This window comes from Rhinolophus hipposideros, assembly GCF_964194185.1.
Source record: "Rhinolophus hipposideros genome assembly, chromosome: 8".
NCBI classification, from domain to species: Eukaryota; Metazoa; Chordata; class Mammalia; order Chiroptera; family Rhinolophidae; genus Rhinolophus; species Rhinolophus hipposideros.
In genome coordinates, this window is record NC_138054.1 from 25,488,328 (window position 1) to 25,610,016 (window position 121,689).

The following is a 121,689-nucleotide window of genomic DNA, read 5'->3' on the forward strand; positions in this document are numbered from 1 at the left end:
TCTTTGAAGAGAGAAGAGTCTAGAATGATTCCTTACCCTTAATGCAAGATACCCTTCCAAAATCCCTGCCCACCTGTTTCTATCAGCCAGCCACTTGAAGTCTCATCTCACAGAGAACAGAGGGTTTTCCTTCCTCTCCTCAACCTACTTGCAGAATAAAGAAATAGCCCATTTAAACAAACATTTATTGTGCATCTATTTTGTGGCCTACAAAATAGTTCTAACTGGAAAATCAGCTGTGAATAAGACAGTATAGTGCTCCCAAAGAGTTTATGCTCTAGTGAAGGAGGACAGGCAATAAACATAAAAAAGAAATGACAATGGAATATTACGCAGCCATAAAGAAGAAAGAAATCTTACCATTTGCAACATGGATGGACCTAGAAAACATTATGTTGAGTGAAATAAGTCAGACAGAGAAAGACAAATACCATATGATCTCACTTATATGCGGAATCTAAAGAAAAGAATAAGTGAATGAACTAATCAGAAACAGTTTTGGAGACATAGAGGAAAAACTGAGGGTTGCTAGATGGGAGGGGAGATGGGGATAAGGGGGAAGGTGAGGGGATTAGAAAACAGTCGGTAACCACAAGATGGCCACAGGGTTTTGAAAATTAATTTGGGGAATGTAATCAATAATGTTGTAAAGATTTTGTAGGGTATCCGATGGACACTTGTCTCATTAGGGAGACCACCTCAGGGAAGATGTAGATGCCTGATCACTGCACTGTTCATCTGAAGCTGAAGCTGAACAATAATAAATGTCAACTACAAGTTTATATATACATATACATATATATATATATGTTATATACATATATATATATATATATATATGTATATGTATATATACTTACAAGAAGTGGAGTACAGCATTAGGAGTAGAGACAGTGGAAATGTAATAGCTCTGCGATGTCAGAGGGATAGTGGATGGGGGAGGGGGTTCACACAGTGTGAGGCATATAACTGATAAATGTCTAAGAATTACTTTGTCTTGTGCACCTGAAACTAATTAAAAAAAAATGAGTAAGAATTTCAGGTACCGATAAATATTATGAAGAAGCTATAATAGGATACTGAGATGAAGGTGACTGGGGGAGATGTGGTATTACTTTAGCTGCAGTGGTCAGGGAAGGATTCTCTGTGACAGTGACATTTGAGTCATTTTTTTTACCACCTAAATGATAACGAGGAACCACTGAAGATCCAGAGGCGCTCTCTAAGCAGAATGAGCAATAGGTGGGATGGCCTGAGACACGAACAAGCTTAGTGTGTTCATGGGACTGAAAGAAGATCCTAGTTGGAGCTCAGTGAACAGGGGAAGAAGAGTGGAGGGAGATGAGAGCAGAAAAGCAGATGGAGCAAGATTTGGCAGGTTTCATAGACCTGACAAGAAGTTTGTAGGTTTTTCTGATAGCATTGGGAAGTCTTTAGATGGTTTTCAGCAGGATATTTATATTATTTGATTTATCATTTATAGCGATTACTCTGGGTGCTATGTGGATGGAGGAAGGGCAACGAGGGGTCAGGAGTGCAGCAGGGAGACCAGTGAGAGGTGAGGGGTGATGGCATTGGCTTAGATGAGAGAAAAGGAGAGATGAAGAGAAGGTGTTGTGTTTCGGATGTATGTTAGAAGTTGGAACAAGTATAAATTTGAATTTGTAATAGACATTCACGGATGGACTAAATATGCTGTGTGAGAAAAACAGAAGAGCCCAGTAGGGCTCCTAAGTATGCATCCTGAGCAACTTAGTGTATGTTTGTATTATTTACTAGAATCAGGAAGGCTGGGGAAAGCAGACTTAGGTAGGAGAGAAATCGATAGCTTTGTTTTGGCCATGTTAAATTTGAGATGCTTACTAGATATCCAAGTCTGCAGCTCAAGTGCGAGTTTTGGGTCTGGAGATATAAACTTGAAAGTCATCAGTATCTGAAGGTCTTCGAAGCAACAGGACTAAATGAGCTTATTTAGGGAGACAGGAGAGAGAGCACTGAGGAGTTCTGGATACTCTAACATTTAGAAGTTCAGTGGTGTCTCTTCATATCCAAGGCAAGTCATTTTTATGTTCTCTGATTTTATCCACCCCTTTTGCAGTAGATTAAAAAATGTCTGTAAATTCTTTGACTCTCCTCTCACTGAGAGGTGGAGCCCTTATCCTTTTCCCTTCTATCTGGGCTGAGTCACTTAGGCCAGTGACTCGTTGAACCAACAGAATTCATCTGAAGTGACATTCCGGGACCTAAGAGACTAGGTCATAAGAAGTTTTGCAGCTTCTGTCCAAAACATTTGAAACTTTCTCTTTGGAAGCCTGAGCCATTATGCAAGAAGGCCAGTTACCCTGAGACTTCCCTACAGGTGCCCTGGCTGACATTCTCAGCTGAGCTCTTCCTTCAAGTCACTCCCTCCAAGGTATCAGACATACGAGTGAAGCAATCTTGGACCTTTCAGACTAACCCGTCCGTTGGCAGGTCTGGCAAGTAACCTCATATGACATCACGTGGGAGAGAATTGCTCAGCTGAGCCCTGCCTGAATCCCTTACCCCAAAATCATGAGCTATAATAATTGTGAAGTTTGAGATCATTTATTATGCAGCAATAGAAAACTGTTAACACCTTCCCTCTTTCTCTGGGACCTTATTTTATAACCTATTTCCATCCATCTGGATCATCCTACCTTCTCCATACACATTATTTTCTTAACTTTTCCTTCCTTACTGGTTCCTTCTTCTCCACCTGTGAGTATGCTCAGTGGTGGAGCATACCATCTTGATAAAAACCTTCAGTTCCCATTCATTCTTCAACCTTCTGCAACATTTGCCTTTTGCCTTTACCACACCCCTGAAATTGATCTCACTGAGTTCACTAATGTCAACTCCTAATTGACAAAGCCATCATATGTTTTTCTGTCCTTAAACAACATCCAGTTTTAAAAACTCTCATCATGATTTCTTTTAAGGATCAGGAGAGCTGATGTGGCTAGCCTGCGAAATAAGGTGGGAATCAGAACTAGTCTACACAGCCAGGGACTTCAGATCTTCAAAGGCTTGAGTTTCTTCAGCTGGAATATGAGAAGCGCCTCAAAACCAGGAGAAATCCTGAAGATAAGGTGGGTCCAGAGTGAATGAAGCAGGTACAACAGAGTTGGGTAGGTGAGAAAAAAATACCAACCAAGAGAAATTATTTGATTTAGAATTCTGATCCAGCATTTGAGCAACCAGCAGGATCAAACTCCTAAGAGTAAAGCAGTATATTGTTAAAAAAAATAATAAATAAATAAAAAGGAAAATTCACTTAGAACAGTGTGGAAAACAGATAGGAGAGAGCCCTTAAGCAGATTTTTAAACTTTTTTGTGTGTCTGTGAATCAACTAGGGAAGTCTCATTAAAGATCTTGATTCCCCAGCCTTGCTCAAGAGATGCTGGGGTTGGATCAAGCCCCAATCACTCACGCTCTTGCTAGATGGTTGAATCATGATTCCTTTTAGCCTAAGAAGTTTCTTTATTGGAATGGTCCTAATAACTGGACCAATGAACAAATTTTGACACATCAGGGTATTCCCAGCAAACACTGAAAGGCAGATTTTTAAACACCCACTCTACCCATAGCTCCTGCTTACTACACAGATTGTGTAGTTATCTAGATCATGTGACCCCTTCACTCTCTCCTCACCTCTGCCATTTCTGATTGGACCCAGCTGCTTTGAACAGCTGCTGGAAGCTGGGCCCATCAGATTCTCTCTGCCAGGAATATGGAATTGGTGGTGGGGAAACCTCTGAGGACAGGGCACAAATTGAATGCACTATCTTTTGGGATAAGAAATATTCTAAGTGCTTTATAATTTTCTATCTGAGGTGAAATTCTTTTTAATATCATAAATTGAAGTAAGTGTAGGATACTTATAAGCTATTCTTCAATGCTTTAGATAATTGGCTCAACTGTAAAATCTAGTAAATACCATTATTTGTGGTTTAGTTGAGCTACAGAAGGAAAATGAAAAAAACGACCTTCCATTTGAATAAAATTGAGTATATTCCAAAGAAGAGGATCCTTTAGGATAGCCATTCTCAAACTTTTTGACCATCACTCATAGTAAGAAATACATTTTCCATTGCAACACACACAAATTAAAACAAAAGTTTCACAAAACTATGTTAATCCTTTTTGTTTTAGAAGATTTTTATGAGTTTATTTGATCCAAAACTGACAATCGCTGGGAAGCAAGATCTCAGATATTCCCTATATTAATCCTTAATATGTATGTCACACCCTGATATTTTCTATACTATTTTCTGTTTTTAAAATGCTGGTCACAACACATCAAATTGGTTTCACAACTCACTAATGAGTTGTGTCCTCTATTTTGAATAACACTGCTCCAGGTATATGTCTTAGTCTGTTTGGGCCGCTATAACAAAATACCATAAACTGGACAGCTTATAAACAATATAAATTTATTTCTCACAGTTCTGGTGGCTGGGAAGCCCAAGATCAAGGCACTGGAAGATTCGGTGTCTGGTGAGAGCCTGCTTTCTACAGACAGTGGTCTTTTCAAAAATAGTGGAAATGGGCAAGGGGTGTTTCTTATAAAAGCACTAATCCCATTCACAAAGGCTCTGCCCTTAGGACCTAATCACCTCCCAATGCCCCACTGCCTAATACCATCACTTTTGGGTTTAGGATTTCAACATATGAATTTGTGGGGACATAAACATTTAGTCCATTGCAGTGTCATCGGCAGGATAATAGTTCAGCAGACCTGTCCCCAACAAACATCAACTACAAAAAGAGAAGGAGCCAACCAGTGGGCTCTCAATCACAAGGTTGCCAGTTCGATTCCTTGAGTCCCGCAAGGGATGGTGGGCAGCGGCCCCTGCAACTAAGATTGAACACGGCACCATGAGCTGAGCTGCCGCTGAGCTCCCGGATGGCTCAGTTGGTTGGAGCGCATCCTCTCAACCACAAGGTTGCCGGTTCGACTCCCACAAGGGATGGTGGGCTGTGCCCCCTGCAACTAGCAACGGCAACTGGAGCTGGAGCTGAGCTGGGCCCTCCACAACTAAGACTGAAAGGACAACAACTTGAAGCTGAACGCACCCTGCACAACTAATTTGAATAAAGGGATCAAAGAGGCAAGGAGAAACATGAAAAAAAAAAAAAGAGAGAAGGAGCCAAAAGATTAAACAAAATGGAAGGAATTAACTCTGTTTCACTGACAAAATGTTGCAACTCCAAAAAGGAGTAACAAAGCAATAGGAGCCTGGAGAAAACATCTACAACACAGGGGAATCTAAGAAACCCCCAAACCACAGACAGCGAAGATTAGATGCATCATGTCTAGTTTGAAAGAGATAAATGTTATACTGAAGGCTCTCAAAGGCTATAACAGGCTAGGCACTCTGGTAAATGCTGAATGAACTAAAAATAGTAGTGAAAACTACCTAACATTTAACAAGACTCACAGAATCCTCGATGCCAGCAAAACCAAAGCATAGTGGAGGAAAAACAAGACATTGAATACCCTCACCCCACCCATGGAGCAGGAGACCAGAGGCCCTACTGGAGGAGCCCTGAGTCAGGAATGGGGTTTTGGCTGCTGAGAGCCACGGTCCTGGGGCTACAAGCAGGGGCTTGGAAGGGAGTGGGCCCCACCACACACTAGCCATGTGAATTTCAAACATCTCCAAACATCTGTTTCCCCACATAAACAGAGTCACTGTGTTGTGATTACATGGTGGTTCTCACAGTTAAATGAGATAATGTGTTTAAAAGTTTGGCAAAGTTCCTGACACATAGTAAACATTCAAAAAACTAGCTCTATGATTTCTGAATCAGTCACAAAATAGACAGTGAGGTCTGGTGCTCAAGTACAAATGGGGTGGGAAGCAAAGGAGGAGCTAAGATAGGAAAACAAGAGGGTCCAGGATTCAAAATGTCAGTGACTCAGGGATGGCAGCTATCATGAGAATCAAAGGTTTAGGGAGCATTTCCCAGAAGAATAGAGAGGGGTTTCTGTTCTAGAAAGACAAAAGAAGCCTTGCAGGACATTTGGTCCTGTCTAAAATATCCACGGAGACATTTGGCCCACACTAAAAGGTCCTTGAAATTTGGTCCTGTCCTAAACATTCATGGAGACAGTTGGTGCACACCAAATGGTCCTTGATGTTTGGTCCTGTCCAAAATGTTCATGCTTAAGAAAACGTCCCTGGGTTCAAAGAACCCATAATGTTTACTTCTACTTTGGGTTCATAGGATGAATACAGAAAAAATACTATCATGTTTCCTTGGTCCAATAATTGTATTGTGGCTGTACTGCCAACAATAACTCTTCTTACCCTGGTAACCTAGCTGGTAATGGCACATGGTGTTAGGTAGGTGGGTCACAGTACAATTCTTACAGGAGAGCGGGATTTGTATTAACTATGGACAAAATGTTGCCATGGATGTTTTAGATAGGAACAAATGTCTGCTAATCCCAAACAAATGTCCACAATAATTAATTACCGTATTATCCCATCTTAAGATTTCACTTGGGACATTACAATCAATAAAGTTGAACACACACAATATGTGTGAAGAGAACTGAAAAATAGATTTGTGAAATAGTTCCACAATTAAATACTATATGTGCTTATGTTTCAAAAAATTTTCACAGTCTAACAAAACTTGCCCTCTACTAGGGGTTTTCTAAAAACAATAACAAAAGCTCACACCCTGTTCTTTCACCGGCTCTGTTATTTCTCCTTCAGAAGAAAACTGCATCTTATTCACCTTAGAACTCAAAGGCACATAGTAGAAGCTCTACTAAATAAATGTTTATTTAATAAACCCAAAATGTGTTCCAGAAAATCTTATTTCTGACTATAATACATACCTCAAAATGCAGTTAGCACAGAAAGATATAAAGGGATAAATTATAGTCATACAATGGAATACTACTTAGCAATAAAAAAGGAGCTACTGATGCATGTAACAACATGAATGAATCTCAAAAGCATTATTAAAAAATCAAAAGGACATATACTATTCGTATATGATTTCATTCTGGAAAAGACAAAACTATAAGGACAGAAAACAAATCAGTGGTAGACAGGATGGGGGAAGAAGACTGATTACAAAGAGGCAGATGAAAACTTTGGGCTGATGGAAATGTCCCATATCTTCATTGTGGTGCTGATTACACGACCATATACTTTTGTAAGCATTCATAGAATTGCAAATGTAAAGGAGTGAATTTTACTATATATAAATTATGTCTCAATAAGCCTGAATAAAAAATAAAGGAAGACCTAAAGATCATGATATACGCGTATGACACTCTTTGGTAATTTACTTAAAATATACCTATTAATTTCGAGATGACTATCAGAGTATTTCACAGAAGTCATGAAAGCAAGTTTCCTGCTATTAACAAAGTCCAAAACATCATTTAACTATAGCATCTCAATGATACAGATAAACCTAATTATTCACTTGCTATTCTGTGAGTAACATATTGTATAAGCCTGAAAAGGAGGTGAGACATGAGGTACAGGCCTTAATGTGGAAGAATCACATGGAGCTGAAAAGTAGAAAGGGGTGAAATGCGAGATTTTTTGTATGAAAGGTACTTAGTTTAATTATCTTTAGCTGTACCAGATCTGAATGATAAAAATATAATCTTACTTTCTCAAGGTATATAAAAAGTATCCAGCAATTAGATAGCTGCTTATCTTCATGGACCACTTCCTTACTTGCTTATCTCTGTCACGGTTCATATCCCTGAGGGTTGTTATATGCTGGCTTTCATATCTTCACATTCATTCATTCATTCAGTTTTTCATTCATTTAATAATTGTTTAACAGACACCTATATATGCCAGACACTGGAAATGCAGCGGTGAGTAAAACACATGAGCGCCCCACCCTTTGCCTTATAGTCTAGTGATGAGAGAGACTAAAAATAAGTCTTAGGGAAAAATAGAACAGGGTAATAGGGTGTAGAATGACTTTAGAGGTGGGCAGTGGGTGGGCAGAATACTTTGGATAGAGTGGTGAGGGGATCTGAGGAGACAACATTTGCACCGACAACTCTGGAAAGTGAATGATGAATGACAAGGAGTCAGCTACAAGAAGAGATCTGTGGAAAGAGTATTCCAGGTGGGCATAGGGAACAAAAAGAGCAAAGGCCTGAGATAGAAATGCATTTGGCATCAAATGTGACCAGAAAGCAGTGAACAAGCTAAGAGTGTTAGCAGATGAGTCCACAAAGCTGGCCTTGCAAAGGAGTTTCAGTTTTATTCTAATGGCAATGGGAAATTATCAGAGGGTTTTAAGTAGGGCAGTGATGTGATTTTCTTTGAAAAAGTCTCTTTGGCTTCTCGAGTGGCAAGAAGATAAACTTGGAGAACAGTCAGATGGCCATTGCAGTCATCTGGCAAGAGATGAGCGTGGCTTGGATCAAGGTGGTAGCAGTCATGGTGAGAAGAGGTTTGATTCAGGTACCACTTTGCAGATAGGGCTAACAAGATTTGTTGATGGATTGGACAGGGTGATGAGAGAAAGCACTGGGTGCTTGGGGATGCTTTACTCAAGATCGAGAAGACGGGTAGGAAAAAATTCTGGAGGGGGACCAATAATTCTGTTTTGGTCTTGTTATTTTTGAAATGCACTAAGAGATAGAAGTGGAGACATAAGAAGGCAGTTAAATATTCAAGCATGGAGATCTGGGGAGAGATCAGAGTTGAACACATCATTTTGTAATTCATTAGCATGTAGACTGTATTTACAGCAATGAGACTGAATACAATTACCTATGGGGTGAGTTCAAGTGCAAAAGAAAAGATGTCCTAGATACAGATCTGGGGCACTTTAATATTTAGAGGTGGAGTAAAGGAAGAAGTGACGCAGAAGAAACTCCAGTAGTACAGAAGGAAAATCAAGAGCATGCGGTAATGGAAGCCAAAAACAGAGTGTGCTTTAAAGAGGAGGAAATGGTCACCTCTGCCAAATCCTATAGAGAGGTCAAACTAGAGAGGACTGAGAACTGCCATTGTATTTGGCAAGCTGAAGTCATTGTGACAGATCTGATGAAAGTCATTTCAGCAAATGTGATGAACACGATTGGAGTGAGCTGAACAGAGAAAGAGAAGTGAGAAGGTGGAGAGAGCAAGTATAGGCAATGTTAAGTCTCACCTTGAAAGGATGCTGAGACACCAGGCAGAAGCTGGAATACTAAGGTATGACGCAGATAATGGAAAGAGTAAAATCCTCAACTAGGTGGGCTTGAGATACAGAGCCCTAGAGAGAAGAGGGTATAATTCTTCATCATAAAAAGAGAGAGTACATGTATTCAGTTAGGTAGGTTAGTAGATTTGATGGCGAGAAAATGAGGTAATTATTGCCTGTGGCTTCTTTTCCTTCAGTGAAGCGTGAAGTGAGATCACCAGTTGAAAGTGAGGGAAGATGAAATGTTGGTGCTTTAAGGAGAGAGGAGATGTACAGTAACCTATAGAGAGTCAGAGGCAACGTCATATTCATATCTGTTTCCTAGCATAGAGTCTGGCACATCATAGGCACTGAAAACATGTTTGAAGAGTGACTGAAAGTAAAAATCAGACAAGGAAGAACGGTGATACGCATTAACAATTTACATCATAACAACAAGAGTGATATATTTGTAGAGTACTTTACTCTTTACAAGGCCACCTTTCCTACTATGCTAACCTTAAGGGTGAGGGGATTCTGTGTTTTCATTTTTATAGTCTCAGGATGTACATAAAACAGTGCCTGGTACAAAGTAAGTGCACAATACTTTTCAAAAAATAAATGACTATAAACACAAGGAGCTTCTAATCCCAGGAGGATTTAAATACTTCAAGTGATGAAAAACTATAGTGGATTATAAAGATAAATGGATGCTTCAGGGACATTTTGAGGGAATCACAAAACTTTCTTTGTAACATTATTTCAAGAATGAAAAATGATTTTTTAAACATTTTTTTATTAGTTTCAGGTGCACAAAACAATGTAATAGTTAGACATTTATCATTTATATCCCTCACACAGTGACAACCCCCCGCCCCCCACCTACTACCCCTCTGACATTGCACAGAACAATTACATTTCCACTTTCTCTATTCCTAATGCTGTACTCCGCTTCTTGTGTGTGTGTGTGTGTGTGTGTGTGTATATATATATATAATATATGTATATTATATATATATATATAATTGTAGTTGACTTTCATTATTGTTCAGCTTCAGCTTCAGGTGTACAGTGCAGTGATCAGGCATCTACATCCCTGAGGTAGTCTCCCTAATGAGACAGGTGTCCATCGGATACCCTATAAAATCTTTACATTATTGATTACATTCCCCAAATTGACTTTCGTATCCCCATGGCAATCTTGTGGTTACCGATTGTGCTTTCTAATCCCCTCACCTTCCCCCTTATCCCCACCCCCCCTCCCATCTAGCAACTCTCAGTTTTTCCTCTATGTCTCTAGAGACTGTTTATAATTAGTTCATTCATTTATTCTTTTCTTTAGATTCCACATACAAGTGAGATCATATGGTATGTCTTTCTCTGTCTGACTTATTTCACTTAACATAATGTTCTCTAGGTCCATCCACGTTGTTGCAAATGGTAAGATTTCTTTCTTCTTTACGGCTGTGTAATACTCCATTGTATAAATGTACCACAGTTTCTTAATCCAGTCATCTACTGATGGGCATTTCGGTTGTTTCCATGTCTTGGCTATTGTGTATAGTGCTGCAATAAACATAGGAGTGCATACAGATTTTTGAATTAGAGTTTTGGATTTCTCCGAATAGATACCTAGGAGTGGAATTGCTGGGTCATAAGGTAGTTCCATTTTCAGATTTTTGAGGAACCTCCATACTGTTTTCCATAGTGGCTGCACCAATCTGCAATCACACCAACAGTGCACAAGAGTTCCTTTTTCTCCACATCCTCACCAGCACTTGTTGTTGATTTATTGATGATGATAGCCATTTTCACTGGGGTGAGGTGGTATCTCATTGTGGCTTTTATTTGCATTTGTCCAATGATTAGTGAGGTTGAGCAGTTTTTCATGTCTGTTTGCCATCTGTATGTCCTTTTTAGAAAAATGTCTCTTCATGTCCTCTGCCCATTTTTTAATTGGGTTGTGTTTTTGGAGTTGAGTTGAGTAAGTTTTTAAATAAATTTTGGATATTAACCCCTTATCGGATATATGTGTGTGTGTGTGTGTATATATATATGTATATATATACACATACATATATATACACATACATATATATATTTATTTATTTATTTTATTTTATTAGTTTCAGGTGCACAAGACAAAGTAATACTTAGACATTTATCATTTATGTCATTTATTAATATATTTATATCATAATATATGATATATTTATATCCTTTATTAACCCCTTATCGGATATATTATTGGCAAATATCTTCTTCCATTCAGTAGGATCCCTTTTTGTTTCATTGATGGTTTCCTTTGCTGTAAAAAAAACTTTTTAGTTTGATGTAATCCCACGTGTTTATTTTTTCTCTTACTTCCCTTGCCCAAGGGGATGTATCAGTAAAAATCTTACTCCGGGTAATGTCTGTAAACTTTCTTCCTATATTTTCTCCCAGGAGTTTTATGATTTCAGATCTTAAAGTCTTTAATCCATTTTGAATTTATTGTTGTATATGGTGTAAGGAGGAGGTCCAGCTTTGTTTTTTTGCATGTGTCTGTCCAGGTTTCCCAGCACCATTTATTGAATAGACTGTTTTACCCCATCATACATTCTTGCTTCCATTGTCACAGATTAAATGACCATATAGGCATGGATTTATTTCTAGGCTCTCTATTCTGTTCCATTGATCTATGTATCTGTTTTTATGTCAGTACCATGCTGTTTTGATTATTGTAGCTGAAAAATGATTTAAATGGATATTTGGTGACACCAATGTGGCAACTCTTCTATTTGCTTGAGTTTACAGACTCTTTGATTTTCTATAAGTAATAAATTTTGTTTTGTTTAGCTAACACAGTGCACTGTGAACTACATTCCCAAATGCTTCAGAACCACTCATCTTGCTTACTCTCCTCTTCTAGGAAGACTTGGGGAGATTTCTTCTCTGTCCGGTTGATGAAGTACCACATTCCCCAGTGTCTGCTGTGGAAGACCAGCCCCAAGGAGGGTTATGCGAAACTGGCAGATTCTCTTGACTCCTATGTTAGGCTTTTCTTATTCCTAGAGTTTTGTATAGCATGGCCTCCCCATTTCTTGTAACACTGCTTTCAGGAGTAAAACATTGAAAAAAGTACTATAAAGATGAAAAGTATGCTTGGAAATATATGAGGGAAGGACAGGGAGGGAAAGCAGAAAAACGAAAACAGAGAAAGGGAGGCAAAAGAGAAATCTGACCACTTTAAAGTCAGTTAATATAATCATAGTCATTCAGTTGAGCAATGAAAGAATATGACAACTTCACAGGTGCGAAAACAAAAACCAAAACCATGGCAATGGGGAAGGCAAAAAAAAGATGAGAAAGACTGTAACTCTGAACTGGTCATCTTGACCTGGAATGATCCTACAAGCTATTTTTACGCTGTGGAGAAATGTGAGCGTGGCCATAGCTATCTCTGGTTTCATGTTTATGTATCACTGCAAATCACAAAGGAGAGCGAATATAAACATATTTTACTAAGTAAGGCCACTGGCTTTTCTGATCAGAAATATTTCAGAAGGGAGAAGGCAGGGACCACTACTCGGTCGTTGTGTAACTGGTGCCCTCTAGTGGCTATTTAGATTCCCTGTATGTGGATCCTAAAATGCACTTCTGAGGAGGAAAAGAACTTTAGGAAAAAAAGAACTAAACCTTTTAGAAAACCAACACCACCAACAATAAAAAACTCACCTCGTTTTAATATCCTAACACAGAGGGTTTTTTTTTTCAGTGTGCTCTGGTGGCAATGCTAAATTTTTTAATTGGGGAAAATAAAGTATTTGCCTGTAATATAATTATTAAAAATAAGCTGTCTTTGACAAAATAAAATGGCAGTGTCTAAGACAATAGCAGTTAGTTCTTTGGGGCAGGTTTCTCCTGTCCGTTTGTCAATATCTTCATCCAATTCTACCTAGAGAATTTGCACAGGGGAATTGAACCCTTCCAATAGGTTAATACAATGCTAAATAATTGCTATTTACATATTGATGAATGTACTTGGAAAAACATTATTCTATTAAAAATCCTTTCCTCATCGTTTATGTGTAAAGACTATCGTTTTATTTATGCTTAGGTAGCTCTGCAGAGCTTGACACTATTTTTTGTGAATTTGCTGTTTAATCCAGTGTTAAGCATGATTGAAAAAAATCTTCACTTTGATTCTTCACTAAGTTATTAGTAATGTTTGATACAGCTATAACAATCCAAACAGATCCCAAGGTAACCACATCATAAATTGTTTGATAGCCTAAGACTTTGGGCATTATTTGATAGGCAAAAGCAAGCTGTGATATTGACAGCATTCTTTCAAAGATAGATTACACTATTGGTACTGCAAAGGACAAACTAGATTAGGAAATGAAAGACCAGTTCGGAGGCTAGTTTGGAAAGTCCAAGTGAAAGATGATGCAAGCCTAAACTAATAAGGCAGAGAGGATGGAAAAGATGGGCCAGGTTGAAGATTTATCTGAAAAAGAATATTCACCACTACTGACTGAATATGAGAAGGGTGAGAGGAAGGAATTGAGAATAACTGAGATTTCCAGCTTGGGAAAAGGGAGGGATGGTGACACCATTAACTAAAAGCAGGAATCTAGAGGACCAGAGTGTTTTGTTTATCCAGGTAGGTAATAAATGAAATGTGAACAAAACAGGGGCCACACACTAAACCTGACAAGCTCAGGGAGGCCCGCATGGCGGGCCTTACAAACCCAGAGACCAAAGTAACCACACAGGGTGGTCTGCACGTAAAAATTCCTAACTAAAAGCGGGTCATGGTGGGTAGTCACACCCTGGGCCTGTAGCTTCCTCGACAAGGTCCGTCATTACCTTTGAAATTGTCTATTTTCTTGGTGCATCTAAGATAACATACCTTTGAAATGTCAGAGTTAATTTTCTTTTCCAGACCCCTCAAAGGCACAACCGCCGGCACCAGAGCACGAGACCACGTTGTTGTCTTGTTGCCCACGTACCCTTTCTACGTGCTGTAAAGGTTAACTGTCCTGTACCCACCAATGTATGAGAAGTGTCTCCCCGTTTTACTTTTTTATCCAATCTCAGAAATTTTGCCGCTTTGCTTTCTCCCATCTCTTATCTACCACCAATGAATTTCATGTGACCTCCCTTACGTCTCTTCCTTTTATTCTAATGTATAAAATAAGCTGCAAAACTGCCATTCTCCAGAGCATTTGCTCAGCCATTGAGATTGTGCTTATTGGCAACTGTTGCCAGTTTGGCTCAAATAAACTCTTATAAGACTTTCTTAGGCTGGATGTTCTCTCGTCGACAATGTGTTTTGTATATCTGGGTAGAGGTGTCCAGAATACAGTTAAAAATACGAGTCTGGAATTCAATGTTGAGGTTGGCATTTAAGAAACAGATTTGGAAGTCAATGTTTATAAATGAAGCCATGAGAATAGATAAGGCCATCAGATAAGCACACCAGAGAAAGAAAAGAGGCCCAAGAAAATCATGTGGGACCCACTGCATTAGATGTGTTAGGGACCCTAAGATACGAATTATCAGAATTACAAAAAAAGAAAATAACAAAACAAACAAAGAAAAAGAATGATCAGAGTTAGAAGGACCTTAGACAACAGTATTTGAGAAGATCAGAGAGGACAGACCATCAAACCATGGTAGTGGACAGTGTCAAATTGAGCAGAGAAGTCAAGTAGACTATGCATTAAAAACCAGCCATTTGCAATGAATTCACAGGCTAAAATAACTACCATTCAAAACCAGGCAAACAAATAAGCATACTAATCAGGGTAATACAAAACAGCCAACAATTTCTAAAAGCTTGTCAAAATTCTTTTGCTGCACTAGAATTTAGATATATCAAATACTGTTTGCATGGGCTCAGTGTACACACACAAACACACACACACACACAGATTTTTCTAGTAACAGAATTGGATTAGTATTCTCATTAAACAGCTTTAATTTCAACATGAGGAAATGAAAATCTTAAGGAGTCATAAGTTTCCCTCTAATTACCACTGTAGTTGTATCTCACCAATTTTAACTTTTGTCTTTATTACCAAAGACAATACCGACATTTCCTACTTATACATTCTTTGACCCAAGGTTGTATAATTTCCACATATTTTTCTGGATTTTCTAGATATGTAGTTACTGATATTTACGTTAATTACATTGTAGTAAGAGAACACACTCTATATCAGTCTTTTGAAATTTATTGAGACCTAAATTGTGGCCCAGCATATGATCTCTCAATATTTCCTGTACAATTGAAAGCAATGTATGTTTTGCAGTTGTTTGGAATGGTATTCTTTAACTGTCAGTTAAATCAGTTGATGGTGGTGTTCATATCTTCTATACCCCTACTGAGTTTCCGGTCTCTTATTTTTTAAATTACTGAGGGCTAACCTTGAATGTTTCCCTTTATTTAAGGATTACAACCTTGTGCTGCCTGTAGTTCAATACCTAAAGAACTGCCTTCCATATTTTGTCCAGTTTTATAATTGTATAGGAATCGAGGGTAAAACCAATACCAAGTATCCCATCATGGCTGGAAGTACGAGGTTGTATACTCAAAGTCCAATTTCTTAACCACTTTTGTAAATTACCTCTTTAATGGGATTCTATATATAGGAAAATGGTAAATGGAAATAAGTTCTTAATAATGTGGAAAAACATCAACAGAATTGGAGAATGAGAGAGCTAAAAGAATAAGAAATTATTGTCATAGAATGTGGATGTTGGAATATAAGAGTTCATAGAATGAACACAGGATAATCAGATCCTGATATGGCCACAGGTATGGATGGCTAAAACATAATAATCTAATCTGTTTTGCAGAAAGAGGAAATAGTGATCTGATAGCCACCAGATTATGATCTTTGATGGCAAGAACTGGGTGAATAATGATGGTAAATAAGCAAACCATCTAAACAAAAATGGAAATAGAAAAGCAGGAAAAGTTTTGAGGAAAGATAATGAGCTAAGTTTTCGATAAACTTAAATTTTTCTTAAAAACAATCTACAGGATATCCAGGGAATTTTCTGAGTAGGCAACTGATTATATAGGTCTGTTGCAAGGAAAAGATAGAGATAGATCTGGAGGTTATTACCATAAAGATTCTTATTGAAGCAATAGGACTGGATAAGATTAACTAAGAAGAACATATATCTTTAGAATAAGAAAGGTCCAACGTAGAAACCCAGGAAATCCCAAAATTTTAGAGACAAGTAGACTAAGAATGGATGTTCAGAGAAGTAAAAGGCAATATAAAGAGGAAATTTGGTATACCAGTTAAGAGCATGGACTCTGGAATCAAATACTTGATTCAAATCCTAGATGTTATACTTGTAAAGAAAGCTACATGACCATGAGAAAAATTACTTAACGCTTCTGTCTGTGCCTGTTTTCTGTAAAAATATAGCGATAAATAATAGTATATACCCGATGAGAGACAAATCATGATGGCTCTGAAGCTCATCTGCCCTCAGCCCCCTGCCCTCTCACACTCTTACTAGCAAAGATCAACGAGTTTGAATGAACTCAACAGAGGAACAAAAAGTTTCCCCATTTCTAACAAGGCAGTTTCCATTGATGCATAGCTGCACAGATATTCTCTGCCCACCCCAACCTAATAAGTGTGTAGAATATTATGAAGACAGGGTTCCTCTCGGCTGCAACTTTGATCATGGTGCATGCAGACTAGGATGGATTTAAGCTGTAGGATAAGAGTTTGGGGGATTATGTGTACTCTACTACTACCCTCCTCATTAAGATTTCTTCAAACTATTTTATGTCTACATCATGTGGCACTATAGTGCTGTGTTGTATGACCTTCTTGCAAAATATTTCCTCAGAGGGTTGTTGTGAAGATTAAATAAATTAATATTTGTAAAATGTTCATAACACTGCCTAGAATGTAGTAAACATTATGTAAAAGTTAGCTCTGTTTTTAAAAGGAGAATCAGGGAAGACGTGCGGTGTTCTAGAGTCAAAGGGATATTAAATGAGAGCTGGTAAACAAGGTCAAATGCTACAAAAAATTAAAGTATGACAACAGGACACTGGGTGTGGCAACAGAGTAGTAGGAGTGAAAGATTGTATTAACAGAGAGTAAAACAGGTAGTAGAGACGCGTTTTCCTAAGAAATTTTCTGACAAAAGGAAAGGCAAAGTACACCGGTTAGGGCTTTTTTGCTTCCGAGTGACAGAAATCTAATTTGAATGAGCTTGTGACAAGAGCTTACTGTAAGAATATTGTGGTGTTTAAGGTCCATAATGTGGCTGGGTCTCACAAACATGTGGAACCACGGATCACCAGTATTCTTCTTGTTTCTCTCTGTAGGTCTGCTTCATTTTCTCTCCTCCTTTATCCAGACTAGTTGCATTACTTCTTTGGCCCACATGGGAGGAAATATGGCCATCAAGAGCTCTGGAGTCTTGCATTTCACAGTCCAGGCACAAGAGATAGTAGAGTGTGATTTTCCTTTTTCAGTTCCAGTTTCAAAATTCTTAAAAAAGGACTCTGGCCCTATTTAAATTAAGTGTCTAATCCTGGGTGAATCAACTATACCAGGGATCACAGAGGTTAATGGATTAGAACATAACATGGCTATTTCTATTGCAACTATATGAATCCAGTGGGATGTGTAAAAGATCAAACAAAATAATAAGCACGCACTATAAGGAGACATTTTCTGAGGGGTAAGTAGTATAAAGGTGGGGGTTTTGATGGTGGTATTTTTAGGCTAGAGAAGGGATTTAAACATGTTTATATGAATGGAGGCAAAGGAAAATAATGGAATTTTGTGCCCAAGTAAAAGGATTAGCCTTGAAGAGAAATAAGCCTTTCTGAGATAGGAGGAAAGAAAATATGAATGTACATTGGCATACGAAGGTCTAGAAAGATGAAGGAAATTGAGGGAGATTGGACCTGAAGACCTCCTACGAAATACATCACTAAGCTATCTCAAGAGTGTGGGAGACGCAGTAAAAGAGATGCTTGAAAAGAATATGAGTAATACTCATTAATATGAGTATTAATATACTTGTAATAAAGAAGAGAAAGGAAGTGAAAAGGAAGAGGTTAAAGTTTGTTAAAAATTGTTCATAGTCCAACTCAGATTGAAACCTACAAATTTATTAAGGTGCCAGAGGTACACTGTGACTCTACTCAGTAATGCTCACTCATCTTATGAACAAGAACTCACAAGGCACATGCCAGAAAGACAGGGGAAAGGGAAATAAGGGTGCTGGCTAAGGAGACAACTCTTAGGAGCAAGTTGTTAGTAAGTAGCAGTAAAAAGATAAACTTTATTCTACCCCTGACAAGTAATTCCAAAGTCTGCATTAGCATTGCTCGAATGGTACTGTCAATATATTAATGGCTTTAATGATTAACTATTAGAAGATTAACTCCATATTATTGTCTAAGGATCATTTATATTCACTTACTGATGGTCTAAAGACATCAAATCTGAACTCTTGAGAGATTTATAAATTCAAATGTTTAAATATGTCACCTTTATTTTCCTGCATAATTCTTATTCTACCATAAATCTAACCATGTTTAAATGGAGTCACTAACCTAAAGTCCATCTCTTGATGCTTATAACAAATCAATTTCTTTGGAACACATACTTGTGTCTTTGTTAAATAATTCTACCTGCAAAACAGGAATAATAATAGTATCTACTTTACAAGACTGCTATGTGGATTAAATGAGTTATCAAATACAAAGTGCCTAAATAGTGCCTGATAAATACTCAACAAATTATGAAACTGTACCATTATGAACCTGTAGAACGACTTCTAAATTCATATTACTTATTTAAAAAATAAAGTATTACTAGAAAAATAAGCAATAGTATGGTAGTTTGATTGAAAATATAAATTACTCAATGTACATATGCATTTTAACAATAATTTTTATATAAAAAAACAAAGACAAGGAAAGCAGCAAGTTTAAACCAAAAATAATGAGTAAAAGGAATTAATTTTCACAAAAACATAAGTAAATTTTAAAAGAAAGAACTTTCTTTAAGAATATTAAAATATAATATTTATTCAAAAGCAATAAAATAACAGCTTCTATGAAGTATGAGCTACATATAAGAAAACACAGCACAGTACCAAAAATCCCGTTTTCCATCACAGCAACATCTTCTTTTAGTTATAAATTTTCTCCCTGGAATAGTGCAAAATAATAGCTTAGTACTGAAGTATTCTTATATTGATTTAGCATTAAATGCCCACTATAACAATCAGAAGCATGATTTAAAGCAAGAGTGAAGATTACTTTTTTTTATGTAAAAAAAGTCAATAATAGAACACATGAATGTAAAAAGCAAATAATTCTGGTGGGAGGGGTGGGATGGGAGTGCAAGGTTTAAAAAAAAATGGGACAGAATAAAAATCAGATATTTAGACACTAGTGTCACATAGTTCGAATGAGGGCAGAATAAGGAAGATAGATGGAGGGTGACATGAAAAAAGTCAATGGAAAAGAAAGAAGGAAAAAAATAGAGCAGAAAAGGAAAAAGAGGGGAGAAAAAGTTTACACAAAGAAGTAGCACAACATAAAGAAGTAGAAAATAGAGGAGAAGGCCCAGGCGAGTCTAAAACTGCAGGTCAGTCTTGTCATACCTTGGTCTTTACTTGGGCCAGGAATCTGAAAATGTTATCATGTCGCTAGGTATTATTACCTGCATTCCCACTTCATCTTGTTTTTTCCATCTTTGTTTTTCCTACAGCTTATTTTCTCAATTTTTATTTTTCATGCATATATATGCATGGTAAATAGATCATATTCTGTAAACTACTTTTTCTTTTTGGAAATAAGATGGATATAAACAATACTTCTTATAACTTCCTAATAAACTGTGAATTGGCTAATTTATTGGTATTTACAACACTTCCACTGCTCTAATCTAAAACAAAAGTTCTTTATTTGAAGCCTGTGAACTCTTTGAAACTGTGTTCAAAATTGTGTGTATGTGTAATTTTTTGTGAGTTCCGAAGTTTTTGTCAGAGTCTGAAAGCAGAATACTGTTGTGTCACAGGCTTTATTGTGAACAGAACTGCCAACATAGTTAACCATTAGGAAAATTAGTGTTTGGGCTGCAACACAAGAAAGAGAATTAGCACTTATGAAGCACTTCTCACAAAACCATTTCTATGTTCTGCTGTTCAGGGAATTTTAAGACTGTACTCTCTGGGGCAGGGCTCGATTAAGGCCAATTGATACCCTAAGTGTTGAGAATGGTTCAGTTTCTAGATACATTTGAAGGTATCAAAGAGCCAACAGGATTTGATGTAGGTTTTGCGTGGAATAGAAGTCAAGGAAGACTCCAAAGATTTTTGCCCGAGTAACTGAGCATTTACTGAGATGGGGAATACTAGATGAGCAGATGTGGAGGCATAGAGAAAACAGTTGGATTTTAAATATATTAAAATTGAGATTTCTATTAGATGTCCAAGTGGAGATGACAAATGAGTGATTAGGTTTATGCGACTGAAGTTATAAATTTAGATATCATCAGCATAATAGAGGGTAGTTAAAGCCATAATGCTGGATTAAAAGCTACTTCTCAAAGCTAAATTTTCATCTACTTGTCTAGGGTAAACACATTCCAAACTCACAATGAATTTTTCTGTACTTGTTTCAATTTGTGTACATCATCTACTGGCATGCTTTAATTAAATATATGGATTTTTCTACCAGTAACAAAGTGACATTCAATGGAGACAGATTATTATAACTTCTAATTTATGAAATACATACCTGAGTTAGACCAGCACCTGTTTGCACAGAAGACTTTTTTAATAGTCTCACTTCTCTGTTTATGTATCTTAGCATTCCACTAAGAGTACTGAAGTCATTGTTTTCAGAACTGTCATCTTCTAGGTCATATGTGAGAGGTTTAAACGAGCCTGACGGGGTATAAGTGAGATCCTTCTGGCTTTCTTTCAATGGTGAAGGTTGTTCTAATCGCATTTTTTTAAAGTCCTTTAGTAAGTCTTCAGAAAGATCTTCATCGCTGTGAGTTTTGAAACTAAGGTCACTGGCACTAATAGAGCGACGCAGTTTTCCACACTTGAAAAAAGCTGTGTGAGAATGTTTAGCAAATTTTGCATCTTGAATGTCAGGCATAATTTCTGTTGAAGATGTAAACGGGGCTGGTAGAAACTTGATGTCTTCTGCCCTTTCATGTCCAGAAATTTTGGCTTGTAATCTTGTTAATTCTGATTCCTATAGACAAATTAGTACACAGTAGGTGCTCAATATACTTCTGTTAAATTACTTAGAAAATCAGACTCTTAGAAGTCATCTACATCAACCTGCATCTCAGTACAGAAATTCCTTTTATAACAACTCATCAGAAATTTTCAAGCTCTGTTGAAACCCTTCATTTTGGACAATTACATATTTCACTTGAAATATATTTAAACTACACTAAGGAATTCCATGAAAACTAGATTTTCCTTATAGAATTTTTTTCTTTTTAGTGTTAATGATAATAGGAATTTCTAGTCAAGACGGAAATCTTGTATCTAAAAATTTCTCTGCAAAAGTGTAGAGATACACTATCTTTTGTTCATCTAACATATATACACACACAAAAAACTCCCTTCAGAATTTCTAATAGGAATAAATAAATGTGTATTAGCGATTCTGCTTTGTATGTCCTCATTACAAGAAAACTTTATTATGCTAAAAAATTTTCAAAGAAAGACATTTAAGAAAGTGATTAATAATACTTAATAAATCTATCCTTATTAAGTAAACTTTTCATTTCTATGATTTTTCCATGTCCTTCCTTTGGGACTCCGACCCTATTCTGGGATCCTAAGAATGAGACCACATATACTGGAAAGCCAGAAAGCCTAAAAAAGTGAAGACATTTTATTTATTTTATTTTTATTTTTTTATTGGGGAATATTGGGGAACAGTGTGTTTTTCCAGGACCCATCAGCTGCAAGTCAAGCCATTGTTTCTCAGTCTAGTTGTGGAGGGCGCAGCTCACTGGCCAATGTGGGAATTGAACCGGCAACCTTGGTGTTATGAGCACTGCACTCTAACTAACTGAGCCAACCGGCCGCCCCAAGACATTTTATTTAAAAAAATTAAATAATATGTGTACTAGTCTCCTGTTCAAATATATTCTCTTTTTCTAATGGGTGTCCATGAAATATAAATTTCTAAATCATCCACTTAAAATCTGATAGTTTCTATTTTTTCCAAATACTGTGCTTATAACTATCATAACCACAGTGTACATTACAAAACCAAAGTTTAACATATATATTTCAGTTATTTGATGTCATTATACTACCTTATCTAGATAAACTTTGGAAGTGGCTGAAGTGCCAATTTTTTGTAGTGAATATTGTACTCACATTCTTATAATTAATAAAGTAGCTATAGAATTGATACATATACAGTTGTATGGGGAGCTTTTTTTTTTTTTTAAACTTTTGTATGTCATCTAGCCATAATAGAGAAATGTAGTATCTCAGATAAGTAGGATTCCATTTAACACTAACTTTTACAATAAAATGTAGTATACTGAATACAATAAATATAATTCAACTTCCTCTTAAGGTCACTGTTGTAATTATTATTGTAGTGTGGGGTATTGTAGTGTAGTGGTGTTGTAGTATAGTGTAGTGTGGACTCTCCGAAAGTGGCCTTAGCTTTGCCTTGGCTCCAGCTGCCCTCAAATACGAGGCACTAGTTAGGGTACTAAAAGAAATGAGCTGGAAAGATAAATTGCCTCAAAGACTAGACCGTTCTCCCTCACTTCTGTTTCTGTTCTCTGTCATTTAATGCTGCTGTTAATGGAATTGCTTTCCATTATTTATAGCTACTTCTAATTGTTACAGTTATGCCAGCTTCTGCTCTATTAGTTTTTCTTACTTCTTTCTCTCTTATCCTCTTAAACTCCTCTTCAGTCTAGACTTTAGAGCCAGTTGACATTGATTTTGAGAGCTAATGTCAGAAAACAAATTCTGTTTTCTGACTGGTATATTGGCTAATCATGGTACATGTTCTAATATCTCTATTTGTACATTTCATTTTAGAATTGCTGCTATTTACCCAATATCTTGGTAATTTCCAAAGCAGATGAAGTTTACAACTTCTGAATAATAGATAAGTGCAATCCACTTGTATTTATCTCATTGGTAATATCTAACAAGCGAGCAGAGATAAACACTTGTGACAAGGGATATACAAAGTAGAACCTTTTAAATTTTTAGAGTTAATTTTTCACAATGAAGTTTTATAATTTTGTATAAATGTTGTAAATCCCCAGAACATTAGGTATATTAATGTTTCAATAAAAGCAGAAATAGTGTTCAACTAAAACATAATTTTAGATTGTCTATTCAGCTTTCCTCTAGTACTGTGAATATCAAGTATATTATATAAGAAATTTAAGTGCTCAGCTTAGTAAGTAGAAATATTTCTAAGGTATTATTTTAGAGTTTTTGGCTTTTCAATAATTTCCATTTTGCTACAAAATAATTAATTGCTTTACAACTATCAGTGAGATTGTTCTTTTTTTAAGGTCTTGGCTAACAATGGTTAATCATACATATTGGCAGTTTTGAAGTAATATTAAAATTTTTATCTCTATGCTTCAATATTGATATTAATTCCAAATTCCAGAGTAAACTGCCATGATCAGTAGGGGTGAATAAGTGGTAATGAGCTATTTGAAAAATGACATAAATATTCAAACCCAGTAAAAAATAAAAGAATAAAAAACAATCTTGCATTTTCTAATTTATGATTTTTAAAGGAATTTTACTGATTTTGAAAAATGCTACTTTTTAAATACACCAAGTATAAAATCCTCTAAAGTAAACATTATGAGTAAGTTTGTATTTGTGTAAGTTCAGGTCCAAGATGACAACATAGGATGCTCTTCCCACGACACACCAAATCTATATAGCTAGCTACACAATGAGCTATAAATCCCGGCGCAGCACAAAGCCATACAATGGGAGGGAACACCTGACTCTCAACTTCTCCCTGAGGAGTAAAGGGTTTGGTTTGGATCCCACATCTACTGCTCCAGTTTTTAAGATTCTCACCTGAGGGATGGGTCCCCCAAACAGTTAGCTCTGAAAGCCAACAGTTAGCTCTGAAAGCCAACAGAGACCCATAAGACTACAGCAAACAAAGGAACAGTTCTTAACAGGTTTGTGAGGACACACCACAGCTATACCCATAAGACTCAGCAGGTAAAAAAAAGACCATGAACCAGTCATTCCCTGAAAGGGTCTATTATCATACTTTAAAAGCTGTTGCCTGAGGTTCAGGCTTCAAATACAGCATGTAACTATATAAATTACCTGGAAACACTAACTTATTCAAATCTAGTAAGTTAGACAGGTATTCTAAGCATAATATACGACTGTGAGCAACTAGTATGTTGCTATTTCACTATACTTATGGCCCATTTTCCCCCTGGAAGAGCCTTAACTACATACTTTCCCAGCTGTTGCATGAGAGTTCAGTTTTCAACCAGCCTGCATCTAGGTGCTGACCGAGCTCTTCCTCTTTGGGATATTGACAGGTCTTGGCACCCCCTCAACCAGTAGGAGCCACGAACAACAAGAAGGCTCTATGGATGATCACAAAGGTTTGAAAGACAACAAGGAGCTCAGGTCGGGCTGACAGATAAGGCACATCTCCTACATAAGACCCCTCCATCAAAACTGGGAAAGGTAGTTGTTTTATCTAATGCACAGAAACCAACAAAGAGAGTCAATAAAAAAGAAGAAACAGAGAAATGTGTTCCAAACAAAAGAACAAGATAAATTTCCAGAAACAGACCCTAATGAAATACTTAAAAGAGAAATACCTAAACAGAGGTGATTTGCTTGACATAGATGCCAATAACCATCATAAAAATGCGACCAAGGTCAGGAGAATAATGCATGAACACAGTGCTAGTTTCAACAAAGAGAAAGAAAATTTAAGAAAATACCAAACAGAAATCACAGCATAAAGAATACAATAACTGCACTGAAAACTTCAAAAGAGGAGCTCTACAGCACACTAAATCAAGTGGAAGAAAAGATCAGTGAACTTGAAGAGAAGGCAGTGGAATTCATCCAAACAGAGTAGCAAAAATAAAAGAATAAAAGAGTGAAGATAACTTAAGGGACTAATGGGACACCATCAAGGAAACAGACACATGCATTATAGGGGTCCTAGAAGGAGAAGAGAGAGAAAGAGAAGCACAAAGCTTATTCACAGACTAAATGGCTGAACACCTCCCTAATTTGAGGAAAGAAACAGACATCCAGATCCAGGAAGCGCAGAAAGTTCCAAATATGATAAATCCAAAAAGACCTGCACTAAGACACATAATTATCAAAAGTTAATTATGGAGAGAATCTAAAAGCAGCAAGAGAAAAACAACTTGTTCCATATAAGAGAACCCCGCCCCCCTTAGATAACCAGAGAAACATTACAGGCCAGAAAAGAATGACATATATATTCAAAGTACAGAAAGAAAACAACTACCAAGCAAGAACACTCTTCCCTACAAAGTTGCCCATAAGCAGTGAAGGAGAGATAGTTTTCCAGACAAGCAAAAACTGAAGGACTTCATCTCCACTAGACTGGACTTACAAGAAATGTTAAAGGGAATTCTTCAAGCTGAAATGAAAGGACACTAACTGGTAACAAGAAAACATGAAAGTTTAAATCTCACTGGTAAAGTTAAATATATAGTTATATTTAGAATACTCTAATGCTGTAATTGTAGTGGGTAAATCACTTGTAATTCTAGAATGAAGGTTAAAAAGTATTAAAAATAACAGCAATTATAATAATTTGTTAATGGATACAAAGACAGAATTGTGACATCAAAAATGTAAAATTGAAGAGAGTAAAAATGTAAAGCCTTAGTATGCATTCAAAATTAAGTTCTTGTCAACTTAAAATAGACTGTTATAAATGTAAGATGGTAACGTAAGCTTCATAGTAACCACAAAGCAAAAAATCTATAGTAAATACAAAAAAGATAAAGACAAGTAAGCACACTACTACAGAAAATCATCAAATTCACACACAAAGAGAGAGCAAGAGAAGAAAGGAACAAAGGAATTAAAAACAGCTATAAAACAATTAACAAAATATAAATAGTAGGTCCATATCCACCCATTAATTACTTTAAATATGGATGGACTAAATTTTCCAATCAAATGGGAGAAGGAGAATGGATTTAAAAAAAGAAGATCCAATTATATACTGACTTCAATCTTAAGGACACACAATGACTGGAAGTGAAAAGTTATAAAAATATATTTAATGTAAATGGAAACCAAAAGAAACTGGAGTAGCTATACTTATATGAGAAAAAACAAGAGACAAATAAGGTCATTATATAATGATCAAGTGGTCAATTCAACAAGAGGATAAAGCATTTGTAAATATTTATGTACCTGAAAAACATAGAAGCAACTAAATATATGAAGCAAATATTAACAAACCTGAAGAGAGAAATAGACAGCAGAATAATAACGGCAGGGGACTTCAATACCCCACTTTAATTGATGGACAGATCATGCAGACAGAAAATCAATAAGGAGGCATTGGACTTCAACTACATATTAGCACAAATGTACTTAACAGACATTTACAGACCATTCCACCCAACACAGGAGTATACTCATTTTTCTCAAGTGCACATGGAATATTCTCCAGGACAGATCATATGTTAAGTCACAAAAAAGTCTTAATATACTTAAGAAGACTAAAATCATATCAACCATCTTCCAACCACAATGGTATAAAATTAGAAATCCATTTCCAGAAGAAAACTAGAAAATTACAATTTTGTGAAGATTAAACAACATGCTACAGAACAACCAATGGGTCAAAGAAGAATTTGAAAGAAAATAAAAAATTATCTTGAGACAAATGAACGGGATGTAGAAAAAGCAGAGCTGAAAGTTTATAATGATAAATGCCTACATTAAAAAACAAATATCTCAAATGAACACTCTAACTTTACACTTTAAGGAACTAAAAAAGAAGAACGAATTCAGCCCCAAGTTAGTAGAAGGAAGGAAATAACAAAGATCAGAGTGGAAATAAATTAAATAAAGACTCAAAAGACAACAGAACAGATCAATAAAGACCTGGGTTTTTAAAAAAATAAAATAAACAAACCTTTAGTTAGACTTACCAAGAAAAAAAGGGAGGACTCAAGTAAAATCAGAGACAATTTCAAAGACCAGATGGTTTTTCTGGTGAATTCTACCAAATATTTTAGAAAGAATTAATACCAATCCTTCTCATATTCTTCCAAAAAGCAGAAGAGGAGGGAACATTTTCAAACTTCTTTTACAAGGCCAGCATTACACTGACACCAAAGCAGACAAGGACACTGAATTCATTTATTAGTTCTAACAGTTTTTTCGTAGATTCTTTACGGTTGAGACAAGAAAATTACAGGTCAATATCCCTGATGAACACAGAAGTAAAAATCTTAAAAAATTATTAGCAATCCACTTTCAACAATACATTAAGAGAACCATACACCATGATCAAATGGGATTAATTGCAGGGATGGAAGGGTGGTCCAACATTTGCAAAACAATCAGTGATATACCACATTAGCAAAGTGAAGCATAAAAATCATATGATTATTTCAATAGATGCAGAAAAAGCATTTGACAAAATTTAATATCCACTAATGATAAAAACTCTCAACAAGTGGTTATAGAGGGAATGTACCTCAACATAATAAAAGTCATGCATGCTAAGCTGACATTTAACATCACACTCAACAGTGAAAAGCTAAAAGCTTTTCCTTTAAGATTAGGAACAAGACAAACGTCCATTCTCACCACTGTTATTCAACACAGTACTAGAAGTCCTAGAAAGAACAACTGGTCAAGAAAAAGAAATAAAAGTAGCGAAATTGGAAAGGAAGAAGTAGAACTGTCTCTATTTGCAGATGACAGGATAGTCTATATAGAAAACTCTAAAGAATCCACCCAAAAACTGTTAGAACTAATAAATGAATTCAGGAATTCTTTGTTGCAAGAATACAAAATCAATATATAAAAGGCAGTTGCAGTTCTACATATTAATAATGAACTATAAGAAAGAGAAATTAAAAAACAACCCATTTATAATTACTTCAAAAAGAATATCTAGGAATAAATTAAACCAAGGAGGTGAAAGAACTGTACACTGAAAAGTGTAAGGCACTGACGACAGAAAATTGAAGAAGACACAAATAAACGGAAAGTATTCCGTGCTCATGAATAAGAAGAATTAACACTGTGAAAATGTTCATACTACCCACAGCAATCTACAGATTCAATGATATCTTCCACAAAAATATAATAAACAATCCTCAAATTTGTATGGAACCACAAAGACCCCCAAAAGTGAAAGCAATCTTGAGGAAGAAGAAAACTGGAGGCATCACACTTCCTGATTTCAAACTATATTGCAAAGCTATAGTAATCAAAACAGTACAGCATTGGCATAGAAATAAACTCATAGATCAATGGAACAGAGTAGTAGTTAGCCCAGGAATAAACCCATGCATATATGGCCAATTAATTTTATAACAAAGGAGCCAAAATATACAATGGGGAAAGGATAGTCTCTTTAATATATGGTCTTGGGAAAACTGGACAGCCATATGCAAAATAATGAAACTTGAGCACTATCTTACACCACATACAAAAATCAACTCAAAAAGACTTAAATATGGGACCCGACACCATAAAACTCTTAGAAGAAAACATAGTGGGTAAGCTACTTGACACTGGGCTTGGCAATGATTTTTTGAATTTGACACCAAAAGCAAAGGCAACAAAAGCAAAAATAAACAAGCAGGACTACATCAAACTAGAAAGCTTCTGCACAGCAATGAAAACCATCAATAAAATTAAAAGACAAACTATGGGATGGGAGAAAATATTTGTAAATCATGTTTCTGATAAGGGTTTAATAACCAAAATATATAAAGAACTTATACAAATCAATAGCAAAAAAACAATGTAACTTAAAATGGGCAGAGGAACAGAGTAGACATTTTCCCAAAGACATACAAATGGCCAACAAGTACATGAAAAGGTGCTCAGTATCACTAATCATCAGGGAAATGAAAGTCAAAACCACACCTGTTAGAATGGCTATCATTAAAAAGAAAAGAGATGGGCCGCCCGGTGGCTCAGGCAGTTAGAGCTCCATGCTCCTAACTCCGAAGGCTGCCGGTTCGATTCCCACATGGGCCAGTGGGCTCTCAACCACAAGGTTGCCAGTTCAATTCCTCGAGTCCCGCAAGGGATGGTGGGCTCCGCCCCCTGCAACTAAGATTGAACACTGCACCTTGAGCTGAGCTGCCGCTGAGCTTCCAGATGGTTCAGTTGGTTGGAGCGCATCCTCTCAACCACAAGGTTGCCGGTTCGACTCCCGCAAGGGATGGTGGGCTGCGCCACCTGCAACTAGCAACAGCAACTGGATCTGGAGCTGAGCTGCGCCCTCCACAACTAAGACTGAAAGGAAAACAACTTGAAGCTGAACGGCACCCTCCACAACGAAGATTGAAAGGACAACAACTTGACTTGGAAAAAAAAAAGTCATGGAAGTACACACTGTTCCCCAATAAAAAAAAAAAAAAGAAAAGAGGTAAGTGTTGGAAGGGTGTGGTGAAAAGAGAACCCTTGTGCACTGCTGATAGGAATGTAAATTGGTGCTGCCACTAGGGAACACGTGGGGGTTTCTCAAAAAATTTAAAATAGAACTACCATATATATGATCCAGCAACACCACCTCTAGGTATATATTGAAAAGGAATGAAAACAGGATATCAAAGAAATATCTGCACTCCCATGTTCCTTTCAGCATTATTCACCATAGCCAAGATAAGGAAACAACTAGATGAGGGTACTGCATGGTATCACTTCCATGTGAAACCTTAAAAATAAATAAATAAATAAAAAATCAAATTCATATAAACTGTGAACAGAAAAGTGGTTGCCATAGGTCAATAGGGAGAAGTTGGTAAAAGGGTACAATCCTTCAGCTATATGAGCATCTAATGTATAACTCCATGGTAGTTATAGTTGGTAACATTGTATTGTGTAATTGAAATTTGCTGAGAGTAAAATGTCACCAAAAAAAATTTTTTTAATTAAAAAAAAACTTTGTGTTCAAACATTTATAAATTATTTCTCCTGTGGTAATATGATAAACATCATATTAATAATTCCCAAATTTAATGTCTTCTAAATAAAATGCTTTTCAAATAGGTCAATATTTGGTCATATAATCCTCTACAAACTATAAGAATGAAAAAATAAATCATAAATATACTTTTTCATAGATATGAATGGATGAAAAAGGAGCTCTGTAGTAAATCTAATGGAAAGTAAACTCAGGATGATCTGATCATAAATTCCTACCTGGGCAGGTCATAGTGACAGTCAGGCCTCAGGACTGTAACTTCCCAAGTAAAAGGTTATCTTCGCCCTAAGCAAGCCCTAGCCATTGTTCTGGAACACCTAGATTAACACACCTTTGAAATGCCAGAGTAATCCTCTTTTGCAGATCCCCTCTTTTTCAGAGGCATAACCACCCTCAAGAGCACATAATTCTGTTAACTATCCTGTAATCCAATCATAGAGATTTCTCTGCCTTGCTTCCTCCACATTTCATGTAACCTTCCGTACAATCCCTCCTTAAATCCAAATGTATAAAAGAAACTGCAACTGTCATTCTGGAAAACATTTTCCTCATTCTGTTGAGATTTTGCTTCCAGGCGTGTCCTCTGTTTGGCTCAAAGAAACTCATAAATTTTTTTTTTTTTACAGGTTTGGACAGTCTGATGTCAACATATGCTATACATACCTATATATGTTTACTTACTTTAATAAGTAATGCTTCATTTGTAGCTTCAATTACTTCATTTCTGTCTTGGACTTGTTGGTGCAAACTGCTTACAGTGTCCTGAGCTTCTTCTAATTCTAGTTTTGCCTTCTCCAACTGTTCATTTAGTTGCTGAACAGAAGTCTTTTGAGAGTCGGCAGAAATATTCCACTTTTCATGGTTCTCTTGATGTGAAATCATCTATATAGTCCCAAATTGAAAAGGAAAAGAAGAAAATAGTGTGGAGTTGGTTTCAACAACATTCTAATACTTTCCACTTCCACTTAAATGACAGTGAATTGTTTTTAGTCACAAACATTCTGGTTTCTCAACAAATAACATGCTACAGGAGAAAGGGGGAGGAGTAATGTACAGTCTGAAATTTACTTAAGACTGAAAAAAAAATGGACTGTTTTTGGATCCTTATTTGAACAAATCAACTAAAAAGACATTTTTGTGACAATTAGGGAAATTTGAACAATGACTGGATAGTTGATGATAGTAAGGAATTACTGTCAATTTTTAGGTGTGATTTTATTTTTAAAAATAGCCTTTATTTTTTAGAGATAGTTATTGAAATTTTTACTGATGAAACAATGATGTCTGGGATTTGCTTCAAAATAATATGAGATATATGGAGGCGGGGTGGGGAAGGGAAGTGAGTGAGGTTAAAGATATAGTGAGCACACTTCCCAGTTTGCATACAACTAACTGTCCGGGTTTTATGCCTTGGGGTCCTGGTTAGTTAGTAACAACCTCCCTTTTCATTCTCAGAGTATTCCTTAAAATAAAAGAAATGGTCAAATACTTAAAGATGAAATCAAATTGGCCAAGCGTTGTTAATAATAAATATGGGAGGATTTATACTCTATACTTTTTAAAAAATTTATTCTCTCTACTTTTGAATATGTTTAAAATTTTCCACAATAAAAAACTTTTTAAAATATCGTTTTCATTAAAAAACATATTGCAATTATTAAGTGACTTTTCTAACAATTTTGAAACCTGTATTTTAATAAATACTTTTAAAAATCATTGATCCCTTTTCTAATTCTGTATTAATGACATATTGTCTCATTTTTATATTCAACCAATATACACTTTTAAAAATAAATCTTTGTCAATTACCAAAAAGAGAAAAACATTACTTCTTTTTTCTCTTAGCATGTAAGCATTTATTTTAATTACTCCTGTTTGGAAGTCCTTATTTTTGGAGAATAGCAATGGCATTTTATTATCCACTCTTTCCATTGCTTAAAGGCTTCCTTAAAGGTTTTGGCAAGATCACTTATCCTCATGACTATGTTTCGGAGTGACTCCAGAGGTGTCAGAAGATTCATCATCAATCCACCTCACCAGCACTTTGTATCTTTCTATTATGTTGAAGCCAACAGTACACTGCAACTTGGGTCACCAGGTAGGGCAAAGGTTTCCGGGGCATTGGTCAGCTTTTCCCAAGTGGATGGAGCCTTACATCAAGCATGCAAGCCACTGACAGTGTCGAAGTTCAAATATTTGTCCAATCTCATGGGTTATAGACTTATAGGATCAAAGCAGCAACACGCAAGTCACTTCAGGAATGTAATAGTTATCAAAAATGGAACAGTCACTTGAAGATATTTTCTGCAGTTTTTTCACTTTGCTTTCATAGCATAAGCTATAAAAAAACTGCCATACCTGGCAAAACTGAATATTCTGTACCATCTGACAAAGAGGCCTATCCAAAGACAAAATTCCAGGAATCTCTTGGTTACAGATCAATCATTGTTATTCCGTATCACAGAAGGCATCTTTAGAATTCTGCTTTTGTAAGAACTTCAGGATATGCCCTGCATGAATTTGTAGGGTCTGTGAGATATCATCGACTTTAAAGGAACACCTCATTGCAGAGACAGAAACTGGTTCCAAGAGTTCTACTGTCAAGCCATAGAAAAATGCTGCACAGTAGCCCTTGAACCATTTAATATATTCTTTACTGATAATTCTGGTCTTTTTTCTAAGAGATTTAATGCATTGTATATAAAAACTGTGTTTCTCTAGAGAGGGTATGTTTCTTTAAGGATCACTGAAAAACTGTTCCAAGTCTTGGGGAGCCTCTGGATGGAAGGTGATCCATTCGATCACAGATGCAAGGAAATGGGCCCAAAGAGATCACCGTGTGACTGGAAGACTTTGTTCATCAAACACTGCTCCCCAGCATCTCATGTCTCATACTGTGATACAAGTGCTGGGTTCTTTGAAATGAGAGCTGTTTTTAGTGTCTGTTCAGAGAGCTGTACTGTTTGTAAAATGAGACGTCTCTTCCACTCACATTGTGTTCCGATTTACTGCTTTCATTCTTCTGTTGAATTGGTCCAACAGCTATTCCACCATGAGGCTTACAAGGACATGCATGTCTAAGCCTGGCCAGAAAAGTGTTGTACCAGGTACTTTCACCCTTAACAGGCCTTGACACCACCTATAGGGAACCCTGCACATGTGCCCATATTACATGTTTTTATATCATACATATAGAAAATTAGTACGAAATATTACACGATACCAGAACCAATTTTTACAATTCACTTTATGTACTATCTGCTTATAAATAATTTTAGGTTGCTTACAAAACTAAAGGGAAAAAAATGGATAATTAAAACTAAACGTAGAATAGAGATCATATAATAAAAGTGTATGCGTAGTTGCTAGCAAACACTTGAGATGAACTAATTATTATTGATGGTCACTAAGTTGAGCAGCTAGTATCAATTAAATAATTGTGCTGAATCCAACAGCATTCACATTTGTCTCTAAAGATCAAAGGTTGTAAATTCTTGGCCCGAGATTGGCTTTAGCTTGCAAGTGTGTTTTGTTTCACAGACACGTTTTCAAAGAGATCTGAATCTAAATGCATTTAAGTAAGACATAGTGACCACAAGCCTGATCAATCCTTCACAAAGATGTTATCAAATTTCCTGAAAGGTGTTTAATATAAATGTATTTGCAAGCCTTGCCAAAGAGAAAAATGTTTTATTAGAACTTCCTAAGTAATTTATTTAGGTCTTATAAATAAATTTTGGATATCTTCAGATGTAATTTTTAAGAAGACAAGAAATTCTATTCTAATTGATAACAATGCCCATTTCTATAAAGGCTCAGATATACTCATAAATAAAAAGCAAAGTATCAGGTTCTGGTGTTGCTGCTCTATCTAAATATCAGAACAAATCTTGGAAATTATAAAGAATTGCATATTCACATCACATGAAACTACTTATGTTAGTTTTTAAATCCCTTGAGTTAGTTTTGGCAAGTGCTATTTTATAACTGATGATATTCACATCATATGAAACTACTTATGTTAGTTCTTAAATCCCTTGAGTTAGTTTTGGCAAGTGCTATTTTATAACTGATGATGACGACGATGATCCATGCTCTGGTGTAAGAACTTTAATTATATTAGTTCATTTAATCCTTAACACAGTTCTACGAAATAGACACATTTATTATATCCATTTACAGAGAGATGTTAAGTTAATTGCCCAATGTCACTTAAGTGCTAAGTGATGAGCTGAGATTCATAACCAGGCTACCTGGCTCAAGATTCAAACTCCTAATCACAGCATATTAGTTCACTGGATATGAAGTAAAAGTGGTACATTTAGACCACCAGAAATAAAAACTACAATGTGTTATTCTATACTGAGAACATTTAAGAGCTAGACTTATACTTTTGTCCATATAGGTCCCCACTTTAGCAGGGAGTAATGATGCAAATTAAAATTGTCTTTACCTCCAGATGATAAGCTTCTTTGAGAGATTCCACTTCTGCTGACAGTTTCTTGATTTCTGCTTGCATTCTTGCTTCTAAATGAGCTTCACGTACTTTAGAAGCCCCCAATTCTTCAGCTAAATGGTTTCCATGAGCATCCTTAAAAATGACAAATTAAGTAAAGGCTATATAATTTGTTTATTTGTTAACTATAGCTTGGCTAATCCAGTGCATTTACGGGAAGTACTTTAATCTTTTATAATATTATAAACACTCATATACAAAATTAACTTATTACATGGTACACTTTAAAATCTAGACATTTAAAAGACTAGTACTAATGGAAGAGTATTGATATGTTGTTTGTTATCATAGGTTCACTACCTATGTGAAACTAATAACCACAGCATGCTGCACTTTGGCAGACAGGTAATAGTCTAATCTTAGGCATGCCCATGCAATTTTGTTTACCAGATGTGCTGTTTATCAAGTCAGTTGTGTATTTATCAAAACCTATTTATGTTAGCTGTGCTTGTTACTGTAATTACATAATTTTATTAAACATTATGAACACTGATGAAGAATGAATGCAACAGTTTTTATATGAAAACTAAGTTACATGCTTTGAAACCACTCAATGAGTGAATCACAAACATTTGTTCCCCAAGTAGAAGCAGTCAAAATAGTTGTAAAACATTGTGGGAAGCCCCAGAAAAAAATATAACAGATGCTATACTCTGATTTACAAATGTCTTTTAATTCTTCTTTCACTTTAAAGAAACCAATATTGGAATTATAGATGATTGAATAAGAGTATGTATGGTTTATGCAAGAAAGACTAGGTGGAATTCTAATCAAATGACCCTACCCATACACAAAGAACCAAGACTTGGTCCCACATTGAAAGATTAACATATGAATGTGTATATAGAGTTTTGGGCTGACATAGAATATTTTTAATGTCATTTTAAATAAATCCCATATTCACTCACTTTTTTGATTGAGCTTATCCTATGAAATCAATCACACTGTACTTAGACACCACTGATAAGGACAAAAGTAGATAGCTTCCCTTCTGGTAAACTCCCAAATGCCTGACATATTTTAATAAAAATGTTCTTTATTGATCTAACCATCCAGAAATGTGAACAAAAACATTGTCAGGTTAACTAAAATTAAGCATAAAAATATTTAACTTAATTCCTATTCTGAATTAATAACCATAATAGAAAGCAAAAATTCATAAGAACTTTCTAGAACACCGATAAATATACTTTTTTCAAAGTCTAAGCAATTAACCCACGTATACCATCTAAATATGTTTAAGCCTTCTACCAATTACTGGGGAAATCAAATTTATGAGTGCTCTTGCTTCTTAAAAGCACCATCCATCCCCAAGTGTTCTGGACTACAGGTTTCATAGTAGTTATACATTGAAATAATCAGTTTTCACTTATAAGAGTGGCTACAAATATAAAAACTTTTACTCAAAAAACATTTATTAGCTTTATTTTTTCTTCAAGTGATAACTTAAACTCACTTGAAAGTTTAAAAGTGCTTTATAACTCAATTAACTGACAACTAATTAGGTTGGCCAAAACTCAGTTCTGAGGAACTTCCTAGTTACATTAGAAAGCTATGCTAAATATAACACATTTTTTTTCTTTTTAAATAACATAACACAAAATTTACCACTTTGACCAATTTTAAGTGTACACTTTGGTGGCATTAAGTACATTCACATTGTTGTGCAACGCTAACTTCAGTAAGAACTGTATTCAACAGTTCAAAAAAGTGAACAGTAAAATTAAGATTTTTCAATTAGGTAAATTTATTTAAAATACAAATTACCTTCTCTTTAGAGAGCTGCTTTATTTCCTCCAGTTCACTTGAGAGCCTTTCTATTTCTCTCTGTGCTTGGACTTGTTGACGATGAGCCTCCAGCAGTTCTGCGTGACAGCTCTGCATCTGCTCTCGGGTTAGCCTCAATTCTTGCTCCAAATCTATGGCCTCTTTATACTGAGTTGCAATATACTGTTCCTGCTCTTTCATAACCTGAAATACACAAGATACTTGCTGGCTTCAAAGTGAAATGATACAGATAACCTATTTCTTATTTTGATTTCTCTTTTAATAAGTGACTTTCCCCTTCTCAACTAAATCTCTGTAAAATTTAACATAACAATGAATCTCACCCACAGTAAAACTGATATTCAGAAAGTTTGTTTCTTTTTCAATGACAAGAAAACGACAAAAGTACTATAATAAATCTGCAACTCACTGGTATATTTTGCATGCCTTTAATATGCAAACTGTATAATCCTTTACCACGAAAGTAACAAGACAAAATATAGTATAAAGAGAAAAAACAACTTAATATTTGATTATCCATATATAAAAGATGGAGAATATACTGGCATGAACAATCAAAATCCAACATTAATCCACACAGCTGGATTAAGCTCATGACCTTATTATTCTCTGTGAAAGTAAAATCTGTCACTGGGATTGCTAGTCTCTCTGAAATACTTTGACAATACTCAGTTAAATCCCTCGTAAAGTACTGTTTCTTAGAGGAAAAAAAATCAGTGAAAAGTAAGTTAGTTCTAAATTAGCTTGGTTAGTTAAATTAGGTGGTAGGTAACGACACTTGATTTTAGGATTAATAAGAAGAAACCAGTACAAATTACTAGGACCCTGATTTCTGGAATGGGAGCCCAGGGTTCAACTCTGTTTTATCATAATATAAACCTCATGTAAATATTTTTACCCATCCTTGGTAGTTAACATAAAGTGATAGGGCCAGTAATCATTTTTACCCCCACTAGGGCCCAAACTTATTCTCAGAGACCCTGTTTGATTTATGTACAGAATAATTAAACTAATATTTATGCTTACTATGTGGTATGTTCTATTCTAGGTGTTGACACAAGAGTGAACAAAGGAGATAAAATGGCCACCTTTATGGGGTTTATATTCTACTGGAGGAGACGGATAATCAAATGGTTAGTCAAATACAATAAAGAGTGATATACAAAGTTTTAAAGTTCAGTACAGTATTTAAAAATAAGAGAAAGTGACCTCTACAAAAGCTCTTACTAGAAACAGTATCAGTTTTTAAAAAGGCAAGTGGGTGGAATTGGTTCACTACTCAACACATATGCAAACTGATGACACGAAGTCATCAAACATCACCTGGCAACTCATTAGAACATCAGAATAAAATACTTAATCAGATCAAAGAAACTGATAGGTATCTGGCTCAAACAATTACCTTCAAAATACTTACTGTACAGTTTCTGTATATTAAAAATAAACCAGTTTAAAACATAAAGATTGATGTCACTCTTCAGATAATACTACTTGTTCCTTAGGAGGAAAATAATTTGCTTACACTTTCCATTTCTTTCATCTTTTGTTGTGTTCTTTCAGTTTCTTTTTTCAGTTGACTAATCTCCTGTTCATTTTGTAGTGTTAAAAACTCTTTTTCTCGAAGCTGTTCTTTGGCATTTTGCAATTTTTCATTCAAATTTTCTATCTGAATTTTAAACAGAATATTAATATAACTAAGGAAAAATAATTCTTTAATCATAACTGCAATCCAAGTAAGTCAAGCTTTAAACATGTATATCTAAAAATAGCAAAATACAAAAATGTGTTTTTAAGACAACCATAACTTAGGCATAAACATCAGAATTCTTGCACTTAATAAGATGCTTATATGTATACCTAAAATATGCTAAGAGATGAAAGCCTCAATTATATTTGTATAAGAAAGGAAAATTAGGTTACAATAAAACAACAAATGTTACATGGCCTTACAAATAATTTTATAGGTAATATGTGCATGAGATAAAACGCATACTGAAAAAGTCCTCATCCCATTGTGTTCCTTCCTTAGAAGCAACCACAGTTAACAGAATTACTTGCAAATCCTTCCAGAGATATTTCAGACATGCATACGTTATAAGTATGTGGACACATTGATATAAGAAAAACTATATTCAAAATACCATTAAGACGGTAGTCACCAGGTTCTAGGAAGTGGGGGAAATGGTGAAATGCTGGTAAAAGTGTACAAAGTTTCAGTTTTGCAGGATGAATAAGTTCTGGAGAGCTAATGTATAGCTCTGTAACTACAGTTAGTAATACTGCATTGTATACTTAAAATTTGGTAAGAGAATAGTCTTTAGTGTTCTCACCAAAACCAAAACAAACAAACAAAAAAACCTAAGGGAGGTGAAGATATGTTAATTAGCTTGATTGTGGTAATTATTTCACAATGTGTATATATATCAAAACATCACATTGTACACTTTAAATATATGTAATTTTTATTTGTCAATTATGCCTCAATAAAGCTGAGGGAAAATACTGAGAGAAGAAAAAAAAATATAAAGTAGCATGTACAAGATGATTAAAATTATGTAGTATTTTTATTGTATGCATTCTATGAAAAAGCTATGTTACATGAACAATGGATGCTTACAGCTTAGTAATTTTTTAAAAACAATTTAAAATATACCATTTTTCATGATTTACCTGTTTGTTGCATTCTTTAAGTTCTAATTCTGATTTCTCCAGAGTACCCTCTAATTTAATTATTTTTTGTTCCATTTCTCCCCTGTGCTCACGAATAGTCATATCCAAATGTGTAACCTAAATGCAAAAGTAACATTAAACGGCTGTTCAATTTTATTTTAATGTGGAAAATCGTGTGCTTGGAATGTGTTTTAGAATGATTTACTGTGGGTATAACTGAAACAAACTCATCTCAAATAAATTATTACAAAGAATGAGAAAAATAATCATTGCTTACTAATTTTGGATCCTGAGTCCTATACCACTGGTGCCCAAAAAATGTATATGCATGACTTGTATTCATCTTTTGTTATCGGTATATAGAGTGTTACAATTTTAATAGGTTTTTTTCTTTCTTAAAATGTGTATACATTTTTTTGGCACCCTCTATATACATTATAGAAACTTAAAAAATATGATTATGTTCATGAATGAGAAATAAAATGATTCAGACTTCACTTCATTTTATGATAGATAAAAGCTGCTAAATACAATACAACATAAGAAAAATTGTGAAATGAAGCAAAAGCAGTACTTGGAGGAAAATTTATAGCACTGAACACAAACATTAAAAAAAGAAGAAATAAAGAGAAAAGAAGAAGAAATATCTAAAATCAATCATCTAAACTACCTTAGGAAACTAGAAAAAGGGGAACAAATTAAATTCAAAGTAAGCATAAGGAAAGAAATAATAATTATGGTACAAATCAATGAAATTAAAATTAGGAAATCAATAGAGAAAATCAATAAAATCAAACGGTGTTTCTTTGAAAAGATCAATAAAATCAATAAGTCTCTATTCAAGCTAACTAAAAAAAAAGAGGACACAAATTGCTAAGAGCAGAAATGAAAAAGGAGACATTACTACAAATCTCATGGACATTAAAAGAATAATATAGGAATATTATGAAAAACTCTCTGCCCATGAATTTAATAAAACTACATGAAGTGGACCAATTACTTGAAAGACACAATCTGCCAAAACTCAGAAGAAAGAAACAATCTGAATAAGCCTATATCTACTAAAGGTATTGAATCATCAATTAATAACTTTCCAAAACAGAAAGCACCCAGATGGGTTCATTGGTGAATTCTAGCAAATAGTTAAGGAAGAAATTATACCAATTTTCTACAATCTCATTCATAAGGTAGAAGCAGAGGAAATACTTCCTAACCCATTCTGTGAGGCCACAATTACTGTAATGCCAAAACAAGACAAAGACATACCTAAGCAAACATGCTTAGGTATAAATCTAAAAAAATACATACAAAATCTATATAAGGAAAACTCCAAAACTCCAATGAAAGAAATCAAAGAATTAAGTAAATGGAGAAAGAGTCAATGTTCATGGACATTCCAATCAAAATCCTAGCAAGTTATTTTATGGATATCGACAAATTGATTCTAAAGTTTATATGGAGAGGCAAAAGACCAAGAATAGCCCAGACAGTATTGAAAGAGAAGAACAAAGTTGGAGAAGTGACATTATCCAACTTCAACACTAACTACTATAAAGTTACACTAATCAAGACAGTGTGGTCCTGGTGAAAGAAAAGGTGAATAGATCAATAGAACAGAACAGAGAGCCCAGAAACAAACCTACATAAATATAGTCAACTGATCTTTGACAAAAGAGCAAAGGCAATACAATGAAGAAAAGATAGTCTTTTCAAGAAGTGGTGCTGGAATAAGTGGACATTCACAGAAAGAAAAAAAGAATCTAGACATAAACATTACACCCTTCATAAAAATCAACACAAAATGGATCACAGGCCTAAATGTATAACACAAAACTATAAAACTCCTAAAAGATAACATAAAAGAAAACCTAGATGACCTTGGGTGTGGCAATGACTTTTTAGCTTTAACACCAAAGACACAATCCATGAAAGAAATAACTGATGAGCTGGGCTTGATTAAAATTAAAAACTTTTACTCTGTGAAAACTAATGTCAAAAGAATGAGAAGAAAAGCCACACAATGGGAAAAAATATTTGCAAAAACCAAATCTGATAAAGGACTGGTATCCAAAATATACAAAGAACTCTTAAAACTCAATAATAAAATTATTAACAACCCAATTAAAATATTGGCCAAAGATCTTAACAGACACCTTACCAAAGAAGGTAAACAGGTGGCAAATAGGCATAGGAAATGATGCTCCACATCATATATCCTCAGGGAAATACAAATTAAAACAACAAGGAGATGATACTACACACCTATTAGAATGGCCAAAATCCAAAACACTGATAACAGTGAATGCTAGCCAGGATGTTCTGCAACAGGAACTCTCATTTGTTGCTGGTGGGAATGCAAAACGATACAGCCACTTTGGAAGAAACTTTGGGAGTGTCTTATAAAATTAAACATACTCTTACCATATGATCCAGCAATCACACTCCTTGGCATTAACCCAAAGGAATTGAAAACATATGTCTACACAAAAAGCTGCACATGAATGTTTATAGCAACTTTATGCATAATAGTCAAAACTTGGAAGTAACCAAAATGTCCTTCAATGGGTGAACAAATAAGCTGTAGTACATCCGGACAATGGAATATTATTCAGTGCTAGAAGGAAATGAGCCATCAAGGTATGAAAAGACATGAGGGAACCTTAAAAGCATGTTACTAAATGAAGAAAACCAATCTGAAAAGGCTACATACTATATGATTCAAACTATGTATATGATATTCTGGAAAAGGCAAAATTATGAAGATAATAAAAAGATCAGTAGTTACCAGGGTTGCAGGAAGAGAGAGAGTGATGAATAGGTGAAACACACAGGATTTTCAGTGCCATGAAAATACTGAATGAAAAGGTAGATACAAGTCATCACACATTTGTCCAAACACACAGAATGTAGAACACCAAGAGTAAACCATAATGTAAACTCTGGACTTTGGGTGATTCTCATCTATCAAAGTAGGTTCACAATAATATCAAATGTACCACCTCTGGTGGGAAATGTTGATAAAGGGGGAGGCTACTCATTTGTGGGGGCAAGGGTATATAGGGAATCTCTGGACCTTCTGCTCAATCTTGCTGTGAACCTAAAACTGGTCTGAAAAATAAAGTCTTCAAAAAAGATGCTGGTAAATGATACCTTCTGAATATTTTGGCTCCTTCAACAAACACTAGCTGAGCAAGTAACTCCTTTAATCCCATTTTCTTCTGATACACAGTAATATTAGAGAGCAAAAGGTTCAGATACTAAATTAACCTCCATTCTCAAAAATCCACTTGCTATAAAAATAGCAAGATAAAGAAAAACGATCTATTCCTAATTCTTAAAATATTTATGTGCACAAAAACCAAATATGCTATAAAAAATGTCCATTTTACCCAAAAGTGGAGACCTCTGAAACACTGTGTGATTGTATTTTAACAGAAAATTTCATTAAAATATAACTAAGGAAACCAACTTGAGCTGCTCTTTGCTTTAGCTCCCAATTTCTCTCCTTAAGTGCCTGATCCATTTCAAGAAGTTCTTGCTTTTTGTCTTCAATCTCCATCTTGCATTCTCTGAAATTTATCAAAGGAAAAAGATCAAAGCAAGTATTAAGAATATTGTAATTTAAAAAAATTAAGTCAACCAGGTTACCTTTTCTTTAAGTTAATAGTTATAGGATACATAAAATTATTTCAGATTGAAAGGGCTCATGTTCAAGTAATAGTGTGCAAGAAAAATGATTGATATTAATACAATTACTTTAATAGAGTATTCTAAAAAAGCAAAAGTTAACTCAAACTCTAGTACTGTACACAAATTAAGCTAAACGTTAAAGCACTCCCAGGGAGTAAAACTGAACCAGAGTAAGAATTTTAAAAAAATATATCCATGGGGTGGCCAGTAAGCTCAGCTGGTTAGAGTGTGGTGCCGGTTCCATCCCCGCATGGGCCACTCCTTAAAAAGAGTGAGCTGTGCCCTCCTTAAAAAAAAAAAAAAAAAAAATGTATATATAGATAGATAGATAGATAGATAGATATATCCTATATAAATACACATATAGGATATATATATGTCATATATATAGGATATATACACATATTATATATGCCTCCATATTTTTTCATCTATAGATCAAGGGAGCATTTGAAAGTCTTTTCTGTATAACAGCTGTGAGTTTATTACAACTGAATGAGGCATTTATCTCATGGTTGATATCCCTGACGTCCACAGCTCAGTAAACGACCACTGTATTTCTCATGGGAATTTTATTCAAAATGATGTCATACATACAGTGAAGTAATGAAGTATACTATAGAAATACTTTTATAAATGTATTTTATACATATATTTCATAAACATATTTTCTTATATATTCTCATCTTCCAAAACACTTAACTTATGTATAATTTTACATTATAAAAATGCTTAGTACTAACACAATTTTAAGACTTTTACCACACTGAGGGCTGTGATCAGAGAATTTTAATTTGGAACTCTACGTTCTAACATGACAAAGTCTGAAAATGTTGATCTTGAAAATCTTCATATGATGTTTCCAGTCTTAAATATGAAACAATATTGAATAAAGGTACCGATTTTAGAAAGCAGATTCTGAATTTGTTTATGATCTCCTAAAAGTCAAGACTTATAAAATATAAGGCTAAACTAATATTCTAAAAGTAATGTGAAATGAATTCTAAAGAAAACTCTAACTGCTATCTATGCAAACAACTGAGCTTCCGAAATTGAGCTATTAGCTAGAATTTAAGATTTCATTTTTACTTCTTTCATCTATTCATCCACAACCATTTAGCAAATATTTATTGGATGCTTCCTATATGTCAGAGTTCTAGGTACTGTGGATTTAATAGTCAACAAGACAGATGTTCTTCATCGCACGTGGAGCTTACATTTTTGGGTCCAGAGGAGAAGATGGACTATAAATAATAAACAACTCAACAAGAAAAATCTGAAAATATAAAGTACTATGTTAGGGCATTACATAGTAATGAAATAGTGACTGGGTGGCTGCTTTAGAATAGGCGGTCCGGGAAGGGCCCTCTGAGGTAATGTGAAGGGCAAGAAGCTGGCCATACAACCATTATTTCGGGCCAAAGAAAGAGCTATAGCAAAGATCAAAGATGGGGAAAAAACTTGATAATTTTTGAGGACAACACAAAGGCCAGAGCAAGGAGGACAATATGAAACGATGCTAGAGAATTAGGCAGGAACCTTGCCATGTAGGGCTTTATATTCCAGGATAAGGAGCTTAGATTTTTTAAAAATAGTGGTAAAATACATATAACATAAGATTTACCATCTTAACCACTTTAAAGTATACAATCAGTGGCATTAAGTACATCTACAACATTGTGTTATCATCGTCACTATTTCCAATACTTTTTCATCACTTCAAAAGAAAACCCCATCCCATTTTCTATTCTCCCTCACCCTAGTTCCTGGAAATCACTAATCTGCCTTCTATCTCTATGGATTTGTTAATTCTGGATAGTTCATATAAATGGAATTATGCAACATGTCTCTGGTTTCTTTCATTCAGCATAATGTTTTCAAGGTTTATCCATGTTGTAGCGTGTATCAGTACTTTCTTTTCATGGCTGTATAACATTCCTTGTATGGATACACTATATTGTGTTTATCCATTTAACTACTGATGGACATTTCGCTTGTTTAGCTTAGTGGCTATTGTGAATACAGCGTCTATGAAAATATGTGCACGATTTTTGTTTGAAAATCTATTTTCAATTATTTTAGGTACATACGTAGGAGTGGAATTCCTGAATTTTATGGTAATTCTATGTTTAACCTGTTGTGGTTAAAGTTTTCTGCACAGCAGCTATACCATTTTAGTTTTCTATCTGCAATGTATGAGGGTTCCAGTTCCCCCATGCACTTGCTAATAGTTATTATTTTCTGGGGGTGAGGGGGGTGGGTGGGCGGCAATGGTTGTTTGTTTCTTTTAATTATGACCATTCTAGTGGATGTGAAGTGTATTTCATTGTGGTTTTGATCTACATTTCCCAAGGAGCTTGGGTTTTATTCTGAATCTTTTGGGAAGCCATTAGAATGTTTAAGTAGCGGAGCAATATGACCTGATTGATGTTTTAAATCATAAACTTAAATCCATTCTGGATTGTGGGGAGGGTCAATACTTCAAGCTGGGAGACCAGTTGAAAAGTCACAGCAATTGACCAGGTGAGAGATGATGATGGTGGTAATAGAAAAGAGGCCAAGAAATCAATGGATTTCAGAATATGTTTTGGAAATAAAGTTGACATGACTTGCTAACAGACTGAATGCAAAAGGGAGGACAAGAGATAAAATAATCACAGCTAATAAACAGATTTCTGGTTTGAGCTATTGTATGATAATGAGAAGGGAGAGCAGGAAAAAGAATGAGTTCTGTTTTGGCTAAGCTGAAGAAGCCGCTTAAAAATATCTGAGTGGAGATAACAAGTATATCTGAGCCTGGAGTTTGGGGAACAGATCATTACTGCAGATATGGGTTTGAAAGTCAAAGATACAGTATTTAAAGCTACATGAAATTTACTAAATGAGTTTGTGGGTAGAAAAAAGAAGAAAGCCCCACACTGAATCATGAGGTACATCAGGGTCATCTTGCTGCTCTCCATTCAGTTCTTTCATTCCACATTTCACACCCTGGTTTGTAATTCTGTTTTCCTTTTTGGAATCTATTTCTTACACTTTGGCTCGGGTCTGGCTCTCCACTCCCACTTACCGTAATGTGTGCCAGAACAGCTTTTTATGCTATAGCTGCTAATCTAAGAACCAGGATTTTAGCGCTGAACATACTTGTGTTTAATTCCCTTCTCTAGACCCCATATCTGACTTTGGCCATTTTACTTCACTTTCCCAATCCTCAGTTTTCTCAGTATAAAAAGATGAAAATATGTATCTGATAGGTTTGTTGTAAAGAACTAAGATCATATATGAAGTCCCTGGCGTAATCCTGGCACAAAATAAGGACAATACAAAGAACAATATAGTAATTATTAATATTATTTTGCTATTAACCACTGCTGTAGGCTGATCCAATCATTTTTTCCCCACTACAGAATACAGGAGTGGGCCAGTGTAAAATGGTCCAAAGACCAAGGATAAAATCTTAGCCAATAGCAACTGCTGAATTAGTTAAGATGGAGCTAGGGACAGGTTGACCAGGAAGAGCCTCAGTGAGAAGTTTGGACATCTAGAATTCAACAACAAACTTTACTGTATGACCCAAGGATTCCGAATAATAAAAGTGAATCACCTGAATTGTGAAAGCATTTCTTAGTATTTAACTCACCTAAGTTCAGCTGTGAGATCTTTTATAGTACTATATTTTTCCTCTAATGATAATTGAGCCTTCTGCAGCACATCTCTCAATTCTTGGAGTTGTCTTAATGTACTTTTTAATTCTCCATGAGCATTCTGTAGTTCAGTGTCAAGTACTTCCTGTTTCTGCAAGGCTTCTGTTAGTTCAGTTTCAGTGTGGTGCTGTAATTTTTCTAACTCCTTCGCTGTTAAGAGAAGAGAATTATTTTAAAAGTATATATAAACCATTTATTATTAAGAACTTTGTAAATAATTATAATTAAGAACATTCAATTTTATTCATCTACCAGAGGCAAAATAGTGACACTCATTGTCCCTTCCAACCCCACCATCCCAAATTCTTACTTTAGTCCACTTCCTTAAATATAAACAAGTAGGCAGCTAAGCTTAGCTAACCTCCTGCTTACCAGCATTTGTTTTCTTATCTAGTTCTGTCCTTGTCTGTTCTAAGATCATGTCTAACTGAGAGAGATGAATTGCTTTATTTTCTCCATCTCGTTTTAGATGCATTATTTCTTTTTCCATTTTAGATAGCTCTTCTTTGTATTGATCCATCTCAAGTTTTACTTGCCTAAATAAAAACAAAAAATAAAATAAAATGATAATCTGGAAACTTAAAAACCAACTTTTATCTCTGACCAAACAAAGACTTCAAGTTATATGAGGACAAATATCAGCAAAATGTCTAGTCAGAATCTTAGGTCACCTTTTATATTGTTAAAAATGCTCCAACCAAAAGACTGTAACTCTGCACCAATTACAGACCACTAAATACAACTGTACTACCCAGTAATATTTAGCAGTGCTAGCATTCTTTTCAATCTAACTACAGTTAACTTTTAGAAAGCTTTATATGGAGAGAGAACATCCCCAGACAGGTACCTCATTCTTATTAATTTCTATTATCTGCAACACGGAAAATAAATCAGCCAGGCAATCAAAATATTCATCATAAAGACCATACAAGTACTACTTATAGGAGAGCCAAGTCAGTCATTTTTACTCAGGCATTTGTTATTAATGTTACCTTTTTAGCTTTAAAAGGGACTAGAGATGCTTAGACTAGTGCTTGCTTTACAGATGAGGAAACTGGAAGGTTAAGTGGATTGTCTAGGATAATATAAAGTTATTAACAGTGAGGGGGCTTATTCCAATAAGGAAGCTTCACTACCTAAAGGCTAATCAACACAGTGAAAGGAAGTTTTAAGTCCATTTGCTGGTAATTCCAAAGTGATATTCACTAATTACACAATTGCTAATGTCATCCACAACCGTGGGCAGAGCTACTATTCTTTTACATCACCAATTTTTTTGTTGTTGCTCTTTTGGTCTTTGACATTTCATAAACTGAGTTTGCAAGTAGAAGCATTTCTTTGCTAAAGGCAACTTAAGACAAATTTACATTTGTTCACGAGGTTTTTTCAATGTCCATGAGTGAAACTCAGGAAAACTTTAAAACTCCTGAGATAACATGCAAAATTATGTATGTATATGTACGTCTATGTATGAAAATGATCCATACTTGATCGTATACTCAATATGTTCATGGTCCAACAAAGTTAAGACCTATTGGATTAGACAAGTGCTAATGACCCTTTGACATGTTTAAAATCCTAGGGAAATGATTTTCAGTTTGACTAATTCTTTTCTTATGTTAGGGTAGATATAAAACATAATAAAAAAAGAATAACCAAAAGAGGCTGGCATATAGTACCAAGAGGTGACAGCTTGTCAGTAAAGGAGTTGGGGAAATTTTTTTTTAAAGAATAAAAGAACTCAAAAAGCACAGCTGTCTAAAGATATTTAGTATAAAAAACAGAGCTCTATACTCAAGGTTTCATATCTAGCACAGTATAATAACTGATGTATGTAATGATAACCTCAAGACACCAGAGAAAGTAAAACTGACAAGAAAATATGTATTTTGGACAATTTCTATTAAAAAATTTTGTTTTGTTTTAAAATTTCAGTACTTGGTAAAGATAAAGTCTATTCTTATTTATTTATGAGCAACTAGGCATTATATCCCGATGCTACGTAAATGAGGCATTACTATAATACAATAAATATTTACGGGTTTAAAATTTTTAACTATTATATAAATAACCCAATACTAAAAATTTTCCCATAAATTCCAAAATTTTACAACGGGGCTTAAACCCACCAGTTTTTCCAGAATACTTCACCTTACTGTCACCGAGTTATTGTGGGGAATAACTGTGAGGCTCAGAACAGGGCCAAAGGAAGGATTATGCAAAAGTAATACTAAACTTTTAGAACTAAAGCTGAGACTCTGTGGCTTCTTCAAATGTAAAAAAGATTTTCAAATGGCTATGGAGGCAGTCTGAGAAATGTAACAAGTGTTATATGAGCCTCAGCATTGAGAAACCAGGGTTAGGATTATTACATTTATACATGTAATACCAGAAGAAACTTTTAGTAGTGGTGTTAACAGAAAAAACTTGGTTTTAGAGCACATCTAAATTGTGCATCTCATAACCCTAACTTCTTTGAGTTTCAGCTCCCTTATTTTTAAAACTGGGATAATAAAACTCGATGTGGCTGTTTTGAAGATTGAGTTAATGTGTTTACCTAGCATACTGCCTGGCATACAGGGTGCTCAATACATTTAGTTTCCTTTCTTTCTATCTGAAGATATTTTAATGTTAAAACAGATCCTAGGAGATATATAACAGATATATTATATATCAGATATATATGTAACATATATTTTAACTCTAATACTTTTGAGGAAAGAAAAAGTTTTATATATTGTAATTCCAGAACTGAAAGAAGCAATAGTGAAACAAAGAAACAGAAAACCTTGCTTCATGAAGAGATTCCTTGGAACTAGGGTGCATCTTTCTTGTGAAATTTAATTATCTAGTTTATAAGATTCCTATTGGTATTTGGGACTTACTTTTCCTACTGAATGTGGCTACTTGCCATAATCATGAAGAGTTTTTGTCTATTAGTCAAATTGTAGGGGTGAGAAAAGGAAGAAACAACTGCTTCAATTTTCTCAGTGCTACAAAAAGCAAGATTGGCGATGGGGTGTTGGAGTTTTGAAAGAAAAGGCAAAGGTGTAGAAGAGTATTCTACAAGAGTGAGTGATATTGTGATTGTCAGACAGCATTAAGGGAACACTTAAAGTATGAAATTATGAATTTAAAGCAAGATTGGTCAGTGTGGTTCTATTTTTCTCCAGCCACTATAAAGATGGAGTAGTCTGAGTTGGAACTGTAGGCTGAGTATCACAAAGAGAGAGGTGTGGGAGTTATGGGTATATGCAAATCAATGATTTTAATAACTAATAAGAATTTAAGCTGGGTAAAGAGAGGCATCAGGGATTGATACAGATGTGGAACTGATGGATTAGAGGTCTGGAGACCACAGATTGTTGAATTTGAGGCATTAAAAGGGAATGAGATGATAACATAGGGGTAGATGCATTAATATTCAGATTATGATGAAATATTGGAGACATTATAAATGACAAGATCTAGAGTAAATCATGTGAGTGAGTGGCTGAGGTATCATCACTAACATCACTAGGTATCATCTATCATCATTAGGTATGATAGAAATCATGATCATTAGAGAAGAATTTAAAAAAATGAGAGGCTAAGATGTCAGAAAGATCAGCTAGATAGATAGATATTGAAATCCCCCCAAATAATAACAGAAGTGGTGTTAGAGAGCAACAGTAAGCCAGGTGGCCCGTAGGAGTCAGCAACAGTGAGGGGTGGTATCATCCGACGACGTGAGGTTCATGGAGTACATGACTAGTATACTACTCTACATCTTGACCCTGTGGCATAAGAACTGTGGGGAAAAGTTTTTATTTTAGGAGGCTGCAGGGAAAGACACAATGTCCTCAGGGCAGAGTCAGATTTCTATTTTTACACCAGGAAAAAGAAGTGGAGAATATAGGGTATGTCTTTCAGGATGGATTGTGAATATCAGAGGACACAGTGGAAGTCTTTCAGAAGGTGGAATGGAACGGGAGAATGGAAGAGAATACATGGAGAGGTTAGTATGAGAGTTGACGGTTGACCTGGAAATCTTAGCTTCTTGTGGTGTTTCGCATAAGCAAGGATAAAGTTATACTGTGATTAATCTTTGAGGAATTAAGGTATACACTGGTGTTGAGGCTGAGTTGTGGGTAGACACCTGTCAATGGAAGAAAGAAGTTCTGAAGAATCCGAAGAACTGTGATCTTAATCTTACACAGGACACCTTCTTGACCCTGTTGAGAAAGTTGAGGACATCTGGGGAAACAGGTTGCTACTCAAAGCAAAAGGCTCTATCTTTACTTAGGTCAGCGGGGGAAAGGGAGCCTAGGGACATGTGGTTTTAGTTCAAGTGCATAAATTAACTCCTAACTCCTATTGGTAGAATGGTAGGCTAATTATGAGTATATTATTAATTAAGTCAATTCTTGTTGACAAAGTAGAAGAGGTCCGGGGAAGCTGTGTATAGCTTTCAGCTCATGTGTCCCTTTCTTAATTAATTAGAAAGGGACACATGAGCTGAAAACTACAAATCAGAATCTTTAGAGGTGGGACCCAGGCATCAGTACTTTTTAAAGTCCCCTGGGTGATTTTAATGTTCAGTCAAGGTTTAGTCAAGGTTGAGAACCACTGCTTTATTCTGTTAAGTTATTCCTTCTCATAAATAATTAGGCCCAATTCCTATATATGAGTACATCTTTGTCTGAAACTTTTAATGTTATTCACAATTTAATTTACTATAACAGTTGCTGAGTGCCTATGAGGTATTATGCTAATTGTTGTGAGAGAACCCTTAAAATAAACCAGATATTATCTTGGCCTTAAGGAACTTATATAATAGTAGGAAGGTTAAGAGGGAGGTATAAACAAAACACTATAGGAACACAGACTGTAGAGAAATTAATTCCTTAAGCAAAAGCTTCAATAAACATTATCTGATATTGAAACTCAGGTACTACTAATGTTTAAACAGAAATATAATAAACACTAACATATTCATTTTACCTGGCAGTGCCAGTAAGCTCAATAACTTTCTGCCTTTTCAAATCTGCTTCATGTGCGGCTGCTTCACATTTCTCCTCCATTTTTCTCAATTTTTCAGCTGAATTTTCCCTTTGTTTTTGAAGCTCTTGTTCCAGTTTTGATACCTTGTAAAGTTTTCAGTAAGTATTTTAAATTCAGTCACAGCTCAATATTCTTCAGAAAAAAAAATTTATGTAAGTTTGTAGCCTAGCCTATCATTCAGTTTCAAGATGTATGACAAAAATCAGTGTACAGACCAGGAAGTACAGCAAGTCCTCGAAAAACATCATTTTATTCAATGCTGTTTCTAGGGTTTCCGGGAGGGAATTCCCGCCTGTTCTCAGGATTCTTTTTCCCTTTCCTGTTCCCAAATCCCAAGATATAAACTGTTTTCTGTTCTCCACGATGAATCGTTTCCACAAAGTGATGGCGTATACTACCAGCCACCTGGGTTCAAGGAGTCGATTTTCCCAATTTCCCGACCAATTTTTCTCGGGATTCGGGAACAGGAAAGTGAAAAAAATCCTGAGAACGGGTGGGAATTCCCGCCTGGAAACCCTAGCTGTTTATTGTAATATCGATGAGGTACATAGGAACCTAACTTTTGATTACATCGATTATCAGCCTGTGGTAAAATTGATTTCATTATACATCATTTCACTTTAGTGTCACAGAACTTATTGAAGACGTTAAGTGAGGACTTACTGTAATGTTTTGAAATATAAAAACAAAACAATTTTTAATAATAAAGACATTTCATTCATATACATATTTATAGATGTGGCCACATCATAACACTAATTTAGCATTTATAAGAATTGAACAGTTAGCTCAGTTGGTTAGAGCGTGGTACTAATAACACCAAGGTTGCCAGTTCGATACCGCATGGACCACTGTGAGCTGCGCTCTCCTTAAAAAAAAAAAAGAATTGAATAAAATAATGGTAAATGTTCTCCTGTTCATTATTTCCATTTGAAATGTTCTTTCTTCTCTTGTCAAACTATGTTCCTTTCCTTCTTCACAAATTGCTCATTCAGTGAAGGATTTCTAGATTCATCTGCCCTCAAACCTTACAACCTTGCATTTGCTACAACCTAACCTGCATTTTCTCCTATTTATTCTTCCTTCTGTTTTATTACCGTGAAGTAAGTATTCTTCCTCCTCTACAAGTCAAATTGCTTCATAGGTGTTCTGGATTCAATTCCTATCCACTTTCTCAGGAACCTCATACAATTGACTACTCTCTGCTGTATCTTCAATCTCTCTTCTGGTTTCTTTATATTAGCATTTAAGCACATTCAAGATATTCCCATCGTAAAAAAATTTTCCTTTATATTCTACCTTCCTCCAAATACCACCTTTTCTTCCCTCCCCTTCATAGCCCAACTTCTGAGAGTTTCTATGCTTGTATCATTTTCTCACTTCTCATTCATTCCTCAACCCGAAGCAATCTGGTCATTCAACAGAAACTGCTCTATGTCATCAATGATCTCCATGTTGCCAATTCCAATGGATACTTCTCAACCCTCAATTTATTTCACATTGATTGCAGGAGCCAATGACACCAACTATCATTCCTTATGTCATGAAATACCATATACCACATCCCTCAGAGATCTGTCCAAGTCAATCTTCTCATCCCTCATTCTATACTCTCCCTAGTTAATCTCAGCCATTCTGTTTTCAAAGAACATTTACATGACTGAGTTCTCAAAGTTAACCTCTGGATAATAACTTTAATATCCTTTTTGCACTTCTAAAACCTCTCCTTGAAGAACTAAATACAGATTATAAATCATTAATATCCACACCCCCAACTCAAGTTCCAAGAATAAAATTAAAATAGTACTCGGGAAGGGAGGATTTGACACCTTGCTTCCTGGCATATGTCGTTATTTGGCTCAAACTCTTATGAAAATTCAAAATAAAAAATAGTACCCAGGTATGAAGGAAGGGAACCATAAAAAATCTACCCACTCTGTGCTTAATTAAAGTGCACCCTCATAAGCAGAAAGAAAATCTAAAAATAAATAATAATCGAAAAGAATCCAGGACAAAATCTATACATAGTGGAACAGGAATGAAAGCTAGAAAAATACCTGCTAAAAAATTTACTCCAAATACTGAAGAAATTTTTAGATATAAACTCCTTAGACCCTCAAAGAAGTTAAAGATAGAACACAAAACTTAAATATCGTGAAGAAATACAATCATCAAATGAAAAATACAAATGAACTGGTAGATTTAGGGGGGGAAAAACCAGAAGAAAACTGTAACAGCATTATAGAAATGAAAACAACTCCAGAAGGAACAAGAATTATAATCATTCTTGCAAAACCCAGAGTCAGTGACAAGAGATTTAGGAAGTGAGACTCTAACACAGATGAGATGAAGAAATGCTACAAAGGATAAAGCTGTACAGCAGGCATATCAAGCAATAGGTTTAGACTTTAACGAAAGGGATGGGGAGTGATGTCTCTAAAACAGAAAATACATAATACCTGCCTGATATGTTTGAATGTGCTGAGAGGAGATTCTTTAGTTCCATTGGAGAAGCTCAGGATGAATTCAGAATATATAGATTAAAAAGTCATATAAATGACATAAAGGTGAGGTGTTGTGACATTACAGGGAACCATCATTTCCTGATGTGTATGTTTCTATAAAGTTTGAAAAGAGAAATACAACAAAATATGTGAAATATTTGTCTGAAGAATTCAGATGAATTTGGTAATGAATGAGAGAGAAAAGATAAGATTCTAGAATAAATTTTCCTAGGACTTTTTCTTTGGAAGAGTAACTTATTTTTAGAAATAAATAGTACCCTTTGGGATTTTTCTTTTAGTGCATTGCTTTGGCATTTCTTTAAGGATTATCACACATGTCCAGATCCAAAAAGAAGAGATTAGAAAGTATAATGATTTAGATAGGAATTACATTCAAATACAAGAAGAAAGGAGAGATGGAATAAAGAAGTCTAAATTATAACTAAGTTGTATGGAATGACAAAAATGTGCCCATGGTATTAGATGGTCACATTACATAGGAATAGAATTTTACAATGTCAATATAGAATATTTCTTATAATATGAAATCTTTGGTGTTAAACAGCAATTTTATATCTAAAAATGTATTATCAATTGTAAAAATTTCTATTTCAGGGGTGGCCGGTTAGCTCAGTTGGTTAGAGCACAGTGCTCATAACACCAACGTCACCGGTTCCATTCCTACATGGGCCAGTGAGCTGCACCCTCCACAACTAAATTGAAAACAATGACTTGACTTGGAGCTGATGGGTCTTGGAAAAACACACTGTTCCCAATAAAAATTTTTTTTTTTAAATTATATTTTTTACAAATAAAATAATTTTGACCAATAACATGTACCTGTTTTTCAAGTTTAGTTTGAGTATCTTCTAGCTCTCCATTTCTAATTGTCTCTTGTTGTAACATTTGCTGCTGTTGCTGAAGAGTATGCTGTAGAATAACGTTTTGCTCAGTGGTCTCTTGCAGACTGTGACTTTTTATTTTTAGCTCTTTCTGTAAACAATATACCTAACAAATATATACATTTCTCATTACAATGATATGTTTCAAATAAAAAGCAACAAAATGTCAAAGCTGTTCCTCTATCCCTAAGGTTAGCAATGGGTCCCTGCTTATGATAATATCTGAGTCACCTTAGCATGCTTTGTTTGGCTTTTCCACTCTTCCATCACCTGTGTATTTAATTCCGTGTAAAAAATTCCCTCCATTTTAAAGATATAAAAGGGTTTCTGTTTTTCTGGTTGGACATTTCTGATACATTCAAGTCACCTTGACAAAGATTTGCTGGGAACTATTTCTAAACATGAATTTAAGGTTTAAATATTACATTATAAATTCTAGCAAATAAATAAAGGAATTCTCCATTAAGATTATTCCTTTGAGAAAACATTTAATGAGCACCTATTATGTTGAAAGCAAAGCGATAAACAGTGAGAAAACAGAATAAAATAACTCAAAAAAGTCTTCTAACTAGCATCTGAGAAACTTGTCTCAATAAAGAAAGTTGAACTTCTAGTTCTCAATCTTCGGATAATTAGAAAGAACAAAATCAAAATGGAAAAAATTTGAAGAATTTTATACCTCTAAATCTAAAACAGTGTTCTAAGTATTAATCATCTATATTAGAATTACTGTCATATTAATAATTAAATTTTCTGATTCCCCTAAATATATAAAAGAATCAGAATTTTAAGGTGTCATATTTTGTGATGTACTGAAATAGTGTTTATTTTTAAAAGGATATAGAATTGGAATGTACATTTTATTGGAATTTTTTTTATATCAGCCACATAAAGATGGACTTTTTATTTTATTTATTTATTTATTTATTTTTTTTTTAATTTTTTTTATTTATTAGTTTCAGGTGTACAAGACAAGGTAATACTTAGACGTTCATCATTTATATCCCTCACACTGTGAACCCCCCTCCCCCCATCCACTATCCCTCCGACCTCACACTGAACCATCACATTATATATATAAAATTATAGTTGGCATTCATTAATGTTTAGCTTCTGATGTACAATGCCATGATCAGGTATCCACAGTATCCCTGAGGTGGTCTCCCAAATAGGACGCATGTCCATCGGATACCCAACAAAATCTTTACAACATTATTGAATACCTTCCCTAAATTAATTTTCAAAAAAACCCTGAGGCCATCTTGTGGTTACCAGCTGCTTCCAAATCCCTTCACCTTTCCCCTTATCCCCACCCCCCCCACACACACCCATCTAACAACTCTCGGTTTTTTCTTTGAGTCCCCAAAACTGTTTCTGATTAGTTCATTCACATAGTCTTTTCTTTAGATTCCATATATAAGTGAGATCATATGGTACTTGTCTTTCTCTTTCTGACTTATTTCACTTAACATAATGTTCTCTAGATCCATCCATGTTGCTGCAAATGATAAGATTTCTTTCCTCTTTATGGCTGCGTAATACTCCATTGTATAAATGTACCACAGCTTCTTAATCCAGTCAAGATGGACTTTTTAAAGTATCTTGAAAATAAACAATATCTCAAAAAGAAATCACTTGAAAAATATGCTATATATATAAAGGAAATGTTAATTTACCTCTTCAGATTTCTTCTTTAGCTGTTTTTCAAACTTTTCTTTATTTCCTTCCAATTGATTCAAATGCAAGGCAAGTTCTTCCTTACAAATTTCCAATGCTGAATCCAACTGTCTGACCTAAGCAAGAAAAAAAGGAAAATTAACTATTATTAACGAGTGCACATTATAAGCTCAATATTTTACAGATTTATGTCCTAATATTACCTTACTGCTGCATATCAAACAGTGCATATACAGTCCAACTTAGGATGTAAAATGCTATTGCAGAAAAGATTTATTCAGAAAACTAATTTTTCATTGCAAACTAGGAAACCTGAGACTGGAGTCCTACAGAATAAACAGGACATGAACAAGTGAAGATAGACACTGAAGGGAGAGGGAGTAAGTTCAGAGTCAGGGCACTGCAAAAGGAAATGGTGAGCAACTGGCAGTGACTTAGAGTATGAAGAGTATGAATTTGTAAGAAATGAACATTTGGGAGATAAGACTGGCAAGACAGTCAGGCCAACTGTCCTTAATAAGGTTGTCAAGATTGGCAATGCCAATAATGGGGTGATCTGACATTATATGCCTCCTGATGTGAAGCAGTAAGAGGAGTGCAGTATAACCTATGTGGTGTTCTAGTAGACTTAGACTTTTCAATGTCATGAGGAATAGGAGACAGTGAGTTTAGGGGAATCTGAAGAACCAAACTCAACATGCAAATTATAATTGAATCCTAGACCAGGAAAAGAAAGGGAACAAGATAAAGCAGTGTTTCTCAAGGTTTTAATGGGCACACAAATCACCTGGACATCCCACCAAAATGAAGATTCTGATTCAGTAACAAGGCTAGGACTAGAGTACACAAGGAAGGTGCCTAGGGCTAGCTCCGAATTTAAGGAGGCAGTCACTCTCAGGATCATGCAAGTTCTGACCCTTTACTTGTACAACCGTGAGAGTAACCATCTTAAATTTTGCCTCGCTTACTTCACCTTAGTCCCACCTTTGTTCAATAGATTTGGGAACAGCAGATACTCTGCAAGAAATGAAAGATGATCTTTTAAGTAAGTAAGCCAATGCATGAGCTAATAATTCAGCAGAAATAAAAGGGCTTCCAAATCTTTCTAACTTACTTACTTAAATGATATATCTTTAAAGTAATCCTTATAACTCACATGCAGATGGAAAATTCATAATATATTTTTATGCATAGAACACACTGAAGCATGCAGAGCAACATGGCCTAAAGTCAGGAAAGAAAGGTGGTATAACATGATCAAGAAGAGAAAACTAGGTTTCAAACTTCTATTTTGTTGCTACAAATATCCTATATGCTAAGAATCATTTAGTATAGCTTGAGTCATAGAAACTTTGTTTCTACGTTTCCTCCTCATTTTGATTTCCCCCCCAATAACAGCAAGCCCATTAAAGGTACCAAGGGAATAAAATCCAAAATCATAATTCATTCTTTTGCTGATTTCCTTCCTGTCTCATACCTGGTTACTAACATATGGAAATAATTTACCAGGAGACAGGTTAGATATGTTAGGTAGTTTATGGAAAAATATAAGTGGAAATGTAAATTTTACTTAATAAAATTATCTCATGCCTACAACCTTTGTATAGCAATGAGTTTTTTAATATTGATGATCTTAGAGGTTATTTTTACATATTATTTATGTAATATTTCATGCCATGTCAATTTATGAAAAAATAAATTGACATGGCATGAAATATTAAAAGTTTTGGAGGATACTATAGGAAAGTTATGGATAAAACATATCATTGTATTTACATGGTTATGCAAGCTCACAAAATGGAATAAAAACAAAGTGCTAGGCAAAAAGTACTAAATATCAATTTTTTAATCCTTTATATTCAATCCATATATGATAGAATAAAGGTAGCAGTTCACACAGTGTGAGGGATATAAATGATAAACGTCTAAGTATTACTTTGCCTTGTGCAACTGAACTAATAAAAAAAAAGGTAGCAGTATATTTGGACCTATTTTTAACACTAAAAAATACAAAGGAGAAAATACTTCCAGTAAATGAACTTAAATATGTGACTTAAATGACAGCATTCAAGATTGCAGTTCTTAAAAAAACACAATGAAATGCAAGAAAACAAAGCAGTTCAATTAACTCAGAAACACAAAGAACAAAATGAACATTTTACCAAAGAGATTGAAATTTTAAGAAAGAACCAAATAGAATTTCTGGAGATTAAGAATTCAATAGACGAAATGAAGAAAGACATAGCCAGGTTAGGTGGTAGAGCAGATGGAGGTAAGAATCAGTGACATTGAAGATAGAAATCTAGAAATGACACGGATAGAAGAAGAAAGAGACCTGAGACTTAAAAGAAATGAAAGAACTCTACAAGAACTTTCTGACTCCATCAGAAAAAGTAATATAAGAATAATGTGCATACCAGAAGAAGAAAAATGAGAGAAGGGAACAGAGCATATTCGAACAAATAGTCGACAAGAACTTCCCAAGCTTGTGGAAAGAACTGGATCCTCGAATTCAAGAAGCAAATAGAACACCTAATTACCTCAATCCCAACAGCCCTTCTCCAAAGCACATTGTATAGAAGCTGTCAAAAATGAATGACAACGGAAGAATCCTGAAGGCAGCCAGGGAAAAGAAGACGGTAATCTACAAAGGAAAGCCCATTAGATTATCATCAGATTTTTCAGAAGAAACTCTATAAAACAGGAGGGAGTGGAATCAAACATTCAAACTATTGAAAGAGAGAAATTATGAACCTAGAATAATATATCCAGCAAAGATATCCTTTAGATATAAAGGAGGAATAAAGACCTTTCCAGACACACAGAAGCTAAGGAAATTCTCTAACACACGACCTGCACTACAAGAAACACTGAGGGAGGTTATTCAACTAGCATAAATAAGGATAATTTGTGATAACCAAAACATAAAAGGGGGGACAGTGAAGGCTTGAATTGGAATATGGAAATGGAGAAAGTAAACATGCTGAAGAAAATGGAATACTCTAAATATAAAACTTTCTTTTACATAAACTTAATGGTAACCACTCAAAAAAAATCCAGAACCAAAATATATAACATAATAAAAGAAGAAACAGAGGGAAACATCATAGAATACCACCACACAGAAATAATAAACAACAACAAAAAGGCAAAGAAACTGTGGAGACACAGTCTTACCAGAAAATCAAAGATAGAATGATAGGAAATCCTCACATATCAATAATCACCCTAAATGTAAATGGACTAAACTCACCAATAAAAAGGCACAGAGTAGCAGATTGGATCAAAAACCTCCAAGAGACACATCTCAGCTACAAGGACAAACATAGACTCAAAATGAAAGGGTGGAAATTGACACTCCAAGCAATTGGTATCCAGAGAAAATCAGGTATATCCACACTGATATCAGATGAAACAAACTTTAGGATAAAAAAGGTAACAAGAGACAAAGATTGACATTTCATAATGATAAAGGGGACTATACAACAAGAAGACATAACAGTCATCAATATTCATGCCCCTAATCAGGGAGCACCGAAATATACCAAACAACTACTAACAGAACTAAAGGGAGAAATTGACCAAAACACAATTATACTAGGGGACCTAGATACATCATTGACAGCTATGGATAGATCATCCAAAGAGAAAATAAAGAAAGAAATAGCAGCCCTAAATGACACATTGCAGGAAATGGACATAATTGACATTTATAGAGCACTTCATTCTAGAACATCAGATTATACATTTTTCTCTAGTGTACATGGAACATTTTCAAGGATAGACCAAATATTGGGACATAAAACTAGCCTCAGCAAATTTAAGAAGATTGAAATCATACCAAGGCTTTGAAATTGGTATCAACTGCAAAAAGTAAGCAGGAAAAACCACCAATACATGGAGATTAAACAACACACTTTTAAAGTACGACAGGGTCAAAGAAGAAAGAAGAGGAGAGATCAAAAGATACATACAAACAAATGAGAATGAAAATACATCCTACCGGGGGAGGGGAGTGGTAGATGAGGGTAAAGGGGATCAAATATATGGTGATGGAAGGAGAACAGACTCTGGGTGATGAACACACAATGGGATTCATAGATGATGTAATACAGAATCGTACACCTGAAATCTATGTAACTTTACTAACAATTGTTACCCCAATAAACTTTAATTTAAAAAAAAATACATCCTACCAAAACTTTTGGGATAAAGCAAAAGCAGTTTTAAGAGGGAAATTTATATCATTACAGGCCTATCTCAAAAAACAAGAAAAATCCCAGATAAATAACCTGACATTAAACCTTAAAGAACTAGAAAAAGAAGAACAAATGAAACCCAGCAGAAGAAAGGAAATAATAAAAATCAGAGCAGAACTAAATGAAATAGAGAACAAAAGACAATAGAAAAAATTAATGTGACAAAGAGCTGGTTTTTTGAAAAGATTAATAAAATTGACAAACCCTTGGCTAGACTCACTGAGATAAAAAGAGAAAAGACAATAAACAAAATCAGAAATGAAAGAGGGGAAGTTATCACATATGCCACCAAATTCAATAACCTAGAGGAAATGGATACGTTCTTAGAAACATAGCCTTCCTAGACTGAATCACGAAGAATTGAAAAATCTCAATAAACCGATAACTAGTAAGGAAATTAAATCAGTCATCTGAAACCTTCCCAAAAGCAAAAGTCCGGGACCAGATGGCTTCACTAGTGAATTCTACCAAACCTCCAAAGAGGATCTAATACCTGTCCTACTCAAACTCTTCCAAAAATTTGAAGAAGAGACAATATTGCCTAACTCATTTTATGAGGCCAACATTACCCTGATACCAAAACCTGGTAAGGATAAAACAGAAAAAGAAAACTATAGACCAATATCTCTGATGAATACAGATGCAAAAATCCTAAGCAAAATTCTAGCAAATCGAATGCAACAATGCATTAAAAAGATTAGTCATCACGACAAAGTGGGGTTCATCCCAGGGGCACAAGGATAGTTCAACATGTGCAAATCCATCAATGTGATACATCACATAAACAAAATAAAGGACAACAATCATATGATTATATCAATTGATGCAGAAAAAGCGTTTGACAAGATACAACATCCATTTATGATTAAAACAGTTAATAAAAAAGGAGTAAAAGGAAAATACCTTAACATAATAAAGGCCATATATGACAAACCCTCAGCTATTATCATAATTAATGGTGAAAAACTGAAGTCCCTCATACACTATTGGTGGGAATGCAGATTGGTGCAACCCCTATGGAAGGCAGTGTGGAGTTTCCTCAAAAAATTAAGAATACAATTACCATATGACCCAGCAATCCCTCTCCTGGGTATCTACCCAAAAAATCTGAAAACATTTATACATAAAAACACGTGTGCTTAAATGTTCATTGCAGCTTTATTTACAGTGGCCAAGACATGGAAACAACCAAGTGTCCTTCGATAGATGAATGGATAAAGAAGTTATGGTATATATACACAATGGAATACTATTCGGCGGTAAGAAAAGATGAAAAAGATGAAATCATTTGTGACAACATGGATAGATCTTGAGATTATAATGCTAAGCGAAATAAGTCACACAGAAAAAGTAGAGAACCATGTGATTTCACTGATACGTGGTATATAAAACTGAAAACAACAAAAGAACAAGACAAACAAATGAAGGAACAAAAACTTACAGACATAAGACAATAGTGTAGGGGTTACCAGAGGTTAAAGGGGTAGGGGGGTTGTAGAAGAGAGTAAATGGGGTCAAATATATGGTGATGGAAAGCAAACTCACTCTGGGTGGTAAACATACAATGTGAGATAATGTATTACAAAATTGTACATCTGAAATCTATGTAACTTTAACAATTGTCACCCCAATAAACTTTAATTTAAAAAAAATAGAAAAAAAGAAAATGTCTCCATTAAGAAACGTCTCCATTAAGAAAAAAACCTTTTTTTAAATTAAACTTTATTGGGGTGACAATGGGCAACCAAACTACATAGGTTTCAAGTGTACAATTCTATAATACGTCATCTATATATTGCATTATGTGTTCACCTCCCAGAGAAAAAAATTTTTTAAAGTATTAGCATACTAGCCTTGATTGTTTCTTCAGATACTTGGTTCTGTAATGCTTTCAAAGCTTCATCTTTCTTCATATTTTCCTTTTCCATTTCCTGAAAACATATAGATTGGTAAGCAAAAGTATGAGTATGAATATTTCAGCACTACTAACAGGCTAGTAAACAAGTGATTTGATTAAAGTTAAAGGTATGTTACAGAAACATAAAATAGTAGTCAACTTTTAAACAGCACTTTTATAAAGATGATTTTACCCCTTTGCTTTCTGTCAATAGTCTGTCTAGTGATTCAAGATGATGTTGTTTGCATATTATGTCTTGCTGCAGCACAGACATAGTGTTTTCTTGCTCTTTAAATTGTTGGTCTTTTTTCTCTAGTTGAGATTCAAGCTAAAAATAAAAAATAATTCATTAACTTTTATATCAAATTTTAAAACATTTTAAATATACAGAAACAATACATGTTAAAATACCACTGAAATTACACAGATTTTTGCACTTTGCCAAATTTCCTTCAATTTGCCTTTTAGAAAAGTAATGAAATCACAAGCCCATGTCTTATCCTTTTCCTCCCTCACCAAAACTATGCTGAAATTGGCCTGTATCATTCTCTGATGTGTTTCATTCTTACACGGTTTTTTGTGCTTTTATTATACATGTAGATACATGAACAATTCGTAATACAGTTTTCTGTTTTGAAAATTTAAATAGATGGTATCAACATTTCTGCAAACTTTAGCAACTTTTTTTTCACTCAATATTGAATTAGATATTTATCCATAGATATTTTCCATGTATCTATGCGGGTCTATTTCACATATTTTTAAGGCAGTACAGTATTCCATTGTAACAACAAACTACTGTTTGTCTACTCTTCTACTCAGGAACAGTTAGATATTCTGCTTTTTCACTATTACAACATCATAATAACGCTTTTGTACATGTCTCTTTACGTACACGTATTAAAGCTTCTTTGGAACAGACCAAAATTAAAAGTGGACTTACTGGTTGTAGGATATGTACAGAGTGTGCCAAAAAATGTATACACGTTTTAAGAAAGGAAAACTGTATTAATATTGAAATACTCAATATATACTGATAGCAAAAGATGAATACAAGTCACATCTGACTTCTGCAATTACAAGAGGTGCTCAAAGTGGTTCCCATCAGCATCCAGACACTTCTGATTACAGGGAACTACTGCTTGAGCAATGTTGACCAGTGTCCACCTGTATACAGTTTTTGGCATCCCCGGTATCTGACATGACATGAATTAAGCATACCATTTTGCTGCTTTCTCTGTCTCCTTTGATTTTCATTCCTGTTTCTTCTTTCCAGCCTTCTCTTAAATATGTGAATATTTTCAGAATTCCGTTTTAACTTATCTATTGGCTTTTTACCATATCTGTATATTTTTTAGTAGTTTCTCCAGAGATTATAATATAGACCTTTAACTTTCCATGGTTTCCTCAGAATTAAGATTTTGCCACTTCAAGTGAAATGTAGAAAATTGACAACTGCATAGATCCCTTTATCCTCCCTCTTTTATATTTAGTTGTCCAATGTATTACACCAATATAGACTGAAAACCTTACTAGATAATGTTATAATTTTTTCTTTCAACTGTCACAAATATCAAAAAAACTTTAAAGGAAAAACAATAATTCATGGTATCTAACCAAATATTTACTGTTTTTGTTGCTCCCACGCAACAAAGGTTTAAAATTCCTAAGGTTCAAAATTTCCCTCTGGTATTATTTCTCTTTTGTCTGAAGAAATTTATTTAGTATTTATTTTAAAACAAGTCTATTTGTGACAAATTCTCTAAATTGTCCTCCATCTAAGAATGTTTTCATAATTCCTAAAGAATACTTTCACTAGACATAGAATTCTAGGTTGATGGATTTTTCTCTTTCAGCACTAAAGAAAAATGTTGTTCTGTCTTCTAATCTTCATGGTTTTTGATGAGAAATCTACAGTAATTTTAATCTTTGTTCCTCCACATGCAATGTGTTATTTATCTTCGGCTGCTTTTAAGATTTTTTTTGTTTTGGTTTTCAGCAAGAATTCGGATGTATCTGAAAGAGGTTTTCTTTGATTTAACCTCTTTGAGTTTGTGGAATTTGTAAATTTATTTGCTTCAATAAAATTATTTTTCAGTCATTATTTCTTCAAATATTTTTTTGCACCAATCTCATTCTCTTCTCTAGGACTCTAATGACATGAATGTTAGACCTCATGATATTGTCCCACAGGTCCCTAAGGCACTGTTCATTTTCTACCAAATCTCTTTCCCTTTCTGTTGCTCGGATTGAATAATGTCTATCGCTTTATATTTCAAGCTATATTTTTTTCTTCGTAAGCTCCCTTCTGCTATTAAGCATATCCAAATGATCTATTTTTTATTTGGTCTTGTGTTCTTGGTCTCACATCTTCTTTACTTTTGTTTTTACTCTTTATTTTTAACCCAGGGTTAACAGTGCTTCTACTCTCCACCAATCTTCAAGCAACTGATATCTCTAATGGAAAAGAGTCTACAGAATCACTTAGTTTGATAATATCAAAAAATGACAAAACTGAAATGGCAGGAATAGTATATAAGAAAGCAATGCAAAATGATCCAGAAATAATGGGATTCTAAGTATAGTACTTGCCAATAATTTGTCTATTTCCTCATTTAAGGTTCTTTTTAGCATTTATATTCTAAATATACATTATATCTACTTTTAAAACCATTATTAATATCTTACTCTTTCAATCTGCTTTTCCATTTCTTTATGCTGTTCAACATGAATTTTCTTCGCCTTTTCAAAAGCCAAACAAATTTTCTCATGCTCTGTATTGATATTGGTTTCTAGACTTCTTATCTTTTCATTCTTTTCCTAGAAATACAAAAACACTTAAAAACATAATTGAGAGCTTCTTTAACGTAAAAGTACGAGTACAGCATTAAATTTGTGATATTCTATTCTTTAAAGATTCATAGTAGTTAATGTCAAATTTCAAAATTATTTAAAATTTATAAGACAAAATAATATAATTTAAAAAATTATATCAAAATGAGAAATTAAACTATTTTAAAAGCATATCAAACAACTACCACTACTTCCTTCAATTATACTAGGATAAAAATACGAGAATGTAGATAGTAACTTGCTATATATGCCTATTAATCTAAAAATACAGAAACAAAAAATGAATAATGAGAAGAGTTTAGCAGAATTCATACTTTCCTATTTGGTACAATTCATAATAATGATACTAAAACAAACATGCTATCAAAAATAAGTGCCTTAAAGACACAGGGAATTTATAGCCAAAAAGGTAATTTTTACCATAAGCTCCTGTTCAAGTTCTGCATTTTTTGCAGCAATAGTGGAATAAGCAACTATTTTTTCTTCCAACTGTTTCTCTAGAGTTAAAAGTTGAGAACATTTCTTCGTCATCTGAAAACAGATTGAAATAAATGAAAAATTATTTTTAAAAATAAGTGACAATTTAGAAGAAAAACAAATAGTAGAGGGTAGGCCACAGATATGACACAGCTTATTCCATCTATGTAATATAATACATAAGTAATTTAATTCAGATCCCTATGTCCAAATAGGATTGCACCCTAACCCATTTCTTAAAAGTAGCTGATAAAGACTTAAATTAGTATGATAAATTTAACAACTGTTATTTCTGGTGCTGGAATTATCAATGATTTATTTTCTTCTTTGTCTTTTCTGTATTTTCAATAAGTCTGTGCTAATTTTGTAATTTTTTTTAAAAGTTATTGATCTCAATACTTGACGTTTTCTAAGTAAGCTGATGGCTGTAATTATAGGCTGACTAAATCCCCTTTTCCATTATTTAAGTCAATTCCTATCCCATAGGTCTTTTCCTTCACTACAAACTTTAAGTTGAGAATTGAGACATTTAGAAAGTGCTCCCATAGATAGCTACACCCTTTGGACTGAAAATTGAGTGTAACATATACACATGTGGTCCTGGTCCACAATTACTTAATGAGGTCTCCTTATTCAGCCATCAGTGGAAATGAAGATCAGATATTTACAAAACACACATTATCCCCTTTTCAGAATGTAACCCACAGAATATTTGCACCAGATTCACAGTCAGTTGTTTAAAAATGTAGATTCCTGAGCATTACTCTTTATCTATTGAATCAAAATCACTACTTAGGATGCAGAAATCTGCATGTTTAGCAGTTTGCTAAAATTTTAAATCCTCCATTACCACGCCTTTCCTTCCAGTTACATAATCCAAATCCTTTTTACACACTTTTACATGTGTATTAGACACATTAACTTGGACTTGGAAAAAAATAACAGAGTGCAGCACTGTACGAGGTCTGACAATTAAGTTCATGAATTTGTTGCAACGATGTTGCTAACCTTTTTTGATTTCAGAAGGATTATTCATTATGAATTTGTACCAACTGGACAAACACTTAACCAAGTTTACTATTTGGAAGTGCTGAAAAGGCTGCATGAAAAAGTTAGACAACCTGAACTTTTCGCCAACAATTTATGGCTCTTGCATCACGACAATGCACCAGCTCACACAGCACTGTCTGTGAGGGAGTTTTTAGCACTAAACAAATCACTGTATTGGAACACCCTCCCTACTCACCTGATCTGGCCCCCAATGACTTCTTTCTTTACCCACAGATAAAGGAAATATTGAAAGACATTTTGATGACATTCAGGACATCAAGGGTAATACGACGACAGCTCTGATGGCCATTCCAGAAAAACAGTTCCAAAATTGCTTTGAAGGGTAGACTAGGCACTGGCGTTGGTGCATAGCTTCCCAAGGGGAATACTTCGAAGGTGAGTGTAATGATATTCAGCAGTGAAGTATGTAGCACTTCCTCTAGGATGAGTTCACGAACTTAATTGTCTGATCTCGTAAGTTCCACCAAATTTTGGACCTTTTAGCTAGAGTGTATCTTCCTACTTTTAACATAGGTTAAAACCCAAAGGTTTCCAAATGTAATTTTAAAAGTATTTATAACTTATGTGGTACCATAAGTTTTTTTAATCTATAAAACTGGACTTAAACATACAATTTTTACACAACTCTGCAACAATACCTTTTCTGTATGAAAATTTAGCACATATAAACAGTTAATTCAAGCTTACTTCACTTTCCAGTTTGCTAGAGTTTGAAGCTTTCTCTAGCAGCTCCTCTTGAATCAACTGAAACTGACTAGTTCTGTGGGCCATGTTAACCTTCAAATCAGAATTCTCAGCTTCTATTTGCATCAACTTAGCACGTAGTTCTTCTATTCCAGAAGCAAGTCTTTGCCTTTCTCTTTCATATTGCTTGTTCACAGTATGTTGATTTTGATCTTTTGTACTTGCTGCCAATAAATATAAAAGGAAAATTGTTCCATATAAAGTTCAAGGAAAAAAAACCTATTGCAGTGCTGAAAGATTTAATCATAAACAAAGTTTAGTTTCTGATCTAAAGAATACTAAAGGGGATGGAGAATGAGACCTACATTAAGGAAAACGTAATAAAGGAACATGGTAAGTCACTTTCTAAATTAAATACATAACAAAGTGGAAATAATTTTTTCTGAATCACTCACTTTTCTAGACCATTCTTTCATACCAGAAAAACTCTTCTTATGTAACAGAGAAAGCACTTCTCAACCTTTAAAAATCCCATTTTTTTAGATAGAAGTCATTGTAAAAAACAAAAACAAAAAAACACATTGTTGGGCAGCTGAATGCCTCAGTTGGTTAGAGCACGAACTCTGAACAACAGGGTTGACGGTTGGATTCCCACATGGGCCAGTGAGCTGCGCCCTCCACAACTAGTTTGAAAACAATGAGCTGCCGCTGAGCTGCTGGAGAGGCGGCCAAATGGCTCAGTTGGTTAGAGGGCGAGCTCTTAACAAGATTGCTGGTTCAATGGCCGCGTGGCATGGTGGACTGCGCCCCCTGCAGCTAAAGATTGAAAACAGTGGCTGGATGTGGAGCTGAGCTGCGCCCTCCACAACTAGACTGAAGGACAACCACTTGACTTGAAGTTGATGGGCCCTGGGGAAGCACACTGTTCTCCAACATTCCCCAATAATTAAATAAAAAACAAACACTGTTTAAAAAACCCAAACCTTGTCCTGCCTCCTTAAACTGAACTTAATCCTATAATTTATTTGGATAACTTGATATCATTAAGAATATTTTGACTGATATTCAAAAACTGAAAATACTGATTCCCAGTCCAAATTAACTGATGGAGAATTCAGTGACACTTTTAAAAACTGCTGAAGGTTATATTAGAGCTCGTTGTTTGAGTATACCCCTTCTCCACTATAAGCGTACACATCTGTCCCCACCTCAAGGTAACTGAACTTTCAGGAGTGCTTTAAAAAGGCATAATGTAGATGATTGCATGAGAACACACAGATGTGAAAACAAAGAGCAATGTACTATGGCTTTAAGGGTTTCGCAAATAGCCATTTTCCCATCGATTCTTTATATCACTAATATTTCACTTTCTACATTATTGGCTTTATTCTTTGATGTTAGAAAAATCTATGACATATTATATTCATCACCAATTCTAGTTACTGGCATTCCCTTTGCTAATCCATCATTCTCTATACTCTCTAATCACTTATTAATAGATGTTTCATTTTCTCTGCTGTCATTTCTGCTGCTAGCAGTTCATTGTATTTGAAGCTAGACTGTGATAAGTTAAAGATGCATGTGGTAACCATTAAAAAAAAAGAGGTATAGGTAATCAATAGCAGAGATTAAAAAATGGACTATTAAAATATACTTGATTCAAAAGAATACAGGAAAGCTGAACAAAGGCCAACAGAATAAATAGTAAACAAATACCAAGATGGTAGATTTAATCCCCAAAAGATTGATAGTTATATTAAATGTAAGTGATTTAAACATGCCAATTGAGGAGCAAAGCATGTCTAACTGGTTATAAAAGCAAAAATTAATTATATGCATTCTGTGAGCATAAGAAACTCACTTACATATAAACATACAGGTTAAAAGGATAGGGAAAAGTCATACCAGGCAAACATTAATCAAAAATAGCTAAAGTGACAAACTATCAGAAAGAGAAATTAAGAAAATAATCCCAGGGTAGCCGGATGGCTCAGTTGGTTAGAGCGCAGCTCTGAACAATAGGGTTGCTGTTCCGATTCCCACAAGGGCCAGTGAGCTGCAACCTCCACAACTAGATTGAAGACAATGAGCTGTGGCTAAGTTTCAGGAAGGGCGGCCTGATGGCTCAGTTGGTTATAGATGGAGCTCTCAACAACAAGGTTGCCGGTTCAATTCCCACATGGGATGGTGGGCTGTGCCCCTGCAACTAAAGATTGAAAACGGTGACTGGACTTGGAGCTGAGCTGTGCCCTCCACAACTAGATTGAAAGACAACAACTTGGAGCTGATGGGCCCTGGAGAAACACACTGTCCCCCAATATTCCCCAATAAAATTTGTTTAAAAAAATCCCATTTACAATCAATTCAAAAACAATAAAATAACTAGGAATAAATTTAATCCAGGAGGTGAAAGATCTGTACATTGAAACCTATAACAATGATGAAAGAAAGTGAAGAAAGAAAAAGGAAAGATATTTCATGCTAATGGATTGGAAGAATTAATATTGTGCAAATATCCATAATATCCACAGCGATCTACAGATTCAATTCAACTCCTATCAAAATGCCAATGGCATTTTTCACAGATATAGAATAAACAGTCCTAAAATTTGTATGGAACCACAAAAGGCCACAAATAGCCAAAGCAATCTTGAAAAAGAAGAAAGCTTAGAGGCAACATGTGTCTTGATTTCGGACCATATTACTAAGCTATAGTAATCAAAACAGCATGGTACCAGCATATAAACAGACACATAGATCAATGGAACATACTAGAGTCCAAGAATAAATCCATGCATACATGAAAAATTAATTTATGACAAAGGGGTCAAGAACATACGATGAGAAAAGGGTAGTTTCTAATAAATGGTGTTAGAAAAACTGGACAGCCACAGGAAAAAGAATAAACTGAACCACTATCTTACACCATGAACAAAAATACACTCAAAATAGAATTGAAGATTTGAAGATAAGACCTGAAACCACAAAATTCCTGGAAGAAAACAGGGGTAAGCTCCTTGCAATCAATCTTGGCGATGATTTTTTGGATTTTACACCAAAAGCAAAGGCAACAAAAGCAAAAATAAACAAGTAGGACTGTATCAAACTAAAAAGCTCTGTACAGCAAAGGAAACAATCAACAAAATGGAAAGGTAATCCATGGAATGAAAGAAAATATTTGCAAATTATATATCTGATAAGGGGTTAATATCTAAAATATATAAAGCACTCATACAATTCAATAACAAAAAACCAAACAATCCAATTTAAAAATGGACAGAGGATTTAAATAGACATTTTCCAACGACTTACACATGGCCAACAGGCACATGAAAAGGTGCTCAACATCAATAATCATCAAAGTAATGAAACTCAAAACCACAATTATCACCTGACACCTATTAGAATGGTTATTATGAAAAAAGACAAGAATTAACAAGTGTGTCGGCCAGAATTTAGAGAAAAGGGAAGGCTTGTACACTTTCAGTGGGAAGTAAATTGGTGCAGCCACTATGGAGAATACCGTGTTTTCCCAAAGTAAGACCTAGCCAAACCATCAGCTCTAACACAACTTTTGGAGCAAAAATTAATATAAGACCCGAACTTATTTTAACATTAGACTGGGTCTTATATAATATGATATAATATAACATAACATAACATAACATAACATAACATAACATAACATAATATCCAGTCTTATATAATAGAATATAAGACCGGGTCTTATATTAATTTTTGCTCCAAAAGACGCATTAGAGCTGATAGTACGGCTAAATCTTATTTTCCGAGAAACACGGTAGTGTGGAGATTCCTCAAAAAGCTAAAAATAAAATGGCCATATGACCCAGCAATTCCACTTCTGGGTATTTATCTGAAGGAAACTAAGTCACTATCTTGAAAAGATAACCGTACTCCTATTTCATTGCAGCATTGTTTACAATAGTCAAAACATGGAAGGAACCTAAGTATTCACTGACAGATGAACAGATAAAGAAAATGTAATATATAGATGTAATAGAATATTATTCAGTCATAAAAAGGACATCCTGCCATTTGTAACATGGATTGACCGTGATTGAGGACATTAAGCTAAATGAAATAAGTCAGACAAAGAAAGAAAAATACTGTACAATCTCACTTATTTGTGAAATCCAAAAAAAACCTGAACTCATAGATACAGAGACCGTGGTAGTTGACAGAGGTGAGGGGTGGTGGTGGTGGGAGCCAGGGGGGGTGAAACGGTTAAAAGTGGTCAAAAGGTACAAACTTTCAGTTATAAGATAAATAAGGACTAGGGATATGATGTACAGCATGGTGACTACAGTTAATAACACTGTATTGCATATTTGAAAATTGCTAAGAGAGTTGATCTTACAAAAATAATCTGTAACTAGGTGTGGTGATGGATGTTGACTTTGGTCATCATTTTGCAATACCTTGTATGTACATATATCAAATCATTATGTTGTACACCTAAAATTAATACAATGTTATACAGCGTATACACTGTGTGTCAATTATTTCCCAATAAAAAAATAGCTGGACAGGCTATATGAATTTCAGACAGAGCAGACTTCAAGAAATAAAGCAGACTAAAAAATATTACCAGTGATAATAAGAGACATTTACTGTAATAATGGTGTCCATTCAACAAGAAGACAATCTTAAATGTATATGTACGTATCTTCAAAATATCAGAAGCAAAGACTGACAGAACTAAATGGAAAAATTAACAAACCCACATATATATCTGAAGCTTTCAACACTACTCTCTCATTAATTGACAGAACAAGTACACAGAAAATCATTAGGGACAAAGAAGACTAACAATACTTTCAACCAATGTAACATGACTGACATTCAAAATACACTTCTCCCAATAATTAACGAATACACAATTTTTTCAAATGCATCTGGAACATTCATCAAGATAGAACAAATGCTGGCCAATAAACCAAGTCTCAAAATATTTTTTAAAAATGAAATCAGGTTCATTCATGAATTAAGTTGTTTAATGGAAATGATCTAATGTCTACCACTAATAACACAAAATATCTGAAAAATTCCCTAACTACTTGGAAATAAACACACAGAAGAGATATTAGAAGACATTTTGAACTGAATAAAATGAAAACACAACATAAAGTAGTGTAACAAAGCTTCAATAAAGTACATTTTTAAAGAATGATACAAAGTTCAAGAATTTTTAAATAATTTTTGCTGTCTTATCAACCCATTATTAGTAATAACAGATCATTTAGTATGTTTGATAACAAAAACCAGTTGATAATCCATTTCTTTAAAAAAACTATAACTTATTAAAAGAATTTTAATTTATCTGATCATAATTAATAGAATTCAGTATAATATACTCACCTACTTGACCACCTCCTAGTTTTACAGGTTCTGTTTCTAAACTATTTAATTTGCCACTTTCTTTGTTGTCATTATGAGCAATAAGACTGTGAGATAACTGATTCGCAGTCAGGTTTGCCTGGAGCTTTTGAATTTCCGCCTCTTTTATTGCAAGCTTAATCCTAGAAAAGAAGCGAAAAATTATTAGAAAGATTCTGTAAAAATATCTCATACCATTTTGACCTTTCCAGATAGCAAAAATTTAAAAACTCTGATATTAGTCAACTATTGGGCACGATATACAAACTTTTTTTTTGGGGGGGGGCGAAGAGGACCAGGACTTTATTGGGGAACAGTGTGTACTTCTAGGCCTTTTTTTCCAAGTCAAGTTGTTGTCCTTTCAATCTTAGTTGTGGAAGGCGCAGCTCAGGTCCAGTTGCCGTTGCTAGTTGCAGGGGGCACAGCCCACCATCCCTCGCAGGAGTCAAACCAGCAACCTTGTGGTTGAGAGGACGCACTCCAACCAACTGAGCCATCCGGGAGCTCAGCGGCAGCTCAGCTCAAGGTGCCGTGTTCAATTTTTAGTTGCAGGGGCCGCTGCCCACCATCCCTTGCGAGACTCCAGGAGTTGAACCGGCAACCTTGTGGTTGAGAGCCCACTGGCCCATGTGGGAATCGAACCGGCAGTCTTCGGAGCTAGGAGCATGGAGCTCCAACCACCTGAGCCAGCCCGCAGGCCCTACAAACTCTTATAAACCACTGATTGGAATGTAAATTGGTTCAGCTATCTTAGAAACTTGGTAGTAGTACCTAGTAAAATTGAAAATGTACATACCACATTATGCAGCAATTTCACATTTAGGAACATACACTAGAAAAACTCTCACATACTGTAGTTAACATGTATAAGTATATACTTTGTAGCACTGTTTGTAACAGAAAACTAGAAACAAGGTAACTATCAATAAAGGGATAAATAAATTGTGACATAGTTATAAGATAGACTCCTACACAGCTATAAAAACTAAACTAACCACACTAATCCATGCATTCATCAATTACTCTACCTACCTCAATGTAGAAGAATTTTTAAAATGATGCTAAGTGGGGCTGGCCTGGTGGCTCAGGCGGTTAGAGCTCAGTGCTCCTAACTCCGAAGGCTGCCGGTTCGATTCCCACATGGGCCAGTGGGCTCTCAATCACAAGGTTGCCAGTTCAATTCCTCAAGTCCCCCAAGGGATGGTGGGCTCCGCCCCCTGCAACTAAGATTGAACACGGCACCTTGAGATGAGCTGCCGCTGAGCTCCTGAATGGCTCAGTTGGTTGGAGCGCATCTTCTCAACCACAAGGTTGCCGGTTCGATTCCTCGACTCCCGCAAGGGATGGTGGGCAGCGCCCCCTGCAACTAGCAATGGCAATGGCAACTGGACCTTGAGCTGAGCTGCGCTCTCCACAACTAAGACTGAAAGGACAACTTGAAGCTGAACGGCACCCTCCACAACTAAGATTGAAGGATAACAACTTGACTTGGAAAAAAGTCCTAGAAGTACACACTGTTCCCCAATAAAGTCCTGTTCCCCTTCCCCAGTAAAATCTTTAAAAAAAAAAAAATGCCGATAATAGATAAAATACAGAAGCTTTCATCTCTTAAAAAAAAAATAATGCTAAGTGAAAAGGCAAAATTACAAACAAAATAAACATACAGCATATTTCTGTGTGTATGAGTGTAAACATACACAAAATGGAGAAGAATATGTACCCAATTCATGATGGTGGATACTTAGGAGGAAAATAGGACTAGTGGTAAGAATCAAAATGTATTACCTATCCTGTAATGTCTTATTTTTTATTTAAAGAAATATTTGAAACAAATCACAAAATGTGAAGAGTCAATTCTTAGTCGTGACAACATGGATATTTATTTTAATATTCTCTGAACTTTTTTGTGTATTTTTCAACATTTCAATTAAAGATCTTAATTTAATTATCAATTTAAAAAACACTGTATTCCACAACTTCAGAACCTGAAAACCATACCTTAATTCCGAAATCATCATTTTATTTGCCTCACAGCAGCCAATATAGTTGTCTTCCTTGTTTGACAAACTACTCCTCTGGTACTTAGAAAAAGATGATTTAAAACCAAACATTTCTCTTTTTAACTGAAAGTTTAAAACAAACATATATAAAATTATAGTATCTATGATGCAATTGTTTTTTTTTTCAGAACTTCAAGTCTGAAAAATTGTGTGAATTGAATAAAAACTACCTAATATCCATTAATAGGAGAATGCATAAGTACATTATGAAATGTGAAGAAAACGGGAAAACTACAATAGTTAAATAAAACTGAATTTACCTAAATCATTATGGAGACATCAAATAACATAATATTGAGTGAAAAACAACAGCGACACGTATTTTCAAAACACACTGAACTATATATATACGGATACATTATTTTCCCCCTAGATGCATTTGTATGTGACAATATTTAAAACACGGACAAGAAGGATACATATGAATTTCACAATGGTCGCTACCTCTGAGGAGAAGAGGAGAGAACTGGGATCTGACAAGGTACATAAAGAGGCTTTATTTATCTGTAAAATTTTATTCTAAAAATACCTGAAGTGGATAGTGCAATATGTTACCCAGATTTAGCAAATGCTGTGCTACAATGGTCTCTGTGCTTTTCTATATGTTTGATTAACACAGAATTTTATTAAATTAGTTGTAAAAAGGGCAAGGTTAACCACTTAATAACCACTAATTTCAAACTATGACCAAATCACTTTCTAGAAATGAAAAAAATTCACATTTCAAACCATGTTGTTCTTAGCACTGCATGAAACACAGATCAAGTATATATTACCACACCACCTTCAGAATCACATATCAAGTAATTAAAAAAAAGAAGTAATTGTTGAAACTGGGCCAAATGGAAATATCAATTTAAATTAAATGCTATCTGTACCTAATTACTACCAAATTTCAAAAGTAAACAGTGCATTAAAAAATCTAAGCAAATAATCAGCATCCTATCTACTCAAGAGACATGAAAACATGTCCACACAAAGACTTGTATGCAAATGTTCATAGCAGCATTATTCATAATAGGTCAAAAGTAGAAACAACCCGAATGTCCATCTATTGGTGAAAAGATAAATAAAATGTAGTATATTCATACAATGGAACAATATTCAACAATGAAGAGAAATGAAATACTGATATACATCATAACGAATGATCCTCAAAAGCATTAGAAATATAAAAGACCAGATGCAAAAGACAATATACTGTATAATTTCATTTATATAAAATGTCCAGAAAAGATAAATTTCTAGAGGCAGAAAGCAGATTAGTGGTTTCCTAGGGTGACAGTGCGTACAGGGACTAATTATAAATGGGCACAGGGATCTTTTGGAGATGATAGAAATGTTTGAAAACTAGATTGTGGTCATTGTTATAAAACTTGTAAATTTACTAAAAATCAATGAACAGTAAATACACTTAAAATGGGTGAATTCTGTGATATATAAATGTTGTTACTTCAGTAAAGCTGGTTTTTAAATATTCTGTGCCACTATTATATATGGCATTTGAGAGACTGAGAAAGGATGAAATAGCAGAAAGTACAAAGAAATAGGGACTAGAGAGAAAAGAAATTGATGACTGAAAATATAGACATGTAAGAAACAAAAAAAAAAACACAAGCTAATAAAGCAACCACAAAATGATGATCTAATATAAAGCACTTCAGTAAAATTTTCCTTTTTGCACATACTTACTGGCAACTGGGACATAACTTTTTCCAGACTTCTCAATTCCACCCTTGAACTTTCTATTTCTTGCTGACACAAATCCAGTCGCTCATTCTGTGTTGCAATACGGACCTTTAATTCTCGGTTTTCATTCATTACAGAAAAATTTTGTCGAAGTATTTCATCTTTGTCCTCTAACTCACTCTCTAGCTTCAAAATACTTTGTCTAGATTCAGTCAGCTGTGCCATGACTTCTGAATTTTTCACTGCCATAATCCTTAATTTTTCTTTTCCACTATTATTTTCTTCTTTTAACTGCCTATAAAGAAAAAAAGCATGAAAATGAAAATAAAATATATATTCATTTTCAATAATCATATTTAATCTCACTTTTAAAATATTTTAAAGCTTAATTCTGAAGTAATAATACCTGGTTACATTTGCTGACTGCCAACTTTCTGCATGCCAGCCACTCAACTTTATACGGTTAGCACAATTATTACTCCCTGTTTATAGATGAAGAAATTGAGACACAGAAAGATTATGAAACTTGCCCAGTGTCTCAAAGTAAGAAGTAGGGCAGGATAACCCCACTATCTTTTGCTCCCCTTTTAAAATAGGAGGTCTAACTCCAAAATCCCGATAAACATTTTGCAGCATCAAGAAAGTTTTAGATTATGTAAAAAAATCATGAACTGTCAGCCACAACTTTACAAGATAAAGTCTAATCATCAACAAATTACTAGGCAGTAATATTTGTGTGTGTGTGTATGTGTGTGTGTGTATATATATATTCATATATATATAAAAACATTTCAAACATTAGAACAATCTAATTTTTAAAACTGTTATTGTATTTCCTCAATTTCCTTTTTCAGATTTTTAACATCTCTGAAATGAGAAGTTTGGACTAGATGATTATTTATGATTTGAAGAATACATACTTTTACTAACTAGCTAATGTGTTCATACCACAAGGACATCATATCTGTTTACTCTAAATATATGTGAATCAAAAATGTTGATCATATTACTCTATATTTACAAGTATTTTAACATCAATACACTTTTAGTCATTTAAAACCCTAACTTTTTACCTAGAAAACGATTTCTGTCATGAAGCGTCTTTTTACATAATTTAAAGCCATAATTACAATATACAAAATATTCAATTTCAAAATTTTTTTTCTCCATTTCCACATAAAAGTCCTTTTTCTAAAACAGGATACTGTACCTTAACTTCTCTTTCAGAATTTCAAGTTCACTTTTATATAGACCACACTTTTCCTGTAGTCTTTTATTTTCTTTTTCACAGTTAATTAGATTTTTCTCTAGTATTTCTTCTTCAGCTTGAACCTAAAACAATAATTTGTTTTAAGTAGACACACTCATGTGGTCATAAGTCTTAGGTTTTTTGAACTAAAAAATAGTGATTTCAGAAATAAGCAGGAGAATGGAATAACTATTCCACCCATTTAAGTCCCCATACTTGTAATGAAGGGAGCAAAGCAAACTTCCTGGACAAGGAGGGGATTCTACTTCTGTTCAGAAATGGTTAAGAGCATATGGCAGAGGGGCAACAGCAAAAGTGTTCTCACCTCACCTGAACAAGGCAAGCAACTCATCAAGGCTAATTTTAGAATGGATAACTGCATCAAGTTCCTAAAGGGTAACTTTAGTGCCAGTGTTCCTGAGAAGTCATTGTTCAAATTTTAGTCACAGAATACTCCCACTAAAATCAGTCCCAAAGTTAAAACAGATACAAGTCAAGCACTGAGGATGGAGTGGTGGGAGTGGAGGCCTGGGCAGATCTGCCTAATTTTCTGTTACATCTTCCTAACTATTGGGCTCTGCTGAGCAGTTCGAATAATAATCCTGGGTGTGTGTGTGTGTGTGTGTATGTGTGTGTGTATATATATATTCATATATATATAAAAACATTTCAAACATTAGAACAATCTAATTTTTAAAACTAAATCTAATTTTTATTGTATTTCCTGTTAGCTCAGTTGGTTAGAGCGTGGTGCTAACAACACCAAGGTTGCCGGTTTGATCCCGGTATGGGCCACTGTGAGCTGCGCCCTCCTTTAAAAAAGAAATTGATCATCCTAAAGAGAAGTGTAACAAAATTATCTCTTAGATTTTCCTCTATAAAGTCCTCCCACTCCCCAGTGCTATTCCCCCTACAAGTTATTCTACCTCTCTCTATTGATTACCTTATTAAAAATCCCTACTATGATATTTTGTTCCCACAGGGACCTTCTCCAAAGCTTTCAAAACAGTGATCTGATTAATTCACACGTAAGACTTAGGTAACTAATGGGATCTTGATTTCTTAATTTTTTACAATATTTTTCTTTTGCCATTCTACCTTCCTTTAATCAAAATCATTAACTTCCTTTGTTTCAATTATTATCTCAAGATGCAAATCTCTCATATCTGTGTCTCTTGACCAGACCTCTATTCTGAGCTCAGCATCTGAATATCCAACATGGCCTTCCTCCAAACAGGTATTATTATATGGTATTACCTGAAGATATTAAATAAATGTAATCAAGCCACTACATTGCTATGTAGAATTACTATGTTCATTGAACGCTACTATGTTCAAGGAACCTTCCCTTTGAGAGGCAGAAGTGAGCCCCTCAGGGTGGCAGGTCCAGGGGTCAACTGAAGGCTACATAATGTACTCTGATTAAATTTTCACTGAGGTGATGAGAACAAATTTCTTGCTTCTACTTCTATAGCTCAACTTCTGCTCACTCACCCCATCTTTCTCTATATTTTGTTTCTTTTCTTGTCTCCATTCTTTTCCCTCTATGGATAAAAAGGTTCTGCTCATTATTAAAAGACTGTGAACATCATCCTAAATTAGTATTTATAAATCCCTTATTTAAATAATTTTATTATAAATGAGATTCCTAAAAATTACTCCCTGCTTTATCCATAAGCATATTCTACTTATGCCTATCTTAATTTTTAGAATATGGATAGTAATACAAAACATTGAATTTGTACAACTGCCTCTTACCTTTTCCAGTTTTTCAGCCACTTTTTCCTTATAATGTTGGAAGGCTTTACCCAGCTCTTCAGCATTACATAGTGCTTCATTCCTTTGTCGTTCAGCTCTAACATTTAAAAAGGGATAATTAACAAAAGTAAAAAATGCTCTGCATTTAAATAGTTAAGTTCCAAAGTATTTTATATTGAACTTTAAGGAATAATTAGAGAGCAGCAGATTTCTCTGTATCAAAAAGAATATTAAGCTTAAACTGCAAAATAAAGAATGAAGATTAGACTACAATAATTTCCTCACTATAAAATAAAAATATGAAAAATAAAATATAACATAAATACTTATAAACATAAACTTTGAAATATACATACATTCTTATGTGTTGGCAATATTTTTTCCTCAGTCGGGAAAAGACAGGTTAGGGAAGTAGCCTGAGGCTATATGATAAATTACCAAAGATCAGGTATTACAGAATTAGTCCTCTCTGTCTAGTATATTTAAAATACTTGGTAAATCCTGTGATTTGCAAAGGTAAAATTTTCAAAACGGTATTTCAAAAGACAGTAACATCTATTGATATGCGAAAATCTGAACAAAATCCAACCACCACCACACACTGTCCTATGCCCAACTGAGCTGCCTTAGTTGACCCTGACCTTTCCCCATACTTCTCACACTGAATTGAGACAATCGGGTTGGAACTTGGTAAATTTCATACCCACACCAAAAATCTTTTCTATACTTAAACCTATTCTCATCACATTTCTTCCAGTGAAAGGGAAGTTAGTAACTCTTTCTTATCCAAGGTGAATTGGCTTTATCTATACTCTGGATCTTAGCTCTTTCCTTTCAGGAACTGTCTTCTGTATTTTCAGTTTCTTCTCTATTGGCTTACAAACTCAAGTGAAAGTATCCTTTATTTCCAGAATATGGTTCTTAAGTCTGGATAACAACTGTGAATATCAGAGATGTCTATTTGGTTCCAAAGCTTTCACATTAAAAAAAATACAAAGTTTAAACAATAAGAAATTTATCTGAAAAGCTAAGAGAATATATTCTATTCCTTAATTTGCATAGCTAGAATTCAGAGAGCAAAGTGTACCTGTATCTCTCACTTAAAAAAAAAAACCCCATATTGTTTTCCTCTGTCATCCTTCCTTAAAAGCCAAACTTATCCACGTTTCACTTATCTACTCTTTCTCACCACCAATTAAAAATCATGACATATTTCGGCCACACAGAAAAGTATGGATAGGTATATCTATGTACTTCCAACCCAACTTTAATGAATCTTAACTGCTATTTTTGCTTCCTGTAGCCTTTTATTTTAAGCAAACAAAACATTACACATTATAGTTGAGGTCCGTGTGAGTCCTTTCTAAATCCCATTCCCGACTTCTTCCACAAAGGCAACCCTAGAATCACTTTGTTGTTGTTGTTTTTAAATTACCAAACATTTTGTACATTCACGTTGACCTAAACCCACAAATAGTACCTCATCGTTCATCTATTCTAACATGCAGGTTGTTGTCACATTTTTAACATCTCTAAACATAAGTATTTTTACAATTAATGGTGTATCATAGTTCCATGGTGATATTTTTTCTTAGTGATTACTGAAATAATGGTGTACCTTAAAATTTGTGTAATCTTACATTCAATGAAAGTCTTTTTTTCCATGTTTTTATACTTTATGTGAATTTCATCACACTGCCAATATCCTTCTGCAGATTGCTTTTGTTCAATGTCATGCAACGTCTATGTTCACCTATGAGACCGCAGTTCATTTTAAAAAATCTATTACATGCTATTCCATTGTATGAAAATACTATAATTTATTTATCCATTTTCAGATGGTAGACATTGAGGTTTTTTTCCAGCTAATACAAACAACGTTGCAGTGAACATGCAGGTGCACAGCCCCTTGGCAGTATGTGTGAGTTTCTTTAAGATAAATAACTATGAGCTGAATTGCTATATATTTTCCAAAAGGTTATTTCCAAGTTGAAGGCACTAGGTAGTATTAGGAAGTACTAGGTAGTATTTCAACTTTATTCAATCCTTTTTAAAAAATTAGTATAGCAGCTGTACCAATTTACATTCCCAACCAGAAATGTGTATGAGTTTCTGTTGAACCACACCTTCACCTACGCTTAGAGAACCAGTACAGCGTAATAATAAAATAGTAACCTATTTAAGCTTCCCAACAATCTATAACGAAGATAAGCACACAAAATGAGGCACTAAGAGGTAACCTGTTTCCAAAATCTCTCTACTTAACTACTTTGGCTACCTCTAGCATGGTATTCAATCCAGTGGGCCGTAGAGCCAGCGTCTGGATTCAAATTCTACCTCTACTACTTTCTGTGTGACCTCAACTTCTCTACGTTTTCTCTGATTTAGTTTCCTCATCTATAAAATGAGGATGTTATTGATCTCATCTGACTGAGGAGTAAATGAGTTAATGTTTATTTTTTATTTTCCCCTCCTTCTTCTACCGCCCCCCCAATCCGGTTCAAGCCATTGTTTCTCAGTCTAGTTGTGTAGGACACAGCTCCCTGACCCATGCTGGTATTATGAGCTTTGCGCTCCCCCAGGCTGAGGCAGTGGGCTCCCAGACGTCGGTCAGCCGCTGTCCGGCAGCACTCAACAGCCTACCCAGCTCACTCCAACCTCTGGCTGCCCACAGCAGCCCAGCTCCAGGGAGAGCTGTTGTTCACAATCTTAGCTGTAGAGGGCGCAGCTCACTGGCCCATGTGGGAATCGAACCGCGACCTCCAAGTTAGGAGCATGGCGCTCCAACCATCTGAGCCACCAGGCGGGCTCCAAGTTACTCTTTAAACATTTGGAAAAGTGTTTACACATAGTAACTTACACTCAGTAAGTTAATATAATTATCAAATTAAAAATGTTCGCCAATAGTGTGAGATGATTGTAGTTTTACCTCATTGTAATTTTGATCTTCATTTTTAATGATGGTAATCTTGAACAATTTCCTGTTTTATTGGCCATTTGGGTTTCCTGTCCTTCAAGCGGTCAGATGCTTTGTCTTTTATTTCTGGATCTCCCCACCCCACCTTTTTCTTACTGATTTGTGAGAGTTCTTTATAAATTCTGGGTAGTAATCTTTGTGAATTATATTATTTGCAAATACTTCCCCAAGCATCTGGCTTGTCTTTTTCAGTTCTTAAATGACGTGTTTTACAGAACATAAAGTTTTTATTTTAATGTACTTAAAATTTAGCAGTCTTTTCCTGTAATATTTATGCTGTCTGGATCTCATTTAAATACATTTTTCCCTACCATGATACATTCTGGAAACTACTCCCCTATAGTTTTTCTAAAAGTTTTACTTTTCACAATTGGGTCTTTATTACATCTGAAAAATTTTTTTAATATGCAGGTATAATATGAGGCAGGGCTCTAATTTAATTTTTAAAATCAACAATCAATTCTCTCAGCATCATTTTTTGAACTTTTTGTTTTTAAAATTTCAAATTGGTATACCCTGAATGTGGACTCACCAAGTTTTAACATTTTGCCACATTTGCTTTATATGTCTCACTTGAGTTTTTTTGCACTGAACTACATTCTAATTAGTAACCTTCACTCCTAAATACTTTAGCACACATCTTCTACAAACATGGACATTGCCTCACAATCACAACCCAACTATCAAATTCAAGAAAATTAAAAGTGATACAATACTATTATCTAATATACAATTCATATGTTAAGTTTCATCAATTACTCCAATAATATTTTTATAGGTTTTTTTTTTCTTCTTTTCCAATCACATACTGCTTTAGTTATGTCTCTTTAGTCTCCTTAATTTGAAACATCTTCTCGGTTTTTCTTAGTATTTCATGACACTGACATTTTTGAAGGAAAAAACTAGAAATATATGAGGATTCCAGTTACTCTACAACCTTGCCAAAGCTTGATACTGTGAGTCTTTTTCATTTTGGCCACTGGGGGCCGCAATAGCCCTGGCCTTTTGTCATCATGTTTTGATTGGTTTGCTTTTTTGTAGGCAAATTTTCTATTACTGAATCAAACTCTAATGGCTCTATATCTATTCTGGTTTTCAATTTATTCTTAAGTTAGTATTGTGAAGTCATATTTTGTTGGGAAATTGTTTATTTACTCTAAATTTTCAAATTATCATCCTAAAATGGTTCATATAGTGTTTGGTCTTTTTAAATCACAGCAAAATGTGTAATTTAGGAGTCCCCTTTCAATCCCAATATTGTTTTTCCTCCTTGATTAATCTTGTCTGATGCCCATTATCTTGATCATTAAGAAAAAACAAAATTTAAGTTTTGGTAATCCTCTCATTTCTTTGTTTTCTGCTCATCTATTTCACCTTTATTATATTACTTCTATTTTTCTGTCGATGCTTTCATCTGATGTCACTTTTTTGACTATGTAAATTGGATGCTTTAGCTCACTCATTTTCAGTCATATATTAATTTTAATATATGCATAGGCTTAAAAATTTTCCTCTAAGAACATCTCTGGCTACAGTCCATAAAATGTGATATACAATATTTTTTATGTCACTAAGTTCTAAAAGTTTTCTAATTGTCATCATAAATTCTTCAATGGTGCATAAGTAACAAGAAGTCTGGTTTCAAATTTCCAAACATACAGGAATTGGGGCTTACATTCTAATTTAATTGTACTGTAGTCTGAGAAGGTTATATCTATGACATCAATCTTTTGGTGTTTGTTGAAACTCACTTTCTGGCATAGTGAAGTAACAGATTATAAATGTTCTAGAAGTGCTTCAAAGAATGTGAATTCTCAAATTGTTAGGTACAGAGTTCCGTATCTACATCCATTAGATCAAGATTATTGTCATTCATCTTCAACTTCTTACTTTTTTGTTGTTTAATCTAACAATTCCTGTAAATTTGTAAAAATGCTGTATGAGTATAGATTTGTTCATTTCTACTTGAAATTTTGTTATTTTTCTTTATATATTTTGAAACTAAATTACTAGATACAAATTTAGAATCTTTATACCTTCCTGCTTGTTACTTAAAATATATCATGTGAGTTATTAACTCTAGTAATGCTTGTTGCACTTAAATCTATTCTGTGATATTAATATAGCTGTATTTACTTTGTTTTAGTGATATTTGCCTGAAATATTTCTATCCATCCTTTCAACTTCTTGTGTCTTTATATTTTAGGTATGTCTCTTATAAACAGCATAAAGCTAAACAACCTCTGCCTTTACACTTTTTAATCCATTATGATTAATCTTCTGCACCCTCCCAAAAATGTCTTTGCAAAGATATCAATCTTTGAATTTCATTCTAGTGAATTCTAGTGAAGCCTATATTCATTCTAGTTCCTCAAAAAGCTCTAAGAGTCTTCATGTAATACTTCTACCTAAAAACATCAATTGCCTATTTATGCTCTCCAGGTTATAATACAAATTCTTTGGTGTAACAAACAAAGCTGTTTACAGTCCGAATCAAATGTCTTCTTGCCTCATTTCCTACTACACCCATCCATTTATAAGGATATAAAACTCTTTAGTGTTCTTCAGGAATGATGCTCTTTTATACTCCTATGCCTTTACACATGCTGTCCAGACTGTGTCCATGCCCACTTACTCATCTGAAAACAAAGTCAATACCCTACCCTAAAAATCATCTCTATTTAAGTTCTCTGTAGAACCAGTCGCTTTTCCTCTGTACTTTTACTTAGCTATATTATAAAGTTAGTTTTAATGTACTATTATCTCATTATTTTAAATAACCACGTACAAAAAGCTTATCTGAATAAGCCTGAATTTCAGAATATTTAACCATACAATTTACACTTACAATAGGTACATTTGTTAGTGCTTATTATGTAAGAGGCACCTTACATTTCTTTCTTCATTTAATCCTTATATCAAGACAATATCACCTTGATTTAATAGATGAATAAACTGAGATTCAAGAAGGTTATTTGTCCAAGGTTAACAAAGCCACTGAGAGATAAAATCTGGCTGTTGGGCTCCAACACCTAAGTATTTCCACTAAGTAATATTGTCTACCAAATATATACTGCAACTGGAACTAGAGTAACCAAATGCTGCTGGAAAAATATTCTTCCAAACCCATTTTAACAAAAAATGATTTATTGATGAGTTTGAGAGGTTTTTAGAAGTATAAATGCAAACAAATATTTAACTATTTATCACAACTTGTCAAAACATACTTTTTTTGTAACCTTATTATGATAGTATAAATTTTGAAAAACTATTTTTATTGTTCAAGATTAAAATGCAGATTATGATCTTACTGTACATAGAAGCTGTTATAATTACATTATTATATTGTAAAATCTCATTAAACTAAATTTTTAAAAAATATTAATTAAAAGTTAATTGACATTCAAAGTTAATGATTCCTGGGTCAAGGCTACCTACAAAACTTTACCTTAAGACATGGTTTATACAAAATACATATTTTTACATTACGTATGTAAAAATAAGGAAGACCCAAACACAGTTTCTCATGAATTTTATGGAGGTCGTGCAACTTTATTTCAGAAATAAGTAAATATCATTACATTGATAATCATTATCGAGCTTCTAGGAATTAATCCCAATCAAGAATGCCAATAACAAAATCCACACATGAAAATTTTAATGAAAAAAAAATGGACAAAAAAGAAGTTATTCTACTGCCAAATTTCTGAAGTTTTCACTTCAAAACTTAGCTAGAATTTTAAACAGGTAATAGATTCTATTCTCCCCTATAAAAACAATTACTTGCTTTAAAAACACAATACCTTTTTCCTTGTTTACTTTGTTCAAGTAAATCCACCTTCAACTTTATACATTCCTCTTGGAACTTCTGCAAACTCTGTTCTTTTTCAATAACCATTTTCTGGCTCTGCTCTAATTTATCTTCTGCCTCTCTACAAAACAAAGGATATTTTTTAAAAGCTATTAATTAAAGAGATTATGCCACTATGCAAGAATACCATGTTTCTCTGAAAATAAGACCTAGCCAGACAATCAGCTCTAATGCGTCTTTTGTAGCAAAAATTAATGTAAGACCCGGTATTATATTATATTATATTGTATTATATTATACTATATTATATTAGACCCAGTCTTATATTATAGTAAAACAAGACCGGGTCTTATATTAATTTTTGCTCCAAAAGATGCATTAGAACTGATTGTCCTGCTAGGTCTTACTTTCGGGGAAACACGAAAGTTCAACATTAGATATTCTATTAGTTTAAATCACTGAGTTAAGAGAAATAAATATTTAATAGGAGACAGAGAAAAGGCATATTTATCCTTTGTTAACTAAGAGTTTAAATAAGGAAAAAAGAATACTTCCATCAAATGATAAATATATAGCTTATATCCTATTTCATACTGAGATACTAGAAGCATTACCATAAAGTTCAGAAACTAGATAAAAATGACTGTTATCACCACTATATCCAATGATTTTTTTCTGAGAATTGCAGAAAAGCAGAAATGAAAACATAGTAAGTATAAATATATAAAAGGCAAAATTTTCTTTTTTTGCTAATATCATTAACTACCTGGAAAATCCAAGAGAATCAAATGAAAAATTATTATAGTAAGAGTATGACAAATAATCCAATTACAAAATAATTATATTACACAAAAAGTAGTAGCCTTCTCTTATACCACCAATGAACAAAACAAGAACAAATTCACAACAACCAAAAACATAAAATACCTAGGAAACATAAAATATGTATTACAGAGAAAATTGCAAATTTCTAATGGTCATGAAAGACGACTTTAAGTGTGCATCTGAATCATCTGCAGGACTTGTTAAACAATAGATGGCTGGGTCCTACCTCCCAAAGTTTGTGATTCGGTAAGTCTGAAATAGGACCTGAGATTTGCACTTCTAACAAGTTTCCAGATGATGCTAATAGTGCTGATCCCAGTACTACAGTTTGAGAATCACTAAAATGGAGTAATGTGCTATTTAATATGCATATATATCTCATTTCAAAGCAGAAGAGGATAAATTATAAATTGCCTAATTCCTTGCTGTACTGAGTATACATTACTATGTAAGGCAAGAAATGAACTAGTTCATATTTAATAAAAGCATGTAAATAAGTATCTCAGCTTAGATTTAGTCTTTTTTAGCCCCCATAGACTGCAGCTAAGCGGAGTTATGATGGAGTGAACAAAGATTCAACATGTTCTAAAATAGTCTATAGCCACTATAGACTTATTGGGGCGGAGGACAAGATTTAACAAGATATATCAAAAAGCAGAAGTAGAAAATAAAAACTTTAAAGTCATAAAAAGTATATTTACCTCAAAACTTTATCTTGAGCTGAAACCTCTGCTTCCAAATTTATAATCTGTTCTTCTAAGATTGGCACATTGGCTGCCTGGTGTTGAGCAGATTCAAGCATAGAGACCTAAAACAAATAAGGTAGTTCATAGATGCTGGAAACTGGTTAATCTTTCTCCCTGTTCTTTTTTCAAATTTAAGAAGTTTTCAACAATGAGAATGTATTATTTTAAAAAGGAAGATAAATTATATTTCCTTTGTACAATAAAACCACAGAAACTGGTAATCTTAAGATTTTAAGAAGCTGACTTATCTAAATGCAGACTATACAAGTTCCCCTGATTCATTTTCAGATACTAAAGTCATATAAAACTGATTCTATAACATATTGATACTATATTATCATAATAAAAATTATACATAACACATTAACGCAATATAAGGAATAGTTTTCCAATTATAAATCTTTAAGTGATGAAGAGTCTGTTGACATAATCACCAATTCAAGAAACACACTTTTGCTCTTGACTGTGTTAATTCAAAGTGGACAGATTCTATTTTAGTCATTAAAGAATGATTCTGTGAAACCAAACAGGCATTCTGTTGCCTAAGTTTATTAAGTTTCTCTCGAAGACTTTTGATCTCCTGATCCACGGGGGTAGATGAGAAAGATATCTGAAAAATGAAAAAGAACAATTTATTTTAATTTCATTAAGCATTATGGTATTGTAAAATGATGAACAATTATCAATAAAATGACTAAGAGCTCAAAAAATGAGTTAAGATATTTAGTGAATGTTGGTGAGATATCATTCTTCCCTAAACAATACAGTGCAACAACTATTCACAAAGCATTTACATTGTATTAGGTACTATAAGTAATCTAGAGATGATTTAAAGTATATGGGAGGATTGCATAGGTCATATGCAAACACTATGCCATTTTACATAAGGGACATGAGCGTGTTCAAATTTTGGTGTCTGCAGGGGATCCCGGAACCAATCTTCCGCGGATACCAACAAAGGACTGTATATCATTCTAAACTCGGCATTTTTTACTTAAGTGATACATCTTGGCAACCTCTCCACAATCAATACAGTGAGAAATTCCTATTCCTTTTTTTCCATCAGCTGCAGTTTCCACTGCATGTCTGTTCAACCAATTCCCTATTACTGGACAGTTTCCACTGCATGTCTGTTCAACCAATCCCCTATTACTGGACACTTGAGAACTATTTCTAATCTGTTAAGACAAACAATGCCGCATTTTGCACTTATGCAAGCATACCTATAGGGTAATTTTCTAGAAATGGGATTTACAATTCAAGGGTAAACACCGTTTCATGATTTTGGCAAATATTACTAAATGTCTCTCTGTAGGGGTTATATAATTTTGCATTCCTACCAGCAATATACGAGAGTGTCTATTTCCACCTATTTTTACCAACAAAATAGTGTCAAACGTTGGATGTCTAACAATCTGTTACATAAGAACTGGTACCTAAGTATAATTTTATTGCAAATTTCTCTTATTATGAGGGAAAGTGAAGTTTTTTTGGTTTGAAGATCATTTTAATTTCCTTTTTCATACATGTCTTCTGCCCATTTTTCTTTTGGGTTGTTGATCTTCTTTTTAAGGAGCTCTTTATATATGAAAAAGATTAGTCTTTTGTCTTTAATAGGCATTACCAATATTTTTTCTCCTCCAACTTGTCATTTGTCTTTCGCTTTTGCTTTGGGTAAAACACAATGATTTCAACTAAGGCATAAATATGATTTTTAAAAAATCAGCAATTAGGGCCGGCCAGTGGCTCAGGCCGTTAGAGCTCCGTGCTCCTAACTCCGAAGGCTGCCGGTTCGATTCCCACATGGGCCAGTGGGCTCTCAACCACAAGGTTGCCAGTTCGATTCCTCAACTCCCGCAAAGGATGGTGGGCAGCGCCCCCTGCAACTAGCAACGGCAACTGCACCTGGAGCTGAGCTGCGCCCTCCACAACTAAGACTGAAAGGACAACTTGACTTGGAAAAAAGGCCTGGAAGTACACACTGTTCCCCAATAAAGTCCTGTTCCCCTTCCCCAATAAAATCTTTAAAAAAAATAAAAAAGAAATCAGCAATTTGAATTAGGATAGAGATCATGTTTCCCAGAATGATATAATCTTTGTTGACATGAAACTCGAATTCATTTTCTAAATGTAGGCTCAGTCAAACAGCTTCATTAAGCAGCTTTCTTACAAAAAGATAATCTCTCAATTGTTGACTGCATGAAGTGGGAAGAGCAAATTTTTATCAAACAAGGTTATGATCTACATATGCAACCATATATATAGTGGGGTAATAAAGAACAGGAAGAAGAGTGGCAAAGGAGATAAAGGGTTGACTAAAGTAGAGGGGTAAACACAGAGAGATATTAATATGGCTGAATAAGAAAGAAGCAGAGAGAGAGACGAGTTCCAGACCAGGGAAGATATCTAAGATCATCCACAAAATTCAGGGATAATAAAAATAGAAGAATGCCACGCTATCACAAAGCACTCTGACCCAGGTTATACAGTAAGTATACTTTAACCACTTAATAAATAGTTGATTACCTGTTATGTATATGGTATAGTGTTAAAATCAAGGGGGTTTAATTTATTTGAGAAAACAAAACATTTAATTGCAAAAAGGCGATAAATATAAAAGTTTAAAAATAGAATAATACACCAAAAATAACTATTTTCCTGTTAAGACAAAACAATAACCATTATATTTAAATTCAATGAGTCTTTAGCACTATAGTAAAAGACTGGAAAACATGAATAAGGCATTTGAAGAAAAAAAACTCAAAGAAAAACTATTTTAAGTATACAGGTCAAAAACTAACACTACTTTTAAGTAGAGAGGTCTAAAAATAATAACCTTATCTCTTGGCTTTTTTTGAAAAGCAGTACTGCTACTGGGCAGTTTACAAACTTTTTTATAAGGTGAGTAATTCAAAATTCCAAGCTGGCTAGGCTGAGAAAGATCTTCAATGAGCCTTTCAGACCTTGAGGGATTAGAGGCATAATCAGAATTTTCACTTGGACTAACACTAGAGAAAAAAGAAAAAATACATTTTAGTTCTTATGTAGTTTAAGTGTTCGACTCCAAATTTCTATACATTATATGAGAAAACAGGAAGAAAAGTACCTGGAATGCTGCTGGAAATCAGATTCACAGTTATGAACCTAAGGCAATGTTTCAACTAAATTTTTAAATAGACCAGTTAGTTTTTAAACTACCAATCTATGTAGAATTTCGAGAGCCTCTATGCTAGAATTACTTAAGACTCAAAAAATAGTCATAATAGATTAATTACACCTAAAACATATATTTCACAGAGTCCTAATACATGAAAAGTGTTTTTTTAATATGTAAATGCTTTTCTAATATTTCTATTTTTTCCTAAACTGAGTTATATTCAAAATTATAGAAATTATTTCATATTCTAGAGACATATTAGAATACTAGAATATTAGAATAGACATATTATTACTTACACAGTAAGTAATAATAAAATTCGTACATTTTACATTCACAAATTAAAGTCATACTCTGAATTCTATATGTGATTCTACTTACTTACCTGGATAACTCTTCCCCTACACTCTGCAAACTCCATTCTGTTATCTTCAGTTCATGTCTTAAGGAAGCAACATTTGCAAGCAAACTTTCTTCTTCATTGTCTTTATTATAGTAGTCTGGTGAATTAGATGCCATTTCCTAAAAAAAAGAAACGAATTTACTGTACCTTGAAAGAAAGAATCTGTGGTGTCAGTCAAAATACCCTCATACTAACAGAATTTAACTCATTCTTTTCTACTAATAGAATTTAACACATTATTTTTCTCTCTCAGATGTTGTGAAATCTTTCATGGTGATTTAAAACAAAACAAAACAAAACAAAACAAAGCCAGGGTCTAGTTATTATAGTTCCCCTTTTCTAACCACATTTTTCCAACAAGTGTGTGAACTAAGTATTTTTATTCCATGTTAAAGATGAAGAAACTAAGAATAAGACAAATTAAATAACATACTCAAGGTCACACAAACTCAAGGAACCAAGATTTGAACCTAAGTCATCAGAATCCAAAGACCTTATAATTATGCCACATCGCAATTTTCTTACTATAGATCAATTTCAATGAGGTGCTTGATCTTACATAATCACATTACAAGCTCTAAACATCTGATAAAATTAGTATCATTACAGTCATTCATATTTTTCTAAAGGCAATTTATTACCAGATAATGATTATCCCCTCCTCTCATTCACAATAGTTACAAAATTTTAAAATTACTCACATTCACATCACAACCACAAAGATCAAAATAACATTTGGCAAGTTAACTCATAAGAAATATATAAATAAAAGCCTTTGTTTCTTCAACAAAAGTTTATCTCTAGGGTTGTGAAATTCTCTACTAAATACCTTTGCGCATAAAAATCGTGATAAAGGGCAACATTTTATTAATAATACAATTATGTATGAAAACACATTATTATTCATAATTAATACAATTAAATGAAGGCTTTATAATCTCCACTACTCCTGTAGATCTTTCTTCATAATCTTAAAATTACAGTCCTCTATCAGATCCCATTTACCTTTGCCATTGTAGCATCTCTCTTTCATCACTCTTCTAGAATTCTGACCACACCTAAAGCTCCAAAAGGCTAGCCGTCCTGTGTATTATGTTCAGGACTGTAAGGCACTTAGAGAAGCTCAGTATTTTCAGTGCAAACATGATTACTAAACTGCCCTTCCTTCCCCTCACCCAGCTAAAAACAGCATAACAAATTTATTCCCTACTCAAAATTTCTCTGAAGAAGGAAGATAAAAAAACTCTCACCTTATTGAAAGAAACTATGGCAGGAAATTAAATATTATGTAATCTGAGAGAAAATGTTTCTATCCTCTTTCCGTTTTCCCCACAAATTTGCCTCCGCTTAAGTGAGAAGACTCTCCCAGATTAAGTCAATGGCTCGGGTCCTCGTTCTGCTGTATCTTTTCAACACCTATAGCTTCCTCCAGGATGGTGAAGGAAAAAGGGGTAAAGAAATTTTGGGTAAATTCTAAAATGCCATTTGACATTGTGGTCCAACTAAATCAGGTTTTATCTCTGACATTTCTATGTATTTTAACATAAGAGTTCTCTAACCCTCCTTTAGTATCAGTGAATACGTTTGATACTCAAATATTATTTTTTCCTAGTGGGCCATTTACTGTCAAATGAAGATTTTTTCGTCCTTTTAGTAGTAATGAAAGTTTACCTTCATTGCCTGAACATACGTGGAAAAGCACATCATGCACCTACAAGCCCTAACGTCATTTTTTGACCCAAATAACAATGCATTTGTAGCTGTACATACGCACACTCATCACAACGAAGATGTAACAGGTAGTGCTGTAGTCAAAAAAGATTTCTTTTTGTAAAGTCGTAGCTTTATACAGTACTGTCCGGTATCAAGAACGCTCAATTGGACAGAACTGATCCTACGTTCATCTAGAAGTTGAGGCAAATATGAAATCTTCCTCTCCATTTTTCCTCAAAATATAACCCTGCAGAGCAGCGTGCGCAGAAGGGGAGAGGACCAGACGAGGGGCGTCCGAGGATGCCAGGAGGGAAAGGAACAAAATTCTCCCAAGTAGGCCTGTTTCCACCCTCCAGGGAGCAGTCGTCCACCACCCAAGTCGCAATTGGGAGAGGGACCCACTCGATGACAGAGGCCGCCGCGCTGTCGCCTGCGTTCGGAAGCCTGCGACCCTCTCCCCAGCCCAAGTGGTGCAACCATCAAGCACAACACGCGGAGGTACCAGGGGAACCCGGCTGCAGAGTTCGAACCGACGCGGGAGCCGTTGGTGAGAGGCGTCCCGGCCGCAGCCCCGCCTCCCGCGCAGGCTCCACGTGAGGCCGCGGAAGAGGCGCGGCGCCTGTTGGGTATCGTGGTCTGCAGGCGCGTCCCGGCCTCCGCTCTCGGAACTACATTTCCCACAGTTACTCCCACGACGCCCATTGGTGTAGGGGAAACCATGGGAACCTGCGGCGGTCGGGGTGTGAGGCGAGCGGTGCTGACGCCCCGCGGGAGGGAGCCGAGCCTGGAGGTTGCGGAAAGGGACTACTGGCCCCGCCCTCAGTTCCTACCCTCTGAAGGCCCGCGCTTCCCACTCGGAGGGAGCGTTTGCCGCCGCCGCGGCCGCCACCTGGAGTTTCTTCTGGCTCCAGGTTTCACCACGAGGAGTCCAGGGAGGAAAAGCGGAGCCAAGGTGCCAATAACCCACACCTCCCACGCCTTTTCCAGCCCGAGATCGCCCCGGCAGGGATGGGCGACAAGATCTGGCTGCCCTTCTCGGCTGCTTTGCTCGCAGTGCTGCTGCCTAGGGTGGCCGGCTTCACGCACTCCTTAGACAGCGACTTCACGTTTACCCTTCCGGCTGGCCAGCGGGAGTGTTTCTACCAGCCCATGCCCCTGAAGGCCTCGCTGGAGATCGAGTACCAAGTAAGTGCGGAGGCTGAGCCAGCCTCCATCCTTTAGCCCAGCTCGCCGCGTCGTCGCCCCTCACTCGCGTAAAAACTTGCTGCGGCGGGCCGGGGCGGCGAGGCGAGCGCTGCCCGGGGAGCCGGCCAGCTCGGCGCAGGCGCGCGACGCTGGGCTCTCGGTGGGCCGGGTACCGCGAAGTTAGGCGAGACCTGGAATTAACTTTCCCTCTCCCCTTTCCTCCGGTCGGAAAGGGGCCAGTACTAGTGATGCCCGTGGTTTTTCTGTTTCATAACACGCCTGTCGCGTTGTTAGCCAGTACACGGTCCAGTTGAGGATTTCACAATACAGGACTGATACACGTTCTCCTCCATCATTGGACGAGATGATGACACTTGACTTATTCATCCCACATCTTCAGTCGTTGCTTCAGTGAAGGATTTTTGACTTGTGACCATGTAATTATGGCTAAATCCGATTTTGGAATATTGTGAAAGGGACTGTTGATGTATTTAATGGTACATTATCAGTTATATCTTATTTTTTAATCAAATAAGATCTAATTGTATGTTAAAACTTTGTAACCCTGCATTCAGCATTGTAAGTATTTCTCCCATATCGTTGTTTCTTTTTTAGTATCTGCATAATATTATATAGGGAATAGCCTTAATTTATGTAGTAATTCTGGTAGAGAGTAATTTCTTAGAAGGAATTTTGTTAGTTTCACACAGCTAATTTCCACGTTTCTAGGTAGCACTGCAAAAAAAAAAAGATGCATTGGTGCGGTTCATCTTTTAAATTTTTGATAAGTTACTTAATTTATAATCAGATGTTAATTTTTAAAGCTGATGTAGAGAATTTTTTTCAGTAACAGGTAGTGTCACATATAGAGCAAAATAAAGTTATGTAGAATTTTCTTCCGAAGGGACTTCAGATTATTTACAGATTTATAACGTAAGCATAGAGAGTAAAGTATCTGAAGTCACATTGTGACTTTTATGGCCTCAAAACAGGCCATAACTCAACATTTTTTTGATTTCCAGTTCAGTTACTGAACAGTTACCATGTGCCGGTAATTGCGGGTGGGGAGGAAATACAAACAAAAGAAAGAGTCCCTGTTTTCAAGGATCTTAATATTTAAGGTACTGGCTCATAAACAGGAAATTTCAATAAAGTATGGTTAAGTGTTATTAGAGGAGGGCCACTTCTCTGACATTTCAGAAACGGACTCCTGGAGAAAATACATTTGAATCTAGAAAGATGCTTAAGTGAGACAAACATGAAAGGAAGAGGCACATTTCAGGAAAAAGAATAAAAGAAATAGACAGTTCTGAAAATGTGAGTGTTTTGGCAGTGGGCAGTATATAGTGCTGAGTTTTTATTAGACTTTAAAGTAGAAAGTCAGGAGTAGGAGTAAAAGAGCAAGATTAGAGAGATCAGGAGGCTGGATCATGGATCATGATCTTAGCCTTGTGCACCATGCTAAGTAGCTTTGCCCTTATTCTGTGCAAGAGCCATTGAAAACTTATACAGCATGGAAACAGAGTCAAAAATGTTTTTCAGGTAGATCAGTGGGTACAATGTGGAGGATGAGTTTAAGAAACTCAAAATTAGAGGCAAGGAAATGAGGGAAATACTCCAAGTAAGAAAACAATTCGTATTATTCAAAAATTCCTCAGTATTTAACCAGGTATTAGGGAGGGAATCTATTTTAACTACTGACCTATTATTATTAAGAGCACCAGCTCTAGAGATAAAATGGCTGGGTAGAAATCTTCTCACTTACTACCTGTGTGATTTTTGAACAAGTTACTTACTCTCCAACTTTTCAATTAGGGATAATTGATACATAGTAAATACAGAGGGTGCCAAAAAAAAGTGTACACATTTTAAGAAAGGAAATTTATTAAAATTGTAATACTGAATATATACCGATAACAAAAAATGAATACAAGTCACGTTTGACTTCTGCAATTACAAGAGGTTCTCAAAGTGGTTACCATCAGCGTTCAGACACTTCTGATTACGGGGAACTACTGCTTGAGCAGCATTGACCAAAGTGTCTACCTGTGTACATTTTTTTGGCACCCCTAGTATAAAGGGACTGTTCCCCCAAAGCATTCTCCCTACACAATTTGTTTCCGCTGAGAAGTAAAATCGTTTAATATCTATAATCCTAGACAATGTTGGAGGGGTTTGTAGGGCAGAGATCATCTTCAGCCTTTTGTTTGCATTTTCCTACTCCATGATTAATTTTCCGTTAATTACAAGCTACTGGTTTTTGTCTTAGTTTATAAAATTACAGGGAACCAACATTACAGACATTGCCCTTGGGTTACTGTGACTTACTGAAAAATTGTAACTATTTCTTATTTTTCAGGTTTAGAAGGACACTTTTAGGATAATTGACCAGCCCCATATTGTATTAAATTCTTGACATTTTAAAATGTCAATACATATATCTTATGAATAAACTAGAGCATTCATTTAAAAATCTAAATCTTTATTGTGTGCTTAATTTGTATCAACAATATGCTAGGTGCTATGATACAATAAGTGAAAATATAGTCTGCGCCCTCATACAATCTTATATGGGGACAAACGTTAATCAAATTATTACACAAATAAATGTGAAATTATAATTCTGATAAGTGCTATGAAGGTACATGTATATAGCTATGAGAGTATTCAATAGGAGGATTTGATTTTTATCTGGTAACTGAGAGAAGACATCCCAGCGTAAATGGAGTTCAGGTGTGTAGAAGAATCAGGCTTAGTAGCCATAAGTGGGTGAGTGGAACAAAGTGATAGCTAAAACAGTATGTGCGAAGGTTTTGAGGAAGAAGACAGAAGACTACTTTTGAGGGACTGACACACTATTACTACGACAGCTTACAGACGGGAAAATGGTGCTCTCCCATCATGTTCCATTGAAATCATTGGGAAGTATAGTTTCTAATTATGGTATTATTTTTTTAATAAGTAATTTATATTTTAACTATGTGCTTTATATATTTTTAAGTTAGCTTCTGTGTTCTTAAATACCGTTTTAAAAAATTTCATTAAACCTGATAGCCACTACCAATAATATCTTTTAAACTTATTTTTACTGAAATCTGCTTCATTTTGTTATAGCTCATTTTCTGATTTAATGTCTTTTTTTTTTTTTTTTTTTTTTTTGGAGGATAACCTTGAGTAATTCTTTTGGAATTTTTTGAGTCCTTGAATCTGAAAATGGTTTTACTTTTTGCTCACCTCAGTAAATACTATAATTTTTTTACTTGGGAACATTGAAGACATGGCTCCATTGTGTTATTTTGTAGTACTCTACTGCTTGTCATTGGATGTTTCTACCGTGTTTCCTTGAAAATAAGACGTAGCCGGACAATCAACTCTAATGCTTCTTTTGGAGCAAAAATTAACATAAGACCCGGTCCGTCTTGTGTCCAGTCTTACATAAGATCTTACATAAGACTGGGTCTTATATTAATTTTTGCTCCAAAAGACGCATTAGAACTGATTGTCCAGCTAGATCCTATTTTCCAGGAAACACGATAGGTTCTTGTTAAATTTGTTGGAAAACTCAAGTAGGATATTTGGATATTTTTTCATTTATCCTGCTTCACATCTGTTAGACACTTTCAGTTTAGTGAATTTTATCTTTTGAAGCAGGAATTTTTATTGTTATTTGATAATTTTCTCCCTTCGTTTCTCTTGGTTCTCCCCTTTTGAAATGCTTATTAGATGGATCATTTCAAATCTTTAGCTCTGTTCTTCATGAAGGGTCTTAACATTTCCTTCATACTTTTCATCTATACTTTTTCACCTTGTTCAGAGAATTCCTTGGCTCCTTCTAGTTCTGATTTTTTCATCTTCATCTGTGTTCATTCTAGTATCATGACATTGGTTGGCAGTGGAGACTTGAGTTTTGAGATATTGGTACCTAGATCTATCCTTTGCTAAGTGGAGTATCATCCAGAAATGCCTTACTAGATTTCCAGTGTTGTTACAGATTATTTGTATTATGTGTTTTCTTCATTTTATTGGGATTTAAAGAAGAAAAAGAATTACATATATTTAGCTAGTCATTTGAAACCAATTCTTTTGATCAGTAAGTAGAGTGAGCACAGGAGCAGATAATCTTTTTATATCATTCCATTAAAGGCACTAAGAAAAATAAAATGGGAGTGTCACATAAGAAAAAAAAGAACCCTTGTAAGCAGATTGCTGAGTTAATATTTTGGCTACTGCACTTATTTGCTGTATCATCTTGGGAAAAGTACTTCTGTGCCCCAGTTTTCTTATATTTTACTAAAATGAGTGAACAATAGGGGCCGGCCCGGTGGCTCAGGCGGTTAGAGCTCCATGCTCCTAACTCCGAAGGCTGCCGGTTCGATTCCCACATGGGCCAGTGGGCTCTCAACAAAACAAAAAAAAACAAAACAAAAAGTAAAATGAGTGAACAATAATAGGACCTACCTTCTAGAGTTATTGTGAGGAAAAAATTAATCCACATAGAGCACTTAAAAGGCAATGTGTGGCATAAGCTGTAATTGTTCACTGATAGCAGCAGCAGCAGCAGCAGCAGCAGCAGCAGGACATTTTGGGATAATAAAGGAATAGATTGTGTTCGTTGGACAGTAAATAAACAGCCTACTTTGAATATACAGTTCATATCGGGGAATAAATAGTACATGAATACATTGAAGACGTCAGTTGGAGTCAGATCATGTAGGTCTTGAGTTCTAGGCTAAAAAGTAGCTAATTATTATTCTGATTTCATTGAAAACAAATGCAGAAAAGTTACATAGCATACCCTAAATTGCCTAAGTAAAAGGTTCACCATTTGAACTCCCTTCTGTGTTTCTTTTTACTCTGCAGGGCTTCTCAATGAAGGTACTGTTTTAGGAAGATTATTTCAGTAGCACCCATAAGGCCTAAATTTAAGTGATAGTTAAGATGAATTGGTAAGAAAGGGATCACTTCCAAAAATGAATGGAATTGAACTTGATCTTTCTGCTCCTTTCTAGCTCTAACATGAGTCCGTTGACTTTCTTACCTCTCTGGATTTACAAAGAAAATCTTTTTACCATATGATCTATTTTTTCCCCCAGAATATTTAATATGTGTTCTTCTCTTCTGTACTTTTCTACAGGTTTTAGATGGAGCAGGATTAGATATTGATTTCCATCTTGCTTCTCCAGAAGGAAGAACCTTAGTTTTTGAACAAAGAAAATCAGATGGAGTTCATACGTAAGTAATCTCTTAGTTGATTCCTTGGGCTGAATAATACCAGTGGGCTATCTGCAGAGCAGGGAAATTTAGTACATTTGATACTAAATATCAATATTAAATGATTCCATAGGAGCATTTTAAACAGTCTTCAATAGTGTTCTATCTTAAAGTTTTTCCATTAACCATTTTCTTTTTGTTTAGGCATTTGGCATTGATCCTAAATTTTTTTCCTTTGTTCTGGCTAAATAGATGAGTATTCCCTAGGTATTGCATTCAATCTCTTGTGGTATTTTAAACCTGCCTTTCTGGCTAGCACAGGCTTCCCATTACTATAAGTAACTACCGTATTTCCCTGAAAATAAGACCTAGCTGGACCATCAGCTCTAATGTGTCTTTTGGAGCAAAAATATATGGCCTAGTCTTATATAAGACCAGGCCTATTACATTGTATTATGTTATATTTATTATATATATTATATTTATTATGTATATTATATTAAAGATCCAGTCTTATATTAAAATAAGACCAGGCCTTAATTTTTTCTCCAAAAGACACATTAGAGCTGATGGTCCGGCTAGGTCTTATTTTCCGGGAAACACGGTGTAAGTTAGTTTTTAACTATAAGTTACTGTTCCAAGTATGTTTCCTAAAGTTTCTTGAGCTGCTGGCTATATCGTCTTTGTCCATTCTTGTATTTCTTAAAACAGTAAAGTACATCTTGGTGTAAAAATTTTTCTTCTTTTTTTTTTTAACTCAAATCTCACTCTTTTTAGACAGAGGACCTGAAAATAAAAGCTCTTACCATAGGAAACCATATGGAAACAAAATACTTGTTATAATACTTTCAGTTTAAAGTTTGACAAAAAGCCATATATTCTTGTTACATCTCACTTCCCCTTTTCCATCTCTCACTGGTGGTTCCCTGTTCCATTCTATTGTTTTACTATAGTACTTTCTTTACTCAGTATTGTTACTGTGTTAAAATTAAACTGTAAGTTTATAGGAAGAATGAATACCGAGTGTCTAATATTTGTCATAAACTAGCCTTTGCTTTATATATGCTTCTAAATTAATCATTCCAACACACTGTGAGATAGATTCTTTGATCCCCAAATTCCCATTTTACAGACAAGGAATCTTTACAGACAAGGAGGCTCAGAGAAGTTAAATAAGTCTGCAGGGATACACATTTATTAAGAGGAGGAGGCAGGATGGACCAAAATTCTTACTTTCTACCATATGATGCTTAGAACATCCCTGGCACATAACACTATGTAAGTACTAGCCATTACTATAATTATTGGTCTTTGTTAACCAAAGTACCTGGCACGTAATTCATAGTAAATACTAAACACATGTATGAGTGAATGGGAGGGAGGAGGGGATATCTCCACCATAATTTTTAAGATAGTCATTTCAAAGTGCTTTTTAAAACGGCATTTTACCTATGCAGAGCTCAGAAAAAAATATCTGCATAAACTCTTAATAAATATAATAGAGACAAAGTGATTTAAAAATTCAGTTTAGACTGACTATGGGATTAGCTGTGCTTTCTCTTTGATAGGTATCTGAGCAAGAACTAGAAATGTAGTTCATCCTTAAATTTCAGAATAGAAAATGTATAGAATTTCTGTCAGTTTTTCTCTCCAATTTTCTGCTTTCCTTTCGAGATAAATATTAATTTTTAGGGGGCAAAAGTATCTTACTACTTTAATGCATAGAATTTTACCTCCCATTATAACACTGCGAGACAAGAATGCGTTTTTATAAGAGTTCATATTTATAGAGATCTTTTGACGTCCCAGGTCACTGTTCTAAGCACTTTACATGTATTAATATTCACCACAATTCTCTGAGGAAATTATCATTTTACCAATGAGGAAATTGAGGCATAAAGCTGTTAGGTACATTGATGAAAGTTATACATCTAGTAAACAGCAAAGCCAGAATTTAAAACCCGGCAGTCTAACTCACTCTTAATCTTTACACCAAATTTACATATCTACTTTCTAAAAATTAGATTTCAATGAAAATTTTATCTTTAGCTACATTAACTTTTTAAAGGCAACTAAAATCTCAGTTACAGCATTAAAATCTTTAAAACAAATACTGTCCTTCCAGAAGTCAGGGAGGATTAGTAAAAATTTCTCCAAACAGAGCCCTTTAAAGCTTAAATAATACCTGTTTGTCTAGTACTGCCTGTAATGAGGAGTTACACATAAATTCATTTTTCTAAACAACTGAATATTACCCTAACTCACTCCAGAACTTACACATTTTGGACTACTTATGCGAACTCTTTATTATACTTGACAGGAAAATCTAGTCTGTGCATTTTTATTTGTGTATTTTATATTATTTGTAGTAATAAAATTCCTTTCTACTAACAGCAGTCTCAACACAGATTTAGAGATTGATATACGAATGACTGTAAAGTAATAAACATCTTCTTTATACACATGCCGAAGCTCAGACATTTAAGTCACTGCTTCTCAAACTTTTTTTCATTTTACCCATCTCCATGCATTCTTTTAAGATATTTTTTCCTAATCATCTCCCCGTGAAATTTTAGTACCACATACTAAATATGGTTTTGACTGTGTGTGTATGTATGTGTATATACACACACACACGTACATTATACCGGGGATGCCAAAAAAATTTATACACACGACTTGTGTTCATCTTTTGTTATGGGTATATATTGAGTATTACAATTTTAATACAGTTTTTTCCTTTCTTAAAATATGTATACATTTTCTTTCGGTACCCTCTGTATATAAAGAGTAGGTACAAAGCTTACCCTTTTTATCCAATGCTGGGCTAAGAATAGCTAAAGTTGAGTTAAATAAAATTAAGACTAAACAAAATTAAAAGTTAAAGAACTATTAACATTAAATTTAACTTTACATAATAGTCATCACATTTTGTTTCGTGTTTTTCCTTTTAAAATTGTTCCCCATGACATAGGAGATTGCAAAGAATGCAGACAGGCTCTGAGCAGTATTGTAGAAAGATCAATTAACTTGAGAGTCAGAAAACCAAGCTTTGTCTATGCCTACAACAGGTTGTGAGATCATGGGCAAGTGTCTTCATCTATGTAACTCTTACTTTACTTACCTTGGAAAAGTGAAGTATGCCTACTATCAAATACTATGTAAAATTTGAAGGGGATATACAAATATTGGATATTTTTATTTATCATATATATGTTAAAGAGTCGGTCACATTTCAAAGTAGTTAACTTCTATGTTTAAACAGAAATAATGAGTTGGAAATGGGGAGGGAAAAGATGGAGATTGGCTTAAAAGATGAGAATCACCTGTTGTGTTCAGAATGCTATAGAAAAATAATACAAACCACCTCAAAATTTTAGCAATCCAGCATACTGGAGATAAGAACATTTCAAAATCATTTAGACTAACCTTCCATGAATAATCACAACAAAAGGTAAAACAGAGTTTAAACAGTGTTTTTTGTGGATAGCAGTAATAAATGTCATTATCCTGTGCAATATTTTCCTTGTTAAAGTTTCTTTCCACAAAAAAAATTATTAGAAAACCACTTTAATAAATTAAATCTGCCCAGGCCAATTATCTTGAATGTGAAGACCATGTGAAACTAAGATCATAAGGTTAGTTTAAATGTGAATGGCATTTATTCAGTAAAGACAATGCCACTGAGAGTAAAGCTCTGGTTTTGGGCCACTAACCTCATCCCTAACCTTTGTGAACTGTATTACAAAGATGTACTTAATTGGTAGGAGGCCTGGAAAAAAGTATTTAGGAAAATCCATTACTGCTTTTGAAAACAAAACAAAACTCAATTTATAGATTAAACTCAATGGAAGAGGAGGTTTGTAGTCATATTTGCATGAGTTGAACTCATGGTAAATTATTTTAATAACATGAATATTGAAGTTCATTGTGAGGTATGATGTATCTAGGTTTTTAATTCTATCCTTTTCCAAAAATTCGGTAATCATTTACCATAATTTACTGAGTAAAGGCTAAGCATACCTCTATTCCAAGTACCTGAATATATATTTCCACTTTGTCTCTTTCCCGAGAAACTATAAATTTATCTTTAAATACTAAGGAAGTCTACCAGTAAGCTGTGTAATTATTATAAACCATTTCTTCTATTTGTAGTAGTTTTTCCTCTGATCCCAAATAGAAATACAGATAACTGAAGACATGTCCTTTTTTCAATACAGGGTAGAGACTGAAGTTGGTGACTACATGTTCTGCTTTGATAATACATTCAGCACCATTTCAGAGAAGGTTATTTTCTTTGAATTAATCCTGGATAATATGGGAGAACAGGAGCAAGAACAAGAGGACTGGAAGAAATATATTACTGGCACAGATATGTTGGATATGAAACTGGAAGACATCCTGGTCAGTATGGTATTTTAATAAAATAAAAATTACTAACATTCAGAGACCTTACTATGTGGTAGGCAGTGAGCTAAGAATTTTATCGGCATTATCTCATGTAATCCTTAACATTGAGGATTAGCTCTATCTTGCCAATGGGGAAACTGTAGCTCAGGAAGATCACATAACCAGAGTGAGGGAGAACTAAAATTTGAATACAGACTCTTTAACTACAAAACTCCATTAGAATATTACCTAACAGAAGAATGTAAGGATCTGTAGCATACTTGCATATAGAATTAAACTGAGTAATTTGTAAACACTTACAATGTAAAGGCATTTTTCTCACAGCAGTTTTTATAACATGAAATTTGATATTATTTGATTAATTTGGGAACACTATTTGCATTACTCAGACCAGATCTAGCAGTTATCAGAAACTAGCACTACACTTGAGAGTAAAAATTTTTAGGATATGGCTTCTTTGCTTGAATTGCTTTATGCTTTGTTTCTCATAAACATGAATAATGAAACGTGCATGTATAAGAACCTATTTGCTAATAGTACTACCAATGATGGGGGCAAGGTTATAACTTTTCAATCACAACTAGATGTAATCAAATGATAGAATTTACTCAGTGTTATTTATAAATAACATATACTTCTATTGTAGAAATTCCTGCAGGAGAAATAACATGGTTATTGCAAGTTTGAAACTTTATATAATCTCTAATACTCTTATAACATGAACTATTTTATAATATATTTTGACCATTTCGGGTTTAATTTTTATTAAATTTATTGAGGTGACATTGGTTAGTAAAATTATATTAGGTTTCAAGTGTACCTTTCTATAATATATCATCTGTATATTGTTCACCACCCAGAGTCAGTTTTCCATTTGCAGTTTCTTAGGAAAGGAACTATCAAACAACAGAAGACACCGTGTCTGTGTGTATGTGTGTGTGTGTGTAGCTTAAAAATTTGGAATACTAAATGATATCACATGCATAATTCCTTGGTGCCTGACCTCTCTGAACCTTGGTTTCTTAACCTGCAAAATGGGGATAATACCTCTAGAGTGGTGAGAATGAAATGTGATATAGCATGTGTATAAGTGTCCGGCACACAATGTTTCAATCTTACCTTTTCCACTGGTGTTACTGTGAATACAAATTGAAAGGATTAAGTTTGATTGGCATGAGTTTTTACCATGACAGTTTTATATCTCACCATGATTTCATATGTGCATTAAACTTAGTTTAATTTTAGAACTGGAAAATGACTTAGTTATTAGTCTAGCTCAAACCTCCCTCCTTTTCATTCCATTTTATAGATAACGAACTGCCTTAAAGTGAAAATGGAAATGATGGATCCATAGTTCCATCTTCCCACCCACTTTTAAAGTCTCAATCATATGAACATACTCTTCCTTTAAAATGTATAACAAGAACAAAATACAAGTAGTTATAAATCTTATTAGTACTTCACTGCATTTTCAAGAGATTGACTTTATTTATACAGTTAAACAAAATGACCAGAAAATTCAGATTTAAATACGACTTAAAATACTTACAAATCCAGATTTAAATACGACTTAAAATACTTACAAATCCCTTTTTAAGAAAAATGAAATGTCTTTCAGGAACTTTTTTCACTTACTTTCCCCACATTTTGTATCACAGTAGCAAACTTGAATAAATAATTTTTTATTTAACTATCATTAGGATATTGAAGAGAACTATGCATGTTCTTTTTGAGGATTTGAATCCCATTTTTTTAAAAGTATTTTCATTGGTTTATAAATATGCCCATGTGATAAATGTTACATTTTGTAGTTTTATAAGTTTAGCACAGCAGTCTGAAATTTTGATATTTTTTTTTGCTTAAATGAGGATGTTAAGCTAGTGACACTCCATGAAAATCTGTTTCTAGTATTTTATTTTTGATATAAATACTTTGACATCATTTCATTTCTCAACGAATTAAGTAAAATTAATACCTTATATTCATATAGTCTATAGTTTTCAAATTATTTCTGACCAAGTCCCTGCTGTAAATAGTTTTTTTGGAAGACATGCAACTTAGAATACATTTTGGTAAGTTTGTTTAATGAATGGGATCTTGGAAGATGTTTGTATTTAAAAGAGGTTATACTTTTGGATGTATAGTATGCACATCAAAAGCTGAGAATATTTTCTAACTTCACTAGTACTTTGTGAGATAAAAACATTGGGTGTTCTACTAAATACTAAATTGGACCACACTAACACTCAAAGAAGAAAATACTAACACTCAAAAAAGAAAATATTAACACACAATGCATTAGATAAAGGTAAATACCTAAAAGCTGTTTGCCAATTAGGTTTTTTAAAACTTAATCATTTTCTTATGGTTGCAAGGGCTACGAAAGAGATAAAGTATGTAAAATTCCTGGCACTATTCCACTCAAATATATTTTTATATTTTTTATTTTCAATTCACAGTAGCTGTGCTCCTTTGTTTCAATCACTATTTATAAACAATAATTTATATATATATTACAGAAGATCTTCAGGTGATCTAAGTAGTATTTGTTCCTTAATTAAAGTTGTTTTAGATATAAAACTAATATGAATATCAGAGTACTGTAAAACACATTTTAAAATTAATTTAAAATTAGAATTCTTTTCTAGTAAAATTATTTTCTTTGTCCCCAGGAATCTATCAACAGTATCAAATCCAGACTAAGCAAAAGTGGTCATATCCAAACTCTGCTTAGAGCATTTGAAGCTCGTGATCGAAACATACAAGAAAGCAACTTTGATAGAGTCAATTTCTGGTCTCTGGTTAATTTAATGGTAATGGTGGTGGTGTCAGCCATTCAGGTTTACATGCTGAAGAGTCTATTTGAAGATAAGAGGAAAAGTAGAACTTAACACTCCAAATTAGTGTACTTAACATTGAAAAAAAAAAGACAGAAAAATGCAATAAACTATGACAGTCAAGACATAGTCTTTTCCAAAATGTTTTCAGTCATTACCCTAGTGTGAAACAAGTATAATTTTAATGTGAAAGAAGTCTTCACTTTCTTCTGTGCAAGTAATCTTACTGCTCCAGTTGTACTTACGTGTATAACAGATATTTTGGAGAGTATAACTGAAAGAAGCCATATTAATAATGGCATTTTCCAAAGTTTAAAAAAATTTTGCAAATGTCATAGGTGATTGATAAATGAACTTTGGGCCTAAATGCAACACTGAACAATGTTTTTAAAAGATTCTCTTACTCAGAAGTTTCTTTGTAAATGTGGCAATTACAAATTGTAGACATTTTCAATACATCGAGTTATAAAACACCTAAGAATTACCTAATCATGGATTGAATATATCTTTAGAAGACAAAGACTCAACTCTTCTGTTTTACACATACATCTCTCACATAATGTAAATCGAAGCATTACTGTGAAAAGCAGATTTGTGAGACTTTTATAACCAAATATATTTCAATTTAAAATATCAGCAAAAAGTATCAGTTTTATATACTTATCCTATACTCCCAAAAGCTGACATTTTGATAATTCTTAAAAATGCTAAGTTATACTTATTAAAATTAGGACAAATTTTCTTTGACATGAAGAATACCTAAAGGTTGCTCAGTCTCTTTAAGTATACATTCTGTCTAATCCTTAACTAAGGTATAGGATTTTAAAATTAAATCTGAGGGAAATTTTATTTTTCTATTATTATCATTTGTGACATGTTAATTTTAACATGTTTATTGACTTGGATAGTGCATTACCAACAGTTGTAAAGGAAATATTGCTAGAAGGATCTGGGCCTAACAACTATCTCCTTTTCTGAGTTCTCAAAATCAGTAAAAAAAGAACTAGTAAAATTAAGAAAAAAGTTTAGGTAAGCTTGAGAATATCTGATCAATATCCAGATACTTAAATAAACTAAGCATCTGGAATCTGATTGGCTCATGATGACCCAATCCTAATACAAATCATGAACTAATTTCCAGTTAACTGGAAGAAGTATTACTTGGCTGAGTTTTATTTTTTACAACTGTTTTATTCTGTTTTGAATAATCTTTTATAAGTATTCAGGTACATTTTATGAAATATAAGCCCTACTGTAAGATTTAGCACTGGGTACCGTGTTTCCCCGAAAATAAGACCTAGCCGGACAAGCAGCGCTAATGGGTCTTTTGGAGCATTAGCGCTGCTTGTCCGGCTAGGTCTTATTTTCGGGGAAACATGGTATACATATTTATTACAATTTTTATTATAACTTTCATAAAATGACTTCTGATCATTTTATTGATTCAAGTAAGGATTGGCAACCCGGGTTTAAATACTCCATATGTTACTAATTCTATGTAAAGTCTGTGCCATCCTAGTTTATTGCGGTCTGTGGAGTCTTACGCAAATACTAGTAATTTAGCTACATCATGAATTAAATAGAATTTTTAGGTCATACCCATTTGTAGTATTGTTTATGACAAATGAGTTAGAACAATCAACTTACAAATTTGAGTATAGAACCCCTGTAGGTTAGGACTGTTGGAATTCTCAAGCAATAATTGACATCCAGAGAGAATGGTTTTATTTATAATTTACATTCAGAGTGGTACTAAAAGATTTATTTTCCTCCTTATGCCGTTGAGAGAACAGAAACTTAGATTTCCTTACCCTACTCTGAAGCTTTTTAAAAATGAGAGAAATGCAATATGTATATGATCAGTTAACTTCATTAGCCAAGAAAGTGCTTTAAGTGTTCAGGAGAAGCCCCTGTAACACATGCAAAACAAGGGCTGGTAAGATCATTGCCTCTGAGGGGCCCTCCCTTTTCCCTCCTCTGTTAACCTCATAATGAAAAGCAAACTTATAGTAATATAACTAATAAAACAGTACAGATATCAACTACTGCATCTTTTCTATAAAGCTGTGATTAAGAATTCTACCTCTTGCGTAAGGCTAGTTACTATACTGTACTCTTGATTCCTTACCTAACGATTTGTTACATCATCTTCTACATGATTTGTACCACTGATGTTAAACCAATTCAGTAACTTCTTACAATAATAGCCTTGTTTGGAAAACAAAGAATTTAGGAATATTGAGGACAATTTTATTTTTATAGACACGAAGTGAAAAGAGATGATTTAAAAAGCATGTTATCTTTATTAACCAAAATAATTTGTAAGCAAAGACTAAATTCTTTAATATTTCTAAAGGTGTATTATTTGCCTCAAATGGTTTAATGTCAGTATTCAATTTCAAAATTAAAATTATGCTGAAATTGATTAAGCTATCACTAATAGCTTTTTCTGTTCAGTTTTTAATTAAACTTTCAAAATACTACAATATATAAGGCCTAGCATTTTGCTGATTTACAGATGGATCATTAATGATATGCTTTCATATGAATGTCAAGGCATAGAGGGTATATAATAAGTGGTTGAAATAGCATTGAAATAAATTACAAATTCTAATGTAATTTTGTTGTTTATCCTTCTTAAGCATCATTATGTCTTAAACTGACAAAAGACTGAGTAGCTATAATTGTATGCCTCCCCAAATGAAAATTCTTTATCTGAAATTTTTAAAGAAACTGAGCGTGTAATGGTTATTCATCTGAAGTGTACTAATGCCGTGTTGCTCCAATTGCCTCAGTTGTGAAGACAGCCAAAGGAGCATTGAATACTGCACTGTATATAATAAAATTTTTAAGTCTAACTTACCAGTCGTTGTAAATGCTGTCTAATCCTTAACGTCTTCATTGATTTTATCTTAGCAAGTATGCTCTCCCTTCTCTTTGAAAACCCAGTTCTCTGCACTTCTTACTGTATATTATGCTACACTGCATTGGAGTTCTGTGTATATGTGTACTTACTCATCTGTTGCCAAACATGCATTGTAACTAAAAGGTGCTCATAATAGAGGCAAAGACCATCAGTTCTGAAAGTCTGGGAGCTTGTTCCACTCGTCTACACCTCCCCAGAAATTGATTGTTTAGTTCTGGAATATGACTCCAGAATCATAAATTAACCAACACAATATGGGATCCTGGTGTCCATCACCCTTGGACCATTCGTTAACTGGATGACCTTGGGAAATAAAAATTCCATTGAGCCTATTCACTTGCAGAAGTATTTTAAATAACATCTTAAAACTTAATTAAAATGGCGTTTTTTAAAGTCCAGTACTTGAGGGAGGTTGGTGTATTATTGGTCATTTCCTTCATACCATCTCAACAAGCCACTCTTCCTCAGTTCTACACACTGGGGGAATTCCTAAGGCACCTTTCTGCTTCTACACTCCCACCACATTCAGGTATCTGGGCTTCTGGAAGGCTTGTTTCATTAGAAATTGGAATCACCATACTTAAAATATGTACGTCTGGGGGAAGGGCACAGAATAAAGAATCCAGACCTAAGATGATAGATGAGAGAAGGCACCCTGAGAGGATAGACTCTGGATCCCTGAATCTGAAAGAGAAGGGCAGGAAAATGCAGGGCAGGGAAAATATTGGGAAGTCTTCAATGACTGAGTCAACAGCAAAATATCCAACAGTGAAATGAACTCCCTTGTGCATGAGACTACTCACCCATCCTGGTAGTTTCAAGTGACAATAATGATCAGATGTTATAAAAAAGGGATTTCTACATCTGTTATCAAGTGGGAGGACGGACGATAAACCTATCCTTTCTACTGATTTCAATTCTAAAAGGACTAGTAATGCCATTTGTAGGAGAAAACTAAAAAGGCCAGAGCTTCAAGAGACACATTTTAGAGTTCTATTTTGCTGGATTCTTGCTTGATATTCAAAAACAAATTGGAAATTAAAGACAATACCATTTACAATCACTCCAAAGAAAATGGCATACTTAGGTATAAATCTAACAAAACATGTAAAGGATCATATACTGAAAATGATTAAATGCTGGTCAAAGATATTATAAATGGAGAAACATACAATGTTTATGGACTGCGAGTTTCAACATAGTTTAAAGGTCAATTCTTCCTAAATTAATCTATAAATTAAACATAATTCCTCACAAAATCCAGCAAGGTTTGTTTGTAGAGAGAGACAAGCTTATTCCAAAAATTTTATATAGAAAGGCAAAGAACTAAGAATAGCTAAGACATTTGGAAAAGAATCAAGTCTACAGAAGTTATAATCAACACTGGTATATTGGTGGAGGGATAGACACATTAGTGGAACAGCCTAGAAATACACCAAAACAAGTCTGACTTTTTTTTGACAAAGGTGTGAAAGCAACTCAATAGGGAAAAGGCAGCCTTTTAAACAAATCGGCTAGATAGACTGGGACAAACATGAATTCAAATGTAAAAAAACTAAAGCTTTCCAAAAAAAATGTGAGGAAATCTTGAGGACCTAGGGCTAGAGAAAGAATTTTCACACTTGATACCAAATGCATGACCCATAAAAGTAAATACTGATAAACTGGACCTCAACAAAAGTAAAAATTTTTGCTGTACAAAAGACCATTAAGAGGATGAAAAAATATATGCAAACCACATACCCAAAAAAGGATTAGAATATATAAAGAATTCTCAAAGCTTAACAGTAAAAGTAAAATTCAATTAGAAAGTAGGCAAACAATATGAACAGACATTTCACTCAAGATACACGGATGGCAAATAAGCACGTGAAAAGACGTTCAACATCATTAGCCATTAGGGAAATTCAAATTAAAACCACAATGAGATACCACTACACATCTACCAGAATGGCTAAAATAAAAAAGTTACAACACCAAATGCTGGCAAGTATGCAAGAGAAATCGGGTCACTCATACATTACTAATGGGATATAAAATGGTAGTCATTCTAGAAAATGTTTTAGCAGTTTCTTAAAAAACTAAACATGCACTTATGCAACCCGGCATTTATATTCTTTGCCACGTATCCCTGAGAAATGAAAACATTTCAAATAAAAACATGTACCCAAGCAAAGCAGCTTCATTTGTAATAGCCCAAAACTGGAAACAACCCAAATGTCCTTCAGATAGTAAATGGTTAAACTTTGGTAAGTCTGGAATATTAAGCAGCAATAAAAAGGTACAAACTACTGATACATGCAACAAGGGAATTATGGTTAGTAAGGGGAAAACCAACCTTAAAGGGTTACATTGTACGATTCCTTTTATGTAACATTCTTGAAATAACGATTGTAGATGGAAGATAGATTAGTGGTAGCCAGGTGTTAGGAATGGAGGGAGGAAAGAAAGGGAATGTGGTATATAGGCAGTCTGTGGGAGAACAATTCTGTCTTAATTGTAGTGGTTACGTAAAATCTACATGTGATAAAATTACATAGAACTATGTATACACACAAAAATGAGTGATTGTAAAATAGGTGAAACAGGAATAAATTGGGTGGTACCAACGTCAATTTTCTGGACTTGATATTGTACTTTGAGTATATGAAAGATGTTACTTCTGGGGAAAACTGAAGAGCACACACCTCTGTACATAAACTGTACATTTTTTGTGACTTCTTTTGAGTCCATAATTATTTTAAAATAAAAATTTAAAACAGGGCAAATTTTATACCTGAAAGACATTAGCATGTTGGTATATATCTATTTTTGAATGAGCCCATGGATAACAATTTACCTTCATATTAAATAAAACCCAAATATTCTCAGTGAAAAGGTGATTGTCATTGTAGTTATTGTTTCAATTAAGAATTTAGTTATTAGTAGAAAGGTAGAAACACAGAGTTTAAGGGATTGAGCCGGATCATTTTGTATGAAATATGAAAGAAAAATCAAGTCGATGTTTTTCCTTTTTAAAGCAATTCCATATTCTAAACTGTTGTCTAAAAGGTTATACTGTGATGAAGTGATTATTAGAACACTACCATGGGAATACCAAACCTAATTCCCAAATGTTACAGAATCGTCTGTCAATCTCAACAGAAGGTATCCTTGACTTTTTCAAATGCTGACTTTTCAGGGGACATGGCATATAGGTATAATGAAAATCTTGAACATAGAATGATTGATTGATTCCTTCACCCATGAAGGTAACAAAGTCTTTTTGCTATATAGAATCTTTGAATAAAGGTACATACAGCACATGCAACTGAGAAGCAATTTATTAAGTGTAATACAAACTAATACACTTAATAATTCTTAAATGCCACAGGGACATTAATTTTTTAAAAAATGCACTGGCCAACTACTACTTCACTATTCCTTGGACAAACAGCCAAGAAGAAAAGAATGAACAAAGATCAGTTTGTTTAGACAGGGGAACAGGGAATGGCTATAAAACATTATGCACATGATCCACATTTTATCAAAGGCAAGTATTTCCTTTTTGGGACCCAAGGGAAGATAAGGATGCAATACTTTCATATCCCCAGAGCATTTAATACGAGTTACATTCATCACAATAATCCCAAGACAAGCTTTAATATTTTAGAATGAGAAAAACGGGAGCAAGACTTTGGAGAACACAAAAGCAAAGAATTTGCCATTGAAGAGTTGACAATATAACTTAGGAGAGACCGAGTATTCAGGAATTATCAACTACTCACATTTCCAAGTCAGCTTTGTTATTTATTGCTACAGGAAGTGTGGCCAGATCCCTCAAACCTAGGTGGTGTCCCTCTTCTGTGTTCCCTCTGCACTTGGCTTTCAAAGCACTCATCACACTGTATCATTATTAACATATGTAGACCTTTTACTAAACTCTGAAGGCAGAGAACATGTCTATTCTACCCACCGCACCCCGTGGTTAAGACACAGTATTTGTTGGGGCAAACACAAGGCACACTTTATTATTAATTAAAAAGTGAATGATCCTTTTTTGGTAAAAACACAAAACTAGACAAAGTCTAGACGGCTAAAGCTTATATACCATTTACTCTGGATTGTAGAATTGCATTTTCAGAATATTTTAGTTTTTGTGTTGTCTGAATTTTTCATTGAGAAATATTTTTATATCATAGTTATAAAAATAAAGCTTTTCCATTTAAGAGGGAAAAACCCAAGAGTTGGTAAGAAAACTTCCTCCTGTTTTTCTCATCTACTTCTTCCATCCTTTCCCATTATAACCCCTTTCTTCTAAACCACATCTTCATTTCTCTTGGAAATGCTTCACTAATTCTTTTTGTTGCAAACTAAAATACAGTCTAAGATTAAGCAGAAAAGCAACATTTTAGAAACAAATTAGCATTATTTCCTCCAAGTCAGATTTAGTGAGGAAAAGGAGTATTTTTCATCTGAGATGGGATTGATTTGCATTACAAGAAAATGCAAAATTGGAGGCTATTGCAGCTTCCTTATGAAGGGGATGAATTACTTGTTAATTGTAGTAGTTTTCAAGAGTCCACTATGACTGGGCTATAGCAAATGCTCGTCATTTTCTAAACCTAAATTTGTATTTCTCAAAACCAAAGACAAAGTAAATAGTGTAATTTTTAAAAGTTCAATTTCAGTAACTACTTGAAATATTTTAATGCTGCTTTCCAGTGTTAGCCAAGAAAACCTATTGACATTTCTATTCACCACTCTGAATATCCATTTTTTAAGTATTGTTAATTTTTCTTCCCAGGACAGTGTCTTTCCCTCATTCATTTTAAAACCCAAATTATTTGTACATTAGTTTTTTTCAATTATTTTTTACAAAATATTCTCAAGTTTGATTTTTATTACAACCTGCTTTTTATGTAATACTTTGAACTACAGTGACTTTTGAATCCACAACAGTGTATCCACCTAGAAAGCCCCAAGAAGTATTCTCTTGAAAACACTAGTGTTTTTGCTTCAGAATAAGCTTTAAACAAACACACACTGATTTCTCATTATAAACATACTCATAGGTACTATGCTTCAACAAAACAGTTTTGGGGTTCAGCTAAATAACTCTGCTCTAAATTAGTTATTATTCTGAAAGTATGGTAGCAGGTAAGACTCACACAGTTTTACTGAAAATTTTATACATTCCTGCGATAGTACCATGAAGAACTTGAATCTAGGTGTTGGCTCAAAAAATGGTGAGCAAATTTTTAATAATAAAGAGCATAAGGTTCTGGGAAACGCCTAACTGAAGCAGAAACTATTAACTAGTGTTGTTCCATAATCCAGTCCTATTTCACATACTTCTTCCATCGCTTCCAAGCACCTTTTATTCTAACCAAGCCCACCCTCTTTGCTGGTTTCTGAACAGGTCTGCTCCTCATTTCCTCTAATCACATCACAAGCCTCCCAGGTCCTCAAAACTTAAAAGACCCCTTACCTAGTCAGTCATCAAGTACTGTCAGCTGATTTCCCAAAATCTATTATACATATTCTTAAAATTCCTACTGCTGCTACTACCTCAGATTTACCTAGATTTAGATTAGCCCTAGCTGGCTTTGCACCTCACATCTTTCCCTCTAAGTCACACTACATACCAGTGCCAAATTAATCTTAAAAACACACCTTAGCATAGTAGTTCCATCAGCATCCAGATCCTTCAGCCTCACCCATGCCACACACTACCCGAACTCGAATAGCCTTTTCTGTGGGGACTTAATAAATTTGCCTCTGGAATGCCTCAGTGTGCTGCCCTCCCTCTCTACGGGTCCGTATCATTCATGCCCCATTTTAAATTCCTTCATGATGCCTTCCCTAACAATTCATTTTTCCCAAATGTCCTCTACAGCCAGGCCCCAGGCAAAAGTAATCTCTTCCCTTAAATCTTGCCACTCTGACCCCTTAAAATAGTAGCTAATCATATACATTCTTCTCTTCCCAGCAAAGAAAACACTAAGTGAAGGAGGTAACTGTATCTATTTCACACTGTATGTTTTACAGTAGATGTTGATTCTTAACTCCAGGCCGATTCTTATCTTGCACCCTTCATTGTGAACTAAGATTTTCACTCCCTTAGCTTTTGAGAGTGTGTGTGTGTGTGTGTGTGTGTGTGTGTGTGTGTGTGTGTGTGTGTGTGTGTGTGTATGTGTGTTTCCAGGACCCATCAGCTCCCAGTTAAGTAGCTGTTTCAATCTAGTTGTGGAGGGCGCAGCTCACAGTGGCCCATGTGGGGATCAAGCCAGCAACCTTGTTGTTAAGAGCACCACTGAGCCATCAGCTTCCCCTCCTTAGCTGCTATTTTAAACCAATCTATCCTTCAAAGTAACCTAACAAATACTACAGTCCAAATTAATCTCATTTCTGCAGGGATATAGCACATATTTGGATATCTTTAGTCATATACTGTTTTCAAATATTGCTTAATGCTCATGTCCTAACTCCCCCAAGACTGTACCATTCTCTAAACTATACTCCTTGAGCTCCCCGTCCTCCACCAAAAATACTCCATCTCTTTGAATTTATGCTGTTTTCTTATCCCACCCTATTTTTACCAGTCAAAATCCTATTTCAAAGCCAATGTCAAGAGACTCCCTTCAATGTCCTTCCCTAATAATGCCAATTAGATTTATTGTACGTTCCTATGGAAACTGTACCAATATTCCATATTTGGTACCAATATTCCATATTACCACATTTCAACTCAAATTTAGTTGTATTTATGTTTGTGTCCTCTACAATTTAAGAATTCAGAGCAGGGCTCCTAATATTTCATTTCTTCACAGCAACTCACAGGTTGAGTTGCTGCATTAGAATAAAAAACAAAATGGTTTGAAAAACCATTTTCAGGAACTGAAGCATACAAAAAAAAATCCCGTAATACTAAAGTGGATTGAATTGTGTCCCCCACAAAATGATATGTCCAAGTCCTAACCCAAGTACCTGTGAAATGCGACCTTATCTGGAAATAGGGTCAGATGTATCTGAATTAAAGATCTTGAGACGAGATTATCCTAGATTTAGGGAGGGTCCTTAATCTAATGACTGGTATCCTTATAAGAGAAAGGAGAGGGAGACCTGACTTAGAGAAAAACCGAAAATGGAGTAATGCTAATCTACAGCCAAGGAATGCCAAGACTGGCTGGCTGCTACCAGAAGCTAGAGAAGAGGCATGGAATGGATTCTGAGCCTCCACAAGTAACCAACCTTGCCACCCATCAGCTTGAGTGCAGACTTCTAGTCTCTAGAACTGAGATAAACTGCTGTTATTTTATGCCACTAAATTAGTGGTAATTTGTTATGGTAGTCCCAGGCAACTAACACCTTAATAGTATACCTTTTTCAACACTCAGAAAAATATTTTTTTTTTTTATCTTCAAAAATTAGAGTAATACTGAGGTTCTTAAGAAATGAACAGGTATTTCTTAAACTAAAACCATATTTTACCTGAATATATATGAAGTGGATTTTATTCATAAATACTGGTGGCTTACATTGAGTTTGGTGCAACCTCTCAATATGAAATGTGTTAAAAGTATACAGTTTTAAAACACATAAACCAAAGTTATATATACTATAATTTTTAAAATTCATGCTACTTCTATAGAATATAATCATGGTGAATAGATGTTCTATTTTATGATGCTATTTTCACTACGATATAATTCTTAATGTTAATGGTGAAGGTTCATATTATCAAGATAATTTGATATTAGGTATGGGTCAATATTTTGTTTATTCTCTAGAAAAAATTTAACCCAGTGCTTTCCTTTAATTCTTACGCCACGCCATGTTTCTATGTTACCCAACTTTTGCTTTTTTAAGTCAGAGTATGCTTAAGGAATACAAAAATAATTTCAATGAGCCTAAACCAATAATAAAGTCCTCCAATTCCAAATATAATATAACTGACTGCGTATTTTGTTAATTTTGCTTATCTATGACACTGGCAACTTCATTTAGCAAATGAAATCTGACTACAATATGGCTGACAACATACATATTTTCTCTAGAAAAGGCCCCAAAATAAACGTAAATTATATTTTCAAGCACATAAGTCTTTGTATTAAGTACTAGTAAAAACTTTTAAAATATTTTCAAATTTTTTAATTATTTCAAAAATTACTAAAAAAAAATCAAGAATTTGACCTTACTGAGACATTTTAAATTATATTAGGTTGGTTCAAAAGTAATAGCGGTTTTTGCAATTATTTTTTTAACTGCAATTACTTTTGCACCAACCTAATACCTTCCCCGTAAAGGAAATAACCAGCACTTAATTTAATTTTACACATTTCCCTGACTTATTTAGCCATGATCAAACATTATTACATGAATTTGATGACTATTTTCTTATCAATTATGATCCTCTGAACTTGACATTTTAAATTTAACTGTAATCGGACAATTTCAGCACTTAAAGTTCTAAAAAATTAAATAATACTAATTTTTATATTCACTTAACCTACAAGGTCATTTATAGTTACATTTAACTGTCGAGTTTTTGTATTGAATTATTGCTGTGATTGACATACCATCTCCTCTCTATTCCTTCAGGCTACTTTTATGAGTATAAAATATGTGCATGTAATAAAACCATGTCAATTTGCTATTTCTAAAATGATGTTGTTTGTATATGACAAGCTCGTACTAGACCATTCCTATAATGCACAGATGGCATGAGCAAACTCTTAACTTGTTGGAGAGGAAAAGCCTACCGGCTCATCTAAGACTTACGGAAAGCAGTTTTGGTTCCTGTATGCCTTCATCCCAAAATCTCTTCTAGAATCCAAGAGCGTATCTGTAACAGATCCATTGATATATTTTTTTTAACTGTATTGTAATTTTGCTTTTGTCTTACTCCAGTTACTAGGTCACAGAAAACCATGGACCATGGTGCTTAGTTTTCCAAGCATTTTTGCTACTTTAAGGAAATCTAAAGATTGATTAAAGTCACAAAATGACCTATTCTAGACTACATTACAGTCTTATCGCACTTATCCAGCTGTCAGGTTTCTAAAAATCCCAACCACCTTATATATCATAAAAGAAGAAAAATAAAAATGAAAGGAAAAAGGAAAACTTCTTTTTTGAGTATGAATATGGAAAAGCCATTTACTTTTTCTCAGAAGGAAATCACTCTCAAACCCTGACTCGAGTCTAAAAACATCCAACTGTGGGTAAAATAAGGCTTAAAATTTTATTTTTACATGGTTATCTATTTGTTCCAGACAACCCTGCTTAAATTCTTTCCAGTCTATAGCAAATTAATAATGTTTAGAAACTAGGTGGGAGAGAAGGGAAAGGGAGAAAGATGCTCAATGCATTGTGAATAAACATGGATTATTAACATGAGACTGCTACAGAAGATATGTAAAAATATACCAAAAAAACCTAATTACAATCCTTTACTAAGTATATACTATTAATACTGATGTTGCTATTAACATAAAATCACCACTTACTTTAAGTCATTAAGAGTAAGAACAAGATTCCCCTAACCACGTCTATATCCCTGAGAATACCGTGTTACAACAATATACAATAAATGAACGTTTACAATCTCTCAGTAATTAGGAAAAGGTTAACATGCTATGAATACTGTTTTGAAAAACATGAAGTACTTAACACATTCCAGAAAATCTTCAACAAAGTGGCATTTTAACTGTTTCTGGTCTTTAATAGTGTATAAACAGGTATCAAGAATGGGTTTCTAATGACATAATCCTTCATTGGAAAATTCATATCCAGAGGTAAAAATAATACAGAAAGTCTAAGACATAAGGTTATGCAAACTTATAATACAAAGAAAATAAACAATAACAATAAATGGACCTGTTACAGGTATGTTCTTGGATTCTGGGAGAGATTTGGTGATAAGAGGGATACAGGAACCAAAACTGTGCCTCCATGTATTAGATGAACCCAGAGCTTTCCCTATCAAAATTCTCATCAACAAGCTTCATTTCCTGAAACTTTCATGTCTCCTCAAGGAAAAGTTTAACTTCAGGGATATCTAAGCAAGTTTTACATTATTTCAAAGGGGACTGATATGCTAACAAAATTTTGTTTTTGTCTCAAATTCTGTATAGGAAAAAATTCCTCACATTCCACTAATTCTGTACAGGAAATTCTGTATGGGGAAAATTTCTTTACATTCTACTAATAGTATTAGAGATAAAATATGTTTGAGGTCAATTAGTGGTTAAAACAACACTAATTATAATCCTGCACTAAGTATATATTACTAATACTGGACACTGCTATTAACATTTAAATTTATAACTTCATTTTGAGTATCTTTGAATGTAATCTATTTACTTAAATTGCAATGTATCTAAGATTATATATGCAAATTATCAATTTATATAAACATATAATAGCAATGTAATCCAATTTTTAAAAATTAAAAACAGTATTTCTCCAGCAAAAGTAAAACATTTGAAAAACTTAATTTGTTATAAAAATTGTTTCTGGTAAACTTACTTTTAACTTCTGTTTGATATGAAAAAACTTTTAACTATTTGCTAGACATTCATTCAGGTATTATCATTTTTTTCTTTTCAGGGCTTGACATAATTAACAATGGGTTGATAACCTTGGCAGAACTAAGTAACAAAATATGAACTAGTTTTATTTAATTCTCGAAGCCCAGGTCACAAACAAAAGCACTACGGGTCAAACGTAAACAACATCCACAAGGGAGTCAACGGAAGCCAACAGGCATGTGCAGACCCCTCTCACTACGCGACTTCAAGATTGAACAAAGTCCTTCAAAACATAACTATCCATTTGCCATAGTTTCGTAGCACTGACCTTGCACACATTTTGTGTATGTTCCATGAACTTGATGTTAGTGCTGCTCTTTTGATACTTAAGAAAAGTCAATAGAAATAATTACTCAGGAATGACATTTTTGTCAGATAGAGTTGAGCTTTGGAGGGCCACAAACCATTAACTAAAGTTTTTTTGCCCCTCATGAATCAATCTGTGCCTGTTTAGAACCAATCTGTTACCCTCATTTACAAAGTACATTATAGGGTTTTAAAAAAAAATTGAACACCTTTTAGTAAATACAAGGAACAGAAATTAAACTAATGATAATGACAAAATATATTTTTGTTTTATCCAGTAGGTACATTTTATCAC

General features: G+C 34.5%; 2 protein-coding genes and 1 pseudogene across 5 annotated transcripts; 1 reads left to right on the plus strand and 2 right to left on the minus strand.

The window, feature by feature from the left end:
- Positions 1-19,106: 19,106 nt before the first annotated feature.
- On the minus strand, positions 19,107-93,648 carry CCDC18 (coiled-coil domain containing 18). Its single transcript, XM_081055978.1, has 29 exons — positions 93,483-93,648; positions 92,215-92,351; positions 91,509-91,680; positions 89,124-89,282; positions 88,628-88,734; positions 87,094-87,222; positions 80,314-80,410; positions 78,517-78,638; positions 77,310-77,601; positions 75,556-75,680; positions 73,540-73,700; positions 68,164-68,384; positions 66,349-66,459; positions 65,764-65,895; positions 63,269-63,403; positions 63,032-63,109; positions 56,919-57,035; positions 55,181-55,348; positions 51,777-51,919; positions 47,166-47,329; positions 46,730-46,943; positions 42,872-42,971; positions 39,403-39,519; positions 38,255-38,398; positions 36,712-36,915; positions 34,882-35,019; positions 31,110-31,310; positions 20,979-21,446; positions 19,107-19,382 (listed from the first exon to the last, which is right to left on the minus strand). The coding sequence occupies exons 2-29, from the start codon at positions 92,346-92,348 to the stop codon at positions 19,368-19,370; spliced, it is 4,368 nt and encodes a 1,455-aa protein (XP_080912104.1). The 5' UTR covers positions 92,349-92,351; positions 93,483-93,648; the 3' UTR covers positions 19,107-19,367.
- Positions 32,294-33,503, minus strand: LOC308500911 (archaemetzincin-2-like; annotated as a pseudogene). Its single transcript has 2 exons — positions 33,492-33,503; positions 32,294-33,409 (listed from the first exon to the last, which is right to left on the minus strand). The product of its transcript is annotated as an archaemetzincin-2-like (transcript).
- A 1,017-nt stretch (positions 93,649-94,665) lies between the features above and the next one.
- TMED5 (transmembrane p24 trafficking protein 5) lies at positions 94,666-110,515 on the plus strand. Of its 3 annotated transcripts, none has more exons than XR_013993769.1 (5): positions 94,666-95,130; positions 100,265-100,362; positions 104,562-104,745; positions 107,424-108,859; positions 108,946-110,515. XR_013993769.1 is itself a non-coding variant. In XM_081055979.1 (4 exons), exons 1-4 carry the CDS (start codon positions 94,954-94,956, stop codon positions 107,640-107,642), a joined length of 678 nt encoding a protein of 225 aa, XP_080912105.1. In that variant the 5' UTR covers positions 94,666-94,953; the 3' UTR covers positions 107,643-108,898. The 3 variants fall into 3 exon arrangements, 1 of the variants encoding a protein (XP_080912105.1); XR_013993770.1 differs by having other exon boundaries at positions 107,424-108,757; XM_081055979.1 differs by lacking the exon at positions 108,946-110,515 and having other exon boundaries at positions 107,424-108,898.
- Positions 110,516-121,689: the final 11,174 nt, after the last annotated feature.

What these genes read in the sequence shown, in the direction of transcription:
- CCDC18 (XM_081055978.1), bottom strand. Translation starts at nt 92,348, where the DNA reads ATGGCATCTAATTCACCAGACTACTATAATAAAGACAATGAAGAAGAA. An exon ending in AGATAAGAAAACAAATGCTG is followed by an intron (nt 46,944 to 47,165) that starts GTAAGCAGGAGG and finishes TTCTCTTAACAG; the next exon opens with CGAAGGAGTTAGAAAAATTA. An exon ending in TTAAAGAATGCAACAAACAG is followed by an intron (nt 38,399 to 39,402) that starts GTAAATCATGAA and finishes TTTAAAATTCAG; the next exon opens with ATAGAAAATTTGAATGAAAA.
- TMED5 (XM_081055979.1), top strand. Translation starts at nt 94,954, where the DNA reads ATGGGCGACAAGATCTGGCTGCCCTTCTCGGCTGCTTTGCTCGCAGTG. An exon ending in CGCTGGAGATCGAGTACCAA is followed by an intron (nt 95,131 to 100,264) that starts GTAAGTGCGGAG and finishes ACTTTTCTACAG; the next exon opens with GTTTTAGATGGAGCAGGATT. An exon ending in TGAAACTGGAAGACATCCTG is followed by an intron (nt 104,746 to 107,423) that starts GTCAGTATGGTA and finishes CTTTGTCCCCAG; the next exon opens with GAATCTATCAACAGTATCAA.